Raw genomic sequence first — 144,179 nt, 5'->3', positions numbered from 1 at the left:
CTGGGGGTTTTCCTGCTATCTCCCTCAGGCCCACGGAGGAGACGGAGACTGCGGTCCGGCATCCAGACGAGGCGGTGAGGAATGCGGAGAGTCCCGACCAGAGCCCCAAGCCGAGAGAGCAAGGTCCGAGGTATCCGGAGGCCCACCTGTTCCGGAAGCGCATGCGTAGTAGCAGCGTAGACTTCGTAGCAGTCCAGTCCAGTCCAGTTTCCGAGGCCTTCAGTTTTGCTTCCTGGTGAGTACCGTTGTTGGGAACGCATCTAGACGGGTTCATTAATTTGTGCCCGGTCAAGACGGGTCTGGGTACACAGACCCGGTCCAGACGTGTTCACTTAGGTCAGGGGTACTCATAGTACGGCCCGCGGGCCGCCCGCGGCCCGGCAAGCCTTCCTTGGCGGCCCGCGGACCTTACAGACATGTACCAGTTTAAAAAAAAAAATCTCGAGTGTCAGTAAATACCACCGGCTGCAGCAGCCTGGACTCGGAGAGGCTCTGCTATCTGGGGGCGGAGAGATTCCAGCCATAGAGTGGAGTTGCAGGGGCCTCGGAAGAGGTGAAAGTGAACAAAGCCTCATTAAAAAGTTAATGGTCTTTAAAGACCTGTGAAATGCTCCGGCGCGGCTGTGCGTGCGCCAGGCAAGCTATCTCATCCCGGGCTGACAAGGGGGTGGGGGCGATTTTAAACTCAATGGGTGTTGCACGCCTGTATGTGACACATATATTTCTTTCAGGGCTTTGACCTGGCACGCAGGTTTCTCGTGGTCACATACATAAGCTTGCTTGCCCCTGGCTGATGGCAGGGCTGTCCTTCACAACCTACTTTTAACAGTGTTCAAAGGGGAGGACGAGGGAGGGAAAGTCAGAGGAGGGAGAGACAGGGTGAGAGAGGGAGTGTCAGGGGAGGGAGAGAGAGGGATTGTCAGGGGAGGGCGATGGAGGGAGAGAGAGGGAGTGTCAGGGGAGGGAGAGAGAGGGAGTGTCAGGGGAGGGCGATGGAGGGAGAGAGAGGGAGTGTCAGGGGAGGTCAATGGAGGAAGAGAGAGGGAGTGTCAGGGCTGTGGAGAGAGAGGGAGTATCAGGGGACGGCGATGGAGAGAGAGAGGGAGTATCAGGGGAGGGAGAGAGAGGGATTGTCAGGGGAGGGCGATGGAGGGAGAGAGAGGGAGTGTCAGGGGAGGGAGAGAGAGGGAGTGTCAGGGGAGGGCGATGGAGTGAGAGAGAGGGAGTGTCAGGGGAGGGAGAGAGGGAGTGTCAGGGGAGGGCGATGGAGTGAGAGAGAGGGAGTGTCAGGGGAGGGCAATGGAGAGAGAGGGAGAGTCAGGGGAGGGAGAGAGAGGGAGTGTCAGGGGAGGGAGAGAGAGGGAGTGTCAGGGAAGGGCGATGGAGGGAGAGAGAGTGAGAGTCAGGGGAGGGAGAGAGAGGGAGTGTCAGGGGAGGGAGAGAGAGGGAGTGTCAGGGGAGGGCGATGGAGGGAGAGAGAGGGAGTGTCAGGGGAGGGAGAGAGAGGGAGTGTCAGGGGAGGGCGATGGAGGGAGAGAGAGGGAGAGTCAGGGAAGGGAGAGAGAGGGAGTGTCAGAGGGGGCGATGGAGGGGGAGAGAGGGAGTGTCAGGAGAGGGAGAGAGAGGGAGTATTGGGGGAGGGAGAAGGAGGGAGGGAGGGTGACAGAGGGAGGGAGAGGGAGGGAGACAGAAAGAGGGAGAGACAGAGAGGGAGAGAGACAGAGAGAGGGAGGGAGACAGAGAGGGAGGGAGACAGAGAGAGGGAGGGAGACAGAGGGAGGGAGACAGAGAGAGGGGGGAGACAGAGAGGGAGGGAGACAGAGGGAGGGAGACAGAGAGAGGGAGGGAGACAGAGAGAGGGAGGGAGACAGAGAGAAGGAGGTGGAGGGAGAGGGAGAGGGAGGGAGACAGAGGGAGGGAGACGGAGGGAGACAGAGAGAGGGAGGGAGACAGGGAGGGAGACAGGGAGGGAGACAGGGAGGGAGGCAGGGAGGGAGACAGGGAGAGGGAGACAGTGAGGGAGGGAGACAGCGAGGGAGGGAGAGAGAGGGAGGGAGGGAGACAGAGGGAGGGAGAGGGAGAGAGAAAGGGAGACTGAGAGGGAGGGAGACAGAGAGGGAGGGAGACAGAGAGGGAGGGAGACAGGGAGAGAGACAGGGAGACATGGAGGGAGGGAGACAGAGAGGGAGGGAGACAGAGAGGGAGGGAGACAGAGAGGGAGGGAGGGAGACAGAGAGGGAGGGAGACAGAGAGGGAGACAGAGAGGGAGGGAGACAGTGAGACAGGGAGGGAGACAGGGAGGGCGGGAGACAGGGAGGGAGACAGAGAGGGAAGGAGGGAGACAGAGAGGAAAGGAGGGAGACAGAGAGGGAAGGAGGCAGAGAGGGAAGGAGACAGAGAGGGAGGGAGACAGAGAGGGAGGGAGACAGAGAGGGAGGGAGACAGGGAGGACGACGGAGAGGGAGACAGGGAGGGAGGACGACAGGGAGGGAGGACGACAGGGAGGGAGACAGGGAGGGAGGGAGACAGAGAGGGAGGGAGACAGGGAGGGAGGAAGACAGGGAGGGAGGGAGACGGGGAGGGAGACATGGAGACAGGGAGGGAGACAGTGAGGGAGGGAGACAGAGGGAGGGAGGGATGGAGATAAGGAGAGGGAGAGAAAGTGGGAGAGAGGGAGACAGAGAGAGGGAGGGAGACGAAGAGAGGGAGAGAAAGGGAGGGAGGGAGGGATGGAAACAGAGTGAGGGAGGGAGACAGAGAATAAGGGAGGGAGGGAGACAGAGAGGGAGGGATACAGACAGAGAGAGAGAGGGAGACATAGGGGGGAGACAGAGAGAGGGAGGGAGACAGAGAGAGGGAGGGAGACAGAGAAAGGGAGGGAGACGGAGGGAAGGAGGAAGACAGAGAGAGGGAGGGAGACAGAGGGAGGGAGGAAGACAGCGAGAGGGAGGGAGACAGAGGGAGGGAGGAAGACAGAGAGAGGGAGGGAAGGAGACAGTGAGAGGGAGGGAGACAGAGACAGGGGGTGACAGAGAGAGGGGGAGACAGAGAGAGGGAGGGAGAAAGAGGGAGGGAGACAGAGAGAGGGAGAGAGGGGGGAGGGAGAGAAAGATAGGCAGGTAGAGGAAGAGAGAGAGAGAGGGAGAGAGAGAGAGATATGTGTGTATGCTGGATCTGGTGGGTCAGTGGACGAAGACGTCCGCTGCTGGGGCCTGTGTTCAACCTCATGGTCACAGTTTTTTTTAGCTCTAGCCCCGCCCCCTCTCTCACTGACCCCGCCCCCACCGGTGCGTCCCTCGGCCACAAATCACACTGTAAATTTGGCCCCTGTGAGAAAGTTTGTGAATACCCATGACTTAGGTGAACACGGTATGTGGTGTCTCTTTATGGGACCGGTATGTCTGTACTGTTTTAGCAGTGCATCTAGTGATCCAGTCTTCTAGTATTATTTCAGAATTTATGCTTTCTATGTACCAGGTATCAGTCTGAAATGTTTTAATGTGTTTAATGTCGTGGTGTGAATGATTGTTTGCTATTCATTACTGTGTTTATTGTGTTCACGTTCAAGTAAGTTCAAATATGCCGCTATTCTCGAAATTACGTCAGATAGGAACTAGGAAAGGGATACTCGAAGAAGCAGTTCCTGTCCCGCCTAGGGACACTCCAGGTCATTTTATGTACCAAAAACATGGCTTAGATGCCATACTGTACTTAGACTTATGGGTTGATTATACTAAGGATCTGGAAGAGAAATATAGATGGCCTGTCTCAGGGACATGGGATGCTGAATGCATCATGAGAGTAGAAGAAGCACTATGGAAAAAGAAAGCCAGACAATCCCAGAAAGATGCTATAGAATTGTGGCGTAAAGAAGCGCATAGAAGAACGGAGAAAGAAATTAGGAAAGCAGAGAAAAGTAGAGAAGAATCTGAAAAAGCTAGAGAAAAAGAGCTACTAGAAGAAGGTGAACGAGTTAGAGCAGAACAATTAGACAGACAAAGAAATGCCCTTATTACAGGCATGTATCCTGTTCTCGCCGAGGGCCTACCCAAGGCGACCCCGGAAGTACCCCGTAACTTGCCGCCACCATTGGTCCCGACTAAATTACGCCATAAACAGACCTCAGCGGAAATTTTCCTTTCTTCATACTTAGATGACACTGTCCCAGAATATGCAAACAGAAATCCTCCTCCAAATGTTCATCCTCCCAACCCTGTTCACATTCCTGTTGATGACACGATTTCTCCCACTGTCTCATCTGCCACTGCTCCGGCCACTGTTCTGGCCACTGGCCCTAGCAATCCTTTTAATCCGCCTGTAACTCAGGGCCATCCTGCATTACCTACGCCTAGCTTACCGCCTACACCGCCACCAGCGACAGCACAGCCAGTAATAGTTGAAGATCCCGCTTCAGGAGGAGCAGTAGGAGGTCCCCCTATCACCCCGCCTCAAATAAAACGAACCACACTCAGAGAAGCAGCATTACAACGCACACCAAAAGTAACTACATACACAGCCTTAAACAGTACCTTACTGATTGCAGATATGATCCAGTACCAGGCGAAGACCAAATGATCCTATATTCAATACGTTTACGACGGGTTACAAACCATTTGACTATTTTTCCAGATATGAGAGAACATTTAGATAACATATATCGTTTTATCAGAACGGGGGAGAGACCAGAAAGTATTCATGAGGCCATGGCACACAGGAAGGTGGAGACTCAAAATATGATCTTACAGTTTTTGATAAATTGTTTGATAAGGGAACAAGATCAGCCAGGTAAAAGCAAAGAAGAGATGAAAGTCCTGATAAAGTGGAGTGACAACATAGCTGATGGTAAACATAGTAAACAAAGTTGTATAGAATCCATGTACAGAAAGATTCGTAAAGAAATTCTAGACATACACGCAAGGGAAAAAGCAGCGAGAGAAGCTGAGAAAGCGGATGATGAAGTCTCAGAAGACGATGATATAGAAACTGCAAGTGCAGATAGAATAGCGTATGTAGGTAAGGCGAGACTTTTTGACAAACCCTTTGACAGACCCATACGTCTAGAAAACCAGTAACGTTTTCTTTCTCCCATACCAGAGCAATGTTCTCTTGAACATCTATTCCAAGCCACTGATAAAGTACTGAAACAACGAATTGGTTACAGTGAACTTAGTACCATGCATGAACAGGAACTAGCTCGGTCAGCAGTCCAATGGGCTGGCAATACTAGTGTATATAAAGATGACTCAGTAGCGCAAACATTTTTGAGTCTTTCCCCAGACGAACAACGACTAGCTGGTATGTACATGATTCAACATCTCATTACATTGTATGAGAGTCAGCATTCTGATCCAGGCCCCTTATATAATATATTGGAAGAATTACTCCTAAAGAGATGGAGAGGCCTAGGTACCGATTTAATTAATATCATTCTAGAACAACGACACAAATACAGAATTTTCCCGACTCCACATTTCGTTCCTGTTCCACCTCCAGTAAGGAAACCATTTTATATAGACAGACAGAATCCCCTACGAGAAGTTCATCCCGTCCGGACGGAAGGGGGTGAGCTTCAACGAGTATTTGTATACACACCCTTGACCAAAATGGAATTATTGGAAATGAAAAAAATAGTGCCCTGTCATGATAAAGATCCTGCAGGGTTCCACCGTGAATTAAAAGACATGCTCCTCATGGGGGAGTATACGTATCCCGATATCCTTAAAATGTTAAAGGTTCTGTTGCCAGCCGGCATTTACGAAAAACTTAAAGAAAAAGAATGGGAGGTGGGAGAGAAAAAGATTGATTGGACAGTATTAGAAAACAAAGAAAATACACGAGTCCCTGGTACTGGTCTTGGGGAAAAAGCCAAAGCATTACCCGAGTTGTTAATACAAGTTTTACCAAGATTACTAACTACGAAAAAGGAAGACTGGGATGCTATCTCAGCCTGCAAACAGAAACAAGACGAAGACACTAGGGCTTTTTATTCTAGATTCGAGAAATGTTTTATTATTAATAGCGGCCTGAAAACAAGTAGTGAATCGTATCCACATCTTTTTGTGACCAAATTAGTCGAGAATTCCTTACCACAGGTTAAAAACAGAGTACTGAAGGTCGAGAGTACATGGCAAGCTAATACCCCTTCCCAAATGTTACAAATGTTACAGTACCACCAGAATCAAATCAGAGAGGAACACGAACATGAACAGAGACGTATTAAAGACACGAAAATGAAAGTACTAGTTGCCCAGTCCGTCCCAGCTGATCGTCAGAAGAGGGGTACGACACAGACTAGTCATCCTGCAGCTCCTGTTAAAGGGAATTGCAACTACTGTAAACAGCCAGGTCACTATATAAACGAATGTGCCGTTCTAAAATACAATATTGCTACAGGTAGGACGAAAGAAAGACCGCGTCCGCCTAGACAAGAACATGTTCCACAGAATATTCCACAGAACACGCAACCTCCACAGAATACACAACAGACAGTAGCTGTACCCCAGCCCCAACCCATTGCTGCCACACAACATGTTACACAGCAAATGTACCAGTATGCTCAGTCAAATTACCCTGATTATCAGCAGTACTCATGAAACAGCCTAGAGAGGGAGGTTGGCTTGCCCCTTATCGAGGTTCCTGTAGATCAAGAGGGTCCCTATGTACATAGTCAGGTATTAGGGAAAGACAGAAATTTTTTGATTGACACAGGGGCGAGCAGAACTACCATCAGTCATGACGAGGTTCCAGGGGCACCCCTCTCAGGCTCACAGAATGTTTCCCTGGGATTTTCAGGAAAGCCTATTGTTAACGAAGTGTCAAAGCCAGTTTCCCTAGAAGTTGGTCCATTGTCTCGTACTACAGACTTGTTACTTACGAAATCATGTCCTGAAAACTTGCTTGGTATAAAGACATTGAAAGAACTTGGAGCAGTGATTTGTTGTTCTCCGGAGGGAGTGAGATTGTTTTTACGTGATTTTAAAGGACATTATGTGTGAAGAGATTTTGATCCACGATTACAGACTATACCACAGCACTTATGGGCGCAAGGTCCAACTGATGTAGGTTGCATGCATATTACACCTTATCGTGTTACTCTCAAGCAAGGAGTTGTACTACCCCGAATCCGACAATACAAGTTACCACCCGAGGCGGTAGCAGCCTTACTGAAAATTATTGACAAGCTCATTGCTCAAGGAGTGGTTGTAGAAACTGATTCCAATGTATGTAATTCTCCGATCATCCCGATTCTTAAACGAACTGACCCGAATGCACCACCGGTCTACAGACTGGTGATCGACCTTCGGGAATTAAATAAATGCATAATACCCCAGTACCCAGTGGTTCCAGACATTTCTTCTCTATTGACTGCCATTGATTCCGAAGCAGCGTTCTTTACTGTTATCGATCTCAAGAACGCCTTCTTTAGTGTCCCCATTCATCCGGAAAGCCAGTATCTCTTGGGATTCTGTTTAAATGGCCGAAGCTTCAAATTTGCACGTGCACCTCAAGGGTTCACAGAGAGCCCTAGTATTCACAGTCAAGCACTGAAACGACAACTAGACTGTATTCACATGCCTACTGACACTGCCCTGCTCCAGTATGTTGATGATCTATTGATCACAGCACGAACAGAACGAGATTGCGAGCGCGCATCACTGGCAGTCTTGTATTTTCTGGCCGAAAAGGGGCATAAAGTATCCCCTTCGAAGCTACAATTCTGTGCCCAGCAAGTGGTATACCTTGGACACTTGCTGTCCAAGAGGGGTAGACAGTTGACACCTGACCGCATCCAGTTAATTGCACATATTCCACAACCCAAGACACAAAAGGAAGTACGGGCCTTCATTGGCCTCACTTCTTACTGCAGACAATGGATTCCTCAGTATGCATATCTAGCCAAGCCACTCATACTGTTGACAACACAGGAGGCAGCGACTTCGACTGTCCTCCCTTGGACTCAGGAACATACACAAGCTTTTGATGAACTGAAGAAAGCCCTATGTCAAGCACCTGTTTTAGCGACACCATGTTACAGCAAACCTTTTACACTTTTTGTCACAGAACGCGATGGCACAGCATTATCTGTTCTCACACAAGATCAAGCAGGAAAACACAAGCCTTGTGCTTATTTTTCTAGTACATTGGATCCAGTAGCCCAGGCTCTGCCTGCGTGTCTAAAATCAGTTGCAGCAACAGCTCTAGCTATCAGACAAAGCGATTCCATAGTGTTAGGACATCCATTGACAGTACAGGTTCCACACTCAGTGGAAGTTCTCCTAAACAGGACACAAACTCAGCACTTGACCATAGCACGACTGACAGGATATGAACTGACACTGTTCCAACCACACATAGAGATCAGACGTTGCAACATATTAAACCCTGCTACACTGTTACCCTCGATTATAACAGACCCTACGCCACATGACTGTGTGGAAGTCATTAACACAGTGACGAAGCCAAGACAAGACTTGACAGACATTGCATTGTCTGACCCGGACCTGACACTTTACGTGGATGGTTCATGTATGAGAACAAGTACAGGAGAGTTGGTAGCCGCATATGCAGTGACTACTGAAACTGAAGTCATAGAAACACATCGTATTGACACACTGTCTGCCCAAGCAGCAGAGCTCATCGCTCTGACCCAAGCCTGCATACGAGCCAAGAACCTGAAAGTAAACATATACACTCACAGTACGCATTCGGAGTCGTTCATGACTTCGGCGTTCTCTGGCAAGAGAGAGGTTTTCTGACCTCCCACGGTGCCAAGATACAGCATGGTCCCCTCATTCAAGCTCTGTTAGAAGCAATACACTTGCCTACAGCCATAGCCATCATGAAGTGCAAAACACATACTAAAGTCACCGACACCATTTCCCAGGGTAACGACCTGGCAGATCGAACAGCTAAGTTTACAGCTCAGACTCAAACAGACATACCGACTGACACGACAAAGACTGAAGTATCAACACCAACACATTGTATGACAGTCAGGGATCCCACACAAGACGTACTCGACATACAGACACATGCAACTCCAGACGAAATAAAGAAATGGACTGAACAAGGAGGGGTCCAGACAGATCAGGGATGGATGACAAAGGGAAAAGCCACTTGGTTTCTCCCCGACTCTATGGTTCAAGTCATCATTAATACAGCACATAGTCCAGCACACTTAGGAGAGAAAGCTATGGTAGACAGCATCCAGAATATCTGGTTCAACAAGCATTTACGTGCAGCGGCAAAACAGAAAGTACGTACCTCTATGATCAGCCATTCTCGTCCGAACTCATGAAACAGGTATCACTCCTGTTAGGATACCAGTGGAAATTCTACTGCGTACGACACCCCGAAGCAGCTGGTCTCGTTGAGAGACATAATCAAACACTGAAAACATGGTTAGCGAAGGTCTGTGCAGAAAAAGGAGTAGATTGGATGGTAGCCCTGCCGGTTGCCCTCTTTTACATGCGTATGGTAGCTCATTCCAGAACCGGACTGTCCCCGTATGAAGTAGTCTTCGGTCGTCCCCCCAATATGTGGGGTACGCCTATGCCTCGTAAGATTACAGATGTCGATAGTAACATGCTGACAGATTACCTAGCTTCCTTGATGTCTGCACTACTATATCTTCCTCTATCTGTGGCCTGAAAAAATTCAATAAAAACTATGGGGACATGTCACACAAACCGCTATTAAAAGCATATGAGGCCATGATACCACCCCAAGTACTGTATGGTGCAGAAGTGCTCCTTCTAAGCGGAAAGGGAGGCTGGGATCGGGAGGAAGGTAGGGCCCTGAAAACATTATTGTCATTGCCAAAGTCATCAATGATACAGGCTGTTAGACTGGAAACAGATATGATTGGATGGAATACCTTGGCCAAAATGGCAATGATAAGATTCTGGAAACGCCAATCACAGGGGCTAGGGGAAAAGGTCTCACTTTGGTGTAGTGAGGAAATCCGCCACAGTAACCTTAGATGGGCATTAGATGCTAAAAGAAAAATAAAGGAAATAATTGGGAACCTAAAAGTGGGAGTAAACCAAAATTCCCTAGATGTGGAGTTCACGAAGAGTGCACTTAGAGCACAAGGAAGGGAGTACTCCAGAAGCCAGGATATAAGATATCTAAGAAACAAAAAATCTGTGGTAAATATGATAGAAGCATGGGAATACGAGACGGGGTATCCATACCTAGAAACCTTGCCAAATTACGCTTTTAGGTGGGAGATACTAAAAATTCGAATTGGCATCATCCCTTGGCAAATGGAGGGGAGAGTTAAGGCAGAAATGTTATACCCAGATGGTATATGTAAATGTGGCTTGGGAGCCAAGTGTGAAATGTTACATATACTTCTTGATTGCTTGACATGTCTAAAAGTGAGACAACGGTTCCTACGTCCTTTATTCATAAAACATGGCATAAGACAACGTGTACAAGCAACAAACTTGTTGATAGGAATGGAAAATCTGGAAATAGCAATTGCTCTTGGTAACTACCTGAAAGAGATAAATCGCTTAGCGCAGGAAGCTAAAAACTAAAGTATGAGGGATTGCAAGCCCATAAGACATCAGATAGTACTGTAATGAGCAACATATCAAAATCGTCTATTTTAAATGTAACAATCTCCAATTTTATTATGTATAGCATGTGTTTTAAATTTTTTAACGATTTTATAATTTTTAAAATTGTGTACAGTTTTGTTTGTTTATTGATGTGACGCAGCTCTACTTTGGATCTCATTGTTTAAAGACTACGGTCTAAATAAACAGAGTTTCTCTCTCTCTCTCTCTATGGTTCAAGTCATCATTAATACAGCACATAGTCCAGCACACTTAGGAGAGAAAGCTATGGTAGACAGCATCCAGAATATCTGGTTCAACAAGCATTTACGTGCAGCGGCAAAACAGAAAGTACGTACCTGTATGATCAGCCATTCTCGTCCGAACTCATGAAACAGGTATCACTCCTGTTAGGATACCAGTGGAAATTCTACTGCGTACGACACCCCGAAGCAGCTGGTCTCGTTGAGAGACATAATCAAACACTGAAAACATGGTTAGCGAAGGTCTGTGCAGAAAAAGGAGTAGATTGGATGGTAGCCCTGCCGGTTGCCCTCTTTTACATGCGTATGGTAGCTCATTCCAGAACCGGACTGTCCCCGTATGAAGTAGTCTTCGGTCGTCCCCCCAATATGTGGGGTACGCCTATGCCTCGTAAGATTACAGATGTCGATAGTAACATGCTGACAGATTACCTAGCTTCCTTGATGTCTGCACTACTATCTTGTCGTTCACAGGTCGCCGCTGCCTTCCCGGACAACACCCAAGTGAAACCGCATGAAATCGTTCCAGGAGACCTGGTGTTGGTCCGCAACTTTGACCGCTCAAGCCCTCTGGAGCCCAGGTGGAAGGAACCTAAACTGGTGTTGATGACCACAAGGACCGCTGTGAAGATTGAAGGAAGAAAAGGGTGGCTCCACTCCAGCCACATCAAGCGATTTCATGGACTGTGTCCAAAGACATTTCCCAAGGACTGCCCCGATACAGACTCTAAACTCCCCCTGTTAGAGAAAACTCCACAACAGGAGTACAAAACAAAGTTGAGGTCTAGTAAGTCAGACAGCGTTTAATTGTTTAAGTCCCCCTCGGGTGAAGCGGTTAGACAGGTTTCTGACATGTATAAGATAGACCCAAATAGTCAGAGAGATAGGCGAATCGAAAAGAGAGAAAAATATTGCAAAAACCTGCACAGCAGATGCGTCGTTACTTTAATTTTTATGTTTGTTCTGAGTATATCGATTGTATGCATAAGTTTAATGCTACATGTTTTCTTTCCTCCTCTTGGTTCCCATGTACATACTTCCTCTAATGACACTGTAGAACACACTTTCAGTGACCTACCTCCACACGAATTGTCTTATCAATTAGCAATGCGCAACAACACTTTTATTCGTATGTTACACCATTCTCACCAGACCAGCAATGCCACAAATTGTTGGGTATGTGGCCGACTCCCTCCCTATCAGAAGTACAAGGGAGCTCTGCCCCTCTTTCCTTATCCGTTTACACATAATGGTTCGTGCGGAGCATGGTTTACTTTAATGTCCTCCTTAGACAGTAAGTCCACAGTTTCCCAAGGCAATTGGATATGGGGAGATCTGAATACAGTTATGTATAAAGCCTGTTTCCCAGACAAGGACGGCCTTCCCCAAAGGACAGGGACCGATCTAGAAAATGAAGTGTATGGATTAGGTAATTTTACACTTAACCTCATGATTCTGATGGTTCAGTCCGAGACTAATTCGTTTATAACAGTTTTACCAGTGGAAGGTGAATTATGCGTTAGGAAAAATGGCTCAGTACATCTAGGACACAGTGATTGTAATACTGTGGTCGAATTCAGTGATAAAGGAAAGTCTACTTTCAAAGCTTCCCACCATTTTTATTTTATATGTGGTCAGACAGCCTATGTACGTCTGCCATTAGATTGGGATGGAACATGTTATATCGCGTTCCTATTACCACCTGTTTTTCTAGCCCCACCTGATTATCATCGAAATTCACACCTTGTACATGTAAGACATAGAAGGGAGATCAAAACCCCGATTGTCGACCAGACTGAAACAACATTGGAACAATATACAGATTTCAATAAAGGATTCTTCTTCATAGGCCCCATTCAAAATAGTAAATTAATACGTAGATTAACCAGAACTTTGGAAGCAGTAGTGAATGAGACTACTTCTGCTTTGGGTAACCTGACTGAAGAGCAGTCTGCTATGAGACTTGTTGTTCTTCAAAACCGCCTTGTCCTTGACGTCATCCTGGCCGATAGGGGCGGAGCTTGTAGAGTGATCGGATCCAGTTGTTGTATTTTCATTCCTAATAACGCACCATCAGTATATAAGGCAATAACAAGGCTTCATGAAATAGCTCACCTGATACACCAGAATCCTGGCACCTGGACTTGGTCCGGTTGGCTTTGGAGTGTGATATCCGCCTGGGGATGGAAAGTGTTATCATTCCTAGGAATAATACTGCTTATAGTGTTTAGTTTAGTGTTTAGTTGTTGTCTCTGTCTACAATGTGGGCCAGCGATTTGCGGCTTGTGCCCCACAGCTTGTATTCCCCGTCCAAGTTCACGTTCCCGTTCCAGAATGAAAAAAGATGAGCAAATGATGTTATACGAACAGATAGATGGTCTCATGAAAATAGATATATCCTAGGGTGTAGTAGGGGCCAAGGAGGGAATGAGGAAATATTAATTTTTAGGTAATCAATGTGTCCCCCACTCGCACCCTATCCATGCACCCATGTTCCATGTATGTCGTGTAATTCCTTTCCCGTGCCTGCCATGAAGACGCATATGCATTTGCGTCCAACGTTAACATGTCAGTTATTCAGCTCTCCAAGAAAACCACGTTAATTTGGCTTTTAGGCCTATGGTGCCAACGTCTTTACATGGTGCACTTTTAAATAACGCGAAGCACACGTTTTCCACATTTTTCTGGCTCAGTCGAGCCAGGCCCTTAATTGAGGCCCCCGAGTCTTTTCTGTCTCTGAAAGCTGCAGTTTAGGTATGCATCCCTGACCTCTGCCTTACTTCCTGCCCAGCGAAGCGGTGCCCGGCTCGGCCTGGCCTGCCTGCCAAGACAGTATTTTGCCTACAGTTATCTGCTCAGCCTCCTCGAAAACACATTCCAGTTGTTAGACGGACCGGGAGGGTCGGCCGAGATTACGGGGAGAGGTCTCCAGGGAGAGCCGTCTCCAACGACTGTACAGGTAAGTAACTTCCCCCCCACAGACGGACACCACACAAGATTGAAGGTTAACGAGACTTTATATGCAATTCTTAGGTTACGTCGTTATGATACAAGGAGGTCTGGACTCAGGGGTCCCCTCGGTTCTGATCTCTGGTTGAGGAGAAAGGGTAGCGGGACAGTCTTAGTTACCAATGAGTTAAATAGCTCTCAATCCTCGAGCTCGGCGTGGTGGCTGATCGGGCCGTGGAGGAGCCAAGCAGGTCCCGAGATGGACGAAGGATGGTCGACGGGCCGTGGAGAAGCCAAGCAGGTCCCGATGAAGATGATGGTTACAACGGTCCGCGGCCTCGCCAGCAGATCCGGACGACGGTGAAGAATGAAGGTTACGACGGCTGTGGCAGCGCCAACAGGCAGGACGATGGTGCACAGGACAGAGCTACGGCAGCGCCAGTAGTCCGTCCAGGATGAGTTCCTCTTACGTCTCTCGACTCCAAGATACAACTGCCTTCCTGCTCTGGAGCTGCCCCAGTTATAGGGCTGGCGTGCTTTGATGTCCGGACCCTCGCACTTGGAGGTCGGGAGGTCCGGGATGAGGGAGTCCAGACACCCAGCAGGGGGGTGGAGCCAGCGCCCGGGGAGGCGATGGGCGAGCGGCACTGGGCGGGGGGAGAGCCATCGGCACCTCTTTCTCCCATTGACTTGCCAAGTAGCCCGCTCACCTCCTGGGTGGAGGGTGGTGCCGGATTGTCTGAGGCTGGGCTAGGCCCAGGGTTGAGGTCGATCGGGGGCCAGGCGGCCTCGTGGCGAGGTGTCCAAGATGGCGGCCCGGGCTGGGTGCATGGGCCGGCAGTGGATCGGACCCACGAGGTTATCATGTTCGAGGGCAGGGGTCCCTGAGGGGACGCAGGGCGTGCAATGGTGGTGTGTGGTGCTTGCGTGACTGGGCTCGGGCCTGGTCGAGCCGGGGGAGAGCGGCCCGTCATGTGGCCTGTCCAACATGCGTCCCCCCCAGCTGAAGGCGGGGAGAGTTACCCATCCTCTTGGGGACTCTCTTCGTCGAGGCGGAAAAACCGGGACAGGCCATCGGCGTTGGCGTGGTCAGACCCAGGCCGGTGTTCGACTGTGAAGTCCATACCTTGTAAGGAGATGGACCAGCGTAGCAATTTTGGGTTTTCCCCCCGCATATGCATCAACCACTGCAGGGGTCGGTGGTCAGTCTGCACCCGAAAGTGGGTGCCAAAAAGGTAGGGCCGGAGCTTCTTGAGGGCCCATACCACAGCGAAGGCTTCCCTCTCTATGGTGCTCCAGCGTTGTTCCCGGGGTAGGAGTCTCCGGCTGATGAAGGCCACCGGTTGATCGAGGCCTTCGGTGTTCACTTGGGACAGGACCGCCCCAATGCCCTGGTCGGAGGCGTCCGTCTGGACGACGAACTCCCGGCTGTAGTCTGGGGCCTGGAGCACAGGAGCGGAACACATGGCGGCCTTTAACTGTTCGAACGCCGCTTGACACTCTGGGGTCCAGTTCACCTTCTTGGGCTGATTTTTTGACGTGAGTTCGGTGAGAGGCCCCACGATGGTACCATAGTCTTTCACGAACCTTCGGTAGTAGCCCGTGAGGCCCAGGAAGGCTCGCACCTCAGTTTGAGTGATAGGGGGTTGCCAGTTCTGGATGGCGGCAATTTTCAGCTGTAGGGGGGCCACTAGGCCGCTTCCCACCTGGTGTCCGAGGTAGGTCACCGACCCTTGTCCAATTTGGCATTTGCTGGCCTTGATCGTGAGGCCAGCTCGCTGAAGGGCTTGCAGCACTGCTTGGAGGTGGTGGAGGTGCTCGGTCCAATGGTGGCTGTACACAGCGATGTCGTCCAGGTAGGCGGCGCTGAACTCTTCGAGCCCCGCCAGGACCTGATTGACGAGCCGTTGGAACGTCGCTGGGGCATTCTTCATGCCGAAGGGCATGACCGTAAAGTGATAGTGGCCATCGGGGGTGGAGAAGGCAGAGCGTTCTTGTGCTCGGGGTGTGAGGCCGATCTGCCAATAACCTGCCGTCAGGTCGAAGATGCTGAGGTAGCGGGCAGCGCCCATTCGGTCGACCAGTTCATCTGCCCGGGGGATGGGGTGTGCGTCCGTTCTGGTGACTTCATTCAGGCCCCGGTAGTCGACACAGAACCGGAGTTCTGGTGTGGTCCCGGGGGCGGCTGCTTTGGGGACCAGTACGACCGGGCTGGCCCATGGACTGTCTGAGGGCTCGATGACCCCGAGCGTGAGCATCTTAGCTACTTCCGCCTGGATGCAGGCCCGTACCCGATCAGGTACGCGGTAGGCCCGGTGGCGGATAGGAGGGCTGTCTCCGGTGTCCACATCGTGCACACACCAGGAAGTGACACCCGGGGTGAGGGAGAACAGACTGGCGAACCGTGATAGGAGGGCTTGGCACTCTTGCCGTTGTTCTCTGGTGAGGGTCTCCGAGAGTCGGACCCCATCCACGGAGCCGTCTTGCTCCTGGGTCCGCAAGAGGTCAGGGAGAGGCTCGGAGTCGTCTTCAACCCCATTGTCTGTGGCCATCAAGAGGCTGAGTTCTGTTCGTGCAAAGTGGGGTTTCAGTCTGTTGGTGTGGAGGACTCGGAGCGGATTCCGGGCGGACTCCATATCGATCAGATAGGTGGCAGGACCCTTGCGCTCGATTACCTTGAAGGGTCCCGTCCATTTGTCTTGGAGAGCGCACGGTTCTGTGGGGGACATTACCCAGACCTGTTGCCCCGGCTCGAATTCAATGGATGAGGCGTTCTGGTCATACCATTTCTTCATGTCCTCTTGACTGGCCTCTAGGTTGGCTTTTGCTAGGTCTCTGAACCGCCGGGACTGGTTGCGGAGGGTGAGGAGGTACCGGAAGACATCTGGAGGACTCTTGGCCGGAGGCATCTCCCAGCCTTCTTTGATCAGGCTGAGTGGCCCCCGTACTGGGTGCCCATAGAGCAGCTCGAAGGGGCTGAAGCCTAGGGACTTCTGTGGGACCTCCCGGTAGGCGAAGAGGAGGCACGGCAGCAGCACGTCCCACTGGCGACGGAGGGGCTCTTCCAATCCCCCGATCATCCCTTTTAGCGTGCGATTGAACCGCTCAACAAGTCCGTTTCCTTGGGGGTGATAGGGGGTCGTGAAGCGGTAGGTGACCCCACACTGTTGCCAGAGGGACTTCATATATTTAGAAATAAAGTTCGTGCCTCTGTCACTGACGACTTCCCGGGGGAACCCCACACGGGAGAAGATCCCCATCAGGGCCCGGCCGACCACTGGGGCTGTCACGGTCCGGAGAGGAATAGCCTCAGGGTAGCGGGTGGCGTGGTCCACTAGTACCAGGATGAAGCGATGGCCTTGTCTTGTACGCGGGTCCAGGGGTCCCACAATGTCTATCCCGACCCTCTCAAATGGGGTTGTGACTACTGGAAAGGGTTGCAGGGGAGCCTTTAATTTGCGGCCGCTCTTCCCACTGGCTTGGCACGTGGGGCAAGATCGGCAATGCTGGTGCACATCGTTTCTCATTTTGGGCCAGAAGAAGTGGGTCACTAGGCGGCTGTAGGTTTTATCCTGTCCCAGGTGCCCTGCCAGGGGGGCATCGTGGGCCAGGTTTAGCAGGAAGTCTCTAAAGCGGAGGGGCACCACTAGTACTCGGTTGGCCCCCAGCTCGGCGATTCGTTGCTCGCTGTACAATAGATCATTGTCCCAGTAGACCCAATGAGTTCCGGAGGTATCCCCGGCGCTTTGGGCGAGCGCTTGTTGTCGGAGTCCCTCAAGGGAGGGACAGGTCTTCTGTTCCTGACGAAATTGTTCTTGTGTGGGTCCCCCTTCTTGAGCCCACTGATCAAGATTAGCGAGGTCGGAAGGTTGAGCAAGTTCGAGGGGGATGCCATGGTCGGGGGTCTCGGCGGGGGCGACCGGAGGCGGTGGCGCCGGCCATTCGGGTTCTTCCGGGTGATGGTTGGCACGGGCGGCCATGGACCGGGTGGTGACGCACGCCCAGTCTGGGACGCCCAACATCCCCAAGTGTTCTTTTCGCTCCACGGCTGCCCACGGGGAGCTTTCCAGGTCATTTCCGAGGAGGCATTCCACGGGGGCGTCGTCTCGGACCGTTACCTTCAACATGCCGGAGACCCCTCCCCACTCAAAGGGGACGCAGGCCATCCGACACAGACTTTCCGAGTTGTCGGCTGATCGCACAGGGCAGAGAACGTTCGGTAGATATTGTTCTGGGGTCACCAGATGACAGCGGACGGCTGTCACACTGGCCCCGGTGTCTCGAAGGGCTTCGGCCCGTTGTCCATTGATGCTCACCCATTGGCTGTACTTCTGGGTGTTAGCGGGTAGGGGGACCCGCGGGACCATGTCTCTTCCCCCTAAGCACGCGAGAGTCATGGCGGCTGGCTCCCACTCTTGATACTCTTGCTCGCCTGTTTCTTGTTCCTCGGAGATCTGTTCTTCCCCTAGTGCCGCGGCGGCCACCTGGCGGGGTCTTGGACTCTGATACTGCGGGCAGCTTGGGTCGTTTGCATAGTGGCCGACTCGTTGGCATCGGTGACATGTAACATTGGCTCTGTATCCCGGTCGCGCCGGGGTGCTGCCCCGGTTGGCCGGGGGGGTGGTGCTGGTAGCGGGGGCGGCCGGAGTATTGTCTCTTCCTCGTCCTTGGCCCCCTCCTCCTCCTCTGGGTCGGTAGTGACCATTGTTGTTCCTGTTCTGCTCGTAGGACCCATTCCGGCCCACTCTGGTGATCTCCCACCGGTCAGCTTCGGCTGCGAGCTGCCGGGGATCGGTTAACTTGCTGTCGAGGAGGTGTTGGCGTAGTTCAATGAAGCAATTGTTGGACAGATGCTCCCATACCATCAGATTGAACAGCTGCTCGTAGGTCGTGACGTTGTTCCCTCTGATCCAGCCTTCGAAGGCTCGGCTAAAGTACGTTACATAGTCCACCCAAGTTGTACCTGGAATGCGTGTGCAGTCTCGGAACCTCTGACGGTACATCTCGGGCGTGAGGCCATAGCGGGTGAGGAGGGCCGCTTTCATATGGTCGTAGGAGGTCATCTGGTGGTCTGGGAGCTGTAACAGAGTATCGCGGCCCTCATTGAGGAATTTGCCCCATAGGCCGGCTCCCCAGTCGGCTCTATCGATCCGGTGCGCAGTCATCGCGATTTCATAGGCCTTAAACCATTGCTGGATGTCGTCTTCTCGAAAATATTCTCGGACCACATCCTTGGGGATGTGCACTTTTTTCTCCGCGGTCCCTGGGGTGGACGGTCTGTCGGGCACCCCTAACTCTTTATTTTGTTTGCGCAGGTTGATCTCGGCTAGGTTCCGTTCGTGCTCGTACGTTAGTCTTTTTTCCTCGAGCTCCCTTTGCCTCTGTTTCTCCTCTCTTTCTTCTCGGAGGCGAAGGTGCTCTAAGTTTATTTTTTGCTCGGCCAATTTGAGTTCTATGTCCATCTTGAGTCGGGCCATTTCGAGTTCGTGTAGTCGGGCTTTTTCTCTTTCTTGGATCTCGTCTTGCGAGAGACTGGTTCTTTGCCCCTCAGGGGCCGTGTTGGTATTTTTCGCGGTGCTTTGCTCAGGGGCTTCGACATCCCCGGTCTCTGCCCAAGATTCTAGGGCATGCTTAAAATCGTCCTTGGTACTTAGTCCGGTGGTAGCGATACCTAGTTCGATGCAGAACTGCTTTAGTTCACGATGGCTGTATTCCTCTAGTTTTTCCATTTGGAACTTCTCAGTTGATCCGCTCTCTTTAGTCGACATTTGTTGTTCGTTGTGGGGTGAGCTACTCTCTGTACGTTATGCGGTGATTCGGATCGCGCCGCTGGCCACCAATGTTAGACGGACCGGGAGGGTCGGCCGAGATTACGGGGAGAGGTCTCCAGGGAGAGCCGTCTCCAACGACTGTACAGGTAAGTAACTTCCCCCCCACAGACGGACACCACACAAGATTGAAGGTTAACGAGACTTTATATGCAATTCTTAGGTTACGTCGTTATGATACAAGGAGGTCTGGACTCAGGGGTCCCCTCGGTTCTGATCTCTGGTTGAGGAGAAAGGGTAGCGGGACAGTCTTAGTTACCAATGAGTTAAATAGCTCTCAATCCTCGAGCTCGGCGTGGTGGCTGATCGGGCCGTGGAGGAGCCAAGCAGGTCCCGAGATGGACGAAGGATGGTCGACGGGCCGTGGAGAAGCCAAGCAGGTCCCGATGAAGATGATGGTTACAACGGTCCGCGGCCTCGCCAGCAGATCCGGACGACGGTGAAGAATGAAGGTTACGACGGCTGTGGCAGCGCCAACAGGCAGGACGATGGTGCACAGGACAGAGCTACGGCAGCGCCAGTAGTCCGTCCAGGATGAGTTCCTCTTACGTCTCTCGACTCCAAGATACAACTGCCTTCCTGCTCTGGAGCTGCCCCAGTTATAGGGCTGGCGTGCTTTGATGTCCGGACCCTCGCACTTGGAGGTCGGGAGGTCCGGGATGAGGGAGTCCAGACACCCAGCAGGGGGGTGGAGCCAGCGCCCGGGGAGGCGATGGGCGAGCGGCACTGGGCGGGGGGAGAGCCATCGGCACCTCTTTCTCCCATTGACTTGCCAAGTAGCCCGCTCACCTCCTGGGTGGAGGGTGGTGCCGGATTGTCTGAGGCTGGGCTAGGCCCAGGGTTGAGGTCGATCGGGGGCCAGGCGGCCTCGTGGCGAGGTGTCCAAGATGGCGGCCCGGGCTGGGTGCATGGGCCGGCAGTGGATCGGACCCACGAGGTTATCATGTTCGAGGGCAGGGGTCCCTGAGGGGACGCAGGGCGTGCAATGGTGGTGTGTGGTGCTTGCGTGACTGGGCTCGGGCCTGGTCGAGCCGGGGGAGAGCGGCCCGTCATGTGGCCTGTCCAACACCAGTCTAGTGAAATAGGTAAACATGTTTCCGGCTGCAGAGCAAAGAGCCTTCCTGTCCTCCTTGCAAGTGATTTACTGAACCCGTTACCATGGTAGGCCCATGGCCCCGCGCATTGCACCAAGACACGTATGCACGCACTAGCATTCAGTATTGGACGGCCTCTGCCCGAGAGACCTTTTACTTCAGATAACACATCCTCCAAACACAAGATACCAGATATGCTATAGGTGCAGGTCGTTCTGACATCCTAGACACCAAGTTTCCTCTACTAGTGCTAAAGTCAAGCCCCCCAGCTCTCTCCAGTTACACGTCAATACCACGTCATGCTCAGTTGCGCACGCACCCATGCTAAAGGTTTCTGCTGACCCTGCAGAAATCTCTCTATGCATCCACCCACCTATGACACTTCTGTGACGTTTCCAGTACACACCTCCGTGTACACCCCTGTACACGCCCTCTTTTACGCCCATGTGTTCTTATCTCTCTCTTTTCACTTGTTACGCCTACTGTATTCATTTCAATTATACTGTTTTACTATATATAATGTGTGATGTTAATAAAATGTTGAATGTCCCTTCCTGAACCTTAGTGGTGATGGAACCCGATGTCCCGGTTCTCGAGAATCTTGATTAAAGCCCGAATGACTCAGATACCACGGACTCTGCCTCTCATTTATTGAGCTATCCTTTATTGTCATTTAATGTATAGAAAAATAGTCCCGGTGATTTTATTTACCACACCTTTATGTGTGATTTTCCCTTACTCCCTAGCGAGACTCAATATCAAATCTCTGTCTTGGTAATTTAATAACTTCGCTAGGATGGGCCGTGGTGTTGCTCCCACGGCGGCTTTTTCCCAAGCGCCCTGTGCGCCCGTTCAATGGTGAATGCCGGTGAAAGATTGGGGTCAAACAGTTCATGTAACAGATCAGTAACATAAACTTCCATTTTCCCAATCGCCGTGGTTTCTGGAATCCCAGTGATACGAACATTGAACCTCTGAGAACGCGCTTCTAAATCATCCACTTTAGCACACAGCGCTTCAATTCTCTTCTCCATGTTTGTTATGTGTTGCTTCGTTTTTTGTTGGAACTCACAACATTCTGTGTGCCGATTTTCAAGACAGTCTAGTCGTGTTTCATGTGTTACAACTTGGGATTTCACAGATTCCAGCTGGGATGTCATGGCGTCTAGCTTAGTGTCAATACTACTTAAACCCGATCGTACCTCTAGCATCAGTGCCTTGATGTCTATATCCTGTTCGGCACCATGGAGGGTCGTATCCGACGTTTCTGGGATTGGGTCAGTTTGCCTTGCTTGGCGTTTCTGTTCAAACGTCAGCTTTCTTTGACGCGTGTCACCTTTGCCCATAGTGCCTGATGGGTTGTGGCGCAGTTCTTTCCACCACTTTGTGCCTTGGAAATAGTGTCTTTATGGCTCCCTGTGTCTTCAAGAGCTATGGTCGAGTTGAGGATCCCACCAATCAGCCAAGGCAATAGAGTGAGGCTCCCTTCATATCCGGCGCATTGCAGATGCGTACCTTGGGGCTGGGTATGAGGTATGTTGTTGTTGCTGTGGTGATTGTAGGCGCATTCTCACAGTGCCACAGCGATGTGCGGGGTGGCTGTATGCGCGCAATTCCTCCCCTCGGCCAGGAGAGATATGGTGTATGGAACTCTAGCAGTATTCCTAGTTGCGCATTGGGTCGTGGGTCAAAGTGGGCTTGGGTTCCAATGTCAAAGGGGTCTCACCGTCAAAGATCAAATATAGCATGTCCCCTCGCGGGTCAGGTTAACCCAGTGAGCAGTCCGGTTCGGCAGTGACTCTCCCGCCTGGTTCGTTAAAGAGGCGCCATTTTAGCTCATGTAGTTCGAGGATCAGCACGGCGTAGAATGGCAGTAGCCAGCCCACATGAGCCGGTGACTCCGGATCCCCCACGCGTGCCTGACTGCTGCACTTGTGCAAAAGGTGTGCTTCTGACAATGTCTCAAGGCGTGTAGGACGGGGGCACATAATCATAGGAAAGCGAGCTTGTGCAGATTTCACTTGTGCGCCCAATACAAAATGGCGGCCCGCCAATGCCAACTTTCGCTAATTTCAAAGTCTGCCTCTGTATAAATGTTTCCGTCCTTGCAGCTGGTGTTGCCACGCGTGAGGGCGGCTTAGCTACGCTGCGACTTCCGCAAGCCACCTTGGAACTCCTCGGGGCCTCAAGTCTCAGTTTTCACCTCCGGAGCGCTCCCGGGGCCGGCCCTGACATCCCCAGCCTCAGGTTGGAAGGAGGTGCCCAGACGGGGCCTCGCAGCAGCCGGTCCACACCACGGCCGTGTCAGGGCGATGCAAACAGGACTCGTATCTCCCGTTCCAGTCGCGATGCGTCTCCCAAAATCAAACTGCAAGTGCCGCTTGACCTCCGCTACCCCTACGCTCAGGAAACAGCCGTGTGCGTTGCAGGATAGATAGGATTATTAAAGGATAAGGCTTACAGCCGGCGGAGCTTGCTTAGTCAGCGGCCATTTTGCTGCTCGGTTGGCCACGCCCCCGCATGAAGACACATTCTTAACATTACTTTGAAGTACAGTAAGACATCCCCGGAATCCCCGCTTCAGGCCCGTTCCCACATGTATTCACAGTAGAGGCCCCAACCCCAATCTCAGCAGTTGATGACTAATGCGTAGCTGGAGATTCCGTTGGGAACCAAAATGTGTGAAATCGGTCGGATCTCATGGGGTGATGACATTGATTAATCCCGGCCTCTTTGATGTAAGGCGAGATTCTACAGTAGGGGGGCAATAAACTGCATCCGCAGGGCTAGGTGATGGCCTGGGATCGGGTCGGATAATCGGGTGCAGAGGAAGGGGTTATCAAAGGGAGCTGTTCGAGTGAAAGGGATGAAAGAGAATGTGGGTCCGGCACGGGAAGTGGCTCCGGGGCAGAGTTGCGCTGTGTGTGCGTTTATGGTTCAGACATGTGTGCATGGGGGCTGCCAGCGCGCGGGGGATGCTAGCGAGGCGTGCAGGCAATCGGCAATGTATGAAGTGGCCATGGTGCCTAAAATGGCTGCCGCTTACTTGCTCGTACGGACCCAGGTTTGGGACAAGATGGCGCCGGTGATGTTCATACTGAAATCTAAACTTTAACAGTGCACCCTTTTAAACATCCCTAGCCAACTTGTTAAACTGTATTAATGCACATTATATTCCGTACTTCTTAATCATATAAGGCTTTCATATGTTCAGTTCTAGAGTCCAAAGTCTTAGGGCAAATAGAGTTCGTGAGAAGAGAACACAGAGGCGGTATGCATTGTATCCCCAAGCAGCAACCACATATTATGAAAACTGGTACCAATACTATCATTAATTACTTCCAACCCCAGTCTGTCAAAGTGCTCAAGAACCAGCTCCCAAGCGACCAGCTTTCTTGTTCCTGATGGACCTCTGATGAAAGTCTGTGGAGGTGTTCAATTGCTTTGAAAACTGATGGTGAGTTATCCGGTACGAAGGTGCAGCAGCTAGATCCAATGATGCTGCATGCTCCTCCACGATCCGCTAGCACCACGTCTAGGATGAGACGGTTCTGAAGAGCCACCAGGCGGACCGCCTGTAGCTCGGCTGTATTATTTGTGAGGATGCCAGCCGTGATGTTCAATGCTGTTTCGACTGCTTGGGTCAGATGACGGATGGCTGGACTGTTTGCCATCGGACCCCAGAAAGGGATGAGTCCTTTTGCTGCATCTAGAAACTGTGATGCGGTGGAATCTACTTGTTCTATGTCTTTTGCTCGCTTCTGCCTGTGGTGATTTGCTGGTGCCACATATGTTGGAGGGAGGACAAAGGCAATGTAACAGGTGCCCCCCAGCCCTTTGGGAGCCAGGTGTAGGCTTTTGTACCGCAGACAAAGTACATGTTCGGAGAGGCAATGAAAGATGGAGGATCAGCAGTGTTCAGAGTCCTTGTGATGCGGCAGGAGCTGTGGCCCACGATTTTCGTCCCATGACCTTCAATGCAGACAAGGCCTGAGACGTTCACCACAGATAGGGCCACAGTCAGAGTTGCAGCTGTCCGTTTCTGAAGGTAGGAGAAGGTGGGTCTGGCTGGATTGTTGAACACCTGCATTTCGATTCTTTCTTTATCCGGGATGTCTATTTGAAAAGTGGGGTTGGAAGTCAGAGGGCAAAAGGGAGCAGAAGTTTTTCCTGTTTTGTTCAGCCAGAACTCATCGTGGAACTGTGCAACTGTTTCATCGGATGTCGCATTGTCTTTGTAGCTCCCCTGTAGGAGTATCAGCCAGGCAAGGCAGGATCCATGCACAGAGAAAGGTGAAGGGATGAAGGGATAGAGCGTCCAGTTGCATGAGGAAGCTGCCCACAGATCCAGCAGTTTGTGGCATTGGCAGCAAGGTTGTGTTGATGCAGCAATTGTACAAATGAATTGTTCCAAAATTCTTTGCGCCGTTCTTGGAGTTGGGGTGAAAGCGAAACGAGATAATGTTCTTTCTTGGTGGTGGGCTGCACAGTCAGTGTCATTGTCTTGTGAGCGGGAGCCCTTTCTTCCATGATCCAAACTGTGACCATGAGCAAGAGACAGATGAGGGAGGCAATGAAGAGTGCGATTGTTCTTGTGCTATTCAGCTTGGCAGTCTTGGTGTCTTTACGGTGGGTCTTCGGACATCCGGGATCTTCCATTACCTTCAAGAGGCTCGGTGACGGGCAGGACCACATACTTTGTCTGGCGTCTCTCCTGGTAGCCTTTGTAGTGTTAGCTACCGCTCTGAGATTTTTGACTTAGTTAGTGGTCTGCTTGGCCGAAGCACTCTCCTTTCGTCGCGAGTTGTACCCTTTTCTGGTTGGCACAGTGGGATCTGGAAATTCTGCCATTTCAAGTGTCTCTGTTTCTAGGTAACAACTCAGGGCTGGTCGGTCTTTCGTCAGGAGCTCTTCTTGGGTGTCCACGTTTTCGGTTGCTGTCAGGGTTGAGGATATCCTTTGACAATGGTGTGCATGCAGCCAATTTCGTTTTCCTTCTACTCGAAGTGCAGTTCGGGTAGTGATCAAGACTTGCCAGGGGCCCGTCCACCTGGGTTCCAAGCTTTTTGTTCTTTGGAAATTTCGGATCAACACGTAGTCCCCAGGTCGGATGTCGTGTCCGGGGCCCCTGGATGCGTCTGGTATGGCTTTCTGCACCTGTTGGTGGATAACAGTTAGTATTTTCGTTAAATTGTGCAGATAATCAGACATTAGGATGTCCGGGACATCATGGATGGATGTCGGCTTTGGCACGGCCCAAATATTCATAGGCCGGCCGAAGACGACTTCGTACGGAGTTAGGTGGTGTTTGGTTGGGGTGGAGCGCATTGACAACAATGCCAGTGGGAGGGCATCAGGCCATTTCAGTCCTGTGGTGGCAACTATCTTCGCTAGTTTTAGTTTTAGTGTGGCGTTGTGTAGTTCTACCAGGCCAGCAGATTGGGGGTGAAAAACTGCGTGAAATTTCTGTTTTACACCCAACCCTTTCAGTATGAGTTGGATAACTTCGGCTACGAAGTGGGGGCTATTGTCGCTTCACAAAATTCTACAAAGGCAGTAGCGTGGGAAAAACTCCTTCAACAACACCTTGGCAGTAGTGATGGCGGTGTTGTCTCGGGTGGGGTAAGCTTCCACCCATTTGTTAAACGCACACACAATCACTAGCACGTATTTTAGACCATGGCACCTCTCTAGCTGAATGTAATCCATTTCGAAGATGATTTAGAAGGGATGGTCAGGGACCCCAAACCCTCCCGAGGTACTACAGTCCTTTTCCCTGGATTGTGTTGTAGGCATATCATGCACTGCTAAACTAGGCGTTTCGCGGCGTCTGATATTTTGTCATTGTGCCATACTCTGGTGATTAGCCCAGTCATAGGGGCAGATCCTATGTGTGCAGGTGAGTGTGCCTTGGTCAGTATGGGGATCAGGTAAGCATTGGGCAGCAACCATTTGTCTGTGTCTTTCGTCCTCCAGCAGCCTTCATCGTCTTTTAGTCCCACCCGTGCCCATTAAGTCAGTTCATGTGGTGTTCTTGTCGATTGGATGTCTTTTATAGCCTCCCTAGCATCTGTCCATTTCTCTGCTTGTGACCTGGTCACGTACATTAGTGTTGTCGTTCTGTTTTCGGCTGTCGTTCGGGCATTGATGTCGGCCAGTGCATTTCCCTTTCCTACAGTGTCCGTCACTTTCTTGTGTGCCTGGCATTTGATTACGGCCAGTTGTTTGGGGAGGAGGACTGCTTCAGTCAGGGCGAGAATAGATCTCCGTGTAAGATCGGTGTGCCGTGTGAGGTCTGGAATCCCCGTTCCCTCCATAGGAGCCCAAAATGGTGAACCACTTTGAAGGCATACTGGCTGTCCGTATATATGTTCGCTGTCGTGCCTGCTGCTAAAATACACGCTTGTGTCAGGGCAATTAGTTCTGCCGCCTGTGCGGATCGTTGGGTAATGCGGGTGGTTTCAACAACAGTTCGGGCGGTGGTAACAGCATATGCAGCTGAGGTGGTACCGTCAGGGAGTTTGATACATGAGCCATCTACCCATAGCTCTCCGTCAGGTTCTGGGAAGGCAGCGTCTCGGAGGTCTACCCTTCTCTTAGTCTGTTCGTCAGTGAGGGTCACACAGTCATGAAGGGGAGTGACATTGGGGTCGTTCTCAGGTAGTGGTAACAGAGTAGCCGGGTTCAAAGTGGTACATCGCTTCAAGGTAATCTGTGGTGCCAATAGTGTCAGTTCGTATCCAGTCAGTCGTGCGCTGGTCAGGTGTTGAGTCTTGGTCTGGTTCAGGAGGATGTCAACAGCATGGGGTACTAACACTGTAAGGGGGTTCGAAAGTACAATTCCTTCACTCTGTCGTATTGAGACGGCGGCAGCTGCTACAGCTCGTAGGTAAGCTGGTAAAGCTCTGGCTACGGGGTCAAGAGTGGCAGAGAAGTAAGCACAGGGGCGTTGTTTGGGGCCAATGGATTGTGTTAAGACAGATAAAGCACATCCCTCCCTTTTGTGGGTGTAGAGCAGAGGTCTCCAAACTTGTTGATGCAGAGACCCCCTTGTAAAACCTTTATAGGCGTAAGGACCCCCTTTCGAAAAAAAATTCTAGAAACTGGTACTCCTCATCATCAACTTTTGACAACCATAAATGCACCTGTTAGACCCCATCACATCCATCCATCATCATTCATCCACCCACACTTTCACACATCCATCCATCTATCCTTCATCCATCTACCCTTTCATCCTTCCATCCATACTTCATCCATCCACCCTTTCATCCATACATCCATAGTTCATCCACCCACCCTTTCATCCATCCATCCACCCATCATTCATCCCCCACCTTTCCCCACATCCATCCTTCATCCATCCATGCAACCTTTTATCCATCCATCCATCCTTTCATCCATCCTTCATCCATCCGCCCTTTCATCCTTCCATCCATACATCCAGCCTTCATCCGTCCACCCTTTCATCCTTCCATCCATATATCCATCCACCCTTTCATCCATACATCCATCCTTCATCCACCCACCCTTTCATCCATCCATCCACCTATCATTCATCTCCCCACCTTTTCACACATCCATCCATCATTCATGCAACCTTTTATCCATCCATACATCCATTCTTCATCCACCCACCCTTTCATCCATCCATCCACCCATCATTCATCCCCCACCATTCCAAACATCCATCCATCCATCATTCATCCATGCAATCTTTTATCCATACATCTATACTTCATCCATCCACCCTTTCATCCATCCATCCTTCATCCATTAACCCTTTCATCCTTCCATCCATCCATCATTCATCCATCCACCCTTTTATCCATCCACCCATCATTCATCCCCCATCTTTCCACACACCCATCCATGCATCGTTCATCCATGCAACCATTTATCATTCCATCCATACATCCATCCTTCCTTCATCCATCCACCCTTTCATCCTTCTATCCATCCATCCTTCATCCGTCCACCCTTTCATCCTTCCATCCATACATCCATCCACCCTTCCATGCATCCACCCATCATTCATCCACCCGCCTTTTCACACATTCATCTATCCTTCATCCGTCCACCCTTTCATCCTTCCATCCATATATCCATCCACCCTTTCATCCATACATCCATCCTTCATCCACCCACCCTTTCATCCATCCATCCATCCACCTATCATTCATCTCCCCACCTTTTCACACATCCATCCATCATTCATGCAACCTTTTATCCATCCATACATCCATTCTTCACCCACCCACCCTTTCATCCATCCATCCATCCACCCATCATTCATCCCCCACCATTCCACACATCCATCCATCATTCATCCATGCAACCTTTTATCCATACATCTATACTTCATCCATCCACCCTTTCATCCATCCATCCTTCATCCATTAACCCTTTCATCCATCCATCCTTCATCCATTAACCCTTTCATCCTTCCATCCATCCATCCATCATTCATCCATCCACCCTTTTATCCATCCACCCATCATTCATCCCCCACCTTTCCACACATCCATCCATGCATCGTTCATCCATGCAACCGTTTATCCATACATCCATCCATCCATCCTTCATCCATCCATCCTTTCATCCTTCTATCCATCCATCCTTCATCCGTCCACCCTTTCATCCTTCTATCCATACATCCAACCACCCTTCCATCCATCCACCCATCATTCATCCACCCACCTTTTCACACATTCATCCATCCTTCATCCATCCACCCTTTCATCCTTCCATCCATACATCCATCCTTCATCCATCCACCCTTTCATCCTTCCATCCATCCATCCATCCATCCACCCTTTCATCCGTACATCCATCAACCACCCACCCTTTCATCCATCCACCCACCTATCATTCATCTCCCCACCTTTTCACACATCCATCCATCCTTCATCCATCCACACTTTCATCCTTCCATCCATACATCCATCCTTCATCCATCCACCCTTTCATCCTTCCATCCATACATCCATCCATCCACCCTTTCATCCATATATCCATCCTTCCATCCATACATCCATCCACCCTTTCATCCATATATCCATCCTTCATCCACCCACCCATCCATCCACCCACCTATCATTCATCTCCCCACCTTTTCACACATCCATCCATGCATCATTCATGCAACCTTTTATCCATCCATACATCCATCCACCCTTTCATCCTTCCTTCCATCCATCCTTCATCCGTCCACTCTTTCATCCATACATCCATCCTTCATCCATCCACCCTTCATCCATCCACTCCTTTCATATTTAATACAATTCAGATGGTCATCTATACCAAAAAACAGCGTCTTATCTCAGTGTCAGCCTGTATATACCTTTTTGCTCTGTAAATTAGAAATGAATTTTGTTTTAAAAAAATGTTACACAAGTTTGGTATTTCAGTTTTGCAATGAATATGCATTACCTAAATTAATGACAGAAGTTTTTCGATCTCTGAAAAACTTAGCTGGGATCTGCCAGCTGCACATTTATCACTCCTCCCTACCAAATTGTTGCTGCTGGCTGGTAACATCCTGTCGCAGGGTTGGGTTGTCTCCTGTGTTCAACAGTACACGTCACAAGAAGCGTTCTGCTTACCGTAAAAAGCCCGGGATCGGTAGAATGGACATTGTGCCCCTGATCCTGAAACTTATGGGATCGGAGGGCTAGAGCTGCGATCGGAGGTAAGTAATCTGTGGGGGTTTAGGAAGGCATACCAACACCCTCGACCATGACCCCCCCTTCCCCTTCAACACTCTAAGGGCCGGGTCAGACGGCACAGAAAATCTGCATATGGCGGCGCTGAAAAGAAAAACAAAGATGCCGCCCTGCGTCATTCTGTCTATCTGGGGCCAATATGCGAATTGTGTGACTCCCCCAGGAACCCCACCTCGCCCCCCCCCCCCCTTGTGTATGTGAGGCTGGCTGAAACAGCTTCAGAGACACACCAAAGCCCAAGCCCGAGTACTTCACATTACTTGTTAATGAGGCTTGGATGTTTTTTCACACCTCGGTGTGAATTAGGCCTCCACCGTGAACACCCTCAATTAGCCTGACGCCACTAAGGCAAAGGAACTGCACGCTCTAACAGAATGTGGGACCCCCTTCCCAGGACTCCACGACCCCCCTGGGGGTCGCGCCCCACAGATTGAAGACCATCCACCCTTTCATCCATCCATCCTTCATCCATTAACCCTTTCATCCTTCCATCCATCCATACATCCATCATTCATCCATCCACCCTTTTATCCATCCACCCATCATTCATCCCCCACCTTTCCACACATCCATCCATGCATCGTTCATCCATGCAACCGTTTATCCATCCATACATCCATCCTTCCTTCATCCATCCACCCTTTCATCCTTCTATCCATCCATCCTTCATCCGTCCACCCCTTCATCCTTCCATCCATACATCCATCCACCCATCATTCATCCACCCACCTTTTCACACATTCATCCATCCTTCATCCGTCCACCCTTTCATCCTTCCATCCATATATCCATCCACCCTTTCATCCATACATACATCCATCCTTCATCCACCCACCCTTTCATCCATCCATCCACCTATCATTCATCTCCCCACCTTTTCACACATTCATCCATCATTCATGCAACCTTTCATCCATCCATCCATCCACCCATCATTCATCCCCCACCATTCCACACATCCATCCATCATTCATCCATGCAACCTTTTATCCATACATCTATACTTCATCCATCCACCCTTTCATCCATCCTTCTATCCATCCATCCTTCATCCGTCCACACTTTCATCCTTCCATCCATACATCCATCCACCCTTCCATCCATCCACCCATCATTCATCCACCCACCTTTTCACACATTCATCCATCCTTCATCCATCCACCCTTTCATCCTTCCATCCATACATCCATCCTTCATCCATCCACCCTTTCATCCTTCTATCCATACATCCATCCACCCTTTCATCCATACATCCATCAACCACCCACCCTTTCATCCATCCACCCACCTATCATTCATCTCCCCACCTTTTCACACATCCATCCATCCTTCATCCATCCACACTTTCATCCTTCCATCCATACATCCATCCTTCATCCATCCACCCTTTCATCCTTCCATCCATACATCCATCCACCCTTTCATCCATATATCCATCCTTCATCCACCCACCCATCCATCCACCCACCTATCATTCATCTCCCCACCTTTTCACACATCCATCAATGCATCATTCATGCAACCTTTTATCCATCCATACATCCATCCACCCTTTCATCCTTCCTTCCATCCATCCTTCACCCGTCCACTCTTTCATCCATACATCCATCCTTCATCCATCCACCCTTTCATCCATACATCCATCCTTTTATCCATACATCCATCCTTCATCCACCCACCCTTTCATCCATCCATCCACCCACCTATCATTCATCTCCCCACCTTTTCACACATCCATCCATGCATCATTCATGCAACCGTTTATCCATCCATACATCCATCCACCCTTTCATCCTTCCTTCCATCCATCCTTCATCCGTCCACTCTTTCATCCATACATCCATCCTTCATCCATCCACTCCTTTCACATTTAATACAATTCAGATGGTCATCTATACCAAAAAACAGCTGTCTTATCTCAGTGTCAGCCTGTATATACCTTTTTGCTCTGTAAATTAGAAATGAATTTTGTTGTAAAAAAATGTTACACAAGTTTGGTATTTCAGTTTTGCAATGAATATGCATTACCTAAATTAATGACAGGAGTTTTTCGATCTCTGAAAAACTTAGCTGGGATCTGCCAGCTGCACATTTATCACTCCTCCCTACCAAATTGTTGTTGCTGGCTGGTAACATCCTGTCGCAGGGTTGGGTTGTCTCCCGTGTTCAACAGTACACGTCACAAGAAGCGTTCTGCTTACCGTAAAAAGCCCGGGATCGGTAGAATGGACATTGTGCCCCTGTTCCTGAAACTTATGGGATCGGAGGGCAAGAGCTGCAAAGCGTTTTTTTTACAGCAATCGGAGGTAAGTAATCTGTGGGGGTATAGGAAGGCATACCAACACCCTCGACCATGACCCCCCCTCCCCCTTCAACACTCTAAGGGCCGGGTCAGACGGCACAGAAAGTCTGCATATGGCGGCGCTGAAAAGAAAAACAAAGATGCCGCCCTGCGTCATTCTGTCTATCTGGGGCCAATATGCGAATTGTGTGACTCCCCCAGCCACCCCACCTCCCCCCCCCTTGTGTATGTGAGGCTGGCTGAAACAGCTTCAGAGACACACCAAAGCCCAAGCCCGAGTACTTCACATTACTTGTTAATGAGGCTTGGATGTTTTTTCACACCTCGGTGTGAATTAGGCCTCCACCGTGAGCACCCTCAATTAGCCTGACGCCACTAAGGCAAAGGAACTGCACGCTCTAACAGAATGTGGGACCCCCTTCCCAGGACTCCACGACCCCCCTGGGGGTCGCGCCCCACAGATTGAAGCCCTCTGGTGTAGAGGGAGAAGGGTTTGGAGTAGCCTGGGGTTCCTAGAACGGGTGCTGAACAGAGGGCATCTCGTAGCTCTTTGAAGGAGGTTTGGCATTCGGGGGTCCAAGGGAGTGGGAAGGGAGTATCTTTGGCCAGAAGGGAAAGTAAGGGTTTAACAATGAGACTGAAGTTCGGCAACCACTGTTGGCAGAATGAGGCGAGGCCTACCAGAGAGCGGACTTGCTTCTGGTTCTTAGGGATGGGGGTTTCCAAAATGGTCTGGATTCTGTCGGGCGTGAGTCTCCTTCCTTCTTTAGACAAGAGGTGGCCTAAGTATGTCACTTGGGGTTTGCAAAACAGTAATTTCTTTCGGGAAACCTTGTGACCATTCTCTGCAAGGAAATGTAGGAGTCAGATGGTGGCTGTGACTCCGAGCGGAGTGGTGTCGGCTGCTAGAAGGATGTCATCTACGTACTGTATCAACACCACTCCGTCCGGTAACTGAACTGCATCTACCTGTATCTTGAGTGCCTGGCTATAAATGTTTGGACTTTCGGTGTACCCTTGGGGTGCTCTACAAAATCTATATGAGCGGGATTTTAGGGTAAATCCAAAGAGGTAGCGGCTGTCTGGGTGGATGGGTATGGAGAAAAAGGCATTTTTTAGGTCAATCTCGGTAAATGTGGTGGCCGTGGACGGGATCAGGGTTAGAATGGTGGTGATGTCAGAGACTACGGGGTACTGTGGCACAACTATTTTGTTGAACTCTCGTAGGTCAATGATGAAGCGGTACGCTTTCTCATCTCCCTCTCCTTGCCTTTTGATAATCGGTAAGATAGGGCTGTTGCAAATGTTGCAGACTACTTCCTATACAACTCCTGCATTCACTAAGGACTGGATAATTTCTACCAATGCATTCTCGCCTTCGGGTGATATTTTGTACTGCGGTATTTTCGGTAGCGTCGCGTCCTGTCGTACAGTCACATGCACTGGGTCTATCATCATCCGTCCTACATCTGAGTCGGCCTTTGCCCATAAGTATGAAGGTAAAGTGTCAAGCAGAGACATGTCGGCATCCGTTATGGAGTACATGTGTCGTGAGGGACAAGGTCTGAGCAGGTTGGGATTGTCGTACAAAATGACTCGGACTCCGTCAGGTGAGCATCTGATAGTTGCTCGAAAATGTTTCAGCAAGTCAAGACCCATAATGGCGTCTGGGGTATTGGAGGAGAGAAGGAATGTTGTGTCGGTCATATTATTTTCCAGATCAAAAGGGATTAGTTTGGACAAGGGATTAGTGGAGGGCGTACCATCAAAACCTATTGATGTTACGTGTGAGCCAGACAAGGGTGCCCTTGGAATCAGTCGTTTGGATAATGCACTACGTGTTGCTCCTGTGTCCACCAGAAATGGAGACTTTGTGCCCTGGACCTTAGCGGTGACATAAGGGCCTTGCTGGTCAACATAGAGCTCGACTGGATCCCTCCCTTACCCTAGGCAGTCCTATGCAAAGTCGTAAGCGTTGTCATAGTCGGATTATTGGTATTGGTTCTGTCGGGACGGTCAAAGGTGTTCACTCTATCGGGTTTTTCGTCACTAGTGCCGTTTGTGTACCCTCGCCCACGTCCTCTATTTCTTGGTCCGTTTGTTAAGTCTCTAGTCTCTTTGTTTCTGTTTATTTCTAGCAGGACCGGGCATTGCAATTTCCAATGTCCGTACTCTTCGCAAAATGCGCATTGATTCTCGCCTAAATCTCTACGTCCAGTGTAGGGTGCGGGTGTATTATTCCTAGGAGGTGGATTTCTGGGGACATTTTGCTGGTAGTTTCCTTTGTAGGGTTCCTTCCCTAAATTTACTCCTTTTAACTGAGCTATCATGAATCGTTTCTTTAAGTCTTTCTTCTTTTTCTCTGAGGCTCTATCATTTTTGTTCTTTTGATGTTCATAATATTGGGCCATATGAAGGATGGCCGCAGGCTTTGAGGTTGCCCAACTACTCTCGCTAGCCTGTAGTTTCTGCTAAACTTCCTGCAACAGACCCTTAACGTAATTTTGCACAAATAAGTGATGTCCGGTTGCAGTAGTCATGTCCTGACCGCTGTAATCGGAGAACACCGTTTCGAACCGTGAGAAATATTCGGAGACAGCTTCTTGGGGTTTCTGGCGGCAAGCTGTTACTATTGACCAGTTTACCTTTTTCTCGGGGATTAGAGTCTTTATTTTCTGCACGATTTTGTCTGGGAGTTCCATTATAGCTTTCAGGGGTTTCTGTCCAGGATCTCGTTGTTTATCTATGACATCGAGTTGTCCCCAGGTATGTCCAAACAGCTCAAGGTGGTCGACTTTCCGGATTTGCTTCCACACATCAGCTGGCAGACATAGCCCAAAGAACAAGTCTATGTAAGCTAGGGTCATGATTGTCGATCCCAAGGCAGTACCTAATTCTGTGTAGAAGGCAGTGAGGTTCTTTCGCAAATCCGGCAAGGATTTATGGAAGGTCAGGATATCTTGCCGATCCCAGGGTTGGTAAACCCAATTGTACACCACCCTACCTTTAGCGTCCTGGTAATTGATATCATCATGAGTTCCCTGACCTCGTGGGGGGACCCAGTAGGGACCGGCTTCTTTTGTGGGCATTATAGTGTCTAACTTTTCTATCGGGGATTCGATCGTTACCGGGGTTGCACCTTTGGTTTTTGGTTGTTGTTCTGTGAGGTGGCGGAAGACCTCTAGCGTATGCGAGAAAAGTTCCGTCAAATCACACTCACTCTCATCCCCAATATCTATTTTCCTGTACAGAGCTGCAAGGTGTTCGGGTCCCTTATCTCTATACCTTTCGTCGTATGCTATGAGGGTATGGTAGCAAAAACGTACAAAAAAGTGTTGTTTATGGTTGTCGGCATATGAGTTACATATGTCGGATATATACTCTTCCGTTTCTTTTCGGTCCACTAGCGTTTTAACTATTTTATCAATGCCCGCTCGTTCATTTTTGTTCAAACGGGGAATTCTTGCTGGTTCCTTTTCTTTTGTTTCGGGTTTATCTGAGGCCTCCTTTGATACAATATTTAGTAAGAGAGGCTCGGTCGGCGCGGAGGCCGTGGATACCGAGGCCCTGGCACTACCTTCATTTAGGCTCTGGGGTTGTAGGGGCTGCACTAAAGGATGGGTAGGGGCATACGGAGGGGGCATATAGATGATTGGGGGAGCTAAAAGTAAATCATCATCTGCTCTTTGTTTTAATGGGAGCTCAGGGTAAAACACTGAGGGTGTTCTAGCAGGGTATTGGCCCGAGGTTTCTGACTCTTGTTCTCTTTTAACTTTTTCTCTTTCTTTGATTTCCTCTTCTAGCTGTTTACCGGCTAGATGAGCTGCTTTTCGTAGTTCTTTATCGAACCTTGCTTCGTCTCTCTTTTTGCGTTGCGTTGCTTGTTTGCGCCACATGCCGAAACTATCAAGCATGGTTGGCGTGGTTTTATTCTTACGAAGGGCTATCTCTAGCGCTTCTATTTTATCAAGGTCAAAAGATCCTATCAGTGGCCACTTACTTTCTCGATCCTTTTTAATGTTTTTATGCCATAACTTACTATAAGCTACGGCGACTAGTCCATATTTTGTAAATATGTCCTTATTAGGGGTGCCTTCCAGTGGAGCTGGATGATCTACCTCTTATAAACGATCCGGGCTGAACCAACTACCAATCAGTGGGGAGAAGATAGGCATGACGTATATCGGACAAGTGAAGATCTCAAACAATGGTGGACAAAGGTCCGCACTACCTATCCTTCACTACTTGCAAAGACTAGACAGAATATTTCTGTTCTACGTTATTTGCAAACAGAGAATATCTCAAAAGAACCAATAAATATATTGAGTAGCAACGAAGGCTAAACGAACCAATCAATAAGTAATACTAGTATTATCAAAAACAATCAATCAGTCAATCAAACAAAAAGAGTAGTGCTGCACGACCTTACCCGGACCGTATGGACAGTTTCTCGTCTTCCACTTCCAGCGCCCGATCGTCCTCTATTCTCCGTTATTGCCGTGGCACTCCTGAGGGCTCCCAGTCAGGACCGTAGATCACTTGAGAGAGGTCCGTTTGGATCCGGTGAAGTTCGGATGATCGGCTGCCAGACGAGGGTCTCTTTCAGGTAGGTGCACTTTCCCGATCGTTGCAGTCGTTCACTCCGTCGTTAGGACCTCTCTCACTGGACCCACGTGTCGCTGATGAGCCCCACATTTGGGACGCCAATTGTGGAAAAGCAGTTTTCTGTAGAGGACCTTCAAGTACTGCTTGGCGGTAGTCGCCTCTGAACCATTCAATAATTATCAAATAAAGAGGCGGCCGCTGGAAACTGGAAAGCAGGAAACAGGTTTTTATTTCTCCAGAGCAAAGCACGTCAGATCGGACAAACAGGGTATCGTCTCGAGGTGCTCTAACTGCATCTCTGTGGCCTGGCCTCTTATACTGTAGTTTATTGCTTTATTGCATGAAGACACATTCTTAACTTTACTTTGAAGTACAGTAAGACATCCCTGTAATCCCCGCTTCAGGCCCGTTCCCACACGTATTCACAGTAGAGGCCCCCACCCCAATCTCAGCAGGTGATGACTATCGCGCAGCTGGACATTCCGTTGGGAACCGAAATGTATGCAATCGGTCGGATCTCATGGGGTGGTGAAATTGATTAATCCCGGCTTCTTTGATGTAAGGCGAGATTCTACAGTAGGGGGCAATTAACTGCATCCGCAGGGCTAGGTGATGGCATGGGATCGGGTCGGATAATCGGGTGCAGAGGAAGTGGTTATCAAAGGGGGCTGTTCGAGTGAAAGTGATGAAAGAGAATGTGGGTCCGGCATGGGAAGTGGCTCCGGGGCAGGGTTGCGCTGTAGGTGCGTTTATGGTTCAGACATGTGTGCATGGGGGCTGCCAGCGCGCGGGGGATGCTAGCGAGGTCAGGGAGACGTGCAGGCAATCAGCAATGTATGAAGTGGCCATGGTGCCTAAAATGGCTGCCGCTTACGCGCTCGTACGGACCCAGGTTTGGGACAAGATGGCGCCGGTGATGTTAATACTGAAATCTAAACTTTAACATGTGTACCTGTGTGTGCAAATGCCTCATGCACCCTACCCGAGCAGGGGTGGGGGAATCATATCGCCCGACGCCCGAACCATGTTGTTTTTATCATCGGGCAAGAAGATTTAATGTCTAGTTTATCCGACGGACAAGTAGACATTAAATCACGGAAATAAAACAGGCTGTGGGCACTCCGGGGCTCAGAGCCAATCATAACAGCTTGCCGAGAGCCTTTAGAGGCCTCTGATTGGCTAACAGCCCATGACTTCACTGGGCTCTAGCCAGTGATTGGCTGGGGAGTGAAACGTCACTCAGTCTCAGCAAGCCTTTGAACTTCGGGACCGCCGCGAGCGAGGCAATGATAGATTCAGGTAAAATAAGCACTATATTGCTAGAGTGTTATTTTGCTGTCCTTGCGTGCAGATCGCTCTGAACTATTGAAATAGAACTTGTCTGCCTGCTGATGGACCGTGTCTGATGCGGAGTCAGTGTGGTTGCAGATAGCGCGGGCTTTCATCGCTGCTAATTGCTAACTGCGCACGTTTGCATTGGTGTGCAGAGTGGATTAAAACTCCCTTTCACACCAGACGTGTGACACAGATTGGGCAATTTCCCTCACAAAAGGGCAATATCTTTCCCATTTGTGTGAGAAAATGCTCAATTGGCCAGTGCCTATTTGTCGGGCTTAATTTAGCCTAATGTGCGCATTTTCTTGCAAGCTGCAGCGGCGCCTCAGGAGAACTGTTCCCTTCAAAGTTCATTGCGGGTGGCATGGGTACGGCACATATCTTGTACCACATCAGTGCCAGGACCTTTAGACTAATCTGAATGCGGGGTTAAAAATACATGTGGTTTTGAAAAGCGAAAGTGAAATTTGCCTCCTCACTATGCTGATGCTATAAAGCTCTTTGTGACCGGGATTAGAAGTCACGTTAGAAGTCCCTATTTTTGCTGATGATGGTCACAAAAGGCTCTCCAATTCCACCACCAAGTAGGCATCTCTAGGGGTGGTTGTGTTTTTGCTGCAATCTGCTTTGTATGTACCGGCGCGATAAAGTGAGGCAGCGCTGCACTGAAGGGAGAAGGAAGTGTGTATGCAGTAGCTGTTTAAAAACCTCAAACATAGAATGCGAAGGTCATAGAAAGCGAAGGTGGAGGTGCAAGGAAAGGAAAGCGCATCCAGTGAAATCCTGTGATCGTCATTGGCATGAAGTTAACTGCGGGCGTGTGCTTATGTGGTACGGAAGGGCCCTGCCTAACTGAGTACAAGGAGCACTGTCACAGAGAGCCACACATCCTTTTACTTTGCAACTTCAGCCGCGCTCCGAGCATAGCAGAGTCACAGGGAGGCACCAGATTTACCTCTAGCAGAAACCTTGGTTTTCATTTTGAAAACTACAATGATCGCCTTATTATTGTATTGGCGTCTGCCAGAATAATGTCCCCTCTGCAGGCTATGCATAAGTTCACATATCATTTAATATGATTTCTCGTGCAGCTGCAAATAAGTGCTACAGTTATAAGTAAATAAACGTGTCCAAGTTGTGTAATGTAACTGGCGCTCATGTACAGCGCTCCAAACGTTCAGGTCGAGTTTGCGCTAATAAACTGCAAAAAAAATATAATTCTTTGATTATGAATGCACTATGTCTCAAGGTCATATGCAAGGGTAGTCAAGTGTTAAAATAACTCAGTCTAGGATATTTAGAAACAAGTGAAATCGGGAGGTGGTGAGGAAGATATGAAGGGTACTACCATTAAAGAAAAAGAGACAATGCTGATTTCACTTGGCAGCAGTACATCAAATCTGTATGTGCTAGTTTATACACATATGCCAATGAACACACAACTAGACCACTCTGATTTGTGTGAAACAGGGGAGCCGGGCCTCTATGAATAGCTCTGCAATACACTTCAGTTCTGCCTCAAATAGCTCTGCAAATGCACGTTCACGTTATATTATTTAATCATAGTGCTGGATTATTTTGGTCATTGTATCTATAGTTTACTTGAAGCAGGTGGATATTGTTTGTCTGTCCGTTATTTGTGATATGTCTGCAGGCTCTGGGATAGTCCAGTATTCTGGATAGGTATGGTTTGTTGGCGACAGATGTTTATTATTAGTGATCATGATTTATTTTTTAAGCAGTGAGTAAGGTAAGTACTGGTTGTAATCAGTTGTGCCTTACTAGTGACATTGTGCAACATCCTTCTTAAGTGCAGAGTTTATTTACAGTAGTTATCTGCTATTTGTGATGTTGCAGAATTATTGACGGTCCGGAACTATTTACATACTCTTTGTGAAAGAGAACCTTGCTTGATAAATTAAAAACATGGCTTCCATGCTTAAATTGTGTGATCTTAGGCAAATATTTTATTTCACCAAAGCTAACTTTTTCTTCATAATTAAGGCTCCCTGTTTTCCGTTTAACCTCTTAAGCGCTGCTGACGGCCAACGGTCGTCACGAGCGCTACCTCCCCAGTGCTGCGCACGACCATTGGACGTCCATTCAGCACTAGTTTCAATGGACAGCGCAGCACTGGGGAGGGATATTTGCAAAGCAGCTAAGGTGTTAACAGATTTTTACAGATCAATACAGACAGTAAACCATTTATTTTCTCATCTGTGTTTACTTTTAAATGTGGATAAAAACAGAAATTGGGTTAATGTTTCTCTGTCAGCTGGAGCCCTTATGTTTGATGTGGGATGGGAGTAGGTGGGACAAGTGGATTTTACAGGACATGTAGATCTCAGAGACATTTTGTCCCTTGGACAACTATATTATTTGGAAAATTCCACACCCCTGCCGAGGTCCTTACCGTTGCTGTCCATAGGCCCAGGTTTAACAAGCATTGGCATAGCCAATAGGTCTCGCTTTTGGGAGCTTATAAGTATTTCGTTATGCAGCACAATATCCTTTCGGCAACAACATTAACTGTTGCATGGCTAAACACTTATAAGGTCCCAAAGGCGAGACCTATTGGCTATGCCAATGCTTTTTCCACCCAGGTTGACAGCATTTATTATTTGTGTAATAATGGGACCCCAAAAATTAATGTTGAACTTATATAAGTCCACAGTCACCCCATCTGGCCTGAGGCCTTGCCACCTGCGCTTGATGAGAGTGCTCTATTTACTTCCTCTAGGCTAAACTGTAAATCCAGGCTATAGTTAAAAATGTCATGAATATCACTGTCTTGAACATTGGAGATTACTTGCTCATTGTATATCTTGGAGAAGTGTTCAATCTGTTGATCCTCAGTTATGGCTATTTCAATAGCTGAACCCCCACCTGAGGACAGCAATGGTGTTTTTACTCCTTTCCAGAAAGCAGCTCTATCTTTAATTTGGGAGGCTGTATTGATCAACTCCCATGCTTCTTTTCTTAAAAAAAATGTCTTTCTGTAAGGGCCAATTTGTAATCCCTTCTTGCCTGCCTAATTTTATTGGTATTCCTTGGAGTATTGTGCAGCTTATGTTTGAGAGTGGAGTATGCTCGGGAGCACTTAGAGTCAAACCACCACCGGGGACCAGACTTTTGCCCACCTTGTTTAAGTAACACATCCCTTACCACACCTGCTATTACTTGAAAGGAGGATAGGATGCTCTCAGATGATGCTAACTCATTCTGGCAGGTATCAAAGGCCGGTCTACACTTAGTAATCAATTATTTATTTACCACATCGGGATCCATCATATTCCCGCGAAGAGTGTACCCGTTAACTTTATACATTTTTAGGTCTCGACTACGGCATTGCTTTAGCAATGCTTGTTTGTCGAGATTATAGTAAGGCTTTCAAATGTCTACCCAAACTGCGGATCGGGTACAGGTCATGTAACCCAGGCGCGTGTACATCGCTAGCCACATCCCACACCATTTGTCTGAGCCTCGGCATCAGACTTCAAAGGAAACCGCTTCCCCGCCCCCCTCCGCGCAATACCAGAGCTTGCTTTGCTGAGAAGCGCTGCCTCATTAAAGTGTCTAAGCCGCTCCCCCGCCACGCAATGCCGAGAGCTTGTTTTTCTCGCGTTTTTTTTGTTCTTTGCGGCCCGGCTGCGTGGCCAATGCTTGTTGATCAGAGGCAGCTCTCACGAATCCAACTGTGCATGAGCAGCAAGAAAGGTGCTTGTAGGTGGCCGAGAGGGAGGGACTGTAGCACAGGAGAGGCCTGCACCAAGCAGCTCCTTGAGCAGGGTTATCTGTTGAGATGCAACAGCCCCTCAATGTGTCACTATGTTTGCAAATTAAAGAGGGGCTTTGCGCATTCTCTTTCAGCCGGGGACACCAACTCCTCCAACCAGCCCTGTGGGTGTTCCTCTAGTCTGCACTGCCAGCCTCGCCACTCTCGGGTTTCGCCTCCGAATGCCCACCTGCTTGACCCTACTCTCTCTCGCTTGCCCGTGCATAATGAACTCACAAGTGCATAAGTTACTCTTATGCTGTATAAAGTTCACGTTATCAGATGCAAGTGACTTTGGGTGCATCACAATTCTGTGCTTTATGAATAATGAACATTTTGCACTTACGGGAGATATGAATTTAATTTATGGCACGATCTGTCCTTTATGGTTCCGGAACGTCCTAAGTGGGACAGAAGACACCAATGTTGACCCAGTAATTTCTTTGTTTAAATCCTCCGAGTTGTACAAACTGTCTTGACCACGTGACGAAAACCAGTCGAGGCATCCGCTGTGTAATTATTGCTGTAAGTACCCGCTCGTTGGGTAAATGCCTTGCTGTTTCACAACACAATATGTGTACAGAGTGCTTATGTTTGGAAGTGTTTTCACCGCTTCAGGCTAAGTACACCCTCTTTGTCAACGAAAGGAACTTATTTACATGGAAAACACTTCAGGGGATGTCATTACCTGTAGGTATGTAGGCACTTAGCAACAGCATTGCAAAACGGACGTTCCATCACACAACGATATTATACTGTCATTCACCGGTGGAATATGAAGCCCAGAGTGCTCAAACGTAGACAATATTGTTTTACCACACACCCTTAAATACTGTTACCAGGCTCGACATGAATAGCAGCGTGCAGGCTGGCGCTGCTCTGAAAACAGCGCACTGACGGACGCCACGCCAGTGCACGCACTTGTGTTAGAACAACAGGAGCACCGAACACTATGTGAGGAGGAGACAAGAGCATGGAAGACTCAACAACTCAAGTAATGTGAGTGGTCAAATTCAATTCAAAAATAGCTTTATTCGAGTTCATGTATAAGAATCCATAAAAGCACAAATATATATTTCAACAGATGAATACAGTCGTTAAAAGGTAAAAAGGAGCTACGAACAATTCATTGATGCTCGATATCTCAACATATTTTTTAGAAACATCGATATTGCAAACATAGTAAAGTCATCTTCCAGCATTTTCATTCTTAATAAGGCTGGTCTGCATTGTCTAACTCCCCACCTTTTGAGTATTGGAACTAAATATTTCTTCCTAATCAATGAAAAATATTTACAAAACAAAATACAGTGGATAAGGGACTGATGCGAAGTTCCATCACATGGGTACAGAATTAATGATCTAGACCACGTGTTTGCAACGGGGAATGTTACTAGTCTAAATAGACTTCCCCCTCTGAAGCGCGTCAGAATCATCCGTGTATAGCTATTTTCTATACACGTTAAGTAAAGCTGCAATCCTTGATTTTGTAACATTAATTGATTTTGTATCACAGAAGTTTTCTTGCCCTCTATTTTCCAAATGAATAAGACAAATTTCCTTTAACATTTTTCTGGCAATTTCTATCATTCTTTCTGGTTTCTCAAAAAATTCAAGGTGACCTACATCCTTTAAAAAGTTTTTAACATACTTAAACCATTCGATTTCTTGGCTTCCTTGGGATTTCAGGCAATCTTGAATAATATCCCTATTTAATGTTGTCTCCTGAGATACCCATATTTTGTGCCATAATAATATTGGGCTCACTTTGATTATATCGGTTATATATGTTAAGTCCAACTCCTGGTGACAAACGTAGGTAGAGGTAGACTTGGGTGAGGCAAGCAAATATCGTGCAAAAGCATTTTCGTACAGCTGTATTTCGCTAGTATCCACAATCCCCCATAACCCTGCGCCATAGGTAACGGTGGACACGCACTTAGCTCTATATATATATCTAGTAAGATTTTAACAGGCCGTCCGCCAAGCTTGACAGCAAAATTTCTCAGTGCACCAATTGCGCTCGAGAAAGCAAGTCTTCTTGTGCTAGCAGCAGCTACCCACGCTCTGTTTCTGTCAAATATTATCCCCAGGTAAGAGACAGTCTTGGTGTTTTCAATCCTGGTGTCAGCAAGAGAAATACTACACTGCGCGGATTTATTCTTTTTTGTGCAGCACATACTATAGGTCTTGCTACTATTAATTTTCAAACCTCTCTCACTCATAAAGTCTGAGAAAACTTTAAGAGACCTTTGGAGGCCCACTTGTGTCCTGGCCATAATCACTGCATCGTCTGCGTACAGCAGAATAGTTGTGGGTAATCTTGTCTACAATTTATCAAGTGCAATTGAAATGTTATTAATATATAAATTAAATAAAAAGGGTGCCAATATGCACCCCTGACGCACTCCTTTTTTGATGGGAAACTTAGATGTACACTTTCCCATTTGCTGCCAAATTTAACCTTAGACCCCGCTCCCCTGTAAAGCTCTTTAATAAAATTAAGTATACTCGTAGCTATTCCCATCATAATCAGTGTTTCCCATAAAATTTTGTGGTTTAAGCAGTCAAAAGCTGAGCTTAAGTCCACGAACACTAAATATAGCTTATCTCCTTTCACAACCGTGTATTTTCCAATAATAGTTGCTAGGTTCAGCCCTTGCTCGACTGTCCCTATACCCGTTTTAAAACCATATTGGAATACTGATAAAATTCCTGATTCCTATGCCCAATCCTGCAATCTGTTTAAGATGACCCTACCCGCTACTTTCATTAAAGCGTCTAACAGCGAGATGGGCCTATAACATTTGGGATCATCTCGGTCCCCCTTTTTAAAAATTGGGACCACTATCGCTTCCTGCCAAGTATTAAAAAACCCTGTTTTAGTAGTACAATTTAAACGTTAGTTAATAATGGGGCCCATAAATTAATATCAGATTTAAAAATATCTACTGGAACCCCATCAGGTCCAGGTGCTTTACCCATGGAGCTTTCACAAATGGCCACTCCTACCTCTTGTAGTTCAAAGCTAATGTCCAGAGGGAATAAACTTACAGAAGTATCGTCTTCCCCCTCTACATCCTCTGCCCCATGTGAGACTACGATTCATGCAGTATATAAAGCATTTACGCTCCCTGAAACGTTGGCTCGTATCCAGCGTCCGTGTTTGTTGGCGGTCGGTCGAAGTCTTGTTTTTGCACTACCGGGAGCCTTATATCATCTTCGTAAAAACTACGGATAAAAATAAGGTCACATTCTCAACTATACAGACTTTGGCTCCTGGGAAACCTTTTCTAGCTTACTTTTAGATAATCAATCATTTCTCACATTCATCATCCGTTATCATCTCCCATTACTGGATGTAAACTCTACAGGTGGAGATAGCTAACCATTTCCAGTGACATTTCCACCGCTTGAAGTGAAACATAATTGTGGAGACATCATTTTAAACGTCAATCCGAACTAGAATCGTTCCCATTACCTGTAAGGGACCTACTTTTCACAAGATACCGTATAGGACTTTATTTCGTCAATTTTGAGATTTCAAGAAGCTGTTTTTCGACTGATTTATTAAACCTGCCACATTCAAACCTGAATTATTGACTATCTGAAATTTTAACAATAGACGGTCACCTGAAGAAGGCTCAAGAGCCGAAACGCGCGTAGTGGTGTCTACCCCTTTGCCTTCAACATTCTACATGAGTTTCAAGTCTATTGATTATGTATTTTTTCTTTTGTAATTTTAACTGAATACTATATAACAAAAAATATAATCACCCAAAAAAACAAAAAAATTAAACATGATCATAAAGAAAAAAAGTACATAAAAATATACATCTATATATAAAAAGAATAATAAAGTTATATCAGAAATATCTAATGTTTATTGGTCTTATATACAGCTGGAATTTACACATTATATATATATATATATATGTGGTATATAATACCTTTGATTCCACTTTAGAAAATATTGAAACAGTTTGCTTCACCCAATTTGTCACTTGGCTATAGACCTTTCCTAAAACTCCTTTTTCCCTATGTATAGCAAGTGCAATGCAATACTACTATATAGGGGCCCCCTTCTTCCAAATACCATGTGAGACTACCTCCATATTTGTAAGTGAGGTGTCCATTTTGTAAAGATTAGTACAATGGGGTATCCAGACATCTTCCGCTATTGCTATTTCTATGGCATCGGGTTTTCTATCTATAAAAAAAGGCGCATTCACTGCCTTCCAGAAGGCTATACTGTCATTTCGAAGGTTTGCTTGGTGGAGCGTACTCCATGCCTCCTTTTTTATTTCCTTTTTTCTTTGTTTAATAGCATTATAATAAATATGTCTAGCATTTTTAATCTCCGTACAGGATCTGGGGACGCCTTTAAGTGCTACTTTCAAGGCAGTATGTGCTTTTGAAAATTTGTGGTTGAACCAGCTTTCACCTTTGTCCATTTTTTATTTCTTTGCGAGCCCTGACCATATCTTCGCTACTTGTTTCCGTGAGGCATACCATAAAATCATCCAGCTTAGATTTTACCAGATTTTGAATACAATTCACTGGTTCGATTTTGCTCCATTTTAATGCATAGCCATTTTGTTAGGCCAGATTTATCCTATGGTGGTACAAAGTGTTTGCAATCCCACTTCCCCCTGCATTTTTTACTTTGAGATCCAATGCAAAGGTTAGTGGGTAGTGGTCACTGAGTGCAATTACTCCAGTTTCAAAGTTAACAATATTTTCCGAGAGACTATTTGAAACCATAACGAAATCTATCAATAAATGACAGCCCCTTCCAATAAACGTGGGTGCAAATTCAACCAGCGGATTACATACTTCATTTCCAAAACCCAAGTCCATACCACACATTAAATTGTTAACACAATTTCCAAACATTGAGTGAACAAAATGCGTGCTAGGCTCCCCCTCTTTGTTAACCAAGCCACATATATCTGAGTGAGCATTTGGACATAAGAAACAATTATAATCACCCACCCATAATACACGATTCCCCGTGAGACCGTCTTTATCTGATTTCAGCATCATATGCTCGAGAGTCTCAAAGACTTTAACCAGTCCTTCCTTGAGAACATTATTATAAAAATTTATCAAGTTAATAGTCTCATTGCCATCTATTTTTAACTCTATTGTTTGAAAATGTTTCGACACACTACTAGATTTGCCTACGCTAACTTTGGAGGTGTTCAAGACATAAATGCAAACCCCCCCCCTTGTTCCTGCCTCTTATAGATGGTTCAGCTTCTATATAAAATGTTCGAAACCCTTCAATGGGAATTTCCTCCATTGCCCAGGTCTCTTGTAGGCAAACAATTGCGAAGTTTTTATTAAATGACAAGAAGGCTGGAGCACCTAACTTAATCGATAGCCCAGCCACATTCCAGGATACAAAGGTAATAAGTTTGTTAGTATCACTTTTATTTAGGGCAGTTACAGGTGACGAAAACTCTGCCTCCTTAATCATACTATACTGGTGACCATGTGCCTTTAACGGGGTTTCCTTTATATTTACCATAGGTTCCCTTACAGTATCTATCTCCCTCGTCGGGTTACGTCTCTCAGTGCTTAAGTTGGGGAGATCATAGTTTTTCCAGTTATCGGGGGTAGGTCATCTGGCCTCTCCCCGGTTACCTTCCCCTCAGTTACTCCACACTGCCAGTCATCCCTCTCCGAATAGAGTCAGTCCACCATTTCCAGTGTACTAAATCTATTTCGGAGAGGGATTGGGTGCTGCATAAAGAATGGGCCACATCGGATATTTGTAGCCCTACCATGACGATTGTTTGTTACTTGCGTCCAATGCCCTCCCTCGTCTGAGTAATTCGGTGGGGGGTAAAAAAAGGACAATGGTCTAGGTACTATCTGGGATTTCGGGTCATTATAATTATTGTTCCAGGAACAAATATAGTTCACTGTCCGTGGGTCCTTCAAATTTACAACCACACAGTCCCCCTGAGATGTTTTTTGGGCTATTCCCCAGCCATGGCAAGCGGCGCACCATCATTATTTCGTCCCTTATATGGGGTGGTAGAGGCCTGTTTTTATTTAGCCAGTAAGCCACCTTGTTTTTTAAACAGAAAAAAGACTCGCGGCTATCCTGATTTAACTCTGGCACTCCCGTTAAAATGATCACGTAGGGGCTAGACTGGGGTGGCAAGTGTACAATGCGTGCCCCCCTTGGTAAGTCGCCAGGTGTCCTCGCTGCGGTCGCTTTCTGGGATTTTACAGTTGGCAGTTCCTTTCCAGATACACCCAGTGATTCTGGCGGGCATACGGCCCCTTGGATCTCCCTACTCGCCGTGACAGATGTCGGAGTATGGACTGATTGTGCGTCTGCCACTACAATTGGCTGTGTTTTACCTGTGACGCTATTTTTGGTGTCCCCTCTGTTTTTAACAAATTTCATCGCTCCCTCCAATTTGATTAACTGCTTCTCAATTCCAGTAAGTCTGGAGAGAAGAGGAGCAAGACTAATGGTTAACAACCCTTTCAGCTTCTCAACTAGTGAGTCCTCTAAGTGGTCTTCTCTCCCTAGACTACAGTGGTCATTTGGTATAAGGGTGCTAACTAAAACTCCCAGTGCTGATTCAGAAATTACGGCCTCCGTATGTATTTCACAACACAATATGTGTACAGAGTGCTTATGTTTGGAAGTGTTTTCACCTCTTCAGGCTAAGTACACCCTCTTTGTCAACGAAAGGAACATATTTACATGGAAAACCCTTCAAGCGATGTCCTTACCTGTAGGTAAGTAGGCATTTAGCAACAGCATTGCAAAACGGACGTTCCATTACACAACAATATTATACTGTCATTCACCGGTGGAATATGAAGCCCAGAGTGCTCAAATGTAGATAATATTGTTTTACCACACACCCTTAAATACTGTTACCAGGCTCGACATGAATAGCAGCATGCAGGCTGGCCCTGCTCTGCAAACAGTGCACTGACGCACTTAGTTAATCCCATGCCAGTGCACGCACTTGTGTTAGAACAATAGGAGCACCGAACACTATGTGAGGAGGAGACAAGAGCATGGAAGACTCAACAACTCAAGTCATGTGAGTAGTCATTTATTAGATGTTTGCCTACAATTTGATGAATGACGCAACATTTTTTTAAAATCCTCAGAGATCCAGCATTCTTTGCAGCTGCAAGTGAGGGGAGTGGTTCATTAGTGCTATAGACGTGTCACTGTGGGATTTCCAGCATAGGCGTTCACACACATTATGAAACAGAGCCACATGCCCTGTATGGGTATAATAGGAGTGATTGATTGTATTTCAGCTGTGTAAGAGCTGTGCTCTGTAAATGGCGCTCCCCCGTCCCCGCCAAAGCAATGCCGAGAGCTTGTTATTTCCTGTGTTTCCCCTCTGCCTCCGTCTGATCACTTTCACTTTCGTGGCTTTTTAGGGCTCGGACCTACGTCACACTGCGCCCAAGAGTCCTTTTCTGAGGGTCACCGAAAATCTACCTAACAAATTTCTGGCTGCTCGTGATTTTTCCTCCTTTTTTTTGCCAGCTGCATGGCAATTGGGCTTTGCATGCGTGTATTTTTAGGGCAAGCAATAGGCCATAGGCGTTAGAGTTGTTCCGCCTAGTGCATATTCCGTGCGGACACGCGCATCAGAAGACCATATTTCTTCAATTACCAGCTGTCAGGGGCCACGGTAATTGAAGACAGATGCTGGGCGAACGTTTCTTTTTTTAAAAAATCCATTTCACGGAGCTCTCCCTGTCAGCGCCTCTTCTCTATGTGTACGCTTTCTCCATCGCTGGTGTGCTGCGAATGCCCTCGAAACATTTTAATAATGGCACTTAGTTTAGCATTCCAGTTTTGTGTCTGAAATTAACGTTTTAAAGTTCAATTTATGGCTGTGAACAAATAATGACCGCGGATGAGAGCGGCTCGTAATGCAGGGTACTCGGTTTCAAGGTGTTGCCATGGAAACTGTGCTTTATTGCATTTTCTCCACTTGATTTAGGATATTTGACAATCACAGCAACTATGAGCTTGTCTTCCCAAATCATGATATTTTAAAACACAAGCGGTCAGCGGGGAAAATCAGATTGCGTCTCTCTGTAGCTGTAAAAGAAAAACCAGACAAAATGACTGTATTTTGTTTAACACAGACCTTTTGTGAGACGCTTATGTCTCAGAAGGTGCCTGAGAGTTGGAAAATGTAATCAGTGGCCTTCCTGGCATTGGTTTGTCCTGCCTGTGCCTGTGTTTATTGTGCCATCTATCTTTTATGATCACTGGGACTTTCGCCTGAAACAGAGTTTTCTTTAACTGGAGCCATGCTTCCTCTACGCTGTTTATTGCGTGGGAAACATTGCTCCGTAATGCCGTCCTACATTTCCAATTGAGCAGAGGCCTGTAACCGAATACAGCATGTCTGTGTTTATTCAGGATGGAGAGTAAAAAATACTCCTGCTCATGTAACATTAATCACTTCGCTGGTGTTCAGCTGAGGTCCCGGGGCGTCCCAGTAGTGGCGCAGGTCTGGCTTTCATTAGAGCAGTCTACACAAAACCATCGAAAAATGCCTGCTCAGCAGTTCACGTCTACTGCCACACATAGCACCCGCTGGGAACACTGCTTTTTAGACATCAGCAGCACACATATGATGCTTACACAACTGCTCCCTTCTTTCAGAGGAGCCAAGGCCGATGTACCCCCCGCAGACGCCCCCCCCCCAAAGTCAGCAGGGCCCACTTCCTATATTCTTCTTTACTCACATACACAACAAAGATGCGTGTTTTTAGATGCAGACCACATACCTACAGCCACCCAGGACGCAGACTGACAGACACGTACTCTTATACATACATGCACATGGACCGACAAACATACAATCACGCATACGCAAAAATCAACACATATCCAGACGCATAAACACAATTCAACATGCATGATGCATATATGCAGATGTGTACACAGACAACATACAGATGCATATTTACACATAAACAGCACACATGCACACAGTCACAGACAACACATCGGCACACACCTACAGACAGACTGGGGAGTGCGGAGTGACAGTGAATGCAGACTGAGTGCGAGAGTGACAGTGAGTGCAGAGTAAGTGTGTGAGTGACAGTGAGTGCAGAGTGAGTGCGAGAGTGACAGTGAGTGCAGAGTGAGTGCAGAGTGACAGTGAGCGCAGAGTGAGTGCAGAATGACAGTGAGTGCAGAGTGAGTGCAGAGTGAGAGTGAGTGCAGAGTGAGTGTGTGCAGAGTGAGTGCAGGAGCGACAATGAGTGCAGAGTGAGTGCGAGAGTGACAATGAGAGTGAAGAGTGACAGTGAGTGCAGAGTGAGTGCAGAGTGACAGTGAGTGCAGAATGACAGTGAGTGCAGAGTGAGTGCAGAGTGACAGTGAGTGCAGAGTGAGTGCGAGTGACAGTGTGTGCAGAGTGAGTGCGAGAGCGACAGTGAGTGCAGAGTGAGTGCGAGAGCGACAGTGAGTGCAGAGTGAGTGCGAGAGTGACAGTGAGTGCCGAGTGAGTGCGAGAGTGACAGTGAGTGCCGAGTGAGTGCGAGAGTGACAGTGAGTGCAGAGTGAGTGCAGAGTGACAGTGAGTGCAGAAAGACAGTGAGTGCAGAGTGACAGTGAGTGCAGAGTGAGTGCGAGAGTGACAGTGAGTGGAGGGTGAGTGCGAGAGTGATTGAGTGCAGAGGGAGTGTGAGATTAGTGAGTGCAGAGGGAGTGTGAGATTAGTGAGTGTGAGTGACAGTAAGTGCAGAGTGAGTGCGAGAGCGACAGTGAGTGCAGAGTGAGTGTGAGTGCAGAGTGAGTGTGAGTGCAGAATGAGTGCGAGAGCGACAGTGAGTGCAGAGTGAAAATGAGAGCGACAGTGAGTGCAGAGTGAGTGTGAGTGCAGAGTTGAGTGCAAGAGCGACAATGAGTGCAGAGTGAGTGCAGAGTGAGTGTGAGAGTGACAGTGAGTGCAGAGTGAGTGTGAGTGCGAGAGGGACAGTGAGTGCAGAGTGAGCGCGAGAGTGACAGTGAGTGCAGAGTGAGTGCAGAGTGAGTGCAGTGTGAGTGCAGAGTGAGTGCAGAGTGAGTGCAGAGTGACTGAGTGCAGAGTGAGTGGCAGAGTGACAGTGAGTGCAGAGTGAGTGCCAGAGTGACAGTGAGTGCAGAGTGAGTGCAGAGTGACAGTGAGTGCAGAGTGACAGTAAGTGCAGAGTGACAGTGAGTGCAGAGTGACAGTGAGTGCAGAGTGAGTGCAGAGTGACAGTGAGTGCACAGTGACAGCGAGTGCAGAGTGAGTGCAAGAGTGAGTGTGAGTGCAGAGTGAGTGCAGAGTGAGTGCGAGAGTGACTGAGTGCAGAGAGAGTGCGAGAGTGGCTGTGAGTGCAGAGTGAGTGCGAGTGTGACAGTGACAGTGAGTGCAGAGTGAGTACAAGAGTGACTGTGAGTGCAGAGTGAGTGCGAGAGTGACAGTGAGTGCAGAGTGACAGTGAGTGCAGAGTGAGTGCGAGAGTGACAGTGAGTGCAGAGTGAGTGTGAGAGTGACTAAGTGCAGAGTGAGTGCGAGAGTAACAGTGAGTGCAGAGTGAGTGCGAGTGACAGTGAGTGCAGAGTGAGTGTGAGTGCAGACTGAGTGCAGAGTGAGTGTGTGCAGAGTGAGTGCGAGAGCGACAGTGAGTGCAAAGTGAGTGCGAGAGTGACAGTGAGTGCAGAGTGAGTGCGAGAGTGACAGTGAGTGCAGAGTGAGTGCAGAGTGACAGTGAGTGCAGAGTGAGTGCAGAGTGACAGCGAGTGCAGAGTGACAGCGAGTGCAGAGTGACAGCGAGTGCAGAGTGAGTGCGCGAGTGAGTGTGAGTGCAGACTGAGTGCAGAATGAGTGTGTGCAGAGTCAGTGCGAGAGTGACAGTGAGTGCAAAGTGAGTGCGAGAGTGACAGCGAGTGAAGAGTGAGTGCAGAGTGACAGTGAGTGCAGAGTGAGTGCAGAGTGACAGTGAGTGCAGAGTGACAGCGAGTGCAGAGTAAGTGCGAGAGTGAGTGTGAGTGCAGAGTGAGTGCAGAGTGAGTGCGAGAGTGACTGAGTGTAGAGTGAGTGCAGAGTAAGTGCGGGAGTGACTGAGTGCAGAGTGAGTGCGAGAGTGAGTGTGAGTGCAGAGTGAGTGCGAGAGTGACAGTGAGTGCAGAGTGAGTGCAAGAGTGACAGTGAGTGCAGAGTGAGTGTGAGAGTGACAGTGAGTGCAGACTGAGTGCAGAGTGAGCATGTGCAGAGTGAGTGCGAGAGCGACAGTGAGTGCAGAGTGAGTGCGAGTGACAGTGAGTGGAGAGTGAGTGTGAGTGCAGACTGAGTGCAGAGTGAGTGTGTGCAGAGTGAGTGCGAGAGCGACAGTGAGTGCAGAGTGAGTGCGAGAGTGACAGTGAGTGCAGAGTGAGTGCAAGAGTGACAGTGAGTGCAGAGTGAGTGCAGAGTGACAGTGAGTGCAGAGTGAGTGCAAAGTGACAGTGAGTGCAGAGTGACAGCGAGTGCAGAGTGAGTGCAAGAGTGAGTGTGAGTGCAGAGTGAGTGCAGAGTGAGTGCATAGTGAGTGCAAGATCGACAGTGAGTGCAGAGTGAGTGCGAGAGTGACAGTGAATGCAGAGTGAGTGCGAGAGTGACAGTGAGTGCAGAGTGAGTGCCAGAGTGACAGTGAGTGCAGAGTGAGTGCGAGTGACAGTGAGTGCAGCGTGAGTGTGAGTGCAGAGTGAGTGCGAGAGTGACAGTGAGTGCAAAGTGAGTGCGAGAGCGACAGTGAGTGCAGAGTGAGTGCGAGAGTGACAGTGAGTGCAGAGTGAGTGCGAGAGAGACAGTGAGTGCAGAGTGAGTGCGAGAGTGACAGTGAGTGCAGAGTGAGTGCAGAGTGACTGAGTGCAGAGTGAGTGCCAGAGTGACAGTGAGTGCAGAGTGAGTGCGAGAGTGACAGTGAGTGCAGAGTGAGTGCAGAGTGACAGTGAGTGCAGAGTGACAGCGAGTGCAGAGTGAGTGCAAGATTGAATTTGAGTGCAATATGAGTGCAGAGTGAGTGCGAGAGTGACTGAGTGCAGAGTGAGTGCGAGAGTGACTGAGTGCAGAATGAGTGCAAGAGTGACTGTGAGTGCAGAGTGAGGGCAAGAGTGACAGTGAGTGCAGAGTGAGTGCAAGAGTGACAGTGAGTGCGAGAGTGACAGTGAGTGCAGAGTGAGTGAGAGCGACTGTGAGTGCAGAGTGAGTGCAGAGTCACAGTGAGTGCAGAGTCACAGTGAGTGCAGAGTGAGTGCAGAGTGGCAGTGAGTGCAGAGTGAGTGCAGAGTGAGTGTGAGTGCAGACTGAGTGCAGAGTGAGTGTGTGCAGAGTGAGTGCGATAGCGACAGTGAGTGCAGAGTGAGTGCGAGAGTGACAGTGAGTGCAGAGTGAGTGCGAGAGTGACAGTGAGTGCAGAGTGAGTGCAGAGTTACAGTGAGTGCAGAGTGAGTGCAGAGTGACAGCGAGTGCAGAGTGAGTGCGAGAGTGAGTGTGAGTGCAGAGTGAGTGCAGATTGAGTGCGAGAGTGACTAGGTGCAGAGTGAGTGCAGAGTGAGTGCGGGAGTGACTGAGTGCAGAGTGAGTGCGAGAGTGACTGTGAGTGCAGAGTGAGTGCGAGAGTGACAGTGAGTGCAGAGTGAGTGCAAGAGTGACAGTGAGTGCAGAGTGAGTGCGAGAGTGACAGTGAGTGCAGAGTGAGTGTGAGAGTGACTGTGAGTGCAGAGTGAGTGCAAGAGTGACAGTGAGTGCAGAGTGAGTGCGAGTGCAGAGTGAGTGTGAGAGTGAGTGTGAGTGCAGAGTGAGTGCAGAGTGAGTGCGGGAGTGACTGAGTGCAGAGTGAGTGCAGAGTGAGTGCGAGAGTGACTTATTGTAGAGTGAGTGTGAGAGTGACTGTGAGTGCAGAGTGCGTGCGAGAGTGACTGTGAGTGCAGAATGAGTGCGAGAGTGACAGTGAGTGCAGAGTGAGTGCAAGAGTGTCAGTGAGTGTAGAGTGAGTGCAGAGTGAGTGTGAGAGTGACTGTGAGTGCAGAGTGAGTGCGAGAGTGACAGTGAGTGCAGAGTGAGTGCGGGAGTGACTGATGGCAGAGTGAGTGCAAGAGTGACTGAGTGGAGTGGTGTGGCTCACTGGTTAGAGGCGGCAGACCTGAGAGCAGAGGACGGCCCGGGACCAGGGTTCAATTCCCGACGCGGCAGGGTCGTGAACCAGGTCAGCGGACTCAATAATTCTCATCTCAGTGCCTACTCTAACCAGGGATCACACTCGGCAACTCTGGGCATTAGCTTGCCTCATCTCCACAACGGCCCCCCACATACGCCAGGGATGCCTGGTTTCACCTTGGAGATACCCAGTTGGGACCATCTCACAGGGAAAGCCAGGAAGGGTTCCCCAGCGGTCTACTGCTCAGAGATACTCCTTCGGGAGTCGATTCTAGCGCATTACAAACCCACAATTAAAGCGTAGAGTGAGTGCGAGAGTGACTGTAGGAAATGGGACCCCCGGCCGGCCAGGGCTTGCGCCACAGCCAGTCAGAGACCGCCACTCCCATGAAAAGTCGACCCCTGCTCGCCCTCTAGGTAACGCGGCGCGGGCAGCCAGGCCTATCTCGGAGGACATGTGAAGCATTTGCGCACGCACCCACCAACAACAACATCCCGGGCCTCCCACAAAAGGAACTCCACACCAAGTATATATGAAAATAGTCTTTGTATTAAGCATGACACATATAAACACACATTGTACAAGGTGCCAGGGGCACGGGCAGGGGCTACAGGGAAGAAGGTACAGTGCAGGGCCAAGGGACCACTGCCAGGAATCACATACAGGGGACATCTGGCATTTCAGGGGGGAAAGGACAAAAGTACATAAGCCTGCAGGGGTACCTGTAGGAAAGACACATAGAATAAATCTCAAGGAGCACAATTGACATTTAGCTAGTCCTCTCAACAAGCCAACCGACCTTCGGGGGCTGGGACGCCCATAGTCTCAATGTCAGGGGTGGGGGGGACTGCAGGTACCCACCGATAAACCTAAACGTGGCAGCGGCCCACGAAGTGCTGGGCAGCTGTAGATGCTGGGGGCATCACGTTGGAGCCTCGCAGGCTCGGCAGGACAAGGGACAATGGTGGAGCCTCTCGGGCTCGAGGAACGAAGGGGCCAGAGGTGGAGCCTCGCAGGCTCGAGGTACGAAGGGGCCAGAGGTGGAGCCTCGCCGGGCTCGAGGAACGAAGGGGCCAGAGGTGGAGCCTCGCCGGGCTCGGGAAAATGAAGGGCCATAGGTGGAGCCTCGCAGGCTCGAGAGGTGAGGGGGGCCAAGGTAGAGCCTCGCCGGGCTCGGGAAAATGAAGGGCCAAAGGTGGAGCCTCGCAGGCTCGAGAGATGAGGGGGCCCAAGGTAGAGCCTCGCCGGGCTCGGGAAAATGAAGGGCCAAAGGTGGAGCATCGTGGGAGTCCTTCCCGGACTCTGGGACCAAGGGGGGGGGGGAAGCCTCGCGGACCCACAGCACTCCCCAGGGCAGAGGAGCGTCCCGTAGCCCGCCCGCACTCACCAGTTGTTAGAGGCGGCGGTTCCACGGGGCCTCAGTCCCTCGGCGTGGCGATGGCGGCGCTCCCTCCTCCGGGAGAACCATAGACTGCCGGGTGCGCCTGGGGAAGCCCTCCAAGGTCGGGCCAATCCCTGCGCGGCCCCGCAATGACGCGGTAGGAGTCCCGGCGGCCAGGACCAATGGTGGGGTGGCAATGCTTTCTCCGGGGCCGCCAATGGCAGCGCGGCCCTGGATAGGGAGGCGGGCACAGCGCCTCCACAGCCGACTCCGGGCTGCAGCGGTGAACTCTGGGAGGTAGCGAGGAGTAGGCTCCCTCGTAAATATGCCACGCAAGGGGGTAGGCGAGGTAGGCACTCGCTGGGCGTCTGGCAACTCCGTGGGGCAGGGCAAATGCCGGGTGGCACCGGCTCGATGAATCCAGCGCTCCCAAGCGCTAGGGTATAGATGCCGCGCTCCCAGCGCTAGGGATCAGAAGAAAAGCGCTCCCCAAGGGCCAGATGAAGGTAGCACAGTCCATAGGGAGTCTAGGACCTCAGGTGGAGCGTAGCCGCTCCTAGAAGGGGGAAAACCATCAGGAGTCCAGGAGTAGGGCAGGGCCCAGGGAGGCAAGCCAACCCTGAGCCCAAGCAGCAGCAGCTCCTGGTAGATTCAAGTCGAGAACAAGAACAAGTCCAGAGTGTCACAGCACCCTTTTTATACACACATTCTTGGTCTGAAGGGGCAGGCAGGGGGAGAACCAGCTGGGACTGGTTATGGGGGGATTCTTTACACTGGCCAGGCTAGGAACATCAGCCGCACCCCAGGGGGTGGAGCCAGCATTGTCTGGGGAAAACCCAGCCTCATTCATGACACTCAAACCAGACAGTCAATCCACAAGCAGACCCAGGCTCACTCCTCCCCTCACATCAGTATGCTAAACACTCCATTCACCACCGGGGCAGACCCTCCCAGATCCTGGGAGCCAGGCTCACCAGCCAGCCCCGGCCAATCATACGCCAGGCACATATTCCACAAATATACCAACTTCCAAAAGGGGGACTTCTACACTAGACACATTCATACCTCATATACCGTTGCGCAGCATTCAATCTCACGAGTTCATACATACCAGACTTGACCCTGCACACCCTACGCACCGGGAACTACAGAGGACTCATCCATTCCCCATGTATTCCTATGGAAGGGTAGGTCGCTCTCTCCTCACACTCACTCAGAGGGGGAATCACCATCCCCAGGTTACATATACCATAAAAACTTCAGGGGCGGACCTGCCAGATGGGCCACGTCCAACAGTGACTGTGAGTGCAGAGTGAGAGCGAGAGTGACTGAGTGCAGAGTGAGTGCGAGAGTGACTGTGAGTGCAGAGTGAGTGCGAGAGTGACAGTGAGTGCAGAGTGAGTGCAAGAGTGACAGTGAGTGCGAGAGTGACAGTGAGTGCAGAGTGAGTGTGAGAGTGACTGTGAGTGCAGAGTGAGTGCAAGAGTGACAGTGAGTGCAGAGTGAGTGTGAGAGCGACTGTGAGTACAGAGTGAGTGCAGAGTCACAGTGAGTGTAGTCACAGTGAGTGCAGCGTGTGTGCAGAGTGACAGTGAGTGCAGAGTGAGTGCGAGTGACAGTGAGTGCAGAGTGAGTGTGAGTGCAGACTGAGTCCAGAGTGAGTGTGTGCAGTGTGAGTGTGAAAGCGACAGTGAGTGCAGAGTGAGTGCCAGAGTGACAGTGAGTGCAGAGTGAGTGCGAGAGTGACAGTGAGAGTGCAGAGTGGCAGTGAGTGCAAAGTGTGCAGGATGAACAGTGTGTGACTATGCAGGGTGAACAGTATGAGTGTGCAGGGTGAGCAGTGGGTGAGTTTGTAGGGGCAGTGTGTGAGTGTGCAGGAAACGAACTCTCAAACTAAGTCCACCACACACATACATAACACAACACACATAAAACCACACACACACCAAACACACACCACACACACATACACTACACACACATACACCACACACACATACCACACACACACACCACACACACACCACTCTCTCACCACCACACACTCATCACCACTCATCACCACTCACCACCACACACTCACCACCACACACTCACCCCCAGAGACTCACCCCCACAGACTCACCCCCACAGACTCACCACCACACACACAACCACACACCACCAGCCGTCAGTGCACGCTTTCACCAGGCACAAACACCACCAACCATCAATGCACGCTTTCACCAAGCACAAAGAACACCAGGCGTCAGTGCAGGCTTCCACAGTGCACACTTTCACTAGTCACACACAACACCAGCCGTCAGTGCACGCTTTTACAAGGCGCACTCACCAGCAGCCGTCAGTGCACGCTTTCACCAAACACACACACCACCAGCCATCTGTGCACGCTTTTACCAGGCACACACCACCAGCCGTCAGTGCACGCTTCCACCAGGCACACACACCTCCAGCCGGCAGTGCACACTTCCACCAAGCACATACACCACCAGCCATCAGTGCACAATTTCTACAGGCACACACACCACCAGCCATCAGTGCACACATCAATTGGTAACGCATCCACAATTAACTATTGTAGCAATCGCAGTATGGTGCACTTTACTTTTAAACATATTCATCTAAAGCACAGCATGCCACCATTGCTACAATTCCAATCTGTTAGACGGACCGGGAGGGTCGGCCGAGGACAAGAGGAGAGGTCTCCGGGGAGAGCCGTCTCCAGCGATCGTACAGACGAGTAACTTCCCCCCCACAGAAGGACACCACACAACGATAAGGTTTACGTTCTTTATAAGCAAACTTAAAGTACGGTAAAATGGTACAAGGAGGTCTGGACTCAGGGGTCCCCTCGATTCTAGTCTCTCGGATGGGAAGGGGGTAGCGGGACAGTCTTATTACCAATCTGGCAGAGGTGATGATATGATGGATAGCTCACAATCCTCGAGCTCGGCGTTCTAGATGGACGGGCCGCGGCAGCGCCGGCAGGTCCCGAGAGGATCGTAGGTAGCAACGGTCCGCGGCGGCGCCAGCAGGTCCCGGTGAAGATGGTAGTTACAACGGTCCGCGGCAGCGCCAGCAGGTCCCGACGAGGATGAAGGATTCAGAAGGTTGCGGCAGCGCCAGCAGGCAAGACGATAGTTCTCAAGGCAGGGCTACAGCAGCGCCAGTAGTCCGTCAAGGATGAGTTCTTCACGGCGTCTCTCGACTCCAGGATACAACTGCCTTCCTGCTCTGGAGCTGCCCCAGTTATAGGTCTGGCGCCCTTTGATGTCCGGACCCTCGCACTTGGAGGTCGGGAGGTCCGGGATGAGGGAGTCCAGCCACCCAGCAGGGGGGTGGAGCCAGCGCCCGGGGGAGCTGGGGCGATCGGCACCTGGCGGGGGAGAGCCATCGACACTTCTTTCTCCCATCAACCTGCCAAGTGGTCCGTTCACGTCCTGGGTGGATGGTGGTGCCGGAATGTCGGGGCCTGGCCAGGCCCAGGGTTAGGTTCGAGCTGAGGCCACGCGGTCTCGTGGTGCAGTGTCCAAGATGGCGGCCGGGCCGGGCGAGGGAGCCGGTAGTGGTTTGGCCCCATGATACAGAGATGTCCGGGGCAGGAGTCCCGTATGAGACGGGGTGCGGATTGCTTCTGTGGGTAATACCTGGTGGGCCGGGGCTCGGGCCCTGTCATGCGGGGAGGGAGCAAGCCCTTCATGTGGCCTGTCCAACACAATCCAACCCACATAATTCCACTACACACCCCATGTATACACATGGCGAAAAGACATTGCCATTTACAATGCCATTAGCTCAAACTCAAATAAATCCGAGACCTATTGCATTTCTAATGCTTGTTATTTTCTTTTGCTTTCAGCACTCATCCCTTTCCCTTGCTCTCTGTATTGCCCCAGGTTAATTTACTCCAGCCCCCACCCTTACCTGTCCTGCTCTGCTTTTTTTAAGCCCCCCGTGGCTCCTCCCTTTCTATCTTGTCTCTCACTGCTCCCTATCGGCAACGTTCAGTTGATCTTCCATCAGGTCTCCACCGTTTCTCATCTGCACCTGGAAGTCGACGCTGTCTCGCCGCACTGCGCTATTCCCCTACACAGCCCTCCTGAGGAGAGGCCGATCCACCCACGCACACTGCCCCCACCCCTTTCTATCTCGATCGTCCTCCCACGCAGCCCCTTCGTGGCTTGTCCAACCGTGAAATTAAATCCATGTCACTTCTGCAGAGAGAAATACGCTGGTCTGAGCGAAATAGCTGTGACTGAGACAATCTGTCTGTTTCTCTCCCCAGAACACCCCCACCCCCTCCCCATTGCCCCCACCCCTTCACTCACAGGGCGCCTTACAGGTGCAGTGTTATGCTAAATCCCCAATCTTGCACACAAACACGCAAGCAAAGCTCACGGTGAAGGGCGAAGCCCTCATTAGGAAGTAAACAAACTGCTCATGCGCACGCCCACACATTCCGAAAATCACATGTTACTAGTAAGAATACAGACTGGCCGCTCTTTCACACAGGCACGCATAGAACTTCAAGTACTAATAACTGCTCACATTTCATTGGGAGGGAGGGGTGGGGGGGGAGAAGACCACAGACAACTTCTAAGTGTGAAAAAGGCCGCTTTATTAGAACAGGTGCATATTACAATACAAAATCCTCGGCTAAGCCTTTGTTAGAAGGGGCGGCCCCAGAGGTTGGGTTAGGTCTACCCAGCTCCTCCGTGACCTGCCTCTCCCACCAATACTGCCGAGCCTTATGAGAGATCTTCGCTGGGGGAGACCTCAGGTAGTGAATCGTACACACGAGGACCACACCACACTAATGAATGGACACAACACCGAGAGGTGAGTTAGGAACTTCTTTATAAACACGAAGAAAGCAATATCACACTTATGTACAATGATCGAAGGATCGCAGAGAGTCTCTTTGGGATGATGACTTCGACAGTCCAGCCGGACTAGAATGTCCCTTGAGCCGCGACAGCGTCAGCAGGGCTCGCTCTGTAGGAGGTTCAGGGGGAGCCGCGACCACGTCAGCAGGGCTCAGAGTTCCGTTGATGTCTTCGAGTTTCAAGCTTGAGCCGCGACGAGGTCAGCAGGGCTCCGATGGTTCCGTTCCAAGAACGAGCCGCGACAGCGTCAGCAGGGCTCAAGAGTTCACGAGATTCAGTTCAGCTGCGATCAGATCAGCTAGGCTTTCTTGTCCAAGATACAACTGCCCGCTAGTTCAGGGGCGACCCTTGATATAGTTCAGTGACCCTTTGTTGTCCGGACCCTGGCAGGCGGGGGTCCGAGGCTGTGGGGGCGGTCTGGGGGCGAGGTCCGGCGGTTGGTTCTTTGATCCCTTTGAGGGTGCGTCTGGGAATTCCCAGACGCCCAGCAGGTCTGGAGCCAGCACTCGGGGAGGCCAGAGGTGATATCAAAACTGGCCCTCAGGGGGGAGACCAGAGGTGTGAGCGAAACCGGTCTCTCAGGGGAGGCCGGAGGTGCCATCAAAACTCCTCGCCCTCTCTCACTAGGGAAGCCCTCACCTTCCCAACAGGAGCTGGCACGTCTGGAGCCTACGCTACGCTGGGGCAGGGGGCAGGTTAGGCCCACAGCATCAGGGATCTTGGGAAGGGAAAATGGCTGCCGAGGGGTCTATGGGGCATGTCGGGTCTGAGGCGTGCGGTTGGAAGGGTGGCCGGGGACAGGCCAATACGGACAATGGGCATTGGTCGGACATGGGTAGGGTAGCTATGGAGTCCCTATGTACAGAGCTGAGCTGATGGGGAGCTGATTCGCGTGGGGAACCACGCCACGAGGCCGGGTCCAACAGCCTTACAAAACTAAACCTCACTAAATATGACATATAACTCACCCCGCAACCCCTCCCCCACGCCTAACAGATCTTTGAGCCCCGCCCCACCCCAGCATTACAACATTACATCAACAATATCTTAATTCAAAAACAACACATATGCTTATACAATTAACATCTATTAAAACACAAATCACCTGCCTGCCCTTTCACCATTTACGAACACCCAAACACTGTAAATGCCCCAACAATAAACCTGTTCAAACAATCCCTGTCGAAGACCCCACGCTAACAATCCACTCCAAGAACTCAGCCAACCCTGGCAAAACTTCCACCAATCCCCGCATAACCCAATAAACATAGCACCTGTTCCCAGCGACAAAACATAAACTACCCTGCGCACCAGAATCAACAAAACGGCCCTAAAATGCAATTGAAACTCAAAGACAAGCAAAAATGAAAGGACCCCGAAAAAGGACAAAAAACCCCCCAAAAGATATACTAGCTAACTACAGAATTGCAGGGAGGGACGGTGGGGACAAAAATGCCCTACGCTACACTCCCAGCCACCAGGTCACCAATGACAAAATGGTGGCTGGGAGAGGCAGCCCAACACATTTATACGAAGGGCTGCCTTTGGGCTATAAAAAACAAGCCCAATAACTAAAATGGATGCTGTTGGTCAAAATGCACCCCCCGCCCCTCCCAAACAGCCCGGGATGGCCTCCTGGTGGTCGGCCGCCCCCCCAATACCCCCTTGGGAGGGAGGGGTGGGGGGGGAGAAGACCACAGACAACTTCTAAGTGTGAAAAAGGCCGCTTTATTAGAACAGGTGCACATTACAATACAAAATCCTCAGTAAGCCTTACAAAACGAAACCTCACTAAATATGATGTATTACTCACCCCGCATCCCCTCCCCCACCCCAAACAAATCTTTGAGCCCCGCCCCCACCCCAGCATAACAACATTACATCAACAATATCATAATTCAAAAACAACACATATGCTTATACAATTAACATCTATTAAAACACAAATCCCCTGCCTGCCCTTTCACCATTTACAAACACCCAAACACTGTAAATGCCCCAACAATAAACCTGCTCAAACAATCCCTGTCAAAGACCCCACGCTAACAATCCAATCCAAGAACTCAGTCAACCCTGGCAAAACTTCCACCAATCCCCGCCACCCAGAAAGCCGGGGGGGGGGGGAGGAAACTACCCCCCCTTTCTGCCCCCCCCCCACAACCCGACGCAGAACACGCCTGCAATAACTGACCGACCCGGCAACGAATCAGCCAACCCTGGAATGTTCCTGAGCAGTGAGACACCTGGAAAGAACCTCTCTCAACTCCAGTAAGTACAAATCCATCCCCAACCTGGATAGATGGACCCCATCACCCCTGAAAAACTCCACCGCCTCGAACTTAATGTCCCTGTGACAAACTCTACCAAAACCCAATGACCTACAAAAACGTGAAACCTCCAAATTAACTTTCCTAGGTGCTCTATCAATTGCTCTGGGATTACGCGCACCCCTCCATGACCTCCGAGGCACCAACTCCGTCCACAAAACATGGCAACCCGCCCACTGTTACTTCAACAGGGCCAAATCCCTCTTTATGGCCCGCAACAAAACAACACCCTTCACTCCACAAAGATCATTCTCCCCCAAGTGCAATAACAGAACATCCGGACATTGCCCCCCAACCAACCATGAATTCAAAGATGGAACCAACTCCCTCCATAACATACCCCCTTTTCCTTTCCACACCACATTAAAAAAGCGTTCATTAAACCCCACCATCTGTCCAAAGTAGCACTCGCGAGCTTGCACCTGGGCCCACTTAACAAACGAATGCCCCACGATCCAAATAGTCAAGGCCGGGGAGAGGTAGCCCGCTACAGAACCTGCAACAAGAAAAAACAATATGAGCGTCATGAAAAGGAGGGGGTCGCAAGCGCGTCATCTGAATCTATCTATCTATCTATCTATCTATCTATCTATCTATCTATCGCCCTCACTCTATCTATCTATCTATTGCCCTCACTCTATCGCCCACACTCTCTATCTATCGCCCTCTCTCTTTCTTCGCCCTTACTCTATCGCCCTCACTCTATCTATAGCCCTCACTCTATCTATTGCCCTCACTCTATCTATTGCCCTCACTCTATCTATTGCCCTCTCACTCTATCTATCTATCTATCTATCTATCTATCTATCTATCTATCTATCTATCTATCTATCTATCTATCTATCTATCTATCTATCTATCTATCTATCTATCTATCTATCTATCTATCTATCTATCTATCTATCGCCCTCACTCTATCTATCTATCGCCCTCTATCTATCGCCCTCTATCTATCTATCTATCTATCTATCTATCTATCTATCTATCTATCTATCTATCTATCTATCTATCTATCTATCTATCTATCTATCTATCTATCTATCTATCTATCTATCTATCTATCTATCTATCTATCTATCTATCTATCTCTCTATCTCTCTATCTCTCTATCCCTCTATCGCCCTCCCTCTATCTTTCTTTCTAGCACCCTCCCTCTATCTTTCTATCTATCACCCTCCCTCTATCTATCTATCGCCCTCACTCTATCTGTCTATCGCACTCACTCTATCTATCTATCTATCTATCTATCTATCTATCTATCTATCTATCTATCTATCTATCTATCTATCTATCTATCTATCTATCTATCTATCTATCGCATCACCACAGCATCACTCAGCACCACCACAGCATCACTCAGCACACCACAGCATCACTGAACGCCACAGCATCACTCGTCGCCACCACAACATCACTCAGCGCCACCACAGACTCAATCTTTGCAACTATTCAACAACTGGTTTAAATATGTTCTCTCAATGTTTCAAGCTTTTTTACAAATGTCACAAAAAGATGTTAATATTTCACTTTTGTTCTTGGATTTTCGTCACAATAAAATACACTGAACATAATCCTCACAAAAGTTATTTACAAAAATGTAAGCTATTGCCATTATAAATTACAATAACTTTTATTTAAGTATTAATTATAAAAAAAATAAAAGCCATTGTTATTTGTAATATCAATACATTAAGTCACGTAAATACAACGCATATTGCATTACAAATCCTATAGGTGTCACATTTGCGAAAGTTAAAACTATTGGCATTGTAAATGACAAAGCTATTAATTTCGCTATTTTCAAAACCAACACATAAATAAAAGATTTGTCATTTACAATACCAATAGCTCAAACTTTCCTAATGCGAGACCTTTTACATTGCAAATGCTTGTTACATTAGCTAGAGCCTGATCTACAGAGTGTTCAGCTCATCCTTGTATACTAGTAGGGAGTAGTACCAATAGTGGCAAATGGTCACTCAATGGGTTGAAATTAACTGTAAAGGAAAGCAGTCTAGATGCATATGTGTTTGATAGCAATATGTAGTATATTTTAGAACATAGACCTCTACCATTAAAGGTCTGCGGCATAGGGGCAGGTCTAGTACATAATTCATGTGCAAAACCTAGATCCAAATTAAACACCAATTCATTGAACAACTCCCATGTGCTTGAGTGGCAGAAGTGAGTATTAATCATGCCTTTTACACATTAAAACCACGTATTTTATCATCCTCATAAGGGCACAAAGCACACTTAAAATCACCAGACAATATGACCATCTTACCTTTAACATTTTCATTACACACGATTTTCAGTTCATTACACAATTTCCTAACTACATTAGAAAGACTCTCTGATGGAATATTGTTATAAAGGTTAACCATTACCGTACAATAGGAAACATTTGAATACAATATAAGCAATTGATAATATGGAGACTCAAGGTAAGACTCAATCTTACGACGCTTTAGCTTATTAGAAATACATGTACAGAGCCCACTTTTGGCTCTATTGTGTAAGCCTCCTAAAGCACAAGTATTAAATGTTTTGAAACCATTTATATGTATTGATTCCTTCAGCTACGTTTCCTGAAAGCATAGGATATCATGTTTTAATATAAAATCAGGCCATTGAGGATTACTAATCTTAGAGCGTAGACCTAATATGTTCCAGGATATAAGGCTACAGCCAGAGCTCACATTGGTACAAGGGAGACTGGCTACCACTGAGTCATGAGGGTTTCAGTCACCATGACAAGACTGTGACTGGGTTATAGTCTAAAGATTAGATAAATCAAGAGGAGGGGCGTGATCCCTAGGAATAAGACCAATTACCTGGGCTTCCTCCGCTATGATATGAAAATTAGATAATTCAAGAGGCGGAAACAGATCCCGAGGAATAAGACCAATGACCTGGCCATTAATGATCCATACATAGGGGTCTTGGCTGAGCTCACATACTTAAACATAGCTACCAAGTTTTCAGTTTGCTTGCGAGTTACATTTTATGTGTACTTGTGACATTTCAATGCCTTATGTGTGACACTTTATCACAAGCCTAGTAATTCACCTGAAGTTCTTATCAATTTCGCAATCCTACCCCCATTTTAATCTGATCCTTTTGGAATCATTTCTGAAAGGATAAAGTCTGGACCAAATATCTGTTAATCTACCTAAGCAACAGTGCTACACTGCTAATTGCAGAAATACACATCATCTATGCTCTTATCTATGTAGTTCTACTGATACTGACTGGGCTGTCGGATGAAGTTTTTTTAGTTGCAGTTTTATATTGCGCAAACTCGACAAAAAGGTATTGTATCGCTTAACATGAGCACCAGTTACGTTACACAAGGACGCATCCATTTTTAGGTCGAGCTTGATCGACCTGTTATGTCTCCTCTGTGGGGTTTGGTGTGGTATTAGACATCTCGTGCCAACACGTTGTGCAAATGCCTCCAGCCACGAGCGTGTTGCATTGTTTAATTATTGTTCCATGACCGATGTTGGAACAATGTGTGCGGGAACCCTGAAAACATTAATTCAGTTTCCACAGACAGTAGCACACATCGACCCTCAGTCGTGGGTGTCTTGTATTTTCTCAATAAAGCTTCTTCAAAACCTAGCAGCTTCCAAGAGACATCATATTTAACAACTTGGCGACGGCCTGGGCTACACGCATGCCTGACATTCACCGGCCCACAACTCTTCGAAGTTGCTGCTCCCTGCGGCCTGCTGCCACAACAGTGCACTGCTACGCAGCCTGCTGCTTCAACCATCTGCATCCTGATCAGCGGCATTCTTGGTTTTGGATGGTAATTCCCCGTCCCGCCTTTACATGATTAGGTGACCCGCAGACCTATCAAAAGCGAAGTAGCAGAGTGCTGTCACCGCGTCCAATGTGTGGCCATCTTGAATTGGGCTGATTTCTTAGGCCCGGACACAGCCTCCGGCTGTTAAGCCTGATCTGTTTTCCCCGGATATCAGGTAGGATTTTCTCTGCCTACACCAGCGGTGAGAGGCACACCTTTGAAACTCACGCAAAAGTGTCTCTCTTCATTTGTCTCTCGTTTGCATACCTTATATATTGAGCTGGCATTTACGGTGACAGGCTCCCCTTATTTTTAAACATTTTAAACAAAAACTTTCAATGAATTTGTGTTTGAAGCCTTCACTCTCGGTCATAGGCTCACCTCAAAGTTGATAAAAATAGATACTAAACAAGTAAATTAATCTTCGCCGCAGTGATATTTACATATTTCCGCAATGCCATTGATACTCATCTACATTGCTGTGTTTATAAAATCAATAGTTAACTTATTTATTGCTTTGCTATATTTACATTATGGCAACTTTGCAACAGTTTGCCCATCCTCCTCCATTTTTACAACAGCCGGGGAAACCTAACCTTGGGTGGCGGCAGTGGGTCAAGATTTTTGAAAATCATTTTGTAGCCATTGATGCTGTAAAATTTTCTCCTGCTCGCAAAGTTGCAATATTGTATGGTTGTCTTGGTCTTACAATACAATGAGTTTTTGAAAATGTGCCGTCCTTAGCTCCTCCTCAAGGAAATGGTGGAGATAGTGAGCACTGGAATGCCTACAAAGAGGCATTGGCCCACTTGGCTAAACCATATTGTCAGAATCTAAGCATAATGCTTGAAAGACATCATTTTTTTAGGAGGAGACAAAGTGCGGATGAAAGTGTGGAGGATTACATTTCAGCTTTTTGTGTCTTGGCATCCACTTGCGAATTTGAGGCCCACACTGGCATTTATATTCGTGATCAATTTGTCTTTGCTTGCAGTTCAAAGAAAAACTCAAAAACGATTACTTGGCTGCAGAAAACCCTCTCTCGTGGAAACAATTAACATTGCAAAGAGCATTAAGCGCTCTATGATTACTTCAAAAGCACTTCTCAATGAACAATCTGTAAATACGGTAAAGATCCCAGTGAATGAGACATCAAATTGTGTGAATTTTGTGACAATAGCTAGGCATGTTAAGCAACCTGTTAGAAGAGGTAATACCAGTTGTTTTAGGTGCGGGTCTAAGTCGCATTTAAGCAATAACCCCACTTGCCCTGCCCTAGGCAAGATGTGCATGCTATATGAAAAAAATAGGCCACTCTCAAGGGGTCTGTAGATATGGAAGAGTCACTACAAGAGTAAAAAGTGTTGAGGTTTCTGAAGCTGTTGAAAGTTGCACAGAACAACTACATGATGTTTTGTTGACCGTGGAATGCAATGTAATTCTTGACGGCAAGAAGGTCAAAGGACCTTGGTGTAATGCATTGTTTGGCATAATCGAAGTTCCTATTATGGCAGATTCGGGATCACTTATCACAATCTTATCAGAATTTTTTTTTTCGACATCGATGTGTTAAAATATTTCATGTCCAGGGTGGAATGTTTGGGAAGGTCGATTCACACTAAGGTTTATGTTGCTGTCAAAGGACGCAACATAATTGGATGAAAGGACCTAGCAAGAATGGGTTTATACTTAATTACGGGTTCAGATAATCCCATTGCTTTGGTAGAGTTACCTGAGGGTTATACTAAAGTTGGATTCGATGAAGAATAAATTCAAGTGGGTTGTTTAGGAGTGGAAGAACTCACTGTGGATGTAAAAAGGGTCTTGAACTGTTTTCCAAGCTTGTTTTCTGATAAGCTTGGAACTGTCAAAGGTTTTCAGCATCAGACTAGACTCAAAGCTGACGCACAACCCATTGTTCATAAGGTACGTCCCCTTCCCCTAAGTGCCAGAAACGAACTTAAGTCAGCTCTTATGTCCTTATGTGAGGATGGTGTTATTGCACCGTGTGACTCCTTGGAGTAGGATTCTCCCAAAGTCATAGTCACAAAAAAGTCAGAGAGGTCAGACTGTGTGCTGATTTGCGTTTATTGAACAAGAATATTCTACATTCTAATTGATTGCCACCCTCTCCCCAAAATTCAAGAGCTTCTTGCTAGTCTTGGGGGTGCCAAATTATTTTGGGTAATTGACTTACATTCAGCATACCGTCAAATACCATTATCAGCAGACTCTCAGTAGCTCACCACGTTTGTCACTCCTTTCGGAGTGTACAAATAACTCAGATTACCTTTTGGCCTGGACTCTGCGGTCAGTATCTTCCAGAAGTTAATGGATTATTAGGGTAGGCTTTCCTGTTTTCAGTTTATATTTTTGATAAATTCTGGGGGGGTTTTCAGTGTTTTCCAGTGACTTCAATACCTTACTAAAATAGTGGTTATCAGTGGTTACACATGTTCGCGCCATTAAAAACAACAGAAACAGTGTTTTTCCGGTTTTTATGGACCGTTTTGCATTTATTATTGCATGCCTACCACAGTGAGGCTTCATTGTCTTCCAATGCAATGGTTGGTGAAGGGACTTTTCTATGCATCATTTCAAGCCATTCCTCATACATGGTAAATTTTAATTTCCTGAGCGGCTTCTCAACATTTCTTTGCTTATCAAGTAGCAAACATTCTAACATGGAATATGTTGCAGCACTATAGTCACTAAACGTTTCACCCAACCTACTCTCAAGGAGATGTTTCACATCTACACCAAATACGAAGAACACTTGGTAGACAGCAGTCATGTTTTCCTGTAAAATCTAAGAATGCAGTAGAGTGTACTTTTTTCCCATCACTGTCAATATGCGACAGACTATCCTCACATTTCATGCCTTTGGCATCATCACTAAGCAAACATTTTGTAAACGGTTCCCACATAGATAATATAAAATTCAGGGCCTCTAGGACTGAGATCACCAGCTAAATGACACAGTTGGGCTGACTCTTTCCTTGATGTCACACAGAGCACAAAATGAGAAATATTTGTGTTTAAGTTCCAGCGCATAACAAAACAGTGCACCAGAATAAACTACAAAGTCAATAGCATTCCTCATTATTTCCGAAGATTGTAAATATGCTTTCAGCATACCATCTATCAAGTGGCAAGGATCTCTTACGGGTAAGCACTTCATCTCAGGTGTAGATTCTGACAGGTCATCACAAAACTTTTTTATATACTTAGCTGAATCAATGCAAATACAAACAATATCACTTCAATCTTTGTGGAACTTAGTAAGAACTTTTTGAGCAGCATTTTAAGAGACACTGTGTTGCAGGTTTCCAATACATCTAGATCTGCCATGATGGTGCGTCAGAACCATCCATTTTTTGCATTGCAAAATGTGATAGCACTACCACTGCTGGGTCGCCACGCTTCTCTGGAGTTCTTACACCACCTTGGTTTAACTCTGACATACGTATATGTGAGGAACACCTCTGGTAGGTATTTGCCATACATTTGTGTTGCTTTTTTGGCAATGTTTTGCATGCTGGTGCACACTTGCGGAACAGATTCCCAATCGTTCGATCAGCTTGGTGTACACTGGTTCCAGATTGCACTAGGGCATGTCTCTGTCGTTTGTTCACTGGGCTCTGAAGAGCACAGAGAAACTGGGGCTACAAGATTAAGCACACTATCTAGTTTAGAAACTAGTGTGGGTGCAGAACTGTCTGTGCAGAAAATCGGCCAGTTACTGGGGTCGAAATGTTTCACAATGCGAGCAGCAATGCCAACCCATTACCAAGTTGGAAGCAAAGACTCAGTAATGCTGCAGATACGATAGTGATTGACAGTCTGCATCTGTTTATACAGAAGTGATAATTTAGTTTGAGAATGCCCAAATCACAGTCAGATCTTCAGGACATTCCCATAAAGTAACATAATATGAAATGTATTCACCTACTGCATAGTAGTCCTGAAAATGAGCTATGGATGTGGTTGTTTGACACTCTTGTGCTAAGAAATGCCCTACTAGCAATGCTCCAAGGTAAGATAAGGTTTGCTTTTGTTAACATAAAGAAAGCATGTAGGGACATGCTAAGAAGAAAACGATTTTCATTTGGAAATGCCAACAATATAGGTGGCTCATCAATCCACATACCACTACATTGAGAAGCGAAAAATCAAGGGACCAAAGTTAAAAAAACATCCAGGTAACAACCTAAAAAAATTATCACCTTCATTTCTAGTCAATATTTAAGAACGCATGTTCATCATAAAATCTGGATGACAGAAAAAATCCTGGGATACTAAAATTAAAGAAAGAGGTCTTATACGAATCCAATATAAGCCTTATGATTGTCAGGCTAAACACATCACATGAAAACTGACAAAAATTAAAAGAAACACAGGAAAGTGTCTCAAAGAGAACACGTTATCTGACATAGTGGGGTATAGCCTGCGGGTTTGGGGGCCGGGATTCGAAATGAGAAGAGGATGAGTCTCTTTACTAACATTTTACAGATTATTTTTACTTCAGGTGAAATAACATGCTCGTTGAATTTGAGGTTGAATTTCAGGTTTATAAGTGATTACGTCTCCAGTAACTGACTACAACACAATGAGACAAGTGCCCTTGCTGTAGTGAATGGTCAATATCCCCTCGACCCAGTTTTAACTGGAAAACAGTTACTAAGCGATGGTGTGGCAAGTCTTTCCCACCGGTTTTGATGCACATTTCAATATTCTCCTCGCTCCGCAGCCCAATTGGCTTCCAGGAAATGCCCCCCTGGCGTCATGGTTCACATTCAGTTACCAACGAGGTCTTTCGCAGCGTCAGCCCCCCAGGTAAAAATTTGCATATTTTTTGTCAGAACTAGAGCCAGTTCTTATTTACCATAAAAAACACAAAACTCATTACTTTGGCATTAGGAATATGAACGAAAAATGCACGCGTGGGCAGCTGCGGGAATAGGAATTGGGAAGAAATTCTCCAAAAAGGGGTGAGAATCGCTTCGGGCGAAGTCAGACAGTAGCACGTCTCCCCAGATAGACAAGGGGCCCCTCCAGAATTCAGCATGCAAACAGCTCTCAAAGCACCAGCCTGAGCTCCTGCACACAAACAGAGAACATGTGCCCCCCCAGCCCAGGCTGCACTGTTTATCGAGCAGTTTACCCTGCAACTGAAATAGGAATTTGCAAAGTGGTATGGATCCTTAAGTGAACTAGAAGACAAAAAGAGACTCCCAGTGCACCAGGCATGGAAAGGAATCTTGCAGAATTATGAATAAAGGATCTCTAAAAACACTTTAATACATTGTTAATCCAGCTGCTATCAAAAGAAATCACATTTTTGACTGTGCACAGCTTTGTCAAACTGAGGGGGGTTGGGAGGGATGGCAAGGTGAGTACAGCAGCATCCCAGGCGGGCAGATGAGGTGTTCGTTTGGCCAGCTTCACCCCAGTCACACGCTCCCCCCACATGAGCCATTTACACCTCAGCCCCCATGTGTCGGACATGCCCATCAGCAGTGTTTTCCCCCTGACTCTTTCCCGCCAGGCCACCAGATTCAGGCCATAGTGGGCGAGGAGGAAGAAATATGCATAGGCCTCACAAGGGAACCAAGTATTGTCACCTTGGCCCCATGTCTTTTAGGCCTTGGTGGGAGGGGTGTGCCTTGCTTAGGCATCGCTGGGATGCCACTTTTCTCAGAGAGAAAAATAGAGAGGACAGTTTCCTCTTACATTCAGAAAAAACCCTTCTTTACTTTGGGATCGCAGGTAAACTTTTACGCGGTGCGGTTTAGTTGAGTATGGGTGCCTCAGCAACATTGGGCCCACCCTGTTAGCTTAGACAGAGCTCCCTACCTAGAGCAGATTAGGACAAAGGCAGGCAGGCCATAACTAGCAAGATACATCTTGCACCCGGTTCAGTTGAACAAGACGGGTAACCAACACCCCAATGAAAACCTTGCCTGCGTGCTCCATTGTTCATTCTACTATTGGGCCTTCCCTCATGAGCGCTATAAATACGTTTAGGATCACAACTCTGCCAGGGGAGCTAGGATTTGCAATTTTCTTTGCATCTTACTTCAATGCCCGAGCATCCCCTAACATAGATAAATGCATTCCACGTGCAATTCTTTCCAAAAGGTGTAGCGCTTGCTAGATTTACCTTTCGTGTGTCTGATTACTGTCTCTTCTCTATCCTGGTTCCAAACCTTCTCCTCACTCCTGTAGTACGCATTTCACTGCTCGCTTGAGCTTCCTTAGAGGAGACTGGATTACTTGGTCAGTTCTGTTGGATGAAGTAATAAGTTCCCAAGGCACTGGGTTACCAGTGGTAGATGACTGTGCCTCTCCCCCGATACTTTCCCGTACCCGCTGACTGGCTCAGAGAAGAGGCGTCCCTGGCTTATCACCGCCATTTGGAAGCAGGAGCCCTGGAGTAGCACGTTGAAGTTTACATCTCTCCTCCGACTGTCTAGTCATTGTTCAGAATAGAAGCTGAGTCCCCCTGGTCGCTTCATTTTTGTTACAGTCTGTGTGAGGTATGCACACAGCCCTGCTTTTGTGACAAGTGCTGCGCTCTGAAAAGGCTGACTGCACAGGTTGATGTGCTTGCAGCATGTATTCTTGATGGATGGTGCATGGCTACACCTACGGCTCAAAATCAGAATTCATCCTATGTACCAACTTTTACGATATTGGCCTTGCAAACTCCCATTTTTGAACTTCAGCAGCCAAAAAGAAACTGAAAGGCATGCCGGGTTCCCGGAGGTATTGTTTTCCAGTTCTAGCTAGTGTTGCAACTGGTCCAGCTTTCTACTGGCATGAGTCTCAGCGGTGCCTCAGCATCCTGTGATTCTGGGCAACTCACTTCATCTTCAATGGTCTTAAATAAAAAATAGATTTCATCTTGTGTAAAGTAATTGGCATGTTTGTAAATCGCTCAAATGCCTTAGGCCCAGATCATGCTGTACATACCTACACAAAATATCTGGCGTTTGATCATGCTAGGCCCTCCCTAAAGTCGAATGTACTGGTTCACTATCTGGCAGCCTGCTGGGCTGCTCTGCGGGTTTGCGAGCAATGGTGTCGCGCAGATGAAGAGTGATGAAAAGTGTAATAAAACAGCTCCCTTGCGGGGCACTGGCAGTCGTTTTCTCATCATCTTCTGCCGTGTGGTGAGGTGTGAGGAGCCATAGTCCGGACATCAATTTAAATAGGACCTGACCCCATCCACCAAACTTGCTAAACCAATGTGTGCCCCCTAGTTTAATGGGGGTGACATATATTTCCTCTAGTTTTCACTACTAGAGGAAATATATGTCACTGACTTGCTTTGGCTCCCTCAAGTGGCCAAGCGATGCAACAAATTAGAAAAATCAGTAGCACCGAGTCCGCTGATTTTCAGACGGTAGGGTACTGTCGGGTATCGGGTGCAATCGGTTTTAACCGATTTCCGGACAGCCTATGGATAATCTTTTTGGAGACATCCCTGGGGTCCAGGCCTATCAGGATGACATCTTGGTGTTTGCGAACAATTGGGAAACACACTTGGTTAATCTGAGCAAAGTTTTAGGTGAGCTGGTCAAAACAGGCATGACCAACAGAATCGATAAGTTTAAGTTTGGCACTCAGCAATTGGACTATTTGGGTCACAATGTATCCTCAGAGGGCATAGAACCCAAGTTATCCTTAGTTAAAGCAATTTGTGATGCTGCTTGTCCCAAGGATAGAGATGCTCTGCGGTCCTTTTTGGAATTGGCAGAGTACTATGCATGATTTGTAAAGGGTTATCCTAAGACGGCTGAGCCCTTGCGTGCCCTGTTGCGAAAGTTTACAAAGTTTGTCTGGACAAATGAAATTTCTATAACCTTTGACCAAGTAAATAAATTGTTTGTTAAAGCACCCAGGTTGCATGCTTTCCCAGATGACAGTAAATGCTTTCTCATGGTAGATGCAAGTCTAACTGGGTTAGGCGCAGTTCTGGGGCAGTGTGTTGTTGGTAAGGAACACACAATAGCCTTTACTTCCAGAATGCTTAGACCAGGGGTCTCCAACCTTTTCTGCGGTGAGAGCTACTTCTGATCCATGAAAATCATTGCGAGCTACTGAAGGCCAAGCAACTTGTACATTATTCCCAAATTCCCTCCACTCCACGCCGGCTTCATTGACGAGGGATAAACAGACACCCATTTAGTGTCTGAAATGCACAATATGAAAACAGACAGCCTGGTATTAGTCCTGGCTTTCCTCTTCAACAAACTGTGTACTCCTGACCTCTGCCATAACCAGCTAAGAAACTACAATCATTAGAAATCATATGGCCGTTTAGTGCTGTTCAAAGCTGCAATCATACTAAAAACCATAACATGCAAATCTGTCTCTCACACCTTTTCATCCACCACAGTACTACGTTTCATAACTCGGTAATAGAACATCGGTGGTCATCACGCACAACATGGAACACTTCCCACATAGGCTCAAAAAAGAATGACAACACCTTTCCCACCACAAACCCTACATGGATTGGCTTGCAGGGTAGTAAGCATTATAAACAAATGCTGCAATACAATGAACATCATACCTCCTTTTTCTTCATCATCAGATGACCAGACCTTGAAATGCCGGAGTTCAGGGAGAGCACTGTACAAATTCTTTCATAACAAATTTTAAATTTGTTCCATGTAATTATAACCTATTCTACATGTATGGTGCACATGACCTGCCACTTAGTTAATTATTAATTATTAAAGAATTACCATCAGGGCTGGTGGGAGTCAATGATTGGCTCATTTTGATAAGTTATCACTTCTAAAAATGTCTCTCCATGTAAGTACTGTAATATGCTGTTCATACGAAATGCTTATATATGTAAAATAAATAAACGTTGTGATTTTCTAAAACATTCCAATATATTTTATATGCCTTTTGTGCCAATCTTTGCATTCTTTTCAAGTCTTTGCTGCTCACGCAAGGAAGGGGCCACAGACCTTAGCTTGGCCCATGCTCAGCGCTCCTAGTTAATTTATTGGCCTCGTTTACAACAGAAACATATGCCCACTGCAAGGGTATAATTAATTATGCTTAAAATCAACACTTCATTTTAAATTACTTTCATGATATCATGACACTAAATGCATCGTTTTACATGTATTTTGGGTTTTTAAAAAAAGCACCTCTTGGAAGTTCTCACTGGGCACAAACCGGAGCCATTGACTTAATGTTACATTACTTCCATTATTTAATTAAAATGTAATGAAAAGACATGTAAAATGATGTTCTCGGTTCCATTTTGAGGCCAGGAACAACGTGCACTATTATTTCAAAATAAAAGTTGCCTGTGAAACGCTGCTTTAATTTAATGATTAAATTAAAGCAGAGTTTCAGACCGATTCATTTCTTGTTCGAACTACTGTTCATGTTTTAGATGCCTCGAATAACGGCATGCACAGGCATCAATATAAAAAATAAAAAAGTTTCTCTTGGCCACAGACCTGATGGCTGTCTGTTTCTGCTTCAGCATGCTGGCACTGCATCTCCCGTATTTCAGCATGGAGACACATTATGCATTCAAGGCTAACGCTCCAGCCGAAAAATGCACGGGATCAGAGCAGGCAAGCATGCAGCAAAAGGCACGCATAGTGGTTCTCCGTGGGCAGCTAACACTGCCCAGGCGCTGGCCGACGTCAACAACTTCGCCTCGCCTTAGATGGGTTCAAACTGCAGTTGGTTCCTACCGCGGCAAAGAAACAACTTCAAAAAGGCCTAAAAAATAACAAAACGACAACAATAGGCTACTAAAGTAGAAGTCAGGCCGCGAGCTACTGGCAGGGCATCTGCGAGCTACCAGTAGCTCGCGATCGACTGGTTGGAGACGCCTGGCTTAGACTATCCGAAATGCATTATAGCACAATTGAACGCAAAGTCCTGGCTTGTGTGTGGGCAATTGACAAATTTAAGAGCTACATTTGGGGATGTGAATTTGAAATATTTACAGACCCAAAACCCCTCATGCACATACTAAATGGTACTGGTTTAGGAAGAGCTTCGGCTAGGTTGCTGAGGTTGTTGTCAAAATTACAAAAAAATCATTTTTCTATAAAGCACATACCAGGAGGAAACAATTTCAGGGCTGACTGCCTATAACGCATAGCCTTGCCTGATGAATCGGGTCTTGATGATGGCAGGGCCACTGAATGTGTAGTAGTGGCCTTGGATGCTGTCAGAGAGTTTTCCCTCATATCGGAACAGTCTTGATTGGCAGCTTACGACAAATTCATCAATATAAAGCAAGTTAAAAAATTCATTGTAAAGGGTTGGCTGGAAGGTAGAACGCTTACTGGTGAATTAAGGGCTTTTGCTATGGTTGCTCCTGAGTTGTCCCTTGTCAACAACATGGTAATGCGTCAAGACTTCTTGGTCCCTCCAAAAAGTCTTAGAGAAGACATTATAAAGTCAACACATCGTGGCCATTTAGGTATCTTTAAGACACCTGAACCTATCAAATCATATTATTGGTTGCCCTCTTTAGAGGCCGAGATTATGTTTTGGATTGATTCCTGTGCAGAATGTCTTCTTTCTGATAAAAAGTGAAAATTGATGGATACCCCCTTGCATGCGGTTCCCTCTCCAGGCAAACTTTTGGTCAAGGTTGGTTTGGATTTTTCAGGCCCATATGACGGCTTGTCTAGTAACATCAGGTTTCTAATTTTGATGATTGATTATCATTCAAAATGGATATATCATATGTTTTGTGATTACATGTCACATTTTACATAGTTTATCATAATGATAATACATAAGAAATTACAACTGTCCCATCCAGGTAGTGGAAATTCTTCCAAAGTGAACAGTGTAAGGAGTGGGGCTTGGAAGACTGGCGTCTACATGTCACATACTGTACACATAGTAAATCAATATTTATTTGAGGGTGAGATAATCTCGATTTGCCATTGTGTTGAATGCATGAATATAGATCATAGATCCCTGTGGGGAATTTGATTCTGTGACAAAGGTTATCTCAAGACGTGGCAGAGATTTGTGGGTATTCGTTTTCTTTGAGAATTCATTTGGGCAAAAAATACATCTCTCATTGCTTTCTTCTCATAGATTTTTTGGTTGTCTTGCCTCTCTTAACTCAGTGCCCATAAATAGCCTCTGGGGTTTTATAATTTAAATCTCATAATCAATTCTCTCTCCAGACCATATTACATCATATCCTTCAGGGCTGTCATAAACAGGTCATGATCTCAGAATTACTTATTCAGTTTCCAATTAATCATGTTAAAACTGGTTACAGAATCAGGCACCTTCTTGCTTTATTCCTCCTCCACACGAGTCTCCACTTCAAGCAGAAAAGACAGAAGGTAGGTGTTACTTCCTGTGCCTTGCTGGAAGGTCTGTCTTCATTCCTCCTTTTATAGTCTTCTTTTAGGTAGAATTTTCGACACCACCCTCTTTTTAGGTTGTCGCCTACCAGACAGGACAGAAAAACCATTACAAACCTAGTAGGCAGCTGTTCGGGTAATTCAGGAGTGTTAGTGGAGGACCTGCACTACAATCATAAAAATCCCAGTCTGGGTTCGAAACGTACACTATAGATCTGTGGTGTAAATCACTTTGTGCTTGTCATGTGTGTGGCACCACTTGCCTTAGACTTGCTTGCAGCCTCTATACGATGCCGTGGCATATTAAACTTATGCACATGGCAACCTCTGAAGCCTGCGCCATGGTGATTAAAATAAATAAATAAATAAAGTAGTCCCAGAACTAAAGAGATACTGACCTACAGCATAACTTAACTGTAGTTGGTCGGTGCTGCTTCCTACAAAACGGAAGTGACATATCAGATCGCCAGCAAATAATAAGCCGGCTAAGGAGAGAAATGCCAATGTTAACCAATAGCAAGCAGCAGGAGGGATTACCCTCCATATACTGTTTACTACTGATCTTGCAGACAGCACATGCATTGTCTAGGCTCGACCTAAAAATAAAAGGACCTCAAAATGTTCCTTCGTGCAAATTTGTTGTGCGCTGTCCACTCCTGATCACAACTCCTACAGAGATAGAAGAACCAAAGTGCGTTTCTCTGGTTATGAACAATTGGCAAGTCGCGAAGAATGGTAAAGGCAAAAACGGTAGGCCGAAAAGGCATGTGCTGAGTAGTTTTGTTTAAGAGAGATGCTCATATAGGCGGAGGCTCTGAGGTTGTGATCAGGGAGCTCTGAACTTTGGAGCTGGGGAACGAAGGTCGAGTACTGGCTTCTGCTCAACATCCTCTGATTCTTGGCAAATCACTTAACGTCCCCGAGACTAAAAATATTCGTACCTTGTATAATGTAACTGGTGCTTATTTATATTAAACGCTTCAGTGCCCAAGGGTCGAGTTTGAGCTATAAATAGCTACAAAAAAAAGAATATCAAGCCAGGTACGCTGATTTTGCCAGCGCTAAGATTTAGTTTTTTGTCATCGCAAAATGCTTCAGATTTGGGCCTTATTTTTACGCAGACGAGGAGGCATCAGCAAATGGCAAACTAAAAAGTGTTACAGACTTGAAGATGAACAGACCATTGTGGTTACAATCTGAGGTGGGATTCTGGTCAGCTCTGAAACTGAAACTGCAGATCTACACAGGGTGCATGTGTGGGATGCTCGCTTCTCTCATTATTAGCCGCATATTCTGGTTTGTGCCCCATGTCTGGAGACCAGCACCAGATACTAAAAGTCAGACTGCTGATATAATGGTCCACCTTGCATTGTTCTCCAGAAACCATAATCTGCAAAGCTACTTCCAAAGAAGAAATTGGGGGTAACACCACGTTGCTAAATTCTCTACCCACATTCAACCTCTGTGGTAAAGCGTCAACATGATAACGTTTGGTTTTGACAAGTTTTCTGGTGAACAGTCACAATATTAAAAAAATTATATCGAATTGGCAAAATATCGAGTTTTAAATATCGAGTGGACATAATATCGAGTCACAAAAATATAGTGGTGCAGAATATTGAAATTCAGGTAAGAAATATCGATTTTCATAATATCGAAGTTAGTAATATCGACAGTCATAATATAGTTTTTAAAAATATCGATTTTTTTATAGTGTTTTTAGTGTTAGTATATGTGTTAAAAGTATGTATTATTTTTGTAAAGCATGTTTGCATTTTTTAAAGTAATTAATTGTATGTTATTTAATTTTTGCGTAATTTAATTCCGTAGCGGATTGTGGGTTTATAGGGGAATAGGGTGGGAAGTAATTTAATTATAGTAAATTAAATATGAATTATTAGGAATAATTAATTATTTTTAAATTGATTTTGCATTTTAGTTCTGTAACGGGTTGTATGTTTATTGGGGAATAGGGTGGGAAGTTATTTAATTGTAATTAAGTAATTTATTTATTGGTATTGATAAATCATTTATTGTTAATTATTTCTTAATTGGTTATTAATTTTTCTTAATTGGTAATTAATTTTTATTAGTTGATTAATTGATAATTATATTAATTGTATTAACTTATTATTCTCAGCGGGTTGTGGGTGTATAGGGGAATAGGGTGGGAAGTAATGTAATTGTAATTAAGTAATTATTTATTTTTATTTATTAGTGTTGATACTTAATTTATAGTTAATTGATTATTAATTGGTAATTCATTTTTATGAATTGGTAATTAATTTGTATTAATTGAATAATTGATAATTATATTAATTGTATTAATGTATTATTTGGAGTAGGTTGTGGGTTTATAGGGGAACTAGCAGCCCGTCCCGACATTGTCCGGGTATTAATTGCTGCCGGCCAGTAGTATATTGTTTTGTAGGACTTCGTTTTGATCGCATTTCTTATCTGTGACAGGCCTGTGAAACGTTCCGATTCACAGTGCACTGCTGATGCACTTAAGAGTGTGCGTTCAGTAGTGTGAAAACTCGAGTTTCCCTACTTTATTTTTCCTTGCAATATTATATAGCGCGAACTCAACAACATGGCATGAGCACAATTTACATTAGAGAAGAACACATTCGTTTGTGGTAGGAATAGGGAGACAAAGCAATTTGCCTGAAATCACAGGATGTTGAGCTGATGCCAAGATTCGAACGTAGCTTCCCAGCTCTAAAGTTCGCAATTCTAGAACTTGTGGCGGGAGGTGTGTCTAAAAGTGTTTGTCGGTGCTGGCCATCAATGAGAGAGACCTGTGCATTTTTCAAATGGGTGGTGAAATAATATAAGTATGTTGCTGGAGATGTGGGCCGCCGAGCCACCAATGTACTTACCGGGGGAGGGTAAACATCCATTATTCCGCAACTTTCTTTCTGCATACCATCACTCCGCATACTTTCATTACGAAAGTACCATGACTCCGCAATGCCATTATAACGCATGGCATTACATTTTATATGCTTTTACCACGCATACATTTACAACGAAATTCGTTGAGAAAGCATGAATGGTAAAAGCATGTTTTTTTTTCATCTTTGGATAAGGTAAGTATGGGTATAGGGGTATATGTTTTGGGGTACTGAGGTATATGTTTTGGGGTGTTTGGGTATTTTAAGGGTTCGGATATAGTTTTGGGTTATGGGGTACAGGGGTAGTTTTAGGGTTTAGGAATAGGTATGTGTTTTGGGGTACAGGGGTATTTTTAGGGTTCAGGGCTAGGTTTTGGGGTTTAGGGGTATTTTTCGGGTTCAGGAGTAGGTTTGGGTTTTGGGTACAGGGGTATTTTAAGGGTTCAGGGCTAGGTTTGGGTTTTAGGGTACAGGGGTATTTTTAGGGGTCAGGGCTAGGTTTGGGTTTTGGGGTGCTGGGGTATTTTAGGGTTCAGGGGTAGGTTTGGGTTTTGGGGTACAGGGGTATTTTTAGGGTTCAGGGGTAGGTTTGGGGTTTGAGGTACAGGGGTAATTATAGGGTTCAGGGCTAGGTTTGGGTTTTGGGGTAAAGGGGTATTTTTAGGGTTTAGGGATAGGTTTGGGTTTTGAGATACAGGGTATATTTATAGGGTTAAGATGGGTTAGTGTTTAAGGGTGTTGGGGTATTTTAAGGAGTAAGGGTGGGTTATGATTATGGGGTGCAGGGGTGTTTAAAGGGAATAGGGTGGGATTAGTTTTTAGGGTGTAAAGGGTAATAAAATAAAATAATAAATACAAATAATATAAATAATGCAATTTAAAAGAATAAATGTTTTAATTAAATAAATAAAAATGTGTATTTATATACTGTTGTTAGAACCTTAAGTGGCTCCATGTATTCACCCTGATAGTCTGTCTTTTAATTCTATGAGTGTGACTGGGAGGGACTGTGATTAGGAAATGTGGTATTTAAAGGACGCGGGATTTCGAGCATGTCAAGTGATCAAGACCGGGGTAACCCAGTCGAAACGCGTCATGTTGGTGAGAAGAAAATAAATCTGCACTTTATTTGAACTAACTTGAGCTGAGGGCGTTCCTGATTTGAAAACACCGTTGTTGATGTGCTACAGCGTAGTGGTGTTTTCACAGGACTTTAGAGTTTCATATATATATATATATATATATATATATATATATATTATATATATATATATTAAACACACGCACAGGAATCCCTTCGGAATTGAGGCCTCAGAGAGAAAAGTTTTTGATTCAGCTTTTAATGTCAGCATGCCGGCAACTGGCAACACGGGGCCCGTACCTCACAGACATCCAAACGCTAGACGCGTTTCGGGATAGGAAATCCCTTCTTCAATGGCGTAATGTTCTTAGGAAAATGAACAGCGCTGCTGCTTGGCGCACCTTTGATTTGCAACACCTGCCCTCATGGGTGTGACCGAGACTACGGCCTCCTGGATGTTGTAGTGCTCTGCATATCCTTCCCAAAGTGGGCACGCTGATCACCTTCAATTAAAACAATGTACAGTCCCAGGTGGGCGGAGGCGGGCATCCGCTGTCATTTGCCCCGCTTTGCTGCTGGCATTGTGAATGAGCTGGCACTACCCTGCTTAGATACCAGCCAGTCCCTCTTCCTTGTGCACAAGCGCTGAAACCGCACTTGCAGGACCCGCCTGACCAGCGGTGGGCCTCCTTCCACGGCCGGAAAAAGCCGTTTTTCAATTAAACACACGCACAGGAATCCCTTCGGAATTGAGGCCTCAGAGAGAAAAGTTTTTGATTCAGCTTTTAATGTCAGCATGCCGGCAACTGGCAACACGGGGCCCGTACCTCACAGACATCCAAACGCCAGACGCGTTTCGGGATAGGAAATCCCTTCTTCAATGGCGTAATGTTCTTAGGAAAATGAACAGCGCTGCTGCTTGGCGCACCTTTGATTTGCAACACCTGCCCTCATGGGTGTGACCGAGACTACGGCCTCCTGGATGTTGTAGTTCTCTGCATATCCTTCCCAAAGTGGGCGCGCTGATCACCTTCAATTAAAACAATGTACAGTCCCAGGTGGGCGGAGGCGGGCATCCGCTGTCATTTGCCCCGCTTTGCTGCTGGCATTGTGAATGAGCTGGCACTACCCTGCTTAGATACCAGCCAGTCCCTCTTCCTTGTGCACAAGCGCTGAAACCGCACTTGCAGGACCCGCCTGACCAGCGGTGGGCCTCCTTCCACGGCCGGAAAAAGCCGTTTTTCAATTAAACACACGCACAGGAATCCCTTCGGAATTGAGGCCTCAGAGAGAAAAGTTTTTGATTCAGCTTTTAATGTCAGCATGCCGGCAACTGGCAACACGGGGCCCGTACCTCACAGACATCCAAACGCCAGGCGCGTTTCGGGATAGGAAATCCCTTCTTCAATGGCGTAATGTTCTTAGGAAAATGAACAGCGCTGCTGCTTGGCGCACCTTTAATTTGCAACACCTGCCCTCATGGGTGTGACCGAGACTACGGCCTCCTGGATGTTGTAGTGCTCTGCATATCCTTCCCAAAGTGGGCGCGCTGATCACCTTCAATAAAAACAATGTACAGTCCCAGGTGGGCGGAGGCGGGCATCCGCTGTCATTTGCCCCGCTTTGCTGCTGGCATTGTGAATGAGCTGGCACTACCCTGGTTAGATACCAGCCAGTCCCTCTTCCTTGTGCACAAGCGCTGAAACCGCACTTGCAGGACCCGCCTGACCAGCGGTGGACCTCCTTCCACGGCCGGAAAAAGCCGTTTTTCAATTAAACACACGCACAGGAATCCCTTCGGAATTGAGGCCTCAGAGAGAAAAGTTTTTGATTCAGCTTTTAATGTCAGCATGCCGGCAACTGGCAACACGGGGCCCGTACCTCACAAACATCCAAACCACAGACGCGTTTCGGGATAGGAAATCCCTTCTTCAATGGCGTAATGTTCTTAGGAAAATGAACAGCGCTGCTGCTTGGCGCACCTTTGATTTGCAACACCTGCCCTCATGGGTGTGACCGAGACTACGGCCTCCTGGATGTTGTAGTGCTCTGCATTTCCTTCCCAAAGTGGGCGCGCTGATCACCTTCAATTAAAACAATGTACAGTCCCAGGTGGGCGGAGGCGGGCATCCGCTGTCATTTGCCCCGCTTTGCTGCTGGCATTGTGAATGAGCTGGCACTACCCTGCTTAGATACCAGCCAGTCCCTCTTCCTTGTGCACAAGCGCTGAAACCGCACTTGCAGGACCCGCCTGACCAGCGGTGGGGCTCCTTCCACAGCCGGAAAAAGCCGTTTTTCAATTAAACACACGCACAGGAATCCCTTCGGAATTGAGGCCTCAGAGAGAAAAGTTTTTGATTCAGCTTTTAATGTCAGCATGCCGGCAACTGGCAACACGGGGCCCGTACCTCACAGACATCCAAACGCCAGACGCGTTTCGGGATAGGAAATCCCTTCTTTAATGGCGTAATGTTCTTAGGAAAATGAACAGCGCTGCTGCTTGGCGCACCTTTGATTTGCAACACCTGCCCTCATGGGTGTGACCGAGACTACGGCCTCCTGGATGTTGTAGTGCTCTGCATATCCTTCCCAAAGTGGGCGCGCTGATCACCTTCAATTAAAACAATGTACAGTCCCAGGTGGGCGGAGGCGGGCATTTGCTGTCATTTGCCCCGCTTTGCTGCTGGCATTGTGAATGAGCTGGCACTACCCTGCTTCTACTATCAAAGGTGCGCCAAGCAGCAGCGCTGTTCATTTTTGAAAATCATTTTGTAGCCATTGATGCTGTAAAATTTTCTCCTGCTCGCAAAGTTGCAATATTGTATGGTTGTCTTGGTCTTACAATACAATGAGTTTTTGAAAATGTGCCGTCCTTAGCTCCTCCTCAAGGAAATGGTGGAGATAGTGAGCACTGGAATGCCTACAAAGAGGCATTGGCCCACTTGGCTAAACCATATTGTCAGAATCTAAGCATAATGCTTGAAAGACATCATTTTTTTAGGAGGAGACAAAGTGCGGATGAAAGTGTGGAGGATTACATTTCAGCTTTTTGTGTCTTGGCATCCACTTGCGAATTTGAGGCCCACACTGGCATTTATATTCGTGATCAATTTGTCTTTGCTTGCAGTTCAAAGAAAAACTCAAAAACGATTACTTGGCTGCAGAAAACCCTCTCTCGTGGAAACAATTAACATTGCAAAGAGCATTACGCGCTCTATGATTACTTCAAAAGCACTTCTCAATGAACAATCTGTAAATACGGTAAAGATCCCAGTGAATGAGACATCAAATTGTGTGAATTTTGTGACAATAGCTAGGCATGTTAAGCAACCTGTTAAAAGAGGTAATACCAGTTGTTTTAGGTGCGGGTCTAAGTCGCATTTAAGCAATAACCCCACTTGCCCTGCCCTAGGCAAGATGTGCATGCTATATGAAAAAAATAGGCCACTCTCAAGGGGTCTGTAGATATGGAAGAGTCACTACAAGAGTAAAAAGTGTTGAGGTTTCTGAAGCTGTTGAAAGTTGCACAGAACAACTACATGATGTTTTGTTGACCGTGGAATGCAATGTAATTCTTGACGGCAAGAAGGTCAAAGGACCTTGGTGTAATGCATTGTTTGGCATAATCGAAGTTCCTATTATGGCAGATTCGGGATCACTTATCACAATCTTATCAGAATTTTTTTTTTCGACATCGATGTGTTAAAATATTTCATGTCCAGGGTGGAATGTTTGGGAAGGTCGATTCACACTAAGGTTTATGTTGCTGTCAAAGGACGCAACATAATTGGATGAAAGGACCTAGCAAGAATGGGTTTATACTTAATTACGGGTTCAGATAATCCCATTGCTTTGGTAGAGTTACCTGAGGGTTATACTAAAGTTGGATTCGATGAAGAATAAATTCAAGTGGGTTGTTTAGGAGTGGAAGAACTCACTGTGGATGTAAAAAGGGTCTTGAACTGTTTTCCAAGCTTGTTTTCTGATAAGCTTGGAACTGTCAAAGGTTTTCAGCATCAGACTAGACTCAAAGCTGACGCACAACCCATTGTTCATAAGGTACGTCCCCTTCCCCTAAGTGCCAGAAACGAACTTAAGTCAGCTCTTATGTCCTTATGTGAGGATGGTGTTATTGCACCGTGTGACTCCTTGGAGTAGGATTCTCCCAAAGTCATAGTCACAAAAAAGTCAGAGAGGTCAGACTGTGTGCTGATTTGCGTTTATTGAACAAGAATATTCTACATTCTAATTGATTGTCACCCTCTCCCCAAAATTCAAGAGCTTCTTGCTAGTCTTTGGGGTGCCAAATTATTTTGGGTAATTGACTTACATTCAGCATACCGTCAAATACCATTATCAGCAGACTCTCAGTAGCTCACCACGTTTGTCACTCCTTTCGGAGTGTACAAATAACTCAGATTACCTTTTGGCCTGGACTCTGCGGTCAGTATCTTCCAGAAGTTAATGGATTATTAGGGTAGGCTTTCCTGTTTTCAGTTTATATTTTTGATAAATTCTGGGGGGGTTTTCAGTGTTTTCCAGTGACTTCAATACCTTACTAAAATAGTGGTTATCAGTGGTTACACATGTTCGCGCCATTAAAAACAACAGAAACAGTGTTTTTCCGGTTTTTATGGACCGTTTTGCATTTATTATTGCATGCCTACCACAGTGAGGCTTCATTGTCTTCCAATGCAATGGTTGGTGAAGGGACTTTTCTATGCATCATTTCAAGCCATTCCTCATACATGGTAAATTTTAATTTCCTGAGCGGCTTCTCAACATTTCTTTGCTTATCAAGTAGCAAACATTCTAACATGGAATATGTTGCAGCACTATAGTCACTAAACGTTTCACCCAACCTACTCTCAAGGAGATGTTTCACATCTACACCAAATACGAAGAACACTTGGTAGACAGCAGTCATGTTTTCCTGTAAAATCTAAGAATGCAGTAGAGTGTACTTTTTTCCCATCACTGTCAATATGCGACAGACTATCCTCACATTTCATGCCTTTGGCATCATCACTAAGCAAACATTTTGTAAACGGTTCCCACATAGATAATATAAAATTCAGGGCCTCTAGGACTGAGATCACCAGCTAAATGACACAGTTGGGCTGACTCTTTCCTTGATGTCACACAGAGCACAAAATGAGAAATATTTGTGTTTAAGTTCCAGCGCATAACAAAACAGTGCACCAGAATAAACTACAAAGTCAATAGCATTCCTCATTATTTCCGAAGATTGTAAATATGCTTTCAGCATACCATCTATCAAGTGGCAAGGATCTCTTACGGGTAAGCACTTCATCTCAGGTGTAGATTCTGACAGGTCATCACAAAACTTTTTTATATACTTAGCTGAATCAATGCAAATACAAACAATATCACTTCAATCTTTGTGGAACTTAGTAAGAACTTTTTGAGCAGCATTTTAAGAGACACTGTGTTGCAGGTTTCCAATACATCTAGATCTGCCATGATGGTGCGTCAGAACCATCCATTTTTTGCATTGCAAAATGTGATAGCACTACCACTGCTGGGTCGCCACGCTTCTCTGGAGTTCTTACACCACCTTGGTTTAACTCTGACATACGTATATGTGAGGAACACCTCTGGTAGGTATTTGCCATACATTTGTGTTGCTTTTTTGGCAATGTTTTGCATGCTGGTGCACACTTGCGGAACAGATTCCCAATCGTTCGATCAGCTTGGTGTACACTGGTTCCAGATTGCACTAGGGCATGTCTCTGTCGTTTGTTCACTGGGCTCTGAAGAGCACAGAGAAACTGGGGCTACAAGATTAAGCACACTATCTAGTTTAGAAACTAGTGTGGGTGCAGAACTGTCTGTGCAGAAAATCGGCCAGTTACTGGGGTCGAAATGTTTCACAATGCGAGCAGCAATGCCAACCCATTACCAAGTTGGAAGCAAAGACTCAGTAATGCTGCAGATACGATAGTGATTGACAGTCTGCATCTGTTTATACAGAAGTGATAATTTAGTTTGAGAATGCCCAAATCACAGTCAGATCTTCAGGACATTCCCATAAAGTAACATAATATGAAATGTATTCACCTACTGCATAGTAGTCCTGAAAATGAGCTATGGATGTGGTTGTTTGACACTCTTGTGCTAAGAAATGCCCTACTAGCAATGCTCCAAGGTAAGATAAGGTTTGCTTTTGTTAACATAAAGAAAGCATGTAGGGACATGCTAAGAAGAAAACGATTTTCATTTGGAAATGCCGACAATATAGGTGGCTCATCAATCCACATACCACTACATTGAGAAGCGAAAAATCAAGGGACCAAAGTTAAAAAAACATCCAGGTAACAACCTAAAAAAATTATCACCTTCATTTCTAGTCAATATTTAAGAACGCATGTTCATCATAAAATCTGGATGACAGAAAAAATCCTGGGATACTAAAATTAAAGAAAGAGGTCTTATACGAATCCAATATAAGCCTTATGATTGTCAGGCTAAACACATCACATGAAAACTGACAAAAATTAAAAGAAACACAGGAAAGTGTCTCAAAGAGAACACGTTATCTGACATAGTGGGGTATAGCCTGCGGGTTTGGGGGCCGGGATTCGAAATGAGAAGAGGATGAGTCTCTTTACTAACATTTTACAGATTATTTTTACTTCAGGTGAAATAACATGCTTGTTGAATTTGAGGTTGAATTTCAGGTTTATAAGTGATTACGTCTCCAGTAACTGACTACAACACAATGAGACAAGTGCCCTTGCTGTAGTGAATGGTCAATATCCCCTCGACCCAGTTTTAACTGGAAAACAGTTACTAAGCGATGGTGTGGCAAGTCTTTCCCACCGGTTTTGATGCACATTTCAATATTCTCCTCGCTCCGCAGCCCAATTGGCTTCCAGGAAATGCCCCCCTGGCGTCATGGTTCACATTCAGTTACCAACGAGGTCTTTCGCAGCGTCAGCCCCCCAGGTAAAAATTTGCATATTTTTTGTCAGAACTAGAGCCAGTTCTTATTTACCATAAAAAACACAAAACTCATTACTTTGGCATTAGGAATATGAACGAAAAATGCACGCGTGGGCAGCTGCGGGAATAGGAATTGGGAAGAAATTCTCCAAAAAGGGGTGAGAATCGCTTCGGGCGAAGTCAGACAGTAGCACGTCTCCCCAGATAGACAAGGGGCCCCTCCAGAATTCAGCATGCAAACAGCTCTCAAAGCACCAGCCTGAGCTCCTGCACACAAACAGAGAACATGTGCCCCCCCAGCCCAGGCTGCACTGTTTATCGAGCAGTTTACCCTGCAACTGAAATAGGAATTTGCAAAGTGGTATGGATCCTTAAGTGAACTAGAAGACAAAAAGAGACTCCCAGTGCACCAGGCATGGAAAGGAATCTTGCAGAATTATGAATAAAGGATCTCTAAAAACACTTTAATACATTGTTAATCCAGCTGCTATCAAAAGAAATCACATTTTTGACTGTGCACAGCTTTGTCAAACTGAGGGGGGTTGGGAGGGATGGCAAGGTGAGTACAGCAGCATCCCAGGCGGGCAGATGAGGTGTTCGTTTGGCCAGCTTCACCCCAGTCACACGCTCCCCCCACATGAGCCATTTACACCTCAGCCCCCATGTGTCGGACATGCCCATCAGCAGTGTTTTCCCCCTGACTCTTTCCCGCCAGGCCACCAGATTCAGGCCATAGTGGGCGAGGAGGAAGAAATATGCATAGGCCTCACAAGGGAACCAAGTATTGTCACCTTGGCCCCATGTCTTTTAGGCCTTGGTGGGAGGGGTGTGCCTTGCTTAGGCATCGCTGGGATGCCACTTTTCTCAGAGAGAAAAATAGAGAGGACAGTTTCCTCTTACATTCAGAAAAAACCCTTCTTTACTTTGGGATCGCAGGTAAACTTTTACGCGGTGCGGTTTAGTTGAGTATGGGTGCCTCAGCAACATTGGGCCCACCCTGTTAGCTTAGACAGAGCTCCCTACCTAGAGCAGATTAGGACAAAGGCAGGCAGGCCATAACTAGCAAGATACATCTTGCACCCGGTTCAGTTGAACAAGACGGGTAACCAACACCCCAATGAAAACCTTGCCTGCGCGCTCCATTGTTCATTCTACTATTGGGCCTTCCCTCATGAGCGCTATAAATACGTTTAGGATCACAACTCTGCCAGGGGAGCTAGGATTTGCAATTTTCTTTGCATCTTACTTCAATGCCCGAGCATCCCCTAACATAGATAAATGCATTCCACGTGCAATTCTTTCCAAAAGGTGTAGCGCTTGCTAGATTTACCTTTCGTGTGTCTGATTACTGTCTCTTCTCTATTCTGGTTCCAAACCTTCTCCTCACTCCTGTAGTACGCATTTCACTGCTCGCTTGAGCTTCCTTAGAGGAGACTGGATTACTTGGTCAGTTCTGTTGGATGAAGTAATAAGTTCCCAAGGCACTGGGTTACCAGTGGTAGATGACTGTGCCTCTCCCCCGATACTTTCCCGTACCCGCTGACTGGCTCAGAGAAGAGGCGTCCCTGGCTTATCACCGCCATTTGGAAGCAGGAGCCCTGGAGTAGCACGTTGAAGTTTACATCTCTCCTCCGACTGTCTAGTCATTGTTCAGAATAGAAGCTGAGTCCCCCTGGTCGCTTCATTTTTGTTACAGTCTGTGTGAGGTATGCACACAGCCCTGCTTTTGTGACAAGTGCTGCGCTCTGAAAAGGCTGACTGCACAGGTTGATGTGCTTGCAGCATGTATTCTTGATGGATGGTGCATGGCTACACCTACGGCTCAAAATCAGAATTCATCCTATGTACCAACTTTTACGATATTGGCCTTGCAAACTCCCATTTTTGAACTTCAGCAGCCAAAAAGAAACTGAAAGGCATGCCGGGTTCCCGGAGGTATTGTTTTCCAGTTCTAGCTAGTGTTGCAACTGGTCCAGCTTTCTACTGGCATGAGTCTCAGCGGTGCCTCAGCATCCTGTGATTCTGGGCAACTCACTTCATCTTCAATGGTCTTAAATAAAAAATAGATTTCATCTTGTGTAAAGTAATTGGCATGTTTGTAAATCGCTCAAATGCCTTAGGCCCAGATCATGCTGTACATACCTACACAAAATATCTGGCGTTTGATCATGCTAGGCCCTCCCTAAAGTCGAATGTACTGGTTCACTATCTGGCAGCCTGCTGGGCTGCTCTGCGGGTTTGCGAGCAATGGTGTCGCGCAGATGAAGAGTGATGAAAAGTGTAATAAAACAGCTCCCTTGCGGGGCACTGGCAGTCGTTTTCTCATCATCTTCTGCCGTGTGGTGAGGTGTGAGGAGCCATAGTCCGGACATCAATTTAAATAGGACCTGACCCCATCCACCAAACTTGCTAAACCAATGTGTGCCCCCTAGTTTAATGGGGGTGACATATATTTCCTCTAGTTTTCACTACTAGAGGAAATATATGTCACTGACTTGCTTTGGCTCCCTCAAGTGGCCAAGCGATGCAACAAATTAGAAAAATCAGTAGCACCGAGTCCGCTGATTTTCAGACGGTAGGGTACTGTCGGGTATCGGGTGCAATCGGTTTTAACCGATTTCTGGACAGCCTATGGATAATCTTTTTGGAGACATCCCTGGGGTCCAGGCCTATCAGGATGACATCTTGGTGTTTGCGAACAATTGGGAAACACACTTGGTTAATCTGAGCAAAGTTTTAGGTGAGCTGGTCAAAACAGGCATGACCAACGGAATCGATAAGTTTAAGTTTGGCACTCAGCAATTGGACTATTTGGGTCACAATGTATCCTCAGAGGGCATAGAACCCAAGTTATCCTTAGTTAAAGCAATTTGTGATGCTGCTTGTCCCAAGGATAGAGATGCTCTGCGGTCCTTTTTGGAATTGGCAGAGTACTATGCATGATTTATAAAGGGTTATCCTAAGACGGTTGAGCCCTTGCGTGCCCTGTTGCGAAAGTTTACAAAGTTTGTCTGGACAAATGAAATTTCTATAACCTTTGACCAAGTAAATAAATTGTTTGTTAAAGCACCCAGGTTGCATGTTTTCCTAGGTGACAGTAAATGTTTTCTCATGGTAGATGCAAGTCTAACTGGGTTAGGCGCAGTTCTGGGGCAGTGTGTTGTTGGTAAGGAACACACAATAGCCTTTACCTCCAGAATGCTTAGACTATCCGAAATGCATTATAGCACAATTGAACGCAAAGCCCTGGCTTGTGTGTGGGCAATTGACAAATTTAAGAGCTACATTTGGGGGGGGTGAATTTGAAATATTTGCAGACCCAAAACCTCTCATGCACATACTAAATGGTACTGGTTTTGGAAGAGCTTCGGCTAGGTTGCTGAGGTTGTTGTCAAAATTACAAAAAAATCATTTTTCTATAAAGCACATACCAGGAGGAAACAATTTCAGGGCTGACTGCCTATAACGCATAGCCTTGCCTGATGAATCGGGTCTTGATGATGGCAGGGCCACTGAATGTGTAGTAGTGGCCTTGGATGCTGTCAGAGAGTGTTCCCTCATATCGGAACAGTCTTGATTGGCAGCTTACGACAAAGTCATCAATATAAAGCAAGTTAAAAAATTCATTGTAAAGGGTTGGCTGGAAGGTAGAACGCTTACTGGTGAATTAAGGGCTTTTGCTATGGTTGCTCCTGAGCTGTCCCTTGTCAACAACATGGTAATGCGTCAAGACTTCTTGGTCCCTCCAAAAAGTCTTAGAGAAGACATTATAAAGTCAGCACATCGTGGCCATTTAGGTATCTTTAAGACACCTGAACCTATCAAATCATATTATTGGTTGCCCTCTTTAGAGGCCGAGATTATGTTTTGGATTGATTCCTGTGCAGAATGTCTTCTTTCTGATAAAAAGTGAAAATTGATGGATACCCCCTTGCATGCGGTTCCCTCTCCAGGCAAACTTTTGGTCAAGGTTGGTTTGGATTTTTCAGGCCCATATGACGGCTTGTCTAGTAACATCAGGTTTCTAATTTTGATGATTGATTATCATTCAAAATGGATATATCATATGTTTTGTGATTACATGTCACATTTTACATAGTTTATCATAATGATAATACATAAGAAATTACAACTGTCCCATCCAGGTAGTGGAAATTCTTCCAAAGTGAACAGTGTAAGGAGTGGGGCTTGGAAGACTGGCGTCTACATGTCACATACTGTACACATAGTAAATCAATATTTATTTGAGGGTGAGATAATCTCGATTTGCCATTGTGTTGAATGCATGAATATAGATCATAGATCCCTGTGGGGAATTTGATTCTGTGACAAAGGTTATCTCAAGACGTGGCAGAGATTTGTGGGTATTCGTTTTCTTTGAGAATTCATTTGGGCAAAAAATACATCTCTCATTGCTTTCTTCTCATAGATTTTTTGGTTGTCTTGCCTCTCTTAACTCAGTGCCCATAAATAGCCTCTGGGGTTTTATAATTTAAATCTCATAATCAATTCTCTCTCCAGACCATATTACATCATATCCTTCAGGGCTGTCATAAACAGGTCATGATCTCAGAATTACTTATTCAGTTTCCAATTAATCATGTTAAAACTGGTTACAGAATCAGGCACCTTCTTGCTTTATTCCTCCTCCACACGAGTCTCCACTTCAAGCAGAAAAGACAGAAGGTAGGTGTTACTTCCTGTGCCTTGCTGGAAGGTCTGTCTTCATTCCTCCTTTTATAGTCTTCTTTTAGGTAGAATTTTCGACACCACCCTCTTTTTAGGTTGTCGCCTACCAGACAGGACAGAAAAACCATTACAAACCTAGTAGGCAGCTGTTCGGGTAATTCAGGAGTGTTAGTGGAGGACCTGCACTACAATCATAAAAATCCCAGTCTGGGTTCGAAACGTACACTATAGATCTGTGGTGTAAATCACTTTGTGCTTGTCATGTGTGTGGCACCACTTGCCTTAGACTTGCTTGCAGCCTCTATACGATGCCGTGGCATATTAAACTTATGCACATGGCAACCTCTGAAGCCTGCGCCATGGTGATTAAAATAAATAAATAAATAAAGTAGTCCCAGAACTAAAGAGATACTGACCTACAGCATAACTTAACTGTAGTTGGTCGGTGCTGCTTCCTACAAAACGGAAGTGACATATCAGATCGCCAGCAAATAATAAGCCGGCTAAGGAGAGAAATGCCAATGTTAACCAATAGCAAGCAGCAGGAGGGATTACCCTCCATATACTGTTTACTACTGATCTTGCAGACAGCACATGCATTGTCTAGGCTCGACCTAAAAATAAAAGGACCTCAAAATGTTCCTTCGTGCAAATTTGTTGTGCGCTGTCCACTCCTGATCACAACTCCTACAGAGATAGAAGAACCAAAGTGCGTTTCTCTGGTTATGAACAATTGGCAAGTCGCGAAGAATGGTAAAGGCAAAAACGGTAGGCCGAAAAGGCATGTGCTGAGTAGTTTTGTTTAAGAGAGATGCTCATATAGGCGGAGGCTCTGAGGTTGTGATCAGGGAGCTCTGAACTTTGGAGCTGGGGAACGAAGGTCGAGTACTGGCTTCTGCTCAACATCCTCTGATTCTTGGCAAATCACTTAACGTCCCCGAGACTAAAAATATTCGTACCTTGTATAATGTAACTGGTGCTTATTTATATTAAACGCTTCAGTGCCCAAGGGTCGAGTTTGAGCTATAAATAGCTACAAAAAAAAGAATATCAAGCCAGGTACGCTGATTTTGCCAGCGCTAAGATTTAGTTTTTTGTCATCGCAAAATGCTTCAGATTTGGGCCTTATTTTTACGCAGACGAGGAGGCATCAGCAAATGGCAAACTAAAAAGTGTTACAGACTTGAAGATGAACAGACCATTGTGGTTACAATCTGAGGTGGGATTCTGGTCAGCTCTGAAACTGAAACTGCAGATCTACACAGGGTGCATGTGTGGGATGCTCGCTTCTCTCATTATTAGCCGCATATTCTGGTTTGTGCCCCATGTCTGGAGATCAGCACCAGATACTAAAAGTCAGACTGCTGAAAACTGATATAATGGTCCACCTTGCATTGTTCTCCAGAAACCATAATCTGCAAAGCTACTTCCAAAGAAGAAATTGGGGGTAACACCACGTTGCTAAATTCTCTACCCACATTCAACCTCTGTGGTAAAGCGTCAACATGATAACGTTTGGTTTTGACAAGTTTTCTGGTGAACAGTCACAATATTAAAAAAATTATATCGAATTGGCAAAATATCGAGTTTTAAATATCGAGTGGACATAATATCGAGTCACAAAAATATAGTGGTGCAGAATATTGAAATTCAGGTAAGAAATATCGATTTTCATAATATCGAAGTTAGTAATATCGACAGTCATAATATAGTTTTTAAAAATATCGATTTTTTTATAGTGTTTTTAGTGTTAGTATATGTGTTAAAAGTATGTATTATTTTTGTAAAGCATGTTTGCATTTTTTAAAGTAATTAATTGTATGTTATTTAATTTTTGCGTAATTTAATTCCGTAGCGGATTGTGGGTTTATAGGGGAATAGGGTGGGAAGTAATTTAATTATAGTAAATTAAATATGAATTATTAGGAATAATTAATTATTTTTAAATTGATTTTGCATTTTAGTTCTGTAACGGGTTGTATGTTTATTGGGGAATAGGGTGGGAAGTTATTTAATTGTAATTAAGTAATTTATTTATTGGTATTGATAAATCATTTATTGTTAATTATTTCTTAATTGGTTATTAATTTTTCTTAATTGGTAATTAATTTTTATTAGTTGATTAATTGATAATTATATTAATTGTATTAACTTATTATTCTCAGCGGGTTGTGGGTGTATAGGGGAATAGGGTGGGAAGTAATGTAATTGTAATTAAGTAATTATTTATTTTTATTTATTAGTGTTGATACTTAATTTATAGTTAATTGATTATTAATTGGTAATTCATTTTTATTAATTGGTAATTAATTTGTATTAATTGAATAATTGATAATTATATTAATTGTATTAATGTATTATTTGGAGTAGGTTGTGGGTTTATAGGGGAACTAGCAGCCCGTCCCGACATTGTCCGGGTATTAATTGCTGCCGGCCAGTAGTATATTGTTTTGTAGGACTTCGTTTTGATCGCATTTCTTATCTGTGACAGGCCTGTGAAACGTTCCGATTCACAGTGCACTGCTGATGCACTTAAGAGTGTGCGTTCAGTAGTGTGAAAACTCGAGTTTCCCTACTTTATTTTTCCTTGCAATATTATATAGCGCGAACTCAACAACATGGCATGAGCACAATTTACATTAGAGAAGAACACATTCGTTTGTGGTAGGAATGGGGAGACAAAGCAATTTGCCTGAAATCACAGGATGTTGAGCTGATGCTCAAACGTAGCTTCCCAGCTCTAAAGTTCGCAATTCTAGAACTTGTGGCGGGAGGTGTGTCTAAAAGTGTTTGTCGGTGCTGGCCATCAATGAGAGAGACCTGTGCATTTTTCAAATGGGTGGTGAAATAATATAAGTATGTTGCTGGAGATGTGGGCCGCCGAGCCACCAATGTACTTACCGGGGGAGGGTAAACATCCATTATTCCGCAACTTTCTTTCTGCATACCATCACTCCGCATACTTTCATTACGAAAGTACCATGACTCCGCAATGCCATTATAACGCATGGCATTACATTTTATATGCTTTTACCACGCATACATTTACAACGAAATTCGTTGAGAAAGCATGAATGGTAAAAGCATGTTTTTTTTTAATCTTTGGATAAGGTAAGTATGGGTATAGGGGTATATGTTTTGGGGTACTGAGGTATATGTTTTGGGGTGTTTGGGTATTTTAAGGGTTCGGATATAGTTTTGGGTTATGGGTTACAGGGGTAGTTTTAGGGTTTAGGAATAGGTATGTGTTTTGGGGTACAGGGGTATTTTTAGGGTTCAGGGCTAGGTTTTGGGGTTTAGGGGTATTTTTCGGGTTCAGGAGTAGGTTTGGGTTTTGGGTACAGGGGTATTTTAAGGGTTCAGGGCTAGGTTTGGGTTTTAGGGTACAGGGGTATTTTTAGGGGTCAGGGCTAGGTTTGGGTTTTGGGGTGCTGGGGTATTTTAGGGTTCAGGGGTAGGTTTGGGTTTTGGGGTACAGGGGTATTTTTAGGGTTCAGGGGTAGGTTTGGGGTTTGAGGTACAGGGGTAATTATAGGGTTCAGGGCTAGGTTTGGGTTTTGGGGTAAAGGGGTATTTTTAGGGTTTAGGGATAGGTTTGGGTTTTGAGATACAGGGTATATTTATAGGGTTAAGATGGGTTAGTGTTTAAGGGTGTTGGGGTATTTTAAGGAGTAAGGGTGGGTTATGATTATGGGGTGCAGGGGTGTTTAAAGGGAATAGGGTGGGATTAGTTTTTAGGGTGTAAAGGGTAATAAAATAAAATAATAAATACAAATAATATAAATAATGCAATTTAAAAGAATAAATGTTTTAATTAAATAAATAAAAATGTGTATTTATATACTGTTGTTAGAAACTTAAGTGGCTCCATGTATTCACCCTGATAGTCTGTCTTTTAATTCTATGAGTGTGACTGGGAGGGACTGTGATTAGGAAATGTGGTATTTAAAGGACGCGGGATTTCGAGCATGTCAAGTGATCAAGACCGGGGTAACCCAGTCGAAACGCGTCATGTTGGTGAGAAGAAAATAAATCTGCACTTTATTTGAACTAACTTGAGCTGAGGGCGTTCCTGATTTGAAAACACCGTTGTTGATGTGCTACAGCGTAGTGTTGTTTTCACAGGACTTTAGAGTTTCATATATATATATATATATATATATATATATATATATATATATATATATATATATATAACACACACACAGGAATCCCTTCGGAATTGAGGCCTCAGAGAGAAAAGTTTTTGATTCAGCTTTTAATGTCAGCATGCCGGCAACTGGCAACACGGGGCCCGTACCTCACAGACATCCAAACGCTAGACGCGTTTCGGGATAGGAAATCCCTTCTTCAATGGCGTAATGTTCTTAGGAAAATGAACAGCGCTGCTGCTTGGCGCACCTTTGATTTGCAACACCTGCCCTCATGGGTGTGACCGAGACTACGGCCTCCTGGATGTTGTAGTGCTCTGCATATCCTTCCCAAAGTGGGCGCGCTGATCACCTTCAATTAAAACAATGTACAGTCCCAGGTGGGCGGAGGCGGGCATCCGCTGTCATTTGCCCCGCTTTGCTGCTGGCATTGTGAATGAGCTGGCACTACCCTGCTTAGATACCAGCCAGTCCCTCTTCCTTGTGCACAAGCGCTGAAACCGCACTTGCAGGACCCGCCTGACCAGCGGTGGGCCTCCTTCCACGGCCGGAAAAAGCCGTTTTTCAATTAAACACACACACAGGAATCCCTTCGGAATTGAGGCCTCAGAGAGAAAAGTTTTTGATTCAGCTTTTAATGTCAGCATGCCGGCAACTGGCAACACGGGGCCCGTACCTCACAGACATCCAAACGCCAGACGCGTTTCGGGATAGGAAATCCCTTCTTCAATGGCGTAATGTTCTTAGGAAAATGAACAGCGCTGCTGCTTGGCGCACCTTTGATTTGCAACACCTGCCCTCATGGGTGTGACCGAGACTACGGCCTCCTGGATGTTGTAGTTCTCTGCATATCCTTCCCAAAGTGGGCACGCTGATCACCTTCAATTAAAACAATGTACAGTCCCAGGTGGGCGGAGGCGGGCATCCGCTGTCATTTGCCCCGCTTTGCTGCTGGCATTGTGAATGAGCTGGCACTACCCTGCTTAGATACCAGCCAGTCCCTCTTCCTTGTGCACAAGCGCTGAAACCGCACTTGCAGGACCCGCCTGACCAGCGGTGGGCCTCCTTCCACGGCCGGAAAAAGCCGTTTTTCAATTAAACACACGCACAGGAATCCCTTCGGAATTGAGGCCTCAGAGAGAAAAGTTTTTGATTCAGCTTTTAATGTCAGCATGCCGGCAACTGGCAACACGGGGCCCGTACCTCACAGACATCCAAACGCCAGACGCGTTTCGGGATAGGAAATCCCTTCTTCAATGGCGTAATGTTCTTAGGAAAATGAACAGCGCTGCTGCTTGGCGCACCTTTGATTTGCAACACCTGCCCACATGGGTGTGACCGAGACTACGGCCTCCTGGATGTTGTAGTGCTCTGCATATCCTTCCCAAAGTGGGCGCGCTGATCACCTTCAATAAAAACAATGTACAGTCCCAGGTGGGCGGAGGCGGGCATCCGCTGTCATTTGCCCCGCTTTGCTGCTGGCATTGTGAATGAGCTGGCACTACCCTGGTTAGATACCAGCCAGTCCCTCTTCCTTGTGCACAAGCGCTGAAACCGCACTTGCAGGACCCGCCTGACCAGCGGTGGACCTCCTTCCACGGCCGGAAAAAGCCGTTTTTCAATTAAACACACGCACAGGAATCCCTTCGGAATTGAGGCCTCAGAGAGAAAAGTTTTTGATTCAGCTTTTAATGTCAGCATGCCGGCAACTGGCAACACGGGGCCCGTACCTCACAAACATCCAAACCACAGACGCGTTTCGGGATAGGAAATCCCTTCTTCAATGGCGTAATGTTCTTAGGAAAATGAACAGCGCTGCTGCTTGGCGCACCTTTGATTTGCAACACCTGCCCTCATGGGTGTGACCGAGACTACGGCCTCCTGGATGTTGTAGTGCTCTGCATTTCCTTCCCAAAGTGGGCGCGCTGATCACCTTCAATTAAAACAATGTACAGTCCCAGGTGGGCGGAGGCGGGCATCCGCTGTCATTTGCCCCGCTTTGCTGCTGGCATTGTGAATGAGCTGGCACTACCCTGCTTAGATACCAGCCAGTCCCTCTTCCTTGTGCACAAGCGCTGAAACCGCACTTGCAGGACCCGCCTGACCAGCGGTGGGCCTCCTTCCACAGCCGGAAAAAGCCGTTTTTCAATTAAACACACGCACAGGAATCCCTTCGGAATTGAGGCCTCAGAGAGAAAAGTTTTTGATTCAGCTTTTAATGTCAGCATGCCGGCAACTGGCAACACGGGGCCCGTACCTCACAGACATCCAAACGCAAGACGCGTTTCGGGATAGGAAATCCCTTCTTTAATGGCGTAATGTTCTTAGGAAAATGAACAGCGCTGCTGCTTGGCGCACCTTTGATTTGCAACACCTGCCCTCATGGGTGTGACCGAGACTACGGCCTCCTGGATGTTGTAGTGCTCTGCATATCCTTCCCAAAGTGGGCGCGCTGATCACCTTCAATTAAAACAATGTACAGTCCCAGGTGGGCGGAGGCGGGCATTTGCTGTCATTTGCCCCGCTTTGCTGCTGGCATTGTGAATGAGCTGGCACTACCCTGCTTCTACTATCAAAGGTGCGCCAAGCAGCAGCGCTGTTCATTTTCCTAAGAACATTACGCCATTGAAGAAGGGATTTCCTATCCCGAAACGCGTCTGGCGTTTGGATGTCTGTGAGGTACGGGCCCCGTGTTGCCAGTTGCCGGCATGCTGACATTAAAAGCTGAATCAAAAACTTTTCTCTCTGAGGCCTCAATTCCGAAGGGATTCCTGTGCGTGTGTTTAATTGAAAAACGGCTTTTTCCGGCCGTGGAAGGAGGCCCACCGCTGGTCAGGCGGGTCCTGCAAGTGCGGTTTCAGCGCTTGTGCACAAGGAAGAGGGACTGGCTGGTATCTAAGCAGGGTAGTGCCAGCTCATTCACAATGCCAGCAGCAAAGCGGGGCAAATGACAGCGGATGCCCGCCTCCGCCCACCTGGGACTGTACATTGTTTTAATTGAAGGTGATCAGCGCGCCCAATTTGGGAAGGATATGCAGAGCACTACAACATCCAGGAGGCCGTAGTCTCGGTCACACCCATGAGGGCAGGTGTTGCAAATCAAAGGTGCGCCAAGCAGCAGCGCTGTTCATTTTCCTAAGAACATTACGCCATTGAAGAAGGGATTTCCTATCCCGAAACGCGTCTGGCGTTTGGATGTCTGTGAGGTACGGGCCCCGTGTTGCCAGTTGCCGGCATGCTGACATTAAAAGCTGAATCAAAAACCTTTCTCTCTGAGGCCTCAATTCCGAAGGGATTCCTGTGCGTGTGTTTAATTGAAAAACAGCTTTTTCCGGCCGTGGAAGGAGGCCCACCGCTGGTCAGGCGGGTCCTGCAAGTGCGGTTTCAGCGCTTGTGCACAAGTAAGAGGGACTGGCTGGTATCTAAGCAGGGTAGTGCCAGCTCATTCACAATGCCAGCAGCAAAGCGGGGCAAATGACAGCGGATGCCCGCCTCCGCCCACCTGGGACTGTACATTGTTTTAATTGAAGGTGATCAGCGCGCCCACTTTGGGAAGGATATGCAGAGCACTACAACATCCAGGAGGCCGTAGTCTCGGTCAAACCCATGAGGGCAGGTGTTGCAAATCAAAGGTGTGCCAAGCCGTAGCGCTGTTGTTTTTCCTAAGAACATTACGCCATTGAAGAAGGGATTTCCTATCCCGAAACGCGTCTGGCGTTTGGATGTCTGTGTGGTACGGGCCCCGTGTTGCCAGTTGCCGGCATGCTGACATTAAAAGCTGAATCAAAAACTTTTCTCTCTGAGGCCTCAATTCCGAAGGGATTCCTGTGCGTGTGTTTAATATATATGTATATATATATATATATATATATATATATATATATGAATCCACAATCCTGAGGTGCCAGCAACCGCGCTCAGACACAAACCAGGTACAGACCACAACGAGGGTTTTTAAAGGTGAATAGAGTGCTTTATTCCATCGATGGGGACGGCAACATGACGCGTTTCGTCCGGGAAACCCGAACTTGATCACATGACAGACCCATATATATATATATATAATTACACATATATACAAACATATATTTGATGTTTTAATAATGTACTTTTACAATGTATATGACTTTACCACACATGCATTTGCGTTATAATGGCATGCATGATAAAGTCATATGCGTTGTAAAAGTTTTAGAAATGATGCCTTTGCGGAGTAATAGTCCTGTGTTATAAAAGTTGCGGAGTGATGGTATGCGGGATGTTGGGTTGCGGAATATCATCACATATTCCTGGGGGAGGGATAGTTCCTTTCTTGCTATTTCTTGTGTCCGGATGTGCGTGGCGCGAGGCCTGTGCACAATAGAAGTGGAAAATCTCCAGTGTGTGCTTCAGGCGGCACCGAAAGTTAAGGTGAGATTACATTTCCATTACAATGGCCCATGTTTGCGCTCCTTCCGGGCCTTGGGAATAGCGCCATGCCTGACCTCCATACAGTAAAGCAGGTGCACGTCACTGGGAGCGCGGAGCAAGCACACCCGGAGCTAGAATGTACAGAACCTGGGAAGAAAAAACAATGAAATATTGGGCACAACGCTCGCTTTTTTTTTCCGGAATCCCGCACCCTGCACAAGCCCACACCCCCAGCACACGCCCACAGTACATAATATGAAACATGGCATGAAGGGCGGAATGTACCACACGCCCCCAGCATTTGTCACACCCCCAGCACTAGCCCACAGCACAACGCAGACACGCCCAAAAGGGACTTCTTTGCTGGCATGGTTCTTTTACCTTTTAAATGTATATGGTGGGCCTCTGCATAGCCTATGTCTAGGCTTTCCTGTTTTCAGTTTCTATTTTTGGTAAATTCTGGTGGTGTTTTTTCAGTGTTTACCAGTGATTTCCATACCTCAAAAAAACAGTGCTTTTCAGTGTTTACTCATTTTCGCGCCATAAAAAACAACTGAAACGGTGTTTTGTCGGTGTTTATGGAACGCTTTGCTTTTATGATTGCTTTTTCAATTTTTCCTCAGAAACTGTATACTGCTCTACATTCCAGAAGCTTAGTAAAGTCATGAAATACTTTCTATTGTCCTTTGATTCTGCAGCTCAGATTTAACAAGCATTTGCAATGCAATAGGTCTAGCATTTATGTGAGTTTAAGCTATTGGCATTGTAAATGACGTAGCCTTTTATGTTTTAAAAACGAAAACTGGAAATGAAGTTCCCTGTATCATATCAGCACTTTAAAAACAATGTTTTGTAGCGTAACGCCATACTCAGTGCCAATGTACTGCACTTTGAGATCTTACATGTGCCACCAGTTAGACGTGTTATAGGTGCCATCGCGCACTGCACCCTGATATGTCACATGAACCGCCAGTGCACTGCAGTCAGATGTTCTAGGCAACACTGTCCAGATTGTTTTGCTTTTATAAATATCACACGCAGCAACAACCAGAGAAAATGGGATTGCTGCCCTAATTTTAGTTAATGTGACCCCCTCCTTCTGTCCTACAATCTCAGGTATTCCAGTGCAACTCTACGTTACGTACAAGTGCAGCTGGGGAGATGCGCCCAAATGTTAGAGCAGTTACTGGCTCTAATTGCTGATTCACTAGAATAGCTGCCCTTCAGACAATCCCAGTACTGTCTGTATCAACACTTCCCACTTGCTGGCGCGGGTAACACTGGCCTGTGTTTGAAGGACTGCATGCATTCCCTAAGAACAAATTCAGCTGTAATGCTCAAAAACGAAATGCCATCACCATATCGCAAGAGTATGTTGACAGATTATCCGCCTGTACAAACTCCATAAAGGCTCAGTACAGTTATAGCATATTAGATTGGAAGCACATTCATCTCTTTCAATTTTTACTACCTCATGTATTTTTGTTTGCTCACAATTGTCACTTTTACCTTATGTAACTTAACGTCTGCTCTTGTAATCTGTTCTCGTGTAATGCTCTCATCATGTATCATTTTTGTTCCTATTGTGAAGCGCTCTGATGCCTTCGGGTAAAGTCCGCGCTATATAAAAATGCATAAATAAATAAATAAATAAATAAAATTGCCTTTAAATGGCCATGACCTTCAGTAATATTATCATGGCACTTTGATAAATTAATTTTCAGTATCAGTGTCATAATCCATGCCATATCCCGGGGAGAATACTGATAGCATCAAAAGACATTTGAACGGGCCAATGGCAGAGATACCCCACAGATGGCCAGAATGGCCTATTGCATGCTTTTAACACACTGAGTATCAACTTAATGGGGCAACTAATAGCTGGCTGGCATAATTAAATCCTTGAATATTATACGTAGAATAATGATTTATGTATATTGTTGGACTTGGTCCGTCTGGCAGGTCCACCCCTGAAGTTTTGTGCTCATTATATGTGTCCGGGGAATGGTGATTCCCCTTCTGAGTGTGTGTGTGGTGAGAGAGACCTGCCTCCCATAGGAATGCATGGGGAATGTATGTGGCTCGGGTAGTTCCTGGTGCGTGGGGCGTGCCGGGTCGTGTTTGGTATGTATGCGCTCGTGAGGTTGAATGCTACAAGATGATGTATGCGGCATGTGTGTGACTAGAAGGGAAGTGCCACTTCTAGACTTTGGTGTGTGTGTGTGCAGTAGGTGTGCTGGCGCCTGATTGGCTGAAGCTGGCCGGGCCTTCCCCCACCAGGCTGGCTCCACCCCCCTGGGGTGCGTCCAGTGTCCCTGGCCTGGCCAGTAACCTGAAACTCCTTATAACCAGTTCTGGCTGGTTCTCTCCCGGCCTGCCCCTTTGGGAGACAAAGGAAGCTCCTGTATAAAAGGAGGGTGGGCCCTCTTCTCTCTCTCTTCTTCTTCTTCCTGCTTGGGACCCTGCCTGGGTCGTGCTGCTGCTTGGGATCAGGGAAGGGCGTGCCCCCCTGGGCCCTGCTCTGCTCCTGAACTACGGACCCCCCGAACTTCCTATGGCTTCTGCTTTCCTTGCCCTAGCCCGTGGGAGCGCTTCCCTGCGGTCCTAGCGCCCTGGGGCGCTTCATCTATGCTCCTAGCGCTCGGGAGCACTCTCTTGCGCCTTGGGGCGCTTCATTCATGCCCTCGCGCTGGGAGCGCTACATCCAACAAGACCGGTGCCCACCCGGCGTCTGCCTCGTGCTACAGAGGCTCTGCAACCCCAGCGAGTGCCTACCTCGCTTTATCTCCTTCCTGGCTGCCTTATCGAGGGAGCCGGGCCCTCGTCAATTTCCCCTGTGTGTCACCGCCGCAGCCCGGGACCCCGCGTGAAGCCCGCCCCCGGGCCGCGCTCTGGTTGGCTGGCGGCCCGGGCTGAGCTGATGACGTTTCCCCGGGCCGCGCTCTGATTGGCCGGCGGACCGGGGAGCTGTGGAGAGAGCCGCGAAGGCAGGGGTCGGCGGGAGCCTACTCCGTGCCCCTGCGTCCCACCAGGACCACTGCCGCTTTCCCCCCCCGGGGCCCTCAGGAGCGAGAGGGAGCCCGGGAGAGCGAGGAGGACCGGCGCGTCTGCCCGCCCATCGGTGAGTGCTGCAGGAGGGGAGGCGGGGCGTCGGAGCACATTGTCGGTGCTCGCCCCTCCCCTCCAGCGCGAGCACGCATGCGCCTCAGGGCCCGAGGGGCCCCCCTGTGATGCCGGGTCCCCCGAGGGGGGGGGCCCCGCCTGCCTCAGTTCTTGTCCTGAGCCCGCGAGGCTCCGTCACGGCCCCCTGGGGCCCCCATTGATGCCGGGTCCCCCCGAGGGGGCCCCGTCTGCCCACAGTGCTTGTCCTGAGCCCCGAGGAGGCTCCAACGTGCCCTGGCCCCCCGAGCCCCGAGGCGGCTCCCACGTGTCCTTACCCCTGGGCCCCGAGAGGCCCCACCACGTGTCCCTGACCCTGCGAGAGGCTCCACCATTGCCCCCCTGACCCCCCGAGCCTGCAGGGCGGTGTCCAAGTCCCTCTGCGGCCCAGCACTTAGTGGGCCGCTGCCACGTTTAGGTTTGGCCCGGGCCCCTTACAGCCCACTCTGGACATCGAGACTCTCAGGCGCCCTCGCCCAGGAAGGCCATCGGGCCTAGGGGGCGCTACTGACTATTACCAATGGGATGCTGAGAATTCTTATGTGTTGCCCTGCTGATGGGGGCCTCTGTTGTGTTATGTACCTTGCCTCATGTATGTCTATGCTGGTTAGAGTGAGTTCTATTGCTAGTCCTATGAGACCCCGGGGCGTGACGTATTCTAATGCTAAGCTCCTGGCGATTATGTGTCTAGTCCTAGTCCGAGGAAACTCCCAGTTGTTATATGTTCTAAATGCCAACTCCATCAGGTGCACCTTCCTGGCAGTGGCCCCTTGGCCCTGGCCTGTACCTTTTCCCTTGTAACCCCTGCCGTGCCTCGAGCCCATTGTAAAGTGTATGTTCCTATGTGTCCTTCTTAATACAAAGACTATTTTCATATATACTTGGTGTGGAGTTCCTTTTGTGGGAGGCCTGGGATGTTGCTGTTGGTGGGTGCGTGCGCAAATGCTTCACACATGTCCTCCGAGTTAGGCCTGGCTGCCCGCGCCGCGTTACCTAGAGGGCGAGCAGGGGTCGACTTTATATAGGAGTGGCGGTCTCTGACTGGCTGTGGCACAAGCCCTGGCCGGCCGGGGGTCCCATTTCCTACATATATTATCTAGACCAGCTACTTGCAATTCAGCAAAAATCATCCAACTCCTGATTTCCGTGGGCAACAGGTGTTATTATTTCTTAAAGAATTGTCGTCTTCCGTCTTTCTTCTTTTGCTGGCGGCAGTATGAGGAGCGAGTTCATACTAATATACTAGCATTTACACGTTACATCTGTAACTGTGCATGTGTGAGTTTTTTAAATAGCCGCTCTTGCTTAGTTTATATGTCTAGGCGCTAGTTGTTTGTCACTAGGTCTCGTGATGTCTTTGACACCGATTTACACAGCGCTTCATACGCCCGACAGGGTCCCGAAGCACTTATGGCAATGTGTCCTCTGACCTTTCTGCCACAGAGTGACTCACGTGTCTGGGCCTCTGAGCAGCCAGAGAGGTATCTGAAGAGAGCAGTACAAATTCAAACAAGATAATGCGGATTTTAAGAGGTAGGAGTGTAAACATCCCTGGTTTGTGTGCGCGCGCGTGCCTAATGCCCCAACGTCTGCCAAAGAACCATACAAATGTATTGTTTTTTTAAATGCAGCTTCTCCTCGGGCCTGGTAAATGGCCTGGCAAATTTATTGCTTTATTGGGGTCTCTGTTATCTTTAGCGTGTGCGTGCTAAACTGATAGTGCACCCGAGTAGCTGTTTTTTGTGTCACCCCTTTTTCCGTCATGTATATAAAATATATGTTAGCCCGTGTCTTTTGTATTGTGTCAACCCTTTCCTGTTTGTTTTGTAACTGTTTCCGTTTTTATTAAAGCCACATTCCCTTGCGTTTTAATGGCATTTTAACATCGCATGCGTTTTAAGTGCATGCGATGTTAATGCCATCGCGCCACAATGCGATGTAAAAGTCGCAATGCGATAGCACCGCGATGTATTCACATCGATGTCATTGGTGTTTCCCCCCCAGTAGCAGCACAAGGACCTCCTGGTCGACAAAACCCCTTGAAAGGAGGCGCAGCTTTGCCTCTAGCACCATTAAAAAGTCTGCTCACTCTTCACGCCCCCGGCTGCTGGCTTCGAAAAGAGAAGTTGCTGTCTCTGTAGCTCCTTTGTCACACTCTGCCCGCACTGAATGAGGGTCAGTATCTTCAAACACACCTGAGTGGCTGCAAATGTCACCCCTCCTTTCCAATTAAAAACACAGCAGGGCGGACCATCTGCTCTGCATGGCCTTCCCCGGCGCCACTCTCGGCTGATGATTTGTACGGCTGTCAGGGAGCTCGTGGCTGCAGCGTCCCCCCTCGCCTGCCTTTCTCTGGCGGTCAGTCAGCTCGGGAAAGCTGAAATACTGCTATTCCCACATTTTACCCCCCCACCCCACCCTCGGCTCCAGGACTGAAGCTCGGATGCTGAGTTTGTACTACTTTGGCGCCCTCAAGTGGCCAAAAGTTGCAAATGGCCAAGTGGTGATTCTAATGCGAAAAATACAGCGATACTCGGTTTAAACCGAGTCAGCTGATTTGCAGTCAGTGGTGTAATATCGGGCAGAGTCGGTTTAAACCGAAAACCGGACAGCCTACCTATGTCCTTCTGCTGCAACTGCCCTTTCCAACGCTGTATTCGGTGTTGTGATTGGTGCTGTGGTTCCTGAGATTACCCGCCTCAAAGGTTTGGGCTCTCTCTTTATTATATTAGTATAGATAGGGTGGGAAGTAATTTAATTGTAATTAAGCAATTATTAAAATATTTTTGTGTATTGATAATTAATTTACTGTTAAGTAGTTATTAATTGGTAATTTTTATTACGTATACATTTTTGGTATTGCAAATTCATTTCTGTTTTTAATTAATTATTAACAGGTAATGATTTTTTCATAATTAATATGTATTGATATTTATAATTATTTAATTATTAAATAATTTGTAATTGGTACTTCATTTTTAATAAAAAAAATTGGTGTTGATAATTAATTTATATATATTTAATTATTAAATCGTTACTTTCCCTACTGTTGCACTCACTGGAGTGGGAATAGTAATTTTGACCCCTACGCTATCCAACACTTTCCCTACTGTTCTACTCTCTGGAGTGGGAATAGTAATTTTTATCCTGCCGCTATCCAACACTTTCTCTACTGTTGCATTTGGTGGAGTGGGAATAGTAAATTCTTCCAACCTGCTATTCACCACTTTCCCTACTTTTGCACTCACTGGACTGGGAATAGTAATTTTTACCCTCCCGCTATCCAACGCTTTTGCTACTGCTGCACTCACTGGAGGGGGAATAGTAAATGTTACCCTCCCACTATCCAACACTAAAATTATTTATTATTTTGTAATATTTTTTAGTTAACATATATATGTATTAAAAAATAAGAATGCGTGTTTTTTAAAAAATTACATTAACTATTTTAAAAAAAAGATATTTTTACAAACTATTATTTACAACGATATTTTGGATTGAATATTTTTGTACTTACCTATTTGTAGATAGGAAGTTGATATTCTGTCAGTCTATATTTTTTCATCAATATTTTGGCAGGTCGATATTTTTCCTCCTCGATATTCTGTCACTGATCCAAGTTTTCCATAGGTTAAACTAGGCCCAGCTCTAGGATTCGGGTTCTGGGAGGGCCATGAAGTAGCATGGGTAGGTCATGATGATAGATGGCTTTGCGTAGCTTCTCCCGGGTGTCTGAGACCTTCCTCTGGGCATGCTGGATGATTTTTTAGGGGGATGAGTTGTATTACTATGGGTTTGCTTCGTATCTAAGTTCTTTATCTCTTTTGCTCTTTCTGTATCACTCTGCTTTCGTTCTATGTCACCCTCCTTGCTCTGCGTGGCACCCTCCTTACTCTTTGCCTTATCCTCCTTTCGCTCCACCTCACCTTTCTCTGTACCCACCTCACCTTGCTCTTCTCATCGTCTGAGGTTAGGAGGGACTATCTCTCTTCACCTCACCCTCCTCTTTCTCTGCCTCTCCCTTCCTTCACTGTCTCATCCTCCTGTCTCCCTGCGGTGGACTCCTCTTTCTCTACCCACCTCACCCTAATCTCTTTCTCCCTTCACCTTCCTGCCTCATTCCCCTCTCTCTCTTTACCTCGCTATCATCCTGCACTGCTTCCATTTCCGCCTAAGTCTTATGTCTTAATTTAATTCTTCTCCCTCACTTCATTTTTCTTTCTCTGCCATACCTTTCTCTCGCTCCCTCAATCACCTGCCTCCTTCTTCTCTTCACCTTGTCACCCTAACTCTCTTCCTCATTATACTTCCTCTCATTGGCTCATCCTTCTCTCCCTCTCACACAGCTACCTATCTCCCTCCCCCTCTCTGCTTCAACATTCCCTCTTTGAAACACAACCTCCTTTCTCTCCACCTCACTCCCTTCTGTCAGCCTTTCCTTCACTGCTGGTGCCTATTGGATAATTCATGTGCACATGTAAAGAAAGTTTGAATTGCTTCTGTACAAGTTTTTGTGCTTGTGTGGATGTGTGTTAATCAGTGGCGGCTGCCTACTACGGAGGGGATGGTGAGGGCAGGCAAAATGGGGCAAAAATATATAAACTAAATTCATGCTGACATTGTGCATGAGTGAGGTCTTGAGGCGGAAAGCCGGGACCTGGTGTGCGTGATTTTGGCAAGTGTATATTGTGATTTTGAAACTGCACTTGTGTGAATATTTTGTGGCACTCACTTCACCATTTTAACAAAAGACCCTCGTTATTATTTAGTACTTTATAATTTGTATCATCGGGCATTGACCCGGGGTCCTGCATTTGCCTTGCCTTACCCGGTAACCCCCTTCGCAGCTGATCGGCGCTGCCTGGGACCCTGACCACCATCCGCCATCTTAGGTGAGGATCAGGGGTGAGCAGACTAGTGCTCGGCCCCTCCCGCCCTCGATAACATAAAATGGTCCCCTTACCCAGGAAGCGCAGCGGGCACGCCGGAGGCACGCCAAAGGCGAGCCCGTCTGCGCCCGTCCGCGACAGGCCGGGACCAGGGGCCATAACCACTGTTTCTCCAATTATCGATATATCTGGTAAATCTGCACTGGTATACTCTTGTGGGGATTTGCTTAATCTTAACACTACTACACCTTTGGATCATCCTCATTGTGCTAAAGTAGGACCCTTAAACACCATGGGCCCCTTTAGCTGCCGAAATTGTAGATGGAATGGTAATTACACTGACCGTCCTATTTCTGTAATAGCTCCCACTCAGGATTTTTCTTGCATTTATGTTAATGCAAGGTCTCTTCCTAAACATTCTATAGAGATATGGGATATGTTACAGGAGATCAAACCTGATTTTGCTTTTAACACTGAGACTTGGCTTGGTGAGCATAATACCCCTGATATTGCTGCAGCACTACCGGTTGGGTATAAAATTGTAAATTTGAATCGATCAATCAAGAGGGGAGGTGGGGTGGCCATGATATTTAGAGACACCTTTACTTGTCGTCAAGAAACAGCTACGCAACTAGGTAAGCATGAAGTCCTGATCTTCTCTATTTCTATAAACTCTCAGGCGATGCTGGGTGGTGCAATCATTTATAACCCTCCAGGTAGTACGACCGATTTTAGCACCCAACTCTTGGAACAAATTCTTCCTGTCTGTCTCAAACATAAAAACATCATAGTCCTAGGAGACTTCAATGTCCATTTTGATCTCCATGATAATCCCTTAACTAAACATCTGGCTGCCGATATGGAAATCATGCAACTCACACAGAAAATAGCATACCCCACACATAGAGTGGGGCATATGCTAGATCTTATCTTTACTAATATAACAAATGTCACCATCACAAACATAAAACCTTTGACCTGGACTGATCATTATAGGATTGAATTTAATTTCACCTTATCTATAAAGAATATAAGACCATTTGTTCAGTCCACGAATTTTACAAGATGCTGGAAAAAAAATTCTATGGAAAAATTTAAAGATAATTTTGATCATAATTCCATCCCTGGAACCTCCAGTGAGCAAGAAATTATTCAGCTGCTTGGTAACATTGAGAAAGCGTTGGATCATTGTTCACTGTCCCGTGTAAAAGATCGACCCAAACGAAAAACTTCAGAGAAATGGTATGGTCCAGACCTAAAGATTGCTAAAAGAAAACGTACCACACTGGAACATAAATGGAGATTAAGTAAAATGCCCGAAGACAGAGCTACTTATAAACACCAGCTGAAAGCATACAATACAGCTATACGGAAAGCTAAGAAAGATTATTTTTCGCAAAAGATACTAGACAATAGAAACTCCTCCAAGGAGCTTTTTAAAATAGTAAAAAGAACTTTGTACCCCCCCTAGCCTCACCTCAAATTTGACTCCCTCACAGGAAAACTGCTCTAAAATTAGTATATTTTAGTGAAAAAATAGATAAAATCTATGCTTCCTTTACAAACAATAGCCAGGATCATGTAGAGTATTACGTTGATACCACCCTGCAGGCTAGCTGCTCTACTTTCGTTTTTCTGAAGAAGAAGTTAGCAAGGCTATGTTAGAAATCAAATCAGGATCCCCATGGGATGTTTGTCCACACCATATTTCTCTCAACTTACACCCGTAATTTGTCCAGCAGTAACGAAAGCTCTTAATTTGTCCCTAGATCAAGCTGAATTCCCAGAAGTCTGGAAAAATGCAGCAGTAATACCACTATTAAAAAAAGCCGGTGCGGATATAAACAACCCGGCTAACTATCGCCCCATCTCACAGCTACCATATCTATCCAAGGTTTTGGAAAGATTGGCAACTAAACAGTTGTCAAATTTTTGGGAAACTAACAATTTGCTGGACGTTTCTCAGACTGGTTTCAGATCTAATAACAGTACTGAGACAACGCTTCTTGCTGTAATGGACGATATTCGAATGCAGATTGATAAAGGAAAAACGGTGGCCCTGATATTACTAGACTTATCAGTGGCGTTTAATACAGTATCCCACAATCTGTTAATAAATATGCTGGCTGCTAAAGGAATACAAGACAAAGCCCTGAATTGGCTGGAATCTTTTCTATCGAATAGATCCCAGTCTATCTGTTTAGGAAATTTTACCTCCACTCCTCGGAAGATCAAATATGGGGTGTCACAGGGAGCAACATTAAGCCCGTCATTGTTTAATGTTTATGTATCCTCTCTGGCGTCTATTGGCAAAAAATGGGGTATCATTATTTGCTCATACGCTGACGATACACAACTGATGGTAACCCTTAATGGCGAAGAGGACGCCAAAAATAGGCTGCATAATTGTTTGTCAGAGCTATCTAACTGGATGCATGGTCACTGTTGGACAGGCCCCATGAAGGGCTCGCTCCCTCCCCGCATGACAGGGCCCAGACACCGGCTCTCCCAGGGCCACCCCCAGAAGCACCCCGCAACCCGTCTCCTACGGGACGCCTGCTCCCGGACATCTCTGCATTCCTGGCCCGGGCCACCGTCAGCACCATTGCCCGGACCAGCCGCCATCTTGGACACTGCACCACGAGGTCGCGTGGCCTCAGCTCGACCCTAACCCTGGGCCTGGCCAGGCCCCGACATCCCGGCACCACCATCCACCCAGGAGGTGAATGAACCACTTGGCAGGTCAATGGGAGAAAGAAGTGTCGATGGCTCTCCCCCGCCAGGTGCCGATCGCCCCCAGCCTCCCCGGGCGCTGGCTCCACCCCCCTGCTGGGTGTCTGGACTCCCTCATCCCGGACCTCCCGACCTCCAAGTGCGAGGGTCCGGACATCAAAGGGCGCCAGACCTATAACTGAGGCAGCTCCAGAGCAGGAAGGCAGTTGTATCCTGGAGTCGAGAGACACCGTGAAGAACTCATCCTTGACGGACTACTGGCGCTGCCGTAGCCCTGCCTTGCGAACTGTCGTCCTGCCTGCCGCGCTGCCGCGGCCTTCTGCAACCTTCATCCTCGTGGGACCTGCTGGCGCTGCCGCGGCCCGTTGTAACCTTCATCTTCGTGGGGACCTGCTGGCGCTGCCGCAGCCTCTTGCAACCGCCATCTTCGTCGGGACCTGCTGGCGCTGCCGCGGCCCGACCTACCGAACGCCGAGCTCGAGGATTGTGAGCTACGCATCATCTCATCTCAATACCAGATTGGTAACAAAGACTGTCCCGCTACCCCCTTTCCCCTTCAGAGACTAGAATTGAGAGGATCCTCGTGTCCTGATCTCATTGTACCGTACTACCTTAATCCAAGAACTGCATATAAAGAGCGTTAACCTTATCTTCGTGTGGTGTCCATCTGTGGGGGGGAAGTTACTTGTCTGTACGATCGCTGGAGACGGTCCTCACCGGAGGCCTCTCCCCTTGTCCTCGGCCAACCCTCCGGGTCCCCGCCTAACATTGGTGGCCAGCGGCGCGATCCGAACCAACGCGTAATCGTACAGAGAGTAACTCACCCTACGACTAAACCACAATCAATCAATCATGGCATTTATATCACGCACTACTCACCCGGAAGGGTCTCAAGGCGCATGGGGAGGGGGGTCTGCTACTGCTCGAACAGCCAGGTCCTGAGCTGTTTCCTGAAGGCGAGGTGGTCTTGGGTCAGTCGCAGGTGGACTGGCAGGCAGTTCCATGTCTTAGCCGCTAGGTAGGAGAAGGATCTTCCTCCGGCGGTGGCTCTCTTGATGCGAGGCTCGCCGATTGCAGCTGGCGGGTGGGCATGTAGAAGGTCAGGCGGTCGTTGAGGTATCTAGGGCCCAGGTCGTGGAGGGATTTGTGTGCGTGGGTGAGGAGTCTGAACGTGATCCTCTTGTTGACAGGGAGCCAGTGTAGGTCTCTCAGGTGGCTCGAGATGTGGCTGCGTCGGGGGACGTCCAGGATGAGTCGGGCGGAGGCATTCTGGATGCGCTGGAGTCTCTTCTGAAGCTTGGCTGTTGTTCCGGCGTAGAGGGTGTTTCCATAGTCCAGTCTGCTGGTGATGAGGGCCTGGGTGACCGTCTTCCTTGTCTCGGCGGGAATCCATTGGAAGATCTTGTGGAGCATGCGGAGTGTGTGGAAGCAAGACGAGGAGACGGCATTGACTTGCCTGATCATCGATAGGGAGGAGTCCAGGATGATGCCCAAGTTGCGTGCGTGGTCTGTTGGCTTGGGTGCGGTGCCTAGGGCTGGAGGCCACCAGGAGTCGTCCCATGCGGAGGGGGATGTTCCCAGGATGAGGACTTCTGTCTTGTCCGTGTTCAACTTGAGGCGGCTGCTGTTCATCCATTCGGCGATGTCTTTCATCCCTTCGTGAAGGTTCGCTTTGGCGGTGTCGGGGTCTTTGGTGAGGGAGAGTATCAGCTGGGTGTCATCGGCGTAGGAAATGATGTTCAGGTTGTGGTTGCGGGCGATGGCAGCTAGTGGTTTCATGTAGATGTTGAAGAGAGTGGGGCTGAGCAAAGATCCTTGTGGGACGCCGCAGATGACTTCGGTGGCCTCCGAGCGGAACGGTGGGAGGCGTACTCTTTGTGTTCTTCCGGAGAGGAATGAGGTGATCCAGTTCAGGGCCTTCCCCTGGATGCCGGTGTTGTTGAGTCGTTGTACTAGGGTGCGGTAGCAAACAGTATCGAATGCAGCGGAGAGGTCTAGGAGGATGAGTGCCGCTGTTTCACCGTTGTCGAGCAGGGCCCGGATGTCGTCAGTGGCTGCGATGAGGGCGGTCTCGGTGCTGTGATTGGCTCTGAATCCGGACTGCGATGGGTCGAGGGATCCGTTCGTCTCGAGGAAGGCGGCCAGTTGCTTGTTGACGACCTTTTCGATGACTTTGGCCGGGAAGGGAAGGAGCGAGATGGGGCGGAAGTTCTTGAGGTCGGTCGGGTCCGCTGTTGGTTTCTTCAGTAGTGCGCTGAGCTCGGCGTGCTTCCAGCTCTCAGGGAAGGTGGCTGTGTTGAAGGAGGTGGTGTTGATGTCTCGGAGATTGGGTGCCATGGTGGGGGCCGCTTTGTTGAAGATGTGGTGGGGGCATGGGTCGGTCGGCGATCCGGAGTGGATGGTGTTCATCATGCTTGTCGTGTCTTCGGGGGTCACCTCGGTCCATGTCTGGAGGATGGCGGCTGGGTGCGTAGGTTCGACCGGTGGGTGCGGGGGTTGAGCGCTGAAACTGTTGTGGATGTCGGAGATATTGCGGTGGAAGTACGAGGCGAGGGAGTCGCAGAGGTCCTGTGAAGGGGTGATGTCGTTGTTGCCGGTGCTGGGGTTGGAGAATTCCTTGACGATGTTGAAGAGCTCCTTGCTGTCATGGGCGTTCTTGTCCAGTCGTTCCTTCAGAAATTTCTTCTTTGTGGTGCGGATAAGCTGGTGATGTCTGCGGGTGGCGAGTTTGAGGGCGGTCATGTTGTCGGTGGTCTTGTTGAGGAGCCAGGTCTTCTCGAGGGTGCGGCAGGCCTTCTTGGAGTCCTTGACGACCAAAGAGAGCGGATCTACTGAGAAATTCCAGATGGAAAAACTAGAAGAGTACAACCACCGAGAGCTAAAACAATTTTGTATAGAACTAGGCATTGCTACCACCGGTCTGAGCACAAAAGATGACTTCAAGCACGCCTTAGAATCCTGGGCAGAAACAAATGCCGCCGGACCCCGGGACCAAAACATCAAAGCACCAGAGACAAACACCACTCTGACGGAAGAAAGGAGAACGGGTCTCTCCCGGGAAGATATCCAAGAACGAGAAAAAAGTAGACTACACAAATTAGGGTTGGCACGGCTCCGGTTGGACGGAGAGCTGAAACTGGCGGAACAAAAGATAAATTTAGAACACTTACGGCTCCGAGAAGAGCGGGAAGAAAAGCAAAGACAGAGAGAACTCGAAGAAAAAAGACTGGCATACGAACACGAGCGCAAGCTAGCCGAGATAGAACTGCGGAAACAGAACAAAGAACTAGGGGTGCCCGAGCAACCGCGCACCCCAGGCGCTATCGAACAAAAGGTCCACATCCCCAAAGATGTGGTCCGTGAATACTATCGGAACGACGACATACAGCAGTGGTTCAAGGCCTACGAGATCACCATGACCTCCCACCGGATCGATCGAAGTGACTGGGGAGCCGGTCTATGGGGGAGGTTCGTCAATGAAGGCCGCGATGCCCTGCTACAGCTCCCGGACCACCAAATGACGTCCTATGACCACATGAAGGCCGCCCTCCTCACTCGATATGGGCTCACGCCCGAGATGTACCGCCAGAGGTTCCGCGACTGCACCCGGATCCCGGGTACAACTTGGGTAGAATATGTGAACTATTTCAGCCGAGCCCTCGAGGGATGGATCAAGGGTAACCATGTAACAACCTACGAGCAGCTCTTCAACCTCATTGTGTGGGAGCACCTCTCCAACAACTGCTTAGTCGAGCTCAGGCAGCACCTCCTCGACAGTAAATTGACTGAACCACGGCAGCTCGCTGCTGAGGCTGACCGATGGGAAAGCACCCGAGTGGCCCGGAGTGGGCCAACCGAGCAGAACAGAACCAACCAAGGTCATCATCGTCCCCGAGGAAGAGGAGGAGGCCAGGGCCGGGGCAGAGACACCATCCCGGCCGCTCCCCCTCACAACACCCCGCCCCCGGCCGGCCGGGGCAACCCCCCGATGCGCCCGGGGTACCGAGCCAATGTAACTTGTCACCGATGCCAGCGAGTCGGCCACTATGCCAGTGACCCAAACTGCCCAAAGAATCAGACTCCCGGGCCCCGCCAGGTAGCTGCCGCCGCCCTAGGAGAAGAGCAAATCTCCGAAGAGCATGAAGAGTACGAGCCGGAGCAGCCCGAGTGGGAACCCGCCGCCATGGTCCTGGCTTGCCTAGGGGGAAGAGACATGGTCCCGCGGGCTCCCCTACCCGCCAACACCAGAAAATACAGCCAGTGGGTGAACATAAATGGGCGCAAGGCTGAAGCCCTGCGGGACACGGAGGCCAGTGTGACGGCCGTCCGCTGTCACCTGGTGACCCCAGAACAAATCCTGCCAAACGTTCTTTGCCCCGTCCGATCAGCCGACAATTCTGAAAGCCTGTGTCCCCTTCGAATGGGGAGGAGTGTCCGGTATGCTAAAAGTGACTGTCCGCGATGATGCCCCCGTGGACTGCCTCCTGGGAAACGATCTCGAGAGTTCCCCGTGGGCGGCCGTTGAAAGAAGAGAGCACCTGGGGATGTTGGGCCTCCCGGACTGGGCGTGCGTAACAACCCGGTCCATGGCCGCCCGCACCATCCCCAGACCTGAAGAACCCGAATGGCCAGCACCTCCTCCCCCGATCGCTCCAGAGGGAGACACCCTCCATACCGACCCCTCGGAACAAACCCAAGAAGGGCCCGCTCAGCCCAAAGACCTTCCAGACCTGGCTCAGTGGCGTCAAGAAGGGGGACCCACCCAGGAGCAATTCCGGCAAGAGCAAAAGACCTGTCCCTCCCTCGAAGGACTGCGACAGCAAGCACTCGCCCAGAGCGCGGGAGACACCGCAGAGGCCCACTGGATCTATTGGGACAATGACCTACTGTACAGCGAACAAAGAATCGCAGAGTTGGGGGCCAGTCGAGTGCTGGTGGTGCCCCTCCGCTTCAGAGACTTCCTTTTGAACTTGGCTCATGATGTCCCCCTGGCTGGACACTTGGGGCAAGACAAGACATACAACCGTCTGGTAACCCACTTTTACTGGCCAAAAATGAGAAATGACGTTTCCAACCACTGCCGGTCCTGCCCCACCTGCCAGGCCAGCGGGAAGAACGGCCGCAAACTCAAGGCCCCCCTGCAACCATTCCCCGTGGTCACCACCCCGTTCGAAAGGGTGGGAATAGACATCCTGGGGCCCCTGGACCCCCCAACAGCGCAAGGGCATCGATTCATCCTGGTCCTGGTGGACCACGCCACCCGCTATCCCGAGGCCGTTCCCCTTCGAACTGTAACAGCACCAGTGGTAGGCCGAGCCTTAATGGGGATCTTCTCTCGAGTGGGCTTCCCCCGGGAGGTCGTCAGCGACAGGGGCACGAACTTTATTTCAAAGTATATGAAATCCCTCTGGCAGCAGTGCGCGGGTCACCTACCGATTCACAACCCCCTATCACCCGCAAGGAAACGGACTGGTCGAGCAGTTCAACCGCACTCTCAAGGGGATGATCATGGGGCTGGAAGAACCCCTACGCCGCCAGTGGGACGTGCTACTCCCGTGCCTCCTCTTCGCCTACCGAGAAGTCCCCCAGAAGTCCCTCGCCTTCAGCCCCTTCGAACTCCTGTACGGACACCCCGTTCGAGGGCCCCTCAGCCTAGTGAAAGAAGAATGGGAAATGGCCCCCCTGAAGACCCCTCCAGACGTCTACAAGTACCTCCTGACCCTCCGCAATCAGACCAGGCGATTCAGAGAGATCGCCAAAGCCAATCTTGAAGCCAGTCAGGAGGACATGAAGAAATGGTACGATCAACATGCCTCCTCCATCGAGTTCGAGCCTGGACAGCAGGTATGGGTGATGTCCCCCACCGAACCTTGTGCCTTGCAGGACAAATGGACGGGGCCCTTCAAGGTGGTCGAGCGCAAGAGCCCCGTCACCTATCTCATCGACATGGAATCCCCCCGGAACCCCCTCCGGGTCCTCCACGCCAACAGCCTCAAACCACACTTCGTGCGCTCGGAGCTCAGCCTGCTGATGGCTACAGACAGTGGGGCGGAAGAGGACTCCGAGCCCCTCCCTGACCTACTGAGGACCCGTGAAAAAGATGGTTCGGTGGACGGGGTCCGACTCTCCGATGCCCTGACCCCGGAGCAGCGCCAAGACTGTCGGGCCCTCCTGCGGCAATTTGCAAACCTCTTTTCCCTCACCCCTGGGGTCACCCCCTGGTGCCTGCACGACGTAGACACTGGGGACAGTCCCCCTATCCGACACCGGGCGTACCGAGTACCAGATCGGGTGCACACCTGCATCCAAGAAGAAGTCTCCAAGATGCTCGCACTCGGAGTCATCGAACCCTCGGACAGCCCCTGGGCCAGCCCAGTCGTACTGGTCCCCAAAGTTGCTGCCCCGGCCCCCACTCCCGAGCTCCGATTCTGCGTCGACTATCGGGGTCTGAACGCTGTCAGCCGACCCGACGCTCACCCCATTCCCCGAGCAGATGAACTGGTTGACCGCATGGGGGCTGCCCGCTACCTGAGCATCTTCGATCTGACAGCGGGCTACTGGCAGATCGGCCTCACCCCCAGAGCCCAAGAACGATCCGCTTTCTCCACCCCGGATGGACACTACCATTTCACGGTGATGCCATTCGGCATGAAAAACGCTCCAGCCACCTTTCAACGACTGGTGAACCAGGTATTGGCGGGCCTCGAAGAGTTCAGCGCCGCCTACCTGGACGATATCACGGTGTACAGCCGCCACTGGTCAGACCACCTCCGCCACCTCCGAGAGGTCCTGCAGGCCCTCCAACAGGCCGGCCTCACAATCAAGGCCAGCAAGTGCCAAATTGGCCAAGGGTCCGTGACCTACCTCGGACACCAAGTGGGAAGCGGCCTGGTGGCCCCCCTCCAGCTCAAGATCGCTGCCATCCAGTCCTGGCAGCCCCCCGTAACCCAAACCGAGGTCCGAGCCTTCTTGGGGCTCACCGGATACTACCGGCGGTTTGTGAAGGACTATGGCAGCATTGTGGGGCCCCTCACGGAACTCACATCCAAGAACCACCCAAAAACAGTCAACTGGACTCTCGACTGTCAAGCGGCCTTCGAGAAGCTGAAGGCCGCCATGTGCACCGCCCCTGTGCTCCAGGCCCCCGACTACAGCCGCGAGTTCATCGTTCAGACTGATGCCTCGGACCATGGCATTGGGGCCGTCCTCTCCCAACTGAACTCCGAGGGGGTCGACCAACCAGTGGCCTTCCTCAGCAGACGCCTACTGGCCCGAGAACAGCGCTGGAGCACCATCGAGCGGGAGGCCTTTGCAGTCGTATGGGCCCTTAAGAAGGTCCGGCCCTACCTCTTCGGTACCCACTTTCGGGTACAAACAGATCATCGCCCCCTGCAATGGTTGATGCAGATGCGGGGGGAGAATCCCAAACTATTGCGATGGTCCATCTCCCTGCAGGGAATGGACTTCACTTTGGAGCATCGCCCTGGCCAAGACCACGCCAACGAGGATGGCCTGTCCCGCTTTTTCCGCCTCGACGAGGAGAGTCCCCAAGAGGATGGGTGACTCTCCCCGCCTTCAGCTGGGGGGGACGCATGTTGGACAGGCCCCATGAAGGGCTCGCTCCCTCCCCGCATGACAGGGCCCAGACACCGGCTCTCCCAGGGCCACCCCCAGAAGCACCCCGCAACCCGTCCCCTACGGGACGCCTGCTCCCGGACATCTCTGCATCCCTGGCCCGGGCCACCGTCAGCACCATTGCCCGGACCAGCCGCCATCTTGGACACTGTACCACGAGGCCGCGTGGCCTCAGCTCGACCCTAACCCTGGGCCTGGCCAGGCCCCGACATCCCGGCACCATTATCCACCCAGGAGGTGAATGAACCACTTGGCAGGTCAATGGGAGAAAGAAGTGTCGATGGCTCTCCCCCGCCAGGTGCCGATCGCCCCCAGCCTCCCCGGGCGCTGGCTCCACCCCCCTGCTGGGTGTCTGGACTCCCTCATCCCGGACCTCCCGACCTCCAAGTGCGAGGGTCCGGACATCAAAGGGCGCCAGACCTATAACTGAGGCAGCTCCAGAGCAGGAAGGCAGTTGTATCCTGGAGTCGAGAGACACCGTGAAGAACTCATCCTTGACGGACTACTGGCGCTGCCGTAGCCCTGCCTTGCGAACTGTCGTCCTGCCTGCCGGCGCTGCCGCGGCCTTCTACAACCTTCATCCTCGTGGGACCTGCTGGCGCTGCCGCGGCCCGTTGTAACCTTCATCTTCGTGGGGACCTGCTAGCGCTGCCGCGGCCTCTTGCAACCACCATCTTCGTTGGGACCTGCTGGCGCTGCCGCGGCCCGGTGCTACCTACGACCTCCTCGGGACCTGCTGGCGCTGCCGCGGCCCGACCTACCGAACGCCGACCTCGAGGATTGTGAGCTACGCATCATCTCATCTCAATACCAGATTGCTAACAAAGACTGTCCCGCTACCCCCTTTCCCCTTCAGAGACTAGAATTGAGAGGATCCTCGTGTCCTGATCTCATTGTACCGTACTACCTTAATCCAAGAACTGCATATAAAGAGCGTTAACCTTATCTTCGTGTGGTGTCCATCTGTGGGGGGGAAGGTACTTGTCTGTACGATCGCTGGAGACGGTCCTCACCGGAGGCCTCTCCCCTTGTCCTCGGCCGACCCTCCGGGTCCCCGTCTAACAGTCACTACTTGAAACTAAATGCCGACAAGTCAGAAATTCTCTTATTCGGCGGATCCAAACAGCTCTGGGACAATTCTTGGTGGCCAACTACTTTAGGCACTCCACCTAACCCAACCCTGACCGGTAGAAACCTGGGAATCTATATGGACACTACTTTATCTATGAATCACCATGTCACCACAATATGTGGCAAAGGATTTGCCATATTAAAAATGCTGAAACGCGTTTTTCCTTGGATTCCGATTGAATGCAGACAGATTTTAGTCCAGTCATTACTGATTAGTAGGCTGGACTACAGCAACTCGCTGTTTGTCGGTATGGCGGACTATCTATTTTCAAAACTACAGCTTGTCCAGAACGCGGCAGCCAAAGCTGTCTGCAACAAGAAAAAGTATGATTCTGCTACAAACTGCTTGAGAGCGTTACACTGGCTGCCCATGAGGCAAAGAGCATCTTTTAAAATGCTATGCATTGCTCACAAAACATAATACTGGTCCTAACATTCTGCGGAATAGAATCAAGTTTTATGCACCAGCTCGGAACTTACGTTCACAAGCCACAGCCAAAGCAGTCACTACACGAGTAAAACGATCTAGGATGGGTGGACGTACCTTTTCACACCTAGCCGCCAATTTTTGGAATGATCTGCCTATAGATCTACGATGTATGGATTGTTACCCCACTTTCAGGAAAAAATTAAAAACTGCGCTATTCCCTAAAATAGAATAAAATATTAGCCTCTAGTAATTGCTCATAGTTTGCTGCTCAATCTTAGCGCCGTGATATCCTGCTCGGATGAATGTTGCGCTTTAGAAGCACAAATAACATAACATAACATAACATTACCGTTATCGTTTTTAAGTTAAAATGTTTAACTTTAAAATAGTAATTTAATGCATGTCGGCGATTTAGAACATAATAAACGTAAAAGACTTTACTCCTCTCTGCTGCCGTCTGTCTGCAGCGGCACCGCCCCTGTCCTGAGACTTGGCTCGGGATGGGGGTTTGGAGAGGGAATGAAAAAAAAAAAAATAGTAATAATGTCTATTACCATTTATTTTGCATCCGGGGGCAATTTAACTAGCGGGTAAGGCTCCTCCGCCTTAACGGATGCGCCACCCCTGGCATACATGGTCCTTGCAGAATTGCTGCCCTGTACCTGGTCTCCACCGGCAGCTCTCAACATTTTAAACAGTGGCCACACCACCTCCTGGATTATACAGTATGTGTACTCAGAAGATTTACAAAGACTTGGGAGACCTCTATACTTTAAAGAGATTTTAAAGGGCTGTGTGACTTTCAAAAGTTGTGAATTGTGCCTACTCCTTTCAATTTACTTAAAATAAGTGTAATAACAATTGAACGAGAAATTAAACTTGGCAACTGACCAAACATCAAATGCGATCCTCTTTCTTCACTGACCTGCTCATAATGCCAAAAGTACCGATTCTGAGGATGACAACTGTAATTATAATTTGGTGGCCAGTTTTTCCATCAATATTCAGATGTCAGTCCTTTGCTTAGAATGCATTTTTAAGGTGAACAAAGTGGAAATTTATAGCTCATGTGAGTGCCCTAATTCTGAATATTCTTCTCTAGATTGTGTCTGGCATCTTCTTCCTTTCTTCTTCTAGAGTACCCTATTCCATCACCCTGTCTCCATTACCATCCACACACATCACTCTCCTCTTCCTTCTGTTCTAACACTCACCTCTCAACATTCTTTCCCTGCCCCAACACAATTTGATTGTTTGATAGGCTTTATTTCGGTATAAAAATACCATAAAAGCAATATAAAAATACAATTTACAGTAAGTATCGTATACAATCTATTTACACACAATTGATAAAAACAGGGAAAAAGGATTGATTGTGGAAGTTAAAACTAGGATTAAATTGACAAAGAAAGCCTTCTGTTGCGAATCAACCAAGCCCATTTCAAGAATTTTGACACAGCACATACAATCACAGGCGAAGTGTCAGTCATTAAAATGCGCATTACCACTATACACTGACGAATGCCTAAGAGTCTGCAAAGTGGTTTTAGCCAACGAATCCTCGGGGCACGATAGTCCGGGCATACAAAGAAAATGTGGGCTACAGACTCAAATAGAGAGGAACAAGATGCACAAAATGGTGAAAGTTGATGGGGCCGCTTCCAGCGGGCAACTACCTCCCCTACTTGTAGAATCCCCACACGGAACTTGAAATACAGGGTGCGGTCAAACGGAATGGAGATAATGTCTAGATAGGGTTTGTATGCCACCACATCCTTAGTTCTCACAAAGGCTACAGTTGCGTTGCAACGGCGTGAGTCTAGATGTAGTTTTGCAGACCCAATTCCAATACAACTTTTTAATATTAGCCTTTGGTGGGGCAGTTTTCGTAGTCCAAGCATCATGTAACCCTATCTCCAATAATAATCTTTTAACGTCCCTCAACCATTTGATCCTAGACCACCCTGCCATGTCCATAACCTCAGAAATGCTTCCGCATAAGAAACCGATTCGGGCACCCGCCATAACCTTGCCCAAAGGAGCAGTGGGCGAAGTTGTGCTTGGTCCCTGATAGGTCTGCAACCTAAATCCAGTAGCACTGGCACTGTTGGAGTGCTCCGTGGCAGAGCCATCAGGTCTTTCAAGAACTTGTTCTCTGATTTGGCTAGTGGATCCAGGTTGCAGATGCCCCACAGCTCCGCCCCATATAGAGTGGCACGACCCCTCTCGCTTTATATATTTCCACTACTGGGGAAAGGGGTTTACTAGTTGAGGAGCGTTGTTTCTTAAGTAATGAGCCTCCAACCCTTTTATGGCCCAGTAGCATTTTGTGGATGTGTGGATTCCAGGAAAGGGAGTCATTGATGCGGATACCCAAGTAGTCAAATTCGGAAACTCTCTCTAATGGCTTGGAATTCAAGGTCGGAAGTCTGCCAAGATTCCTGGGGGGGTTCATGACCAGAAACTTGGTTTTATCGGTGTTAATTACTAACCCTCTCAACAGACAAAACTCCTGAAAACTATTTAAGAGGCTCTGCAGACCTATGGGGAACTTTGAGATAAGAAGAGTGTCATCTGCAAAAAGCAGTGTAGGGATCCATTTGCCCGCCAAGGAGGGAGCGTCCGAGGGAGTTCTAAGCAGATTGTCAACCACACCGTTTACATAAAGCGAAAACAGGGTGGGCGCTAGGACGCATCCCTGTCGGACACCCCTTCCCACAGGGATCCTATCTGTTTATTCACCCTTCGTGCCCCAGCGCACCTGTGCAAAGTTGCCACCGTGAAGTTTTACCAGTGGGGAGAGAATGTACGAGGGCAACCCTAAGTCTAACAAGACCTTCCATAACTTCTCCCTTGGAACCAGGTCGAAGGCAGTCTTTAAGTCTATAAAGGCCAAATATAGACTGCCCCCTCCCAGCACCACCACCTTCCATTGGAGAAGAGTTAATCTAAAGGCCTGCTCGATAGTCCCAGTGCCAGAGCGGAACCCTGCTTGGAGGTCCGACAAGATGTAATTGTCGTCCAACCACTCGAGTATCCTTCGCAGGATCACCTTCCCTGCCAATTTTTGGGTGGAGTCAATTAGACTTATTGGCCTATAGTTGGCAGGGTTGTCCCGACACCCCTTCTTGAATATCGGGACTACCTCTGCCCCCTTCCAGGATTCAGGGACAGGCGCGCCCTCACTGATAGCATTTAACAGTGATGATATAAGGTTCCCCACTCCCTGGGGCTTGCCCGTAGTAGATCTCCAGGTAACCCGTCGGGCCCTGTTGCTTTCAACGGTACCAGGGTTTTAATTACGTCCATCACCTCTCTAGCAGTAAAAGGAACATACTCGAGTCCCGTTGTGGAAATTCCTAGTAGAGGAGCGTTATTGGTAGGTGGGTCGCTTGCAACATAGAGGGAGGAGAAGTGGTTGAACCAGCTCTGGGGAGGGATGTTGCACGTCATCAATGTGCTATCTGGCCTGTCCCTAGATCTTATGAGGTTCCAGAAACCTCTAGCATCCCTTTCCAAACTTGCTTTCCTCAGATCCTCCCAAAAGCAGTCCTCCCATTCCCTCTTTGCTGCGTTCACAGTCAGTGAATAGTTTTTCCTTGCCAATCGAATATTGGCCAGGGACTTGTACTTCACAACGCGAATCAAGGAGCTTTTCATCTCCCTATATTTTTTCGTATACCATCCATAAGGGTTCGGTCTAAGTTTACGCTTGTCAGCACAAGAGGCCTTGTTGGGAAGATAAAAGAGTTCGCTCAGAGCCTTGATGGTAACACAAAAGAGCGATGATACTTCCTCAGGAGGTAACGAGGGTGCAACTAGCTTGGACTGGGCAGTAGCCAGAAGTGATGAAATGGATAGGACTTTCTCTTTATCCATGATAATATTACTCCATTTTAAACGCCTACCGCAATTGGAAGGATGAAGCTCCTGATGGGCAAGCGTTGAGAGGGATGCATGTACTCCCGAGTACTCCGTCCAAATAGGACGAAGGGCAAGGGAGAGCAGGTTGTGGTCACTCTCTACTGAGGGGAGTACCTCCATGCCTAGCAAGTGGCCCCAGGAGTTTGCATCGAGGAGGATGTAGTCTATTCTAGACTTGTAGTCCACCCTATTATAGGTATGCGCTCCAGAAGGGTCCAGAGACCTCTTACCATTAACTGCCCTAAGATCGAATTCCAAGGTTAAGGAGTAGATTTGAACTGCCACTTGAGACCACCTTCTAATAGGAGGTAAGGACAAAGCTGGTATACCTCTCCTGTTGTCATCATCAACAGTCCCCAAAGAGTCCTCCAATCCCAGAGGCTCAAACGTACAGTTAAAGTCACCTGTGACTAAAACATGGGAACTAACGGAGCCCCTTCTTAACCGGGATTCTAGCTCAGAAACACTGGGTGAAAGTAGACCTCCCATTGCGCCCCTTACATAGATATTAAAAATGTCTAGGGCTTGCCCTCTCTTGGGTCCTTTGAGAGATATACTCAAAAGATCAAGTGAATCAGTCACGCGCTGGATAACCTGACAGCCGAGTGAGATAGCGACCCAAATGAGAAGACCTCCAGAGGGGCAAACTTTCCCAGAAGGTTATGGTACTGCAGGCAGGAAAAAGGATGAATATCCTACCTTGTGGCAAGGCTCCCTACTCCAGGTTTCTTGGAAGATGCAGATGGAGAAACCCTCCACTAGGGAGTTCCAATCTGGAACAGCCAGCTTCCTTGTAATCCCAGCAACATTCTAGCTAAGAATCTTTATAACAGGATCAGCCGCAGTTGGCTCCAGGTAGGGAACAAGGTTAGTAGCCCGCTCCCCCTCGGGGAGTGAGCAAAGGTCACTGGTTCCCCACTTAGACCCACTACCAAGATTTTCACCCTATGACTGGGGACCACTCTCAGCAAAGATAGATGTCCAATTAGTGTTAGTGGTCTCCACAAGACTGGGATCCAACCGAGGACTCGAGCCCGGGGGTGAAGGAACTGCCCCAGAAAAGATATTGTTTCAATAGCCTGAGGACCTTCCATAAGTCCCTGACCATGGGATTTGCTGATAGGGCACAGGGAAGGGGTCATATCCGGGGAGGGTGAAATTATGATAACATCTGTCATCCTGAGCGGTACCAAAATGATTGCCAACTGATCTCGGGTAAAAAAATGTCAAATCAACTACTCCAATGCCAGCACTACTAGTACATAGATTCTGGTTGTAAATTAGCTGAGCTACCCTGGGATCCTTGAAATTAACTACCACACAGTCCCCCTCAAAGAGCTTATGACCACTTCCTACCCATCCTACCCTTCTAACACCAAGAATCAGCCTATCTAGTTCCCTCGGCAGTGGTCTATTAATCCTTAACCAGTGCATGTTTTTATTTTTTAGCGTCTGGTAGGATTCTTGCTGCCCAGCCAACAAGGGTGGTACGTTAGTAAGGATGGCAACAAAGGGATGGCAGTCTGGGGGCAGATTCATAGGAGGTATTCTACGGGCCACTTTGGGAGGAGATGTATCGGGCTGGCTAGTAAGGGGAGGAACAGGGCTGGTCATTCTAGTTTGGGCTAGGTCGTGACAATTAGTGGTTCCATGGTTCCTCGGTTTAGATGTATCAATAATGCCAGTGGCCTTGGTGGCTAAGTGCGTCTTGTTTTGGGATTTATTAGCCCTTATTTGGTCTGGTAGATGGGGTTTGTTCTTGTGAGTTTGGCCTGAGTTGCGAGGATCCCCTTTAGCAGTAACAACAGGAGATGGAAGGGACTCTGACACAGGTACCCCACTTGCCATTCCACTTGTGTTGGAAGAATCTTGTGGAAAGGTAGGGGTCGCCCTAGCCGCTTGTACCCCCCCTATATCACTATCCCCAGTCCTAGAGTGTGTTTTGATTAAGGATTTTGTTGAGAAAAAGTTATCTAATGTTGCTTGTTCAAAGCTATCCAAACGATCCGCTAGCCTTTTGACTCGTTCTACAATAGGGGTCAGTAGAGATTTCATAAATTTTTCTATCTGGGTGATTAAGGGAGTATCTGAGGATATAATCACGTCAGAAGCCGTCGCCTGAGAGCCGCTTGGTTTAACTAGTGACTCTCCAGGAGACACCCCACCCTTGTCAGGCTGAGCACAGCTTAAACCCACCCCTTTGGACTTGTGAGAAGCTCCCACTCCTATTCCAAGTTTCCTAATTTTCTTGAGGGGTTTAGGATGACAACCTTTTCGGGGACTAGTGATCCTTTTCCTTTTAGTATGGGGGATTTTAGGAGCTGCATGGGGTATCATGACTGGTAAGGCAATAAGTTCCTCGTTAGTAGAAGTGGTGTTTTGTGTAAGCATGGGGGGAGGAATGTTGGTAGAGACTAAGACCGAGAGCTCGTTTCCGGTCTGAGTGTCTAGATCTGACATACTCTCCACCCTAACAGGACTGAGCAACAAGGATCTTTTGTGGGGCTTTACCAAGGGTGGACAAACAATCAAGTCTGGCACGGTTACGGGTGGAGATGAGGGGACCGGTACCAGAGAACCCAGGGATGCCCGCTTCTCTAGGGGAAGTTTGAGAAGTTCAATAGATTGCCTGCGCTCAGCACGTCTCTCAGCTAAGGCAATCTCTCTGTCGATATCCCAAGTCGCCCTAGAGAAGTACTTGTCTAAAGGACCCAAGATTGCAACCCCTACCGTGGATGGAAGGGAATTCAATGTGGGAGTAGATTGAAGTGAAGACATATTTTGCGGTCTATGCAGCACGAGGATGGGGCAAGAATGCTGAAAACCGCAACTGAAACACTCAGAAAACAGAGGGACACTTGTACTACAATCCGTGTAAAAAGCTCATCAAAATAAGAGCTCACTAAACCTTTACACAGTCAAGTCCGAAAGTTTGACGCTGGATGTCAGAGAGTGGGCCCAGCCCAGCCTCCTGCAGCCCCTGACGGCCACAGACGGCCCGCCCTTGTCCCGGGCTTCTCCCGGGACGCTCCCGCGCAGCGGGGATGATGATTGGTTGATATAGGGACCTTGGTTGGTGGGGCGGGGCAAGCAGGGAGAGCGGCCCAGGTGATACGGGTTCGGGCTAGCGAGGACTCCTGGGAGATGCAGTCCCGGTCCCGCTGCTCGCAGCCCTGCTCCAACCCACGTGCCCACAACAAACTCCAAAGGGCCGACACTCCTTAGGTCCACGGTCTTGGAGTAGCACATACTACGAAGCGGGACCCGCGAAGCGGGTACCGCGAGGTGCAGCACAAAGAAACAGCAAACAAAGTACAAGGTCCCGGCAGATGAGAAGGGTTTGGCAAAGTGTCCCAAGTGCGATCTGGAGGCAGGGGTTTTTGAGATCGTTGGTGGGGCGGGGCAAGCAGGGAGAGCGGCCCAGGTGATACGGGTTCGGGCTAGCGAGGACTCCTGGGAGATGCAGTCCCGGTCCCTCTGCTCGCAGCCCTGCTCCAACCCACGTGCCCACAACAAACTCCAAAGGGCCGACACTCTTTAGGTCCACGGTCTTGGAGTAACACACACTACGAAGCGGGATTCGCGAAGCGGGTACCGCGAGGTGCAGCACAAAGAAACATCAAACAAAGTGCAAGGTCCCGGCAGGTGAGAAGGGTTTGGCAAAGCGTCCCAAGTGCAATCTGGAGGCAGGGGTTTTTGAGATCGTTGGTGGGGCGGGGCAAGCAGGGAGAGCGGCCCAGGTGATATGGGTTCAGGCTAGCGAGGACTCCTGGGAGATTCAGTCCCGGTCCCGCTGCTTGCAGCCCTGCTCCAACCCACGCGCCCACAATAAACTCCAAAGGGCCGACACTCCTTAGGTCCATGGTCTTGGAGTAGCACACAATACGAAGCGGGACCCGCTAAGCGGGTACCGCGAGGTGCAGCACAAAGAAACATCAAACAAAGTACAAGCTCCCGGCAGGTGAGAAGGGTTTGGCATAGCGTCCCACAATTTAGCATTTACTAATTATGCTGCTCTCTGATTACCTTCCCTCCTCAACATCCTACTCTTTTATCAGCTTCGTTCTCTAACTTCACCCTTCCAGACTCATCTCCCTCTACTCACCTCTCGTCCCTTTCTCAGTTCCTGTGTATCAGTCGTTCTATTCCCATCTAATTCATTGCTCATCCTTCTCCTGCTATATCCGGCTTTGTCCACCTCTAACATGATCTTCATCACAATCTTTACTTTATGACACACATCCCTACTCCTCTCTAATCAGCCCTTCTGTCATATTTCTTCTCTTCCCTCCTACTCAATATGTTACTCTTATTTCATCCACCTCTTTCCTTACCATTCTTTTTTCTTATTCTTCCTTTTTTCCTTACCCTCGTTTTTTTCCATCCCCACACTCTCCTCTAATTATCTTCCATTTCTTAACTCTGCATCATTCTCATCACCATTTTCTCTTGTCAAGATTCTAGAATTTTCGATCAAGTTCACTACCCTGTAGAGCCACGGTTGTAGAAGCAGTGAACCTGGGTGTTTTAGGACTTCTGACACCTACAGCTCCAAGTTGTTAGTTGATAACATTAGTGGTCGTAGTGGGTTATCCACTCTGCCTTTCAAAAATGTGCCAAACTGCAATTATTTTAAACTCAAATTAGTGTGTTGTTTATCCAGATCAGAAACACCTGGTGGCTTTGATTTTTTATATTGATGGCAGGATGTAGACATTTTTTACAGCACCTTCTATCCCAATCTTCAGTCGAAATTGAAAGGCTGAATAGCAATATTTGAACGTATGACTCCACATACTGTAGGAATATCTTGGTAGCAAATTACCCCACTATATTATATTATTGGTTTAGGACCAAGGGAGTTGCAGTTGCCCTTTAATCTATTTATATCTATGTAACCTAAGGAGAGAATTTGTTGGGAGAGAATAAATGCCCAGTTCCCTGCACCCCAAAGGGTGCTGCCTGTGCCTTAAATTCATTCTAATTATTTAAGACTAAGCTGGCACCTCTGAAGATTGAGAGTAGGCAGGACTGTGTCAGTACACGATGCTTGTGCTGTCATAGAATAGCTGCCAGTACTGTTGTATGTATACCATGAACTAGCACTGCTCCTGCCCATGCTGTATGTGTGTTGTGTTGGTGAAACTTGGAAAAGTCTTTTAAATTCAGAAAAGCCAAAATGAGTGGCACTGGAAGTGTGTTTTCATATAGTGTCACAAGTTAGGAATAGGGATTCAGCAGAAATAAATTAAAACAAATGCCTTCTAAGATATAAATTGATTGTGTGCATATTTCCAATTACTTTCCTTCTGATGGCAGTTCTCGTAAGGGCTATCATATGCAGGCAGGGCCGCTATAATTATATCGCCGGGTGTACAAAATTAGCAACAAGAAAAATCAAATTATGCGGTTTAATGTGGTATATTTAGAAGACGAAATCCCAGTTTTGTACTTAAACAGTGTTTGGGCCAGGGTTTCACCTCATTGATATCAGGTTAACACCTAAATGAAGAAATCAGCAACAGAGAAGTGACCTTCCTCTTCGTGACAAAAAGACTGCCACTGCATGTCAACATAGGTGGTAACGTTTTAGCAACGTTTGATCTTGGTTCCGTTTGAACTCGAAAAGTTTTGCAAATGATTCAGAAGATGATGGACTATATGGAGAGTGCGGCCAATCGATAATTATGCGGAAACCACGCTATCCCCAGACTCACAAATCGCCAGCGACTCTGGTCATATATAATTTCTTGAGTACTGTGTTATGGGACAATGGGAGCTTGCAGACCTCTTTAGACTATCACAGGTGCCTCTGATTTTCACGTGCGCCTGTTAACAGCTACCATCCCCATATACTTCACATCTGTCCAAAGGCCCACCACATTTCGGTTCGTCATGGAAGTTAGACAATTAGGCTGAGAAAGCAAGGCTACAAGCCCACGTGAATCATTAAGAAAAACAAAAAATATGTTTTTGTACCTGTAGATTGGCATTGGGAGTACCATGGGGTCTGGGAGGCCTAGCCCACCCTTGGGGTAAACAAATTCGATAACGAGTAATCGATATCTCTTTGTGTATGACTGAAAAATCTCATAATTCACCACTGTGAAATGAGCTCCCATGTCTACAACTAGGTGAGATAGCTATAGCAATAACACGTCTCTTATAAGGGATTCCAGAGTACACAGCTTCTCGAGAAAACCTAATTAATAAAACGCTGCATTGTAGTAGTAGTACACCTATGTACACATTTCCAGTAGATGGCAGTATTATACCAGTTTCGAAATATTGTAGCAATTTTAATCTAAAGACACGATGTCAATAAACGAAGATGAATTAAGTCTTTCCAATGTGTTACAATGGCTGATAATTCACATTAATATATCTATATATGTATAGGGCTTGAATTGGATCAGAAATTGTCCTGGCCCCTCTTCCTCCTTATAAAATAGCCCACATTTGCAAATTGCAACTTTTCACAGAACATTGCTCGGTTAATGTCAGGCACAGAGGTCCTACCTACTGAAGAGGAAAATATCGGACAAGTGTTCATATTTTAAGATTGGACAGAACACCGGACAGGATTCTTAACCAGAACTTTATATGCAATCGCTTGTAGTCATTTTGAGCACGGCTTCTCTGTATTTGTTTACTTTCATTATCAGTCAGGGGTCATCGAGGCTGCTCTAGGATTCAGTTAAAAGCAAGCATTTGCAAAACAATCGGTCTCGACTTAAGGACCTCATACTTTTTTAGTTATGCAGCACATTATCTTGGGTGCTCCAACATTTACTGTTGTTTAAGTAGTACTTTTTTTGTTTGTTTTGTTTTATATAGCGCAAAGTTGACTCCAACATGAACGTGAGCTCCAGTTACTTTACACAGGGAAATATAGGCATGTAGAACTATTTTGAGAAGTACATATTTCAAGTGTTATTGCTGTTTAACGAGTAGTCTGAACTTACATATTTGGAAGTGCAGCACTTGTCACGCTGGTTGTATGAGTGCCTCTAGGCTGGTTGGGCTCTAGTACTTGATGGGGGGCGGTCTTGCTTTTAAGAAAGGGGGGGCCAATCGGCCCCCACGCAGGCATGGCGGGGCCCGGCCCCTCCCATATCCCGGCCCCTTTGTGGTGGCTTGTCCCTCCCCCTTGGCCCGGAAGTAGTTGTGTGCTTCCGGGCCGGGGGGGCGGGGCCGCGGCCACGAAGGGGTTAAGAGCCTGGGGAGCGCGGGAAGCGGCCTCTTTGTGCCCGCGCTCCCCAGGCTCGCTCCTCGCCCCGCCGTGGGCTCTTTAATTTTCTTATTTCTTTTTCAGGCCGTGGTTGCTGTTATCTGAGGATCGAGTGGTCGGAGGAACCGCAGGGACAAAAGGGTCGTTGAGCCGGCGCAGGAATCCAGCGTGTGCAGCCGGAGTAAGGCGAGTCGACCAAGGATCGAGACCTGAGGATCGAGTGGTCGGACGAACTGCAGGGACAAAAGGGTCGTTGAGCCGGCGCAGGAATCCAGCGTGTGCAGCCGGAGTAGCCGTGTGGACGAGGAGCCGTGTGCGGGAGGAGTAATCAGGTCTGCTGAGCGGGGATACCGGACGATCGCGGAGTCCTTTTCTGGCAGTTCCGGGACCTTGAGGTATTTTGCGGGGCGGGCGGGGGCCCTCTTGGGGTGACTCAGGTATCAGCGGGCCCGGTTTAAATTGTGTAGTTTGCATACACCGGTCGCGGGTGCCGCGTGTGCGCTCCCCGTTCTTGAGTCCTTCTGGATTCGAATTTTGCGGGGCGGGATACAGTTCCGGGGCGGGCAGGCGCGGCTTTGCTTCCTTAAGGTGCCGGCAAACGTTTTGCCGAAGAGTTTAAGCAGGGGCTGCGAGGGCAGAGTGCGGCCCCGCCCCCCCGGCCCGGAAGCACACAACTACTTCCGGGCCAAGGGGGAGGGACAAGCCACCACGAAGGGGCCGGGATATGGGAGGGGCCGGGCCCCGCCATGCCTGCGTGGGGGCCGATTGGCCCCCCCTTTCTTCATGGTCTGGGACTACCGGCCACCCCCCTCCCTACTACACAAATTGCATTACTTAATTTAGTAAGTCAACACATGGGTCTTTGGAAGGCAGGGGTCGCGGGACCCCTGGCCGTATTTATTAAAATATGAAAATAAAATGAAAATTTTAATAAAATAAACATTTCAGACAATTATTGAATGCACATTTCAGAACATTAGATTACATCCATTTTTGACATTGTAAGATGGGCTAACCTTAACAAATATCTAGTACAGCGTGTTTCCTAACCGAATCTAAACATCCTGAAATTTAAGCATTCTAATAATTAAGTCGGACGGCAAGGTCGCTAACCGGTGTCAGATCCTTTACAGCTACGCTCTCACGTTCGAAATGCGCATGCGCAACCCAGGGCACGTTTCACCCCGTGCGCTCTGAACTCCATTAAACCATAACAGGAGGGCCCACACTTGCGCACCTTGATGACGTCATAGTGTCTGTGAGGGGTGGCTACCAGCCTGAGGAAAGCGTGGACTCCCTCCCCCGCACCCTTCTAAGTAATGGATATCATATCCTGCCCCTGAAGTTCTGGGAGAGACCACTGGCCCCTCCCGATGGGCGGCCCCTTTCGTGAATGGGCCCGCCCCCCCCTAAGGACCTTAAAATGCTGCTCACCGATTATGACCTTACCGCCACAGGCCAGCATAGTTGACCGACTATCTGGCCCCCCCCAGCACCCTACCTATAGAAAGGTCATAACCTACCTCCAAAGACCCCAACCCACGCCAGGATATTCCTTATAAAAAGAGCATTCCCCGCCTCAGTTAGATGGACCCCGTCCCGCAGGTAGAAGTGCTCCCCCCAGATGCACCCATGAGGTATGGTCTGTAAGAGCGGGGTTCTAAATAACCTGTCCAGCTTGTTGTTAATCCTCTTTACTGAGTGATTCAGGGCGCTAACAGAGTCCCCCCCTCTCCATTGCATCCTTGGTATCAATTGTGACCATACAATCACAGACCCCGGTAACCGCTTTGCCAGCCACCCTGCTGCTGATATAATCTCTTCCAGGAGGACCCTTCTACCCAGGCCTGCCAGATCATTCCCCCCTAGATGAAGTATCACCGCCGAAGGAGGTGTGGTATGTCGTCTTAGTAAATCCAACATATAATCCCTGAACTGAACAAGACGAAGCCCCCCTCTGCCGTGGAAGGAGACCGTGCACCCCCCACTCTCCGCCCACCGTCTACCCAAACCTGCAAGAAAAATTGTGTTAGCGCGCTTCACAAATGAATGCCCTACTACCCAAACTACCCTTGTCTTCTTTTTGTCCTCCGGGCAATTCCTTGATGTTGCTGAGTTGCTGAGATGATCCATAGCAAGTTTCCGTCCTGCGTCGCAGGCCCGTGAAACTGTAAATAACCAGACAAAAAGAGCAAGTGTCAGAAAACTCAAAATGGCAACAGTTCTCACAACATGTGCAACCGCACGTAACGTTTGTAAGCATTAGATGACCATCTCCCAATCCTTTGTACACTGGTTGAGTTCAACCCCCTGGCAGTTGCTTCTGTTGCTGCCCCTATCCGAAAGGAGTGCGTCCCAAACTCTTTGTGGTTATAACCAGCCCTGGCCATACTCATGGCTAGCACCCTCTGAAACTGAAACTTAGTCAAAGGTGTTCCGTCCCCGTGCAGCAGTAGTGGCCCCGTATTTTCCTGCGCCCGCTGTCTCAAGAGCTCCTCCACCAGTGCCACCGGGCAGCAGAGATTGCTCTGTGCCCGGTGTAACGCCAAGGTTTGGCCCCTAGCTTCTTGATCAGTCTTTGACTTCCTGATGGTAATCCACATTGTGTCACCCCTTATGCTGACATCATGTAGCTGAAGGCCGCCCACAAAATCGCTTTTGTTGGCCGCCACCAGCTCGCTTACCCTGAATGCCCCATAGAAGGCTAAGGAAAATGCCGCTTTAAACAGACATACCTCGGCCGCGGAGCTACATGTGTCAGGCAGCGCGAGGAGCACTGCCGACAATCGCTCAAAACCTATCGGTTTCCTGGTATCTGTGGTCGGTGCCTGTATGCGCCGCCATCCCTTCAATGCCCTCTGCGCTAAGAAACTGTTCGTGGGATCCCTCACCCCTTTAGCACGTGCAAAAAAGGAGATTGCCGCCTTGTGCCTGCCGGCTGTCGCCGCCGTGCGCCCTTCCCTGTGTAATGCGCTCATGTAATTATTAAAGCTAGCCTCCAAAAACCACCCGCTCTCCCAGCCCCGGCCCAGAAAGTGACAGTAAGACCTGAACGCCCCTTCATAAGCTTGTCTTGTCTTGGGTGCTAGGCTGGCTGCCACGAGGTCATGTAGTTGGGGGCACCAATCTGCCAGAGAGTCGACGGGAAAGGGGCCGGTGTGGTCTCTGCCTCCGGCAGGTGATCCCTGAACACCTGCATCTTAAAGCGAGAAAGAGCATCAGCTGCATTGTTCAACACCCCTGGGACATGTTTTGCCCTGAAAAGTATGTTTAATGTCATGCAACACAGCACAATCTCCTTCATCAGGCGCAGTAGGAATGGAGTAGTCTGAACTTACATATTTGGAAGTGCAGCACTTGTCACGCTGGTTGTATGAGTGCCTCTAGGCTGGTTGGGCTCTAGTACTTGATGGGGGGCGGTCTTGCTTTTAGGTCTCGTGATAGGCAGCGCTTGTGCTGCCTCTCTCGGAGGCCTCAAGTAATCTGTATGTTACCTGAAACTCCCCGTACTTTCTCCTGCCGCTTGCCATTTGTTTAAATTGGCAAGACTCCTTTCAGTTCGCTTTTAAGTGCCTGTTGATCAGATACTGTCTTCGGTGTAGTCCGGAAACAGCAGTGCCTAACTACTGTTTTCCTCCGCAACGACGCACTACTCCTTTTGAATCCTTCCCCTTTCCATTTCATGTTATAGACCCTCCCCCACCCTTCTAAGGCAGATGCACCTTCCCCTTCATTAGACCGCGATACTAGAAGTCTGTTCTTGAAAGACCTGTCTGTGCCTGCGCTGGGAAGGCATACCACCCGCGGTTTGTGATTCCCAGCTGGAAGACATACTGCCTGCAGCTTTTGGCGTGTGTGGGAGAATGCGCGTCGCTTAATACACTTATTTTCATCCTGCTGATGACGGCGTTGGAAGACGTGCTGCTGTAAGCACAGCGGCTTGTGATTACTGTTGATGTCGGTGTGCGGGAGAGAACGTTCTTCGTTGCCACATACATGTATTTTGCAGGATGGCGGGGGACAATGCGTGCTTGTTTAACTTGTGTTCGATTCTGTTTTGGCTACGTTTACTTGCTTGTGACGCTTGGGCTCTGTCCGCTGTTTCATCCACAGTTCGTGCACCACCTTCTCAAATCCGGCATTACTGTCTTGGTTTGACATAAGTTTCCAGTCTAGTACAAGGGGGACTTGGGGGGGGGGGGGGGGGCAGCCGACCGCAGTGAGATTACCCCAAACGGCGGCGGGCGTCTCCGGTGAGATTACCCCAAACGGCGGCGGGCGTCTCCGGTGAGTGAGATGTGCCGGTCCCGTACACGGAACCCTGCCTCCTCAGGTGCAAGTCGGAAGGAGGGGGCGGGGAGGCCTCCAGAGAAGGGGTTGGAGCCCAAGTCTGGCATGTGACACGTGTCACTCAGTCATGTGGCATATGCCACATCTGATGTGACATATGCCATAGATTTTCTACTTGGTCTTTCATTATTATCAGTTGAGCATTTCCAAAGGACTATGTTTCAATCTGCTAAAATAAATAAATTGTTTAAAAAAATAAAAATAATATTAAAAAATAATTTCCCGAGGTGGGGTTTGAACCCTGTTCAAAACTCACTCAAAGCCCCTGCACATACACAGTGAGCCACCTACTCTGCTGAAAGTTCCCCAGCCAAAGGTATCTATGTCATAGAATAAGGTTGTCAGTCCTTCCTCTGTTTCTATTGTCTTTGGACTGTAGATACCAGAAATCTTCTCTCGATTTACATTCTTTAAATACAAATAGCCCTTCCTTTCATACAGTCTGCCACTAGCCCCATGCATTTCCAATTCTTACACAATCATCCCCAAATTCTCATTCCACTAAATAAGTGATTTCTTTCATAGCAAACCTGTCCCCCCTATCCACGTGCCACCCAGCATGCCATTATCAATGCCTGACATGCACTATGAGTAAGGAGGCCATAGTTCTCCTAGATACTGCTAGGGGGTCATTTACAAAGGCACAGCTTTCATTTGTGGAATTTAGAAATAAAATTTAAAAAAAAAAAAAATGATTTCCCCACCTGGGGTTTGAATGTCACATAAGATGTGGCATATGCCACATGACAGAGTGACACGTGTCACATGCCAGACTTGGGCTCCAACCCTTACTGGGCCTCCAGCATGTCCAGCGGACCTTTGCTGAGGGAAGCGGGGGACTAATTGAGGTGTCCGGCGGGTGTGGGGACTTACTTTGATGCGGCCCGGCCCTGTGAGCAAGGGGAAGGGGAAGTCGAAGGCGCATCACCGGCGCATATTAAGAATCATGGGGGACGGCGGGAGGGGGGCAAGAAGCGCTCATCTTCCTTGTCAGCCGTGGAGCGTTTGGCCGAGTTGAGAGCCGGCGATGCGCTGGAGTGCACGCACGATGGAACCCTCGAGCTGGGGGAGGGGTGGAGCAGTTGGGAGGAAGGAGGGGAGCCGAGGGAGCATTCCCACATGGTTCCGCGTGAGAGAAAGCAGGCAGTTTGGTCAGACGGTTCAGAGGGCAAGGATATTATGACTCAAAGTGGCGTTATGGAAGTAGCTCGATCCCCTCCTTTACATTATATGGAACCTGGCAGACATTATGTGGAAGGACAGGTGGGAGAATTTGGTGTAGAGGAAATATGGGAAGCCCCTTGCAATTTTCCCCCCTGCATCTTTGAGGGGGGGGGGTTTCAGTGGGGGGAGCTCTAGGGGAGATGGCGAATGGGCACAAGTGGAGGGGGATGAGTGTAAAAGGGGGGAGCTTCATGTTTTGGTGCAGGACAGGTTGAGGAGAGTTTTTCATGTAGTGGTGGTGATTTTGTGGCTCCACCAGCAGGAGAGTGGGACATGTCTCCTGTGAAGATTGCCGGAGGTTTTGTTCCAAGTTCTTTGTTAGAGGTGCAAAGGGATCTGGAGCCGGCGGGTGGAGGTCAGGCTTGAGAGGGGCTAGACATTTTTCCCTCTTGGTCAGTAGGATTGCGGGATTGTGGTATGAACGGTCTGATCGCCACGCATGCCTGGGGGGTTTGAAGAATGTAAGCGGTCCAGTGGTGAGGCAGCAAGGGGAGAGTGGCGTTACTAGGAAGGGTAAGAATTGGGGCCATGCTTCAGCAGTGGTGGAGGCTATGTTAGAATGCAGTGATGACAAGGAAGGGGGGATTATCTCCCTGTGGTAAGTACTAGCAGAGTAGATCTGCCAGGTTGGGTAAGGAGGCGGTCGGCGGGTTTGGTAATTTCTAGTTGGCGGGGGTTTAGAGTCGGCTTTTGCTAGCAAGGGACCCAGCACATCAGTCCAAACTTTTTTTTTCAGGATACGGATCGTCGTGGTGTAGCAGACTCGGTAGGGCGTGGAATGGCCCAATTGCGCCGAGGTGAAGGGAGGGTGGAGCCTTGCGCGGCACTTTCCGTACCAACGAGGGATCCCGTTGCGGTCAGCGCACGAAGGTCCGGCACGACCTGGCTGGGTCCAACGACTAGCAGGTCTAGGTAGTCTACCTTACCGACGGCCATGGATTTTCAGAGTCATCGTAAGGGGGGAGTACCGGCGGGTACAGTCGGCTCCCCCGCCAGGAGGACGCTCGGAGGCCATGAGGGCCGGTGTTGGTAATGCTGGGTCTAGTTGGACCCGTGAAGTGGAATTTGATACTGATGGGTTTCAGGTGGTGGAGCTGATTTTGCTTGATTATGATGAAGACAGCCCTGAGGAAGGGGAATTGCAGGACATGATGGGTGAGGGCCTTCTCACATGTCCCATAGTGTTTTACAGGTTTCAGGAGTGGTACAGCAGCAACAGGTCGTGGCGCCAGGAAACAGACGAAAGCGCGGCCCCTCGATGAAGGCTCCTCGAACAAGGGATAGATTGTATTTCTCAGCATGGCGGTGGGAGTCCGCAAGAGCAGCCTCTTTAGAGCCAGGTGAGACCGCTGGAACACAGGCCAAATCAAAAATGGTGTATGTGGGCACAGGGGTGGAGGGGGTGGGGAGGTGACGGAAGGGAGACTGCTCAATGTAAATATGTTAAGGACATGGGACTTGGCACTGACGATGGGGGTGTGGCATTGGGTATTAAGGTGGAGAGCGGGACTAATACAGATGCAGCTGGTGGAGTTAAACAGCCGCTTGACAGTAAAGAATTGAAAATTAAGAAGCTGCCTTACATGGGGGTAACCAAGCCTTTGGGTGCTCATTTAATGTTTGCAACCAAGAAGCGAAGGAGAGTATGTTGAGTACAGAAAGTCCCCAATAGGGAGGTCAGGTGGGCTCTAACGAGGAGGAGTATGAGTTGTCTCAGCGCACCAAAGTGCAGTTGACCATTGAGAACTGGACGGCAGCGTTTTTAATTTATGCAAGTGTGTATTGTGAGAAATTCCCGGAGCGCAGCGTGTCTATATTTAAGTACATGGATGTGATTCAGAAAGCACAGATTAGTGGGGGGGGGGGGATATGCATGGGCTCAATACGATGAGGAATTTCGGGCTCAGATGGCATGGGACCCAGAAGCAAAGTGGGGGGAGTTAGATACAGATTTATGGCAGCACACGATGGGGGCGGCGGCAGGCGGCAAGACCATTTTTACAGCTAGTGGGCTGCTGTTACTATATCGGCCCTTTCAGGGGAAGCCCACCCGGGGTGGGGTGGGAAGCACAACAGCTACACAGACTGGAATGGGGGCATGCTGGGATTTCAATAAAGGACTATGCACAAGGGAATACTGCAATTACAGGCACGAATGCTCCAAGTGTGGTAAGCAGCATCCCCTCGTTAACTGTTGGGGGTTAAACCGCAAGGAGGTCAGCAAGGGTATCAGACAGGCGCAGGTACATCTGGCACCCCATAGCAATTTCAGGGTGGACGGGGGGGGTAGAGGGGTGCAGGGCACTGGGCCAAAGGGCTCCTACGCCAGTTAGGCTGTCAAGGCTAGAACACGCACTATGGGGGTATGAGGATGTAGGGGTGAAACAGAAGCTTTTGGAAGGTTTTCAATATGGATTTCATTTGGGTTATCAGGGACCAAGACAGAGAAGGTGGGCAGATAACTTGAAGTCAGCGGCAGAACATAGCGGGGTGGTGCGAGAAAAACTGAGCAAAGAAGTGCATGAAGGGAGGATGGCAGGCCCGTTTGATGACTGGCCAATTGAGAACTTGATAATATCACCTAATGGAGTGGTGCCCAAAAAAGAGGAAGGGCAGTACAGGCTAATTCAGCATTTGTCATGGCCTGAGGGTCTTCGGTGAATGATTTCATCGATGAGGAGGCTGCCTCGGTTTCATATTCCTCAGTTGACGTGGCCATGTCACTAGTGGTGACCGCGGGCGCAACTGCACAGATGTCAAAATGTGACATTAAGGGGTCGATTAGGATCGCGGACGGAAACGTGCTCCGTCCGCCGAGGAAGGTGGCAAGATACTCCGGACCTGCCCACGGAAAAACCGCATTAGCGATTAGGATCAAATGTGACCAAAACGCCGACCGCGGCGGACGGAGCACAACAATCCCCGTCCGCGGCGGTCGAAGTACACCTGAGTCCGCGGCATGCGGACGGAACCTACAAAACACCGACCGCCGCGTACGCACATGACCAGGAGAACAACAACCTCCCCCGCGATACCTGCGTACTTTCCGTGTCCGCAATTAGGATAACTCCGCAAGTACCCCGGTAGCCACCGCGATCCACGTCCGCGGCGGTAGCAATGCTATGAGAAACGGTGCACCACAGCGGAAGTCCAACATCCCTACAGTCAAACCAATGGCATACATACCGACAGAATCCATCACCAAACACAGCAAAATGGACGACCACCCACCTGACACATCTAAACCAAACACAAGACACAATTACCCACCCCCAAGAACTGCATAGACCACACCTGACAACACACCCACCTATCACCTGACTGCCAATCAACATTCACACAGGGCCAACACACAGACTATAAATTAACTCCCACCCACTCCCGAAATCCTCTGCATCACAGCATAGCTGCCAGCAGGAGACAACACTTGGCCAACAGCAAACAATTTAATTCATACACATAACCCACACCCAAACACACCCTTCACACAAACACCCACCACACCATACCCAAACACCACACACCAGCACCTCCGAAATCCACACATACACACACCCCGAGCACCATGGCACCCAAGAAGAATCCAAAATTCACCGACACCGAGCTCAGGGTAATGGTGGATGAGATAATTCGTGTGGAACCCCACATCTTTGGATCCCTCGTGCAGCAGACGAGCATAGCTCGGAAGAACAGCCTGTGGGACCGGATCTTCACCAGGGTCAATGCCTCCAGGACCGTCCCGAGGACCAAGCCTGACATCCAGAGGCGGTGGCACGACCTTAAGACCCGGGTGAAGTCCATTAGAGCCAGGAACTTCCTCCGGGCCAACCACACAGGCGGTGGAACCCCCCCGGA

This window comes from Lissotriton vulgaris, chromosome 1_1 (assembly GCF_964263255.1).
Source record: "Lissotriton vulgaris chromosome 1_1, aLisVul1.2, whole genome shotgun sequence".
Taxonomy (NCBI): Eukaryota; Metazoa; Chordata; class Amphibia; order Caudata; family Salamandridae; genus Lissotriton; species Lissotriton vulgaris.
Note: the sequence above shows the minus strand (reverse complement) of the source record.